The sequence below is a fragment of the Ornithorhynchus anatinus genome, chromosome X1, assembly GCF_004115215.2.
Source record: "Ornithorhynchus anatinus isolate Pmale09 chromosome X1, mOrnAna1.pri.v4, whole genome shotgun sequence".
In the NCBI taxonomy this organism is placed as follows: Eukaryota; Metazoa; Chordata; class Mammalia; order Monotremata; family Ornithorhynchidae; genus Ornithorhynchus; species Ornithorhynchus anatinus.
The window spans coordinates 46,553,434-46,697,612 of record NC_041749.1 but is presented as its reverse complement, the minus strand read 5'-3'; the positions used below and the strand labels follow the sequence as shown (position 1 = coordinate 46,697,612).

At 45.4% G+C, this 144,179-nt stretch overlaps 1 protein-coding gene across 1 annotated transcript; it reads left to right on the top strand.

Moving 5' to 3' along the window:
* Positions 1-69,328: 69,328 nt before the first annotated feature.
* Positions 69,329-126,427, top strand: TRPC7 (transient receptor potential cation channel subfamily C member 7). The gene is made up of 9 exons (XM_029051679.2): positions 69,329-69,459; positions 75,597-75,813; positions 90,710-90,943; positions 95,808-96,072; positions 106,077-106,272; positions 114,924-115,145; positions 115,424-115,504; positions 125,705-125,780; positions 126,234-126,427. The coding sequence occupies exons 2-9, from the start codon at positions 75,624-75,626 to the stop codon at positions 126,401-126,403; spliced, it is 1,434 nt and encodes a 477-aa protein (XP_028907512.2). The 5' UTR covers positions 69,329-69,459; positions 75,597-75,623; the 3' UTR covers positions 126,404-126,427.
* Positions 126,428-144,179: the final 17,752 nt, after the last annotated feature.

The following is a 144,179-nucleotide window of genomic DNA, read 5'->3' as shown; positions in this document are numbered from 1 at the left end:
AGGAGAGAGCTAGACTTTCTTGGTGCTAAAGGTGCTTCCAGGGAGACAGACACTTTCAGATCACTACTCTCCCCATCTTCAAAATCCTACTAAAACCGCATCTCTTCAAGGAAACCTTCCCTGACTAAACTCCCCACCCTCTATATTTCCCTCTATATCACATCATCTTTGCACTTGAGTCCTTATCCCCTAAGCACTTAGGTACTCACACCACCTCCTACTCCCACGGCACTTCTTTGTATATATATTAAGGAGATATATATATGCATATACACACATGTATATCCTGAAATTTTGTTACTTCCCACTGCTTGCAACTGATTTTAGTGTCTGTCTCTCTCTGGATTGTAAGCTCCTCGAGTGCAGGGATCATGTCTACTCAACCTATTGTATTTTCCCAAGTTTTCAGTTCAGTGTTTTGTACACAATTAGTGCTCAATAAATACTATTGATTGATTGATTTGGAAGCTGGAGTCAATCTCCCATCTGACAGTGATCTTCAGTGCGTTGCTACTTCCCTGCACTATGAACACCCTTGTGGTCAGCTTTTGAGGATGCTTCATGAATAAACAGATAACTGCTTCAACAGGGGAACCTGGTTCCTCAGAATCTTCAGGATCTCCTGGGTGGCTCTGGAGACATCGCACATTCCTCGGGGCCAGAAAGATATTCTCTGATCTCCCCTGCTGCCTTTGTAGCCATTTCTAAAGATATATGTCCCCTGTGGCCCAGCCCTGCTCTCTGCCAATCTTCAGTGGAGTCCGGGCCTGCCCTCTCCTGCAGGAAACTCATTAAGCTCATGATGCTCAGATTTCACTCTCAGAAATGTGTTTCCTGGTGGGGATGCCTGGTGAAAAATATTTTACTATGGAACCCAGAGACAAGGCCATCACTCCAGTCCTGCCTCAACAAGATACCAACCCCAGTGTCCAGGACCAGCACTGAGTACGGTGCTCTGCACACAGTAAACACTTAATACTCTTATTTATTAAGAGTACTTATTTATTAACACTACCATTAGTAATAGTACTTCGACTATGACTGCTACCACCTAGCCGGTCCACAGTCTTTGGACAGATCCAGGCTTCATTCATTCATTCAGTCTAATTTATTGAGTGCTTTCTGTGTGCAGATCACTGTACTAAGCACTTGGGAGAGGACAATACAACAATATGCAGACACATTCCCTGCACTAAATGAGCTTACAGGCTCTCCACTGGCCCCATGTCCCATCCCCAGTACTGCACCATCCCTGGAAACAGAGTGAGTTCTTTTGACTCTAGGTTTCCTTCAAGACTGTAAGGTCCTTGTGGACAGGAAATGTGCTTACCACCTCTGTTATGTTGTTCTCTACCAAACGCTTAGTACAGTGCTCTGCATCCAGTAAGTACTCAATAAATGTGATTAATTGATTGCCCCAGGGAGGGCCTCACTCTCTACCTCCCAGTGTAATGGAGGCTAACCCTCTGATTCTGTTGTAGGAACATAACAGGCAAATGATAATAATAATTATGGTATTTGCTAAGTGCTTACTATGTGCCAAGCACTGTTCTAAGCACTGGGGTAGATACAAAGTAATCAGATTGTCCCATGTGGGGCTCACAGTCTTAACCCCCATTTTACAGATGAGGTAACTGAGGCACAGAGAAGTTAAGTGTCTTGCCCAAGGTCACACAGCAGACAAGTGGCGACGCCGGAATTAGAACCCACATCCTCCCAAACCCGTGCTCTTTCCACTAAACCATGCTGCTTCTCTAGGTCTCCATCCAACAAACTGGCAGTAAAGAATGACACTTGATAGTGAAGCCAGTGGGGGATGAACCAAGTGTAAATATAAGAATGCAATACTTGCCAAATCGGCTCTTCCCAGCTGAATTTAGGCACAAAACCTGCCCATGAACATTGAACATTGAACAGATGTTGACCTAGTGTATCCTGTGTGCAAAGATGGGGTTGTTAACATAAAGTGATGCACTCATATTTGGAGGAAAAAGCAGATGTGCCACATTTCCTAATATGGGTGTTGGGAGACACTGTGTCAATGAACCAGGAAGAGGACACTGCCCCTCATTTGAATGCTTGTTTTAGTGAGGGGCCACCAGCTTTGGTTTTGCTCAGGGGCTTGGGTGGCCCACCATGATCCATTGTATCTGCTGGATTGGAATTTGTCTCTGTTTTACTTTGTTATTTCATATAGTACTTTTCAAGGGCTTACAATATGCCAAGCACAGTGCTCAACACTGGGTAGATAAGCAGCTCAGATTCACTCTCTGTCTCGCACAGGACTCACAGCCCAAGAGTTCAGGAGACCAGATACCTTATACTCTTTTTACAGATCAAGTCAGAGGTAGCATGTCATTTCACCAACATGAAATCCACAGAATCAGGGCGGCTAATATAGATAGCAAGGAAGAAAACCCAACCGGAGCTGTCAGGAGCCGTTCCTGGGGCAGATCGTGGGACTCCCTGAAAGGGTAACTACCTTAATCTGGGATGAAATGTGTGGACACAGCCCAGTCCCCAGCAACAAAGCACCGTGACGAAGGAACTCTCACATTTCTCTTCTGGGATGAATCATCTCTAGTCTCGATTTCATTTGGTAGTTAGTTTTCTGCTTTCACATCAAGAATCCCTTTCTGCTCCAGCTAGGAGAGATTGGTGAATAACTTTCTGTTGAATAGGCCTGCTCCAATCTCCCACATGTTGAATCCGTTTCCAACTGGAACCAGTTCCCTGCATTGTCTTGAGGCATTCTTAGGCCTTGCACACAATCTGCTTTACTGTTGTTTTCTTGGGGAGTTGGCCATCTTGGGAACAGCAAACCTCCCTACCAGAGGCACCTCAATGTTAACCCTTTTGTTCCCCAACAAAATATTCAATGTAAGGGACAGGTCATATGAAAGAAAGGATTTCCCTGTATAAACTAGACAGATGTACAGAGAAGCAGAGTGGCCAAGTGGATAGAGCAAGGGCTTGGGAGTCAGAAGGACCTGGGTTCTAAACCTGGCTCCTATATTTGTCTGCTGTGTAACCTTGGACAAGTCACTGAACTTCTCTGTGCCTCAATTACCTCATCTGTAAAATGGAGATTTAGACAGTGAGCCCCATTTGAGACAGGACTGTGTCCAACCTGATTGGCTTGTGCCTACCCCAGTGCTTAGTACATAATTAAGTGCTTAACAAATACCATAAAAAACAAAAAAATCTGAAAATCTAAGGACTTGGGTTCTGATCCCAGCTCTGCCACCTGCCTGCTGTGACTTTGTGCAAATCACTTCACTTTTATGTGTCTCAGCTGTAAAATGGAGAGTCAGTAACTGTTCTACCTCCTACTTAGACGGAGATTGCATCTGATCTGATTCAACCCCAGTGCCTAGAACAGTGCTTGGCATATAGGTGAAGGCTTAACAAATGCCATAATTATAATTCTTAAATGGTTATCTTGACTCTAAATAAATAGGAAAATCAATTTTTAAACGGAATTATTCACAGGAAAGGAAAGTCACTGAGAGAGAACACATTTATTTTACCTTCCACATACTGCTCTCTTTGGGCCCACAAACACTAATCATAAAACTCCCTCTGGAACTGGGCATTTTGTCTCAAAGACTTTTGTGGTCATTTTGTTTTTTCTTTCCTCACAAACTCTTCTGGAAGTAATTTACTGTTCAATCCCATTTCAACTAACTCACTGATCAGAAAAAGGAATTTTCCCATATTTCAGGGGGACTCGGCAACCAGTTAGGATTAAAGTGCAAGGCCCTTGTTCCCTAGCCTTATGGCATAAATCAGGGTGGTCAGGGGTTTGAAACAACTTCTGGGAGGAAGAAAATGGTGAAATACAGGCTGGAGAGAGTCAAGGCCGTAAAACTGGAGTAGTTTGTTTTGTACATTGAATGGGGTTTGTCTGGCAATAACAGTGCAGAGCAAAAAACTGGAGGCAAGATTCCTACCTCTCTTCTCCCCTGAAATAGTAGCAATAGTGAAATAGTAGCAGCAGAACAGCATAATTAACATTGCTTCTTTTCTGTGGAGCTCCCCATGGCAGTAGATTTCAGAACTGGTAGAAAAAGAAGAGGATCAAGAAGAAGAAAACTTATGTCTGCTATCCCATTAAAGTGAAAGCTCCTTCTGGGCAGGGATCATATACTGTGTCTCTATTACATTCTTCCAGGTGCTCAGTACAGTGCATTGAACTAGGTAGGTGCTCAATAAATTCTGTTTTTGCTACTACTGGACATCCCCTGCCAAGCTGGCTTCATTTCTCCATTGAAGCCAAAGGATCCTGATTGTCACTGACAGAGGAAAAGAAACCTGGTTTTAATTAAAAATATGCCTTCCTCCTCCTTGTACTTTGCCTATTTTACATATCTGGGGAGAATATCTAGTCCAAGGGTCTCCCTTTCCTCTTCCCTGCCCCACAGCACTTATGTATGTATTTGTAATTTTATTTATATTGATGTCTGTTTGTATTGATGTCTGTCTCCCCCCTAGACTCTAAGCTCATTGTGGGCTGGGATTGTCACTCTCTATTGCTGTATTATACTTTCCCAAGTGCTTAGTACAGTGCTCTGCACACAGTAAACACTTAATAAATATGATTCCTTGAATGAATAGCTGAAATGAACCTTTGGCAGGCTTTTAAATAGTTAATAACAAAAAGGGTGGCTTTCAAAGACACTGATGAAGGTAAAGAAAACAGCGTGAGAAACAGCATGGCCTTGTGGATAGAGTGGATAGAGAATGGCCCTGGAAATTAGAAGGATCTGAGTTCTAATCCTGACTATGCCATTTGTCTGCTGTGTAACCTTGGGCAAGTCACTTCACTTTTCTGTGCCCTCAGGTACTTCACCTGTAAAAATGGGCATTAAGACTGTGAGCCCCGTGTAGACTATGAACTATGTCCAACCTGATTAACTTATATCTATCCCAGTGCTTAATACAGTGCCTGGTACATAGTAAATGCTTAACAAATACCACCCACTGCCCTCCACCCCCACCCCCCCAAAAAAAATGCTGGATTCCAGGAAACTCAATATGTGTGTCAGAAAATCTCTACTTGATCTTTAATAATGATAATAATTGTGGTATTTATTAAGCACTTACTTTGTGCCAGGCACTGTACTGATCGCGGGGTGGATACAGTCAAATCAGATAGGACACAGTCCCTGTTCCATGATCTTAATTCCCATTTTACAGATGAGGGAACTGAGGCACAGAGAAGTTGAGTGGCTTGCCTGATGTCACAGCAGAAAAGTGGCAGAGCCACGATTAGAACCCAGGTCCTTCTGACTCCCAGGCCCTTGCTCTATCCACTAGGCCAGTGATCAGGTCGCCCCTTAATCGAGCCTACCCCCGACCCTGGTCATCGCCCGCTTATTAACACTACTATATTGTATCATACTGTATCATGTTGCTATATTAGCACTACTGTATTATATCATACTGTATCATGTTGCTATATTACCGATTTCGTTTATTACTGTTTATTGTTGTCAGTGCTGCCACCCATCTCTCTGGCCTTGCCATGTCCCTCCTTCCCCCCCCCCCGCCCCTTCCTATCCTCCCCTTCCCCTTCCCCTCTCTCGCTCAGCTCTTTCCCGCTCTCTTCTCTGTCTCCTCCCCCCCTCCCCGCCCTAGAACCCCACTTTACCAGCGCTACCCCTCTTCCCCCTCCCCCTACTCTTCCCCCACCAAACCCCCTCCTCACCCCCTCCCCCCTTCTCTCTTCCCCACCCACGCCCCATCCCAGTCCTCTTGTCCCAACGCTACCCCTCATCCCCTCTCCCCATCCAGGGCCCCGCCACCTCCTTCCCATCCAAACCCTCCCCTCTCCCCGCCCTTCCCTCCCTCCCCCCCTTGCACCCACAACTACTTTCAAGTGTGGCCTCTGGAACCCCCGCTCTATTACAGGTAAGCTACCTTTCGTCCATGACCTTTTCCTCTCCCGCTCTCTCCTCCTCCTCGCCCTTTCGGAAACGTGGCTCTCTCCCGAAGACTCGGTCTCCGCCGCTGCTCTCTCCAGCGGAGGCCTCTCCTTCTCCCACTCCCCCAGACTCACCGGTAAGGGAGGAGGCGTCGGCTTCCTCCTCTTGCTCCGTTGCCGCTTCCGCACTATCCCTCCTCCCCCCCTCTCCTTCCTCTCCTTCGAAGCCCATATCATTCGCCTCTACCACCCCCTCCAGATACTTGTCGCCGTCATCTACCGCCCTCCCGGTCCCACCTCCGACTTCTTCAACCACCTTGACCCCTTTCTCACCTTCCTTCTCTCCTTCTCTCTGCCCACTCTGATCCTTGGAGACTTCAACATCCATATGGATGTACCCGACAACTCCTCTGCCGCCCGCCTGCTATCCCTCCTCGACTCTGCCGACCTCCTCCTCCACCATACCGCGCCCACTCACCGACTCGGTCACACCCTCGATCTCGTCATCTCCTACCACTGCACTATCTCCTCCCTCACCGACTCTGAAATCCCTCTCTCTGACCATAACCTTCTCACCTGCCTCATCTCTCACACTCCCTCCCCCTGCAAATCTTCGCTACTGCCCCACAGAGACCTCCGCTCTCTCGATCCCATCCGTCTTTCCAATAGCATCTCTCCTCACCTTGCCGCCCTGTCCTCTCTTCCCACTCTCGATGATCAGGTCTCCGCTCTCAACTCCACCCTCTCTACTCATCTCGACTCTCTCGCCCCCCTTTCCCTCCGCCACTCTCGCTCCACTAACCCACAGCCCTGGATCACCTCCTCTGTCCGCCTCCTACGCTCCTATGCTTGAGCTGCTGAGCACTGCTGGCGAAAGTCCAAGCACCAAGCCGACCTCACACACTTCAAATTTATCCTTTCCTGCCTTAACTCTGCCCTCTCCTCTGCCAGGCAAAACTTCTTCTCCTCCCTCATCGACACCCATGCCCGTCACCCCCGCTGATTGTTCCGGACCTTTAATTCTCTCCTTAGGCCCCCTGTTCCTCCCCCTCCCCCATCTTTCACCCCCAGTGATCTGGCCACCTATTTCCTCACGAAAATCAACACGATCTGGTCTGAGCTCCCCAAAGTCACCCCTCCACCTCTCCCCTCCCCCCCACCAACCCTCTCCCCTACTTTCCCATCCTTCCCTGCAGTATCCTCAGAGGAGATCTCCTCCCTCCTCGCAAGTGCCACCCCCTCCACCTGCGCCTCGGACCCCATTCCCTCTCACCTTATTAAAACCATAGCCCCTGCCCTCCTCCCTTCCTTAACTTCTATTTTTAGCCACTCAATCTCCAATGGCTCCTTCCCCGCTGCCTTCAAACATGCCCACGTCTCCCCCATCCTAAAAAAACCCACTCTTGACCCCACTTCCCCCTCCAGTTATCGCCCTATCTCCCTACTACCCTTCCTTTCCAAAATCCTAGAACGAGTCGTCTACATTCGATGCTTAGAATTCCTTAACTCCCATTCTCTCCTAGACCCCCTCCAATCTGGCTTCCGTCCCCTCCACTCTACCGAGACTGCTCTCTCTAAGGTCACCCATGACCTCCTTCTTGCCAAATCCAATGGCTCCTACTCCATTCTAATCCTCCTTGACCTCTCTGCTGCCTTTGACACTGTCGACCATCCCCTCCTCCTCCATACCTTATCTCACCTTGGCTTCATGGACTCCGTCCTCTCCTGGTTCTCCTCTTACCTCTCTGGCCGGTCATTCTCGGTCTCCTTCACTGGTGCCTCCTCCCCCTCCCATCCTTTAACTGTTGGAGTTCCTCAAGGGTCAGTTCTTGGCCCTCTTCTGTTCTCCATTTACACTCACTCCCTCGGTGAACTCATTCGCTCTCACGGCTTTGACTACCGTCTTTACGCAGATGACACGCAGATCTACATCCCCGCCCCTGTCCTCTCCCCCTCCCTTCAGGCTCGCATCTCCTCCTGCCTCCAGGACGTCTCCACCTGGATGTTGGCCCGCCACCTAAAACTCAACATGAGCAAGACTGAGCTCCTCATCTTCCCTCCCAAACCCGGTCCTCTCCCAGACTTCTCTATCACCGTGGATGGCACGACCATCCTTCCCGTCTCTCAGGCCCGCAATCTCGGTGTCATCCTTGACTCGTCTCTCTCGTTCACCCCACACATCCTATCCGTTACCAAGACCTGCCGGTTTCACCTCTACAATATCGCCAAGATCTGCCCTTTCCTCTCCACCCAAACGGCTACCTTACTGCTACGGGCTCTCGTTATATCCCGGCTAGACTACTGTGTCAGCCTTCTCTCTGACCTCCCTTCCTCCTCTCTCGCCCCGCTCCAGTCTATTCTTCACTCCGCTGCCCGGCTCATCTTCCTGCAGAAACGATCTGGGCATGTCACTCCCCTTCTTAAACAACTCCAGTGGTTGCCTATCAACCTACGCTCCAAACAAAAACTCCTCACTCTAGGCTTCAAGGCTCTCCATCACCTTGCCCCTTCCTACCTCTCCTCCCTTCTCTCTTTCTACCACCCACCCCGCACGCTCCGCTCCTCTGCCGCCCACCTCCTCACCATCCCTCGATCTCGCCTATCCCGCCGTCAACCCCCGGGCCACGTCCTCCCGCGGTCCTGGAACGCCCTCCCTCCTCACCTCCGCCAAACTGATTGTCTTCCCCTCTTCAAAACCCTACTTAAAACTCACCTCCTCCAAGAGGCCTTCCCAGACTGAGCTCCTCTTCTCCCTCTACTCCCTCTGCCACCCCCTCTTTACCTCTCCGCAGCTAAACCCTCTTTTTCCCCTTTTCCCTCTGCTCCTCCACCTCTCCCTTCCCATCCCCACAGCACTGTACTCGTCCGCTCAACTGTATATATTTCCATTACCCTATTTATTTTGTTAATGAATTGTACATCGCCTTGATTCTATTTAGTTGCCATTGTTTTTACGAGATGTTCTTCCCCTTGACTCTATTTATTGCCATTGTTCTTGTCTGTCTGTCTCCCCCGATTAGACTGTATGCCCGTCAAACGGCAGGGACTGTCTCTATCTGTTGCCGACTTGTTCATCCCAAGCGCTTAGTACAGTGCTCTGCACATAGTAAGCGCTCAATAAATACTATTGAATGAATGAATGAATATTGCCACACCGCTTTAAGTCTGTTTTGATGAGTCACTATGGGTGATGGAGTCTGAGAATGTGGGAATGCACCAGCTCAGGAAAGAAAGTTTAGGAACATAGTCAATGGCAGGAGATGGGGTCAGGAGATCTGCAGATTCCCTCTCCACCTGGTGAGTGCTGTCTCATTCTGAGTTCCCAGGACTGAAGGAATACATATAATTCATTCGTTGTAGCATCTTGTAGAGACACAAATGTGATACATAGTTTGGGGCACAGCCCTAGATGGAGGTCTCTCCAGTATCATCTGCAAACAAAAGGCAGAAATGCATATAGTAGGGATTTGGTGCCAAGCCATAGAGAGTGGGGAGGAGGTCCCTCGTGGGAGATCTTGAGAGATCCCAGGCCAGGGGCACTTTCAGGTGCATCGGTCAATCAATCAATCATATTTATTAAGCGCTTACTGTGTGCAGAACACTGTACTACTACTACTACTAATAATGCTGGTATTTGTTAAGCGCTTACTATGTGTAGAGAACTGTTCTAAGTGCTGGGGTAGATACAGGGTCATCAAGTTGTCCCACGTGAGGCTCACAGTCTTAATCTCCATTTTACAGATGAGGTAACTGAGGCACAGAGAAGTTAAGTGGCTTGCCCACAGTCACACAGCTGACAAGTGGCAGAGCCGGGATTCGAACCCATGACCTCTGACTCCCAGGCCCGTGCTCTTTCCACTGAGCCACGCTGCTTCTCTAAGCAATTGGGAGAGTACAACACAACAATATAACAGACATTCCCTGCCCACAGTGAATTTACAGTCTAGAGGAGGAGAATGGTGGTGTGCATGGTAGGGTTATCCATTCATTCAATCATAATAATAATATTGTCGGTATTTGTTAAGCGCTTACTATGTGCAGAGCACTGTTCTAAGTGCTGGGGGAGATACAGGGGAATCAGGTTGTCCCACATGAGGCTCACAGTTAATCCCCATTTTACAGATGAGGTAACTGAGGCACAGAGAAGTGAAGTGACTTGCCCACAGTCACACAGTTGACAAGTGGCAGAGCCGGGAGTCGAACTCATGACCTCTGACTCCGAAGCCCAGGCTCCTTCCACTGAGCCAATCATATTTATTAAGTGCTTACTGTGTACAGAGCACTGTACTAAGCGCTTGGGAAAGTACAATACAACAATAGACAGTGACATTCCTTACCCACAATGAGTTCACAGTCCAGAGGCGGGGGAAGTGTAGAGTCTGGAGGGTTAACAAGAGGACTGCCGAGCAGAAAGAGTGGGAGCCAGGGAGACTAAGGGTCCGGTTGGGAAGGAGAATCCACCAAAAGATGCCAGTGGGAGGGGCTCATCCCACGATGCTATTTGCTTGTGAAGCAGGTAAGAAAACATCTTCCTTAAGTTGCTTCCATCTTTGGGGAAGGAGTCCCCCATCTCTAGAAGCATATTGAGCCCGAGATGCCCTTGGACCAGGAACCATTTCCAGTATCCCTGTACTGAGCCTGGGGGACCCCAGCACCCCTGTGAAAGTAACCCCTGGCCCTTGTCTCGTTCAGCTGCAGGTTGGGACCCAGCATGCACAGCACAGGTATGCAGCGCAGACACACCACCCTGCGGGAGAAGGGGCGGAGGCAGGCCACTCGCGGCCCCGCCTACATGTTCAATGAGAAAGGCACCAGCCTCACGGCGGAGGAGGAGCGCTTCCTGGACTCGGCCGAGTATGGCAACATCCCTGTGGTCCGGAAGATGTTGGAAGAGTCCAAGACACTCAACTTCAACTGCGTCGATTACATGGGGCAGAACGCCCTGCAGCTGGCCGTGGGCAACGAACACCTGGAGGTGACCGAGCTGCTGCTGAAAAAAGAGAACCTGGCCCGGGTGGGCGACGCCCTCTTGCTGGCCATCAGCAAGGGCTACGTGAGGATCGTCGAAGCCATCCTGAACCACCCGGCCTTCTCCCAAGGTCAGCGGCTTACTCTCAGCCCTCTGGAGCAGGAGCTCCGAGACGACGACTTCTACGCCTACGACGAAGACGGCACCCGCTTCTCGCACGACATCACCCCTATCATCCTGGCCGCCCACTGCCAAGAGTATGAGATCGTGCACATCCTCCTCCTGAAGGGGGCCCGGATAGAAAGGCCCCACGACTACTTCTGCAAGTGCGGCGAGTGCACCGAGAAGCAGAAGAAGGACTCGTTCAGCCACTCCCGGTCCAGGATGAATGCCTACAAGGGCTTAGCCAGTGCCGCATACCTGTCCCTGTCCAGCGAAGATCCTGTCCTCACCGCCCTGGAGCTGAGCAATGAATTGGCCAGGCTGGCCAACATCGAAACCGAGTTCAAGGTAGACCACCCCAAACCCTCTACCCTTCCCCGTTTGCCCAAATCCCCCTTCCCCACCCCTCACATTTTCTAAATCAGGACTAGACCTAGAAAGAGGGAAGAAAAGGTAAACTATTCCAGCTGACAACCTTGGAGGCTGGGAAAGGGTGGGTAGAGAGAGCTGTCCTTTAATCCTTTTCACTCTCTTACTGGGTGTGAAAATGGTTTCTCATGCTTCTTACCCCCTTTTCAGGGAGCGTGTCAAGCACTGTGAGCTCTCTGGTGCTGGGGCACCTGGACTCTGATAGCGTTCATGCCCAGCCCTCAGGAAATGGGATGGGGCCTAAATCCCCTCCCCTCCCCACCCCCACCATCAGGATCTAGCCCAGTCTTCCTCTTGGCAGTTCCTGTTGCTGACAACCACTTCCCATCAACAACGTGCCGGGGTTCCTGTAAGAGAATCCTCCTTAAAGGGAAAGAACATATCCATCGCCCCAATAAAATTAACAATCCATGAATGAGATTAAGAGCAACCCAACATTGTAGTTCACTAGCTCGCCTTCACACTGGTGTACAGGCCAATAGGCTCCTATCCACAGAGCCCAGACCGCAGAGCCCCATCCTCCTTTTCCTCCCTCCAGCATACCTTGACCCTTCCCGCTCTGCCCTGAAGGTGGGCTTCCCAGCCTCTGATGTCACTCTGAGCAGTCTGAGGCCTTCCTGAGGTGTGTCTATACTTTCAATACTCCTCCTGAGATGATGAGATTATCTATTCTTGATGTAGTCCCAGTACCCTTCTCCGTTGCGCCTGTAAATGTGCTCAATGCCCCAATCCCATCCTCCTTGTGATTTAGTCATTCCTGTGTTATTGCCAGTAACTACCTGTCCCCACCCCATCCCCCTGTTTCTCTTATTCCCCCATTCACACCATCTGAATACCCCAAGCTTTCTAAATATATATCGACCTCAATATTAGCCACCCTAACAGTACCCAGGAAGAGAGGCGTAGCAGTGGTCCCTGAGGCAGATACGCACGGATTGCTCCCCAAATTTAGCAGATCATCCTTCTGGCACAAGCTGTTTGAGTCATGCTCCATGTTGGGGTGAGTGGCAGTGGGGGGGGGGGGAGGAGGAATAGGGGAGACGTGGTTGTTCTGTTCAGTCTCACTTCCTGATTGTCCCATCACATCTTTGGTTTGAGCAGCAGATTACACCGCCCAGGGCTCCACAGACAATTCCCTCTCTGGGTACTCTTTCTTTCTGGATATAGCTGCCAGCTCTCAGTGTCCAAGGGCTGCTGGAGGACCAGCTGGGGCTTTTCCTCAAGGCCGACTCTCGATGGCCAGGGAGAAAGAGGGGATCTCAAATGATGGTGGATTTCTCATATTGGAGTGAGCTTTTGCACACCCAGTGCCTGTATCCACAGTGACCGTGTCTGCACAGAGTTCACAGGAGCTGCCCCACATCTGTCCCCTCCCTAGCTCCCGGGGGAATTACGCTTTCCCCTGAACATTGGAGAACAACATCTCAAATCTCCCAACTGGGGACATGTGGTCAAAAATTTGGACTTGCCAAATCCACTCAAAGGGGGCAATGAAAGAAGAGATTTTGAAACACCGTTTGCCTTCACTTCAGATTGGGCAAAAGCAGAGGCTTTAGCACAAAGGTGTTTTAATTCTAGGCCCTGTTCAGCCACTGCCAATGTGAGACTGTAGGCAAGTCTCTTATCCTTGCTGAACCTCAGTTTCCTCACCTGTAAGAGTAGGATAAGATTAGAAGCAGTGTGTCCTAGTGGGAAGAACACAAGCCTAGGAGTCAGAGGACCTGACTTCTAATTCCAGCTCTGCCACGTGTCTGCTGTGTGACTGCAAGCAGGTCACTTAAATTATCTATGCCTCAGTTCCCTCATCTGTAAAAAGACTGTGAAGCCTATGTGGGACAGGGACTGTGTCCAACCTGATTATCTTGTATCTACCCCAGCACTTAGAACAGTGCCTTGCACAAAGTAAGCACTTAACAAAAACCATAGTTATTATTATTCAATACCTGTTCTCCCACCTGCTCAGACTGTGAGCTCCATGTGAGATCTGATTATTTTGTATTCAATCATTCAATCGTATTTACTGAGTGCTTACCTTGCCTTCCCCAGCACTTGATACATAGTAAGAATTTAACAAATATGATTATTATTATTATTCCTGTTCTCTCTAACTCATAGATTGCAAGTCCCACATTGTACAAGGACTGTGTCAGATCTGATTATCCTACATTTACCCCAGTGCTTTTCAGTAAGTATCCTGGGGATACTTCAAAGTACCTGATGGCATTTGGTTAGGAACAGCAGTGGCAGCAGACACTTCGATCACCTCTAAATTCTCCCTCCTACTTACCCCATGAGGCCCACTTGGGACCCGATTATTTTGTATCTACCCTGGCGCTTAGTACTGAGCATAACCAATTCCCTTATCATTATTGTTCTTCTTCTTGGGTTTTGTGGCACAATGGAAACTCTAGGCACCCAGCAAGAAGGGGAATGGCAGCAATGGCAGAGGACTTTTAGAAGAAGAGGCATTGCACCTCCCACTACAGCTGCCCTACCACTGACTCCCAGAGTTCAGGCCTCTGGCTGGAACTAGGCAACAAGCGATCCCACTGCCCCGAAGCTCAAAAGCTGTGGACCAGTGGGAATTTCATTTATCATCTGCTCCAGTTGCTGCTGTCCTCCTCCTTGGGAGGTCATGGAGGAAAGATGGCATGAGGCGGGGGGACTGCAGGTGAAATTTTGATTTTGGAGAGGTGCAGCTAAAGTAAATTTCTGAACTAAAGAACTACAACACAGTCGTCAAATATTTACTTTTAAAGCATAAGGCTGGCCACTTCTCCTTTACTATAATAATTATGGAGGAGAAGAAGGAAGGAGAAGAGGAAGAGGAGGAGGAGAAGGAGGAAGAGGAGAAAGACAAAGGAGAAGGAGGAGGAGGAGGAGGAGAAGTGAAAAAGGAAGAGAAAAAAGGAGGAGAAGGAGGAAAAAAAGAAAGACAATTATGGTATTTATTAAGTACTTATGATTGACTATAGCACTGTGCTAAGTGCTGGGGTAGATACGAGATAATCAGGTCACATATAATAATAATAATAACAATAATAATAATAATAATAATTGTGGTATTTGCTAAGCACTTACTATGTGCCAGGCAGGTACTAAGCCCTGGAGATACAAGTAATCAGGTTGAACACAGTCCCTGTCCCATATAGGGCTCACAGTCTTAATCCCCATTTTACAAATGAGGTAACAGAAGCAGAGAGAAGCGACGTGACTTGCCCAAGTCACATAGCAGACAAGTGTCAGAGCCAGGATTAGAACTCAGGTCCTTCTAACTCCAAGGCCTGTGCTCTATCCACTAAGCCATGCTGTGTCTCAATATTTATCCCACATGGAGCTCACAGTCTAAGAGTTAGGTGGGAGAGGGAATTTTATCCCCATTTCACAGATGAGGAAACAGAAGCCCAGGGAAATTAAGTGGTTTGCCCCAAGTCACAGACCAGATCAGTGGCAGAACTGGGTCTCAAACCTCGATCTCCCGACTCTCAATCTCATGCTCTTTCCACTAGGTCCTGCTGCCTCCTACAGTATACAGATCTTAGAGCTTTGATGGGATAGTTGCTTTCACGGTGTCCTATAAACTAGACCTTGTTCTAGCAGAATACATGCATGTGCAGATTTTCTTTTAGTCATTATAAGTATTTGTCTGGGTGTATTTTAGGCCTCACAACTCCTAAAATTTGGAATTCGCTGGAAACCCACAGAACTGAGTTCAAATAAGGAAGCAATGGCTGTCCAAGGAAGCTGAAGAACTGATACTCTTGTGGGCATGCTAAGTAATCTTTTTAACACTGAAGCAAACTTAAATCTGTTTATTAGTAATTAAAGCTCTTACAATTACCCATGTTTAAAATTGGGACTTTCAGCATGTTGACAAGAAGGCAGAATAAATTATTTCAAGTGTTCTTTTATGACTCTATTCCTTATCTAGCTGTCTGTAAATGTTCATTCTTGATAGCATAAATCTGCACAGAATAAAGATTAACTTAGCAGGGGAGAAGTGAAATAGTCATGAAAGAAATTAAGCATATGTGTTTGTGTTCTGAAATATGCTCTCCATTCTGGAGAGTGTGAAAATAAAATAAGAAACATAACTATCCTCCTACATATCATTAATGATTTAAGGAGCTACCAAGTTCGTATTGTAAATGTCAGCCATATTCACCTCATCTTTTAAAATGCCAAGCTTGGAGACTGACCACTCTTCCTGGTTAAGACGGGCACTCACCCAGAAAATCTCATTTCCATGACCTGCTCCGTGCTGGCTGGAGCATTTTTGATTTATTTCCAGGCTGAAGCCCCAAATCTTATCATTCACAACAAGGGCAGAAAATTACAAAAAAAAAAGACTCTCAGGAATCCATTTTTCTATCGTTGAAAAACCAAGTATCACTTATCTCTCTTCTCAGATGCCCAAAGGCCTGAACTAAGCTTGTGGAAGAGTGATGTTAAAAATTCTCCAGGCACTCTGTATAATTGTGATTGTGGCTTCCTCTTCTGATTGTATGCATGTCTGTGGGCAAAACAAAGGGTTTCTTAACAGCTCTTCATCTTTGGTAATTCATGGATTTAAGGAAACTTCACTCTCCCAGTTGAAAAGCTCTGTAGCCTGAAAGACTGGGTTTGAACTGGTAAAGTGAAATTGAGAAAATTAACCAGGGAATTGAGTCCAGAACAAACGGAGGGAGCAGGAGGAAGAATTAGGAAGGACTTGTCTTAGTACAAAAAGAGTAGGATGAAATGAAATAGAGAAGCATTATGGCTTAGTGGAAAGAGCCTGGGAGTTAGAGGACATGGGTTCTAATCCCGACTCTGTCACTTATCTGCTGTGTGACCTTGGGCAAGCCACCTAATATCTCTGTGCCTCAGTTACCTCATCTGTAAAATGGGGATTAAGACTGTGAGCCCCACGTGGGACAAGCTGATTACCTTGCATTTACCCCAGTGCTTAGAACAGTGCTTGGCACATAGTAAGTGCTTAACAGATACCATTATTATTATTATATGGGCTAAAAAGCCATCCAGTACACATATGGTTAGCCATATGGGTATGGATGGGCATACAAGACACAAGCCCCGGAGACCTGGGATGAGCAAGGTTGGGAAACCAGCTCGGAAAGCTGTGTTTGTCATGGGGTAGTCACATCCATTGCTCCCGTGCACTTGACACCCATCACTCCATCTCTCCTCTCCCCATTCTTACTATGGATCTCTGAAAGCCCCTAGTGGGGCAGTCCCCTGGAGGAATGAGCCAAAGACCAGGCCCTGGCCCCAGCACTCTAATGACTCAGCTGCCAGCGTTGTCCGAGGAAGTCAAGCGGCAGGGTCCGGTTTTCCGGTTCTTCTCAGCTTCAGTAGCACTGGAGCAGCAGACTAGACAGAATCAGCATAAATCACCTTCTGAGGAAGGGATTTGACTACAATGCTCTTGTTCATGTCTCCAGCTGGCAGAGCATAGAAAATTAATTGTGGCCTTCCTGGCCGTCCTCTGAAAACAGGAGCCAGATGCTGAGGAAGATGGTGTCCTCGCTCAGCTTTTTACGTACTTGGTTGGATCAGCCCCTCCCCACATCCTCCTCCTGGATTTCTGTCTAAGCCTGGTCCCTCGAGACTGGGATGGCAGGCAGCTTCACTATATGAAGGAGTCAGGCGGAGTGAGGCTGGATCTGACACGGCAGGCAAGGCAATTGGCCTCGACGGCCAGGGTGGTGACCCTATGATTCGGGTCCCTGCTCCTGCCAACGCCTCCTTCCCCCTGCCCCCCATTGGGTTTAGTTCCTCACTTTAGCCCAAATGTAGGGAGCTCAGGAAGGAGGAGAGATATGAAATGAGAAGAAGGGAAATCAGGGAGGAAGAACTTGGCAGAGCCATACCCAGTTCAGAAGCAAATTGGAAGATTATTTTTTAACAAACATTTCAGTGAGCAAGATCTAGCACTGTCCATTGAAAATGGGAAGACACTCTTTTCCTACATGGAACAATCAGCAGAAAGTATCAAAGATGGAAAGAAAACCAAAGGATGTTTTGTGGAGTTTAGGAGCAGAGGAGTGACAACTCCAGTTGAAATGAATGGTCATTTGGAGATACTTCTAGGAAACTCTTATGAAGGAAACCAATTATCATTACAGTACTTGTTAAGCACTTACTATGTGTCAAGCACTTTTCTAAGCACTGGGATGGATACAAGTTAATCAAGTCGGTCACTGTCCCTGTCCCACATGGGGCTGACAGTCTGAGAAGGATAACACTGTCCATTGGTGCTGTCTTATAGAACGTAATTTTTCATGGGCAGAAATCATATCTACCAACTCTAACTGTACTGTACTCTTCCAAGTGCTTAGTACAGTTTGCAGCACACAGTTAGCACTCAATAAATACCACTGATTCATTCATTAATTCATTGAAAAGGATTTATTGAGAATTTACTGTGTACAGAGCACTATACTAAGCCCTTGGGAGAGTACAACAAGAAACAGACACATTCCCTGCCCACAACGAGTTTACAGTCCAGAGGATTGATTGATTGAATGGTACTGCCTTTGAGAGGAACATTGTGCTCCCTGATGCCTGGGAAGCAGTGTTGCTCAGTGGAAAGAGCACGGGATTAGGAGTGAGAGGATGTGGGTTCTAATTCCGCCTCCGCCACTTGTCTGCTGTGTGACCTTGGGCAAGTCACTTAACTTCTCTCTGCCTCAGTTACCTCATCTGTAAAATGTGGATTAAAAGTGTGAGCCCCATGTGGGACAACCTGATTACCCTGTATCTACCCCAATGTGTAGCACATAGTAACCATTTTAAAAATACCATCATTATTAATTTTTATTATTATTAATGCACTCACAATTTTAGCTGTATGAGAGCAAACCAATGTTCACCCTTTAGTGGAAATGCTCAGAGATTTACTGATTGGCAGGAATAAGTATGTTATATATTCAACACTTACCAGATGTTAAGCATCTGCTGCTTGGGAAGCAGTGTACCTCAGTGGATAGGGCATAGATTTGGGAATCAGAAAGACCTGGGTTCTAATCCCAGCTCCACCACTTGTCTGCTGTGTGACCTTAGGCTAGTCACTGAACTTCTCTGTACCTCAGTTTACTTCTTCTGTAAAATGGGGATTAAAACTGTGAGCCCCATATGGGACATGGACTGTGTCCAAACTGATTAGCTTGTACCTAATCCCAGTACAGTTCCTGGCATACAGTAAGCACTTATTACATACCATAAAAAATCGGTATAAGATAATCAGGTTCCACATGGGGTTCATAATCTAAGTAGGAGGGAGAACAGTTATTGAATCCCCATTTTGCAGATAGGGGAACTGAGGCACAGAGAAGGGAAGTGACTTGCCCAAGGGCACACAGCAGGTAAGTGGTGGAGCTGAATTGAGAACCCAGGTACTCTGACTCCCAGGTCTATGCTCTTTCCACTAGGCCATGCTGCTTCTGATAGTGGGGAGGGAGCTGATTGAGTGTCTTAAAGCCAGTAGGAGTTTCTGCTTGATGTGGATAGGAACGGTAACCATTGAAGAATTCTGAGGCATGGGAAGACATGTACAAAACACTGTTTAGAAAAATGCCCTGCTGACACCTAAACTTAACAAGTCCAAAACAGAACTCCTCACCTTCCTACCAAAATCTTCTCCCCTCAGTTTTTCCATCACTACTGACAACACTATCCTCTCTGCCCGCAACCTTATCATTTTCCTGGACTCATCTCTTTCATTCAGCTCACATATTCGGTCAGTCACTAAATTTGGTCAATTCTACCTTCGCATCATCTCAAGAAAGCACCTTCCTTACCCTTCCAAACTGCTACCACGCTGGTCCAACACTTATTAGTCTGCCTCGATGATGGGATCACCCTCCTTGCTGACCTCCCTGCCACCAGCCTCTCCCCTCTTTAGTTCATACTTCACCATGCTGCCCAGATCATTCTTCTAAGAAGTCATTCTGTGCACGTCTCCACTCCTCAAAAACTCCCAATGGTGGCCCTTCCCAAGTCCACATTGAACAGAAATTCCTTATCATTGCCTTTAAAGCACTCAATCATTTTGCTCCCTCCTACCTACCTAGCCTCCTTCCTTTCCCACTAAGGGGAGAATCAATCAATGGCAATCAATCAACAGCATTTATGGCACAACTACTGTGTGCAGAACACTGTCCTAAGTGCTTTGAAGAGTACAAAAGAGTTAGGAGTCATGACCCCCTATTCCCAAGGAGATTACAAGCAGATATTTCAATTACAGAGAGGGTACTAATAGCTAGGTACATAAGTGCTGCAGGGATTGCGGTTTAGGGGTGGCATTTGTTAATCTCTATGTGCCAGGCACTGTCCTAAGTGCTGGGGTAGATACAAGATGATCAGGGTGGACACAGTCCCTGTCCCACATAGGGCTTACAGTCTTAATCCCTATTTTTGAAGGAGGTAACTGAGGCACAGACAAGTTAAGTGATTTGCCCAAGGTCACACAGCAGCCAAGTGGCAGAGCCAGGATTAGAACCCAGGTCCCCTGACTCCTGGGCCCATGCTCTTTCCACTAGGCCATGCTGCAGAAAACTGAAGTCAATGAACCACAAGCTATGGTAAGTAAAAGGAATGAGCCCTTTGGCAGAGAAAAAGCTCACATGATTAGAGTGTATTTTTCAGCATCAGAGTGAACTTATACATCTTTTTTCAGAATTTAGAATAATTCTGGGGTGATCTTGCAGCCGTTGGAACAGCAGCATAGTCAAATCAATCAATCATATTTTTTGAACTCTTACTACGTGCCGAGCACTAAGCCCTTGGGAGAGTATATAATGAGTCTACATTCTGGAGGGGGAGACAGACATTAATGTGAATAAATAAGTAATTTATAATATATAAAGATATGTGCATAAGTGTTGGGGGGTTGGGGGTGGGGCAAATACCAAGGGACCAAAGGTCACAGGCTGAAGTGCACAGGTGGTGCCCAAGGGAAAGAGAGCTGGAGAAAAGAGGGCTTAATTGGGGAAGGCTTCTTGGAATAGAATGTGGGGTTTTGTGCTTCTCTCACATTCTGATTGGCCTGAATGTCACAGCCACCTTCAGGTGGACTCTGCTCAGCTGATTTAAGAAAACTGAGAGAATTACACTTAGAGGTAAATTTAAAACTGTCTACCATTCTCATAAGATTAATCAGAAATTGAAATACATACAATATCAAGCTAAATTAGTCTCTATTTCTTTTAACATTCCTAGCCCAATGTAATAGGAGCCTAATTTAGTTATTAGGCTGCTAGGTAATGCCTTAAGGTTTCCCAAGGGAATAAACCCGAAATAAAGCATAAGGGCTAAGGTAGTTGATAAGGGATGACAGGGCAAAGGGGATTCATTAGGAATTACCTTAGCAAGAAGTGCATTTCTCACTTTCCATGTTGGATACCCCCAGCTCCTAGGTCCAATGGGCCTTCGAGTTCCTTCTTGACTTTCCCCAAAGTTAGAGCACTGCAAGCATCGGTAAAGGAATAGCAGTGTGGGGAGGCCAAGAAAAGTCCCGGAGGCCAGTATCGTGCAAAGTTGGAAAAGGTAATATAATGGTAACATCATGAAAAATGAGCTCCTAAGATAAAGAACCAGAAGATCAGGTTGCTATGGATTGAAAGCAGCAGTTTCTGAGCCCAGGTTGAAGAACGAGCAGTTCTCATTATTGCAGAAAAAAGACTGGAGTCCTTGAGTAGATAATCAACCTGATTTCTCTAGCTCTCTTGAAAAAAATGGCAGCAAAATGGATGTTAACAAGCAGCCCAGAATGAAGCCCCAGCACAGATTGGAATTGCTGCCGCACAGTTTCTGCCAGCAAGCCATTATGCCACTGTGGTGATGCCTTTCACAGGGAAAACGTCTCAGATTGTCTTTTTCCTCAGCCATGGAGAAGGGGGGTGGGGGCCATTTTCCAGGTAATTTCCAGTGGATTTCTGGTCTGAATAATCCAGATACATCCCCCTGAGGGATTACCACAGATGACAATGTCTCTGGAGGGAACCTCAGTTCTCCAACTACCCTTGATTTACTGGGAAAAGGAAAAGAGTTGGCTCACCCCTTTCCCTTTCATCCCTCACCTTCTCTTCCTTCGAGGAAGTCCACATCATCTGCCTTTCTCACCCACTATGATTACTAGGTGCCAGTATTTACCACCCCACCCCCCGTTCCCTGGCCCCACCTCCAATTTTTGGAGGGATTTTGAACCTTTTCTTACCTTTCTTCCCTCAATCAATAATATTTATTGAGTGTTTACTGTGTGCAGAGCAGTGTACTAGGTATTTGGGAGAGTACAAAACAACAGAGTTATTAGACACATTTCGTGCCTACAACGAGCTCTCCTCCTCTTCCACTATACTGATAATGGGGAATTTAATAATGTTAATAATGTTCGTATTTGTTAAGCACTTACTATGTGCCGAGCACTGTTCTAAGCACTGGGGTAGACACAGGGGAATCAGGTTGTCCCAGTGGGGCTCACAGTCTTAATCCCCATTTTACAGATGAGGTAACTGAGGCACTGAGAAGTTAAGTGACTTGCCCAAAGTCACACAGCTGACAAGTGGCCGAGTAGGGATTCGAACCCATGACCTCTGACTCCAAAGCCCGTGCTCTTTCCACTGAGCCACACTGCTTTTCAATCTCCATATGGAGATCTCTGATAACCTTCTCAGTTGCCGGCTTCCTCTCACTCCTCCATTCTGCAGAGCCCCTGCTCCATCCCTTCGTTGTGCCACTTGGACACAGACAAGATCTCATCAACACTAGACGTTGTATCATTTCTAATGTCACCAACTCTGAAATCCCTGTCTCCAATCTGCCTTCTTCCCATTCCCCCAAACACTGTTCTCTCCCACATACCAAGGCCTGTGATCACTAGACCCCTTCCTTTAATCCTAGATCATTGTTTTCCATTTGTGCTCCCTAGTCACTTTCCCATTTCTTGATGCACAAAACCAAGCCATCAATTCCACCCTCTAGGTTCTTTCAGCCAAACTCAAGTCCTTCACCCTCCTGCATCACCGACCTCCAGCCCTGGATCAACTCCATAATACACTTTCTCCTCCCCTGTGCTCATGCTGCAGAGTGCTCTGGGTGGAAATTCAGGCAACAGCCCACTTCAGCCCTTTCAAATTCATCCTTACCCCTACAACTCTGCCCTCTTTTCTGCTCAGTGTTATTACTTCTCCCTCAATGAATCCTATATATCTAATGTCTGCACCATCTACTACAAATGTTCAGTGCTTTCCTGACACACCCCATCTCCCACTCTCCCCACTCCCTCATCCCTGTTGTCCTTGCCAATAATTTGGCTGACAAAGTCTAAACCATTCATTCATTCATTCAATAGTATTTATTGAGTGCTTACTATGTGCAGAGCACTGTACTAAGCGCTTGGAATGAACAAGTCGGCAACAGATAGAGACAGTCCCTGTCGTTTGACGGGCTTACAGTCTAATCGGGGGAGACAGACAGACAAGAACAATGGCAATAAATAGAGTCAAGGGGAAGAACATCTCGTAAAAACAATGGCAACTAAATAGAATCAAGGCGATGTACATTTCATTAACAAAATAAATAGGGTAATGTAAATATATACAGTTGAGCAGACGAGTACAGTGCTGAGGGGATGGGAAGGGAGAGGGGGAGGAGCTGAGGGAGATGGGGGGAAAAGAGGGTTAAGCTGCGGAGAGGTGAAGGGGGGCGGTAGAGGGAGTAGAGGGAGAAGGGGAGCTCAGTCTGGGAAGGCCTCTTGGAGGAGGTGAGTTTTAAGTAGGGTTTTGAAGAGGGGAAGAGAATTAGCCTGGCGGAGATGAGGAGGGAGGGCATTCCAGGACCGCGGGAGGACGTGGCCCAGGGGTTGACGGCGGGATAGGTGAGACCGAGGGACGGTGAGGAGGTGGGCGGCAGAGGAGCGGAGCGTGCGGGGTGGGCAGTAGAAAGAGAGAAGGGAGGAGAGGTAGGAAGGGGCAAGGTGATGGAGAGCCTTGAAGCCTAGAGTGAGGAGTTTTTGTTTGGAGCGGAGGTTGATAGGCAACCACTGGAGGTGTTTAAGAAGGGGAGTGACATGCCCAGATCGTTTCTGCAGGAAGATGAGCCGGGCAGCGGAGTGAAGAATAGACTGGAGCGGGGCGAGAGAGGCGGAAGGGAGATCAGAGAGAAGGCTGACACAGTAGTCTAGCCGGGATATAACGAGAGCCTGTAGCAGTAAGGTAGCTGTTTGGGTGGAGAGGAAAGGGCGGATCTTGGCGATATTGTAGAGGTGAAACCGGCAGGTCTCGGTAATGGATAGGATGTGTGGGGTGAACGAGAGAGACAAGTCAAAGATGACACCGAGATTGCGGGCCTGAGAGACGGGGGAAGGATGGTCGTGCCATCCACGGTGATAGGGAAGTCTGGGAGAGGACCGGGCTTGGGAGGGAAGATGAGGAGCTCAGGTAGGAGCTCCCCCAAACCTCCCTCTCATCACCCCAGCTCTCTACCATCCCTGCATCCACACTTCTATTCTTCTCTGACAGCTCTCAGGGAAAAGATCCCCTGCCTGATTTAAAAATCTACCTCCTTCACTCATCACTTCCCATAATTTAAAACATGGTTCTATTAGTAATAGTATTTATTAAGCACTTCCTGTATCCAGACCACTGTATTAAGCACTGCGAAAGAGTACACAACTTCTATCTTCCTTGGTCACCATCTTTAACAACATTATCTATTGACTCATCCCTATGCCTTCAAACATACCAATATTTCCCCTTTCCTAAAAACCTCTGACTACATGACACCATCCATCTATTGCCCTGTCTCTTTGACATTATGAACCATCCCCTTATCCTGTAAACGCTATCTAACTTTTCTTGATTTCATTACTGTCCTCTCCAAGTCCTCCTTATCTCTCTGGCTGATCCTTCTTAGTCTTTTTCAGCTAAATACTACTACTACTAATAAGAATCATAACAATAATCGTTAAGAACTTACTATGTTGTATGCACTGGGGTTAATACAGGATAATCCCATTACTTCAATTGTATAGATGACCTCCATATTTACTTGACAGTCTCAACCTCTCACTGTCTCTGAAATCTTTTATTTCCCCTTCTCCGTAGGGTGTCTCTACATAGATGGACTGCCATCTCTTTAAACTCAATACTTAATAACTGAACTCACCTTTCTTCCCAAAACCTTTCTGCGACCCAACTTTCCCACAACTGTAGACAGCACCACCATTCTCCCAATTTCTCAAGATGGGAATCTTGTCATTGTCTTCATCTCCTCTCTCTTTCAACTCTCAGAGTCAGTCTGTTGCCAAATCCCTGGTTCTTCCTCCACAACATTTCCAACATTTTCAGAACCTACCATTTCCTCTCCCTCCAAGTGACATCACTGGTCCATGTCCTTCATATTCTGGCTTCCATCAGCCTCCTCTCTGAGCTCCCTGTTTTCAGGCTCTCCACACTTTATTTTACTTCCTGGCTCATTTTTCCAGAACATACATCTTCCCCTCTCCCTAAAAAACTCCTACGGTTGCTTATTCTTTCCTACAACAAAGAGAAACTTCTGATCATTGTCTTTAAGGGACTCAATCAGCTCTCTCACTTTTATTTAGCCCCTACCTTCTCAAACTAATCCCTGGCTCACCTTCTTTACTCCTCACCAGCTAATCTATTCCCTGTGCCTCTATCACTAATGTTAAACTTTCTACGGCTTCAGTCAATTAATCAATGGCACTCACTGTGTACAGAGCACTGTACTAAGCACTTGGGAGAGTACAGTGTAGCAGAGTTGGTAGACATGTTTCCTGCCCACAAGGAGTTTGCAGTCTAGAGGGGGAGACAGAGATTAAAATAAATTATGGATATGTACACAGGTACATTCCCCCTCAGGATCGCACCTGGAGAGTTTCCAGAGGGAGAGTCAAGCAGAGGCATACCCATTCCATTCTTAGCTTGGGCAGTGGCTGGCAAGTGGAAGGCAATCTGCTACAAGTCAAAACTCATGTGTGCTGGGCAGCAGTGACATGGGAGAGAGGAGAGGGCAGAGACTCAAGTTTACTGTTTGGAAGAAGGCAATGGTAAACTACTTCCATATTTTCACCAAGAAAACTCTATGGATACACTACCAGAATGATTGCAGATGGAGGTGGAGTATTCTGGGAGAGCTGTGTCCATGCAGTCGCTATGGGTCGGAGGTGACTCGACAGCATAAGACAAGACAAGACACAGGTACATACTGTTTCTCACTGCTAATCTCTGGCTCATACCTTACTCCTTGTCTGGAACTCCCTTCCCCTTCACATCCATCAGACCATTGTACTTCCCATTCATTCATTCAATCATATTTACTGAGCACTTACTATGTGCCAAGCACTGTACTAGGCACAGTGCATGGGAGAGTTCAATACAACAATAAGCGGACACATTCCCTGGCCACAACGAGCTTCCCATCTTCAAAGCCCTTCTGGAATCACCTCTTTCAGTAGGACATCCTCAAATAACTTCTAATTTCCACGCTGAATAATCTCCCAACCCTCACTTCAGCACTTCCATGCTCTTATTGATTGCTCTTAGCAGTCTATCCAGTTTTACTATCCTCCCTACATTTCTTTCTGCTTTTGGTGTTATGGGAAAAAGATTAACCTCTCCATCAGGCAGCCCTAAAACAATAATTTCCTAGCCTAGGAGTAGTGGGGAGGGTTTCCACCCTAGTACAGTGCACTTGGGTATCCTCCCCTGACCCTTCACCCAGTAGCACTTATTATCTTCATATTCTGTTGCTTCCCCCCATCAGTAATTTGTTTTAGTGCCTGTCTTCCCCTCTAGTGTGTGAGCTAGAAACCATGGTTTCTAGCATTTCTTCTAGGCAGAAACCATGTCTACTAACTCTATTGTATTCTCCCAAGTGCATAGTACAGTCCTCTGCACAGAGTAAGTGCACAGTAAATATTATTGATTGATTGATTAAGGTAGAGTGCATTAGATTTGACAAGGAGGAGGCCACTGGAGACCTTGGAGAGTACAGCCTCAGTGGAGTGAAGTGGGTGGAAAACAGATATTTGAGGGTCAAGAAAAGATTGAAAGGAGACAAAGTAGAGACAGTTTCCTTAGAAACCAGTAGCATTATCTTATAGGCCTTCCCTGTCTTTGTCACAGTGTAGGGAGGGAGAAAGGGTCATGTCAGCATGCCTCTGTCCACCAAGCAAAGGTATCTCCTGGATATCAGGCATCACAGAATTAAGTGAACATGATTAGAGATAAAAGCTCTGCCCCACTGCCTGGGTCTACACTGGCAGGCAGAAAGGTGAAAATGTTATCGGCAAAGGATTTGATGGGATAGGCCTTAGTGCCAGCCCACTATTGCAAGGAAAAACTTTTGCAAATGTTGTGGCATCGTAACACCCCAAAATTCTGTTTCCATGATGCAGCCCCTTCCCATAAGAAGTAAAGTGTTGAAAGATTGGCAAAACACTCAGTTGCCCTTCCAGGCCCAGAGCAAAGCAGTTTTTTTATGGAGGCAACCACTGAAACAGCTGCTTCCATGTTGGAAATTTGGCAGGGGGAAATGGAAAGATTTCAGCAGAAAAATCAGTGTGGCTGTTAAGATATGCCCAAATAAAACTATCGGGGCAGGGGGGGGAATTACTGAGGGAATGCTTGTCACTGTAGCTGTAGCCTTATTGACCCACAGCACTATTGAAAAATGACAGAGACATTAAAAAAAAAACTATGATAATGATACCTGTTCTCTAATTTCCTGAGAGACAAGAATGAAGGAGGTTGATGTGTGTGAAGCACTTTGAATTCATCAGCAGAAAGGCAGGATATAAATTGGTAAAATTATTCTTATCATTTCTAAATTATTCTTTATTATCTCTAGACCTCAGCTTCCTCATTTCCAAAGGGGAGCTAAAGAGAATAACGACTTGCATTACAGGGTTCCTGAGTAGACTTGCTAATTAATGATTGGCAAAGACATTGAAAATCCATGCATTGAGAGACTAAGAGCTATTGTTATCTTTGACACAACTGGACAGGACAGGCAACCTGCTTGCTATTATTGCAGATATTTGAAACAAGGGGAGAGGAGTTAGACTTGCCATGATCCAGATCACAGTCCGCTTCACCATCCTGGTCTTTCAGAAGTACAGTCCTTTTGATCACTCTATCAACCAATGACATTTATTTAGCCCTTACTATCTGCAGGACACTGTACCTGGCCCTGCTGTATTCGGAGCATTGAGCCAACTGTGTCTAGAACACTGAGCTGGGTGTCTTACCGGGTGTAGAATGCTGTACTGTGTTCACAACACTGTACTGAAAGCCTACTGTATGCAGAGCCATATACTAGGCTAATCTTCCTAACAAAAGATATGGTCCCTGCCCACGAGGACTTTACAATCCAAATTTAATGACTAGTCCCATTTCCCAAACCAGCTGCTGATCCAAGCATCTCATCGTCAATCAATCAATGGTAAGAATTGAGCGTTCACTGTGTACAGAGCTCTGTACTAAATTGAAAGGCCTTCCCACTGAGGATTGGAAGATTTAAGATGTGCTCCTGGATTAGCAAATTGTTCCAGGACTGAGTTATGGTGAGGTTAATCCTCCCACAACACCTCAATTATTCATGCAGAGTATCTGTCCCACAGGGAAATCTGCCTGGCTAATTTCTGGATGTAACACTGAACATCATTTTCCTGGGCAGAGAGAAATTCCATATACATTAGCATTTTATCCAGGTCTAGATGCCTTTTTAAAAATCACAAAAACAACCTGCTTCGGGCCTATCTGGATCCTTTGCCACTGTCCTATCTATCTTTACCATTTTAATACTGTGCAGTATTCCATCGGCACCAACAAAATTTACAAAATGGCTCTGTACATATGCTATACTGTAATTGCTTTTCAAAATGAGTTTCACTTCACATTCAGGGTTCTGAATCCTTAATCAGTTGATTCATTACACAGGAGGATGGGAGTGCATATTAACTTTTAAGCCTCAAATTCTGATGAATATATTCTGCATGATGTTTGCTCAATATGTAGATTGTATGCTACTGTGAAGTTACCATTGTCAGGCTCTGCTGCTGTGCTGGAAGCCTCTATTAAAAATTCCTTGCCCACAATTTCATCTTTCTGTCTGCCCATGAAGGAAACAAATAGTGTTGACCATCTAGACATTCTAACTCTATAAACCCTGGGAAAAAAACTGGGCATAGCATAACATTAGGGGTTATGCTACCCAAAAGGGCTAGAGCACTGTTAAGCATTAGGGAATACACATCTGTCAACACTAGGCTGTCTAGATACGGTATGACGTGTCTGATAATAAAAGACCTGTGCAGGCATGTGGCATTGGACACAGGTTGGGTAATGCAGTGCAAGTTTGCCTTATCATAAAGTTCTATAAAAATGGAACTGCCACTCTCCATGGCTTTGTAGCTTTAGAATTTTCCAAGTGTTCAGGGGAAAGAGACCATAATTTGACCTGCAGACACCTTCACTGGGCCCCAGCTTGGTCATCTTCATGGAAGGAAGTAATTAACAATGGGATTGTATAGTCTTTGGTGAGTTATCCCTGGAGTATAACTTACCAACTTGAGAGTCATGTTCAAGAAATCATCTCAAGAGTTTGAGGTGGGTATTTTCCGCTCAACATAAGCGTGAGTTTTTATCTAATCTTCCTTCTCAATAGCTGATGTGATAAGGGAGGGGCATGGGCTAGGAGAAACAGCACAGGACTGGGAGCCAGGAGACCCAGGTTCTAATCCCAGTTCTGCCACTGGCCTGCTGAGTGATCATGGACAAGTCACTTAACCTCTCTGAGACTCAGGTTCCTCGACTATAAAATGGTGTAGGGAGGAAATCACATGTCCTACCTGCCTCTTAGATTGTGAGCCCCACTGAGGACAGGAAATCTGTACAGTCTGATTATCTGTAACTGTCCCAGAATTTAGTATAATACTTCAGCACAAAGGAATCACTTAATAAATACCAGAATAGTAATAGTCGTACTAGTAGCAATAGACCGTAAGTTCACTGTGGGCAGGGAAAGGTCTACCAACTTGGATGTACTGTACTCTTCAAGCACTCAGTACTGTGCTCTGCACATAGTAAGCACTCAATAAATGCCATTTAGTGATTGATAATAGGAGTCATATTTATTGAGCATCTACTGAGTGCAATGCATTGTACTAGGCACTGGGAAAGTACAGCAGAAACACAAGATAAAATGCCTGTCTACAAGTAGCTTACATTCCAACTGGGAAGGCAGACTTGAACACATTTACAAGCAGTGAGATCATAAATAAATTTCATAATCAAATTCACGTAGATTTGTAAATGCTGAAGGAAGGGTATAGTAACACAGAAGTGCTAGAGGCTGTTGTGGGGTTGATTTGACTTGAATAGCAAGCTCTGGCCTTGTGGATTTGGGAGAAAATGTCAACTCCAGTGAGTCCCAATAAAACTAATGGCAGGAGAGTTTTGAATTGCAGTGGTCAGTGCTTAGCACAGTGTTCTGCACACAGTGAGCACTGAACGAATACTATTAATACTAGTTTGTGCCACAGTAGCAGAATCCTCCCAAAGAAAGTCTTTCCCTCAAAGGCAGCTGATTCGGTTTCACTTCACACATAAGGATTTAAAGGGAGTTGAAAGCAAACTCCTGTGATTAAACACTGGCGAGAGCGGCTTCCAGCTGAAATGACACTTTTTCTCCACTCAAGCAGGGCTGAGCAGGGAGAAAGCACAACAAACAGATCTATATGACCCAGTTTGTCTTGGTTTTCTTGACTTCCCCCAAACGTTACAACAACTCCCTCTCTGGCATCTCACTCCCTGTCATCAATTCCAGGGAGATCATTCTGTGGGACAGAACTCTTTGGTGCTGAGGACCTTAAGCATGCCAAGCCCCAAACATCATTCCACGAAACGCAACCTCCCAGCTGGGCAGCAGAGGCCAGGGGTAGAGGAGAAAAAATATGCTTGTCTTTGTTTTTATGCTCCACTTCCTGCCCTTTTATGGCTGAGAAAGAGGTGAAGGAACCAAAAGCCTGACCATAGAGGGTCAATAAGAGAGCAGATGGAGAGCAAGTGAAGGAGTGGCTGGACACACCCATTCAAGAAGATTGAACAGGAATGGGAGCAGGGAGATGGAGTGAGAGCTGGCTGGGCCCATGAGATTCAGAAAAGGTGGTTTCTCATCATTGCCCCAGTCTGAAAATTCTAGAGCTCTGCTCAATCACTTTGATGATCTCTACTGAGCGCTTACTGTGCACAGCACTATACTACATTGCTCTGGGTGTGAAGTCAGATAGCCTCTGCCCCGTCTGCCCCGTCTGTGGATTTCCTGAGGCCTGCTCACAGAGATCTAGGAGGCAGTGAGCAGCCATGTTTGAAAGTGAGACTTTTGCTGTCACCCAGCTGGTTCCTGCCCAGTAAAGGCTGGACCCAACCGCCCACCAAGCATCAGGAGTCCTCAAAGCCTCCTGGGAGTTTTGACACTGAGGAGCAAGCTGGAGAGCCCAGTGATGTGTTGTTCAGCTGGTGAATGTGCCAGGTCAGAGGTTGGGGTGGGGGAAAAGTTGAGGGGCAAGGAAGAAAGGGGACAGATGAGATGCCCTGTGCATATTAATCACTTACATTTCCTGGCAGCCCTGATTGGAAAAATCAAAGGAAAAACAGAGAACTTGAAGATGAGCCATTCTGGGACCTAAGTGGATGAAAAAAAATTAGGCAGCATCTTCAGTCTGAACTGCTGGGGCAAGCAGAAATACTTTCCCTTTGAAAGAATCTAATCATTTGGTTGACTGGGATTTATCCACTTTCAGAAATAGCAAACTATTCCTTATTCCCATCAATCAATCAGTCAATGATATTTGAGTGCTCACTTAACTCTTGGGAGAATACCTTGAAAGCAAGATACACATACCCTTCTTTAAGGAGCTTGTCATCCAATGACCAGTTTGTCTTATTTAGAAGCAGCCTACATTCAGGCTGAGAAGCAGCATGGCTCAGTGGAAAGAGCATGGGCTTTGGAGTCAGAGGTCATGGGTTCAAATCCTGGCTCTGCCACTTGTCAGCTGTGTGACTGTTGGCAAGTCACTTAACTTCTCTGTGCCTCAGTTACCTCATCTGTAAAATGGGGATTAAGACTGTGAGCCCCACGTGGGACAACCTGATTCCCTTGTGTCTACCCCAGCGCTTAGAACAGTGCTCTGCACATAGTAAGCGCTTAACAAATACCAACATTATTATTCAGGCCATAGATGGGTAGGAGGCAAAATTGATACAACCTAGGATTCAGGGGAATCTACCTGTGTTTGCAACACCTCTGCCACAGGAGACCCCTCTGTCATTCATTCAATCGTATTTATTGAGCGCCTACTGTGTGCAGAGCACAGTACTAAGCACTCGGAAAGTACAATTCAGAAACAAATAGAGACAATCCCTGCCCATAACAGGCTCACAATCTAGAAGGGGGGAGATAGACATCAAAACAAGTAAACAAGCATCAATAGTATCAGTGTAAATAAATAGAATTATAGATATATATGCATCACTAATATAAATAAATAGAATTATAAATATGTACATATATACACAAGTGCTGTGGGATGGGGGGGAGGTAGAGCAAGGGGAACGAGTCAGGGAAATGGGGAGGGGGAGCAGAGGAAAAGGGAGGCTTAGTCTGGGAAGGCCTCCTGTTGGAGGTGAGCCTTCAGTAAGGTTTTGAAGGGGGAAAGTGTGTTAGTTCGGCTGATTCGAGGAAGGAGGGCATTCCAGGCCAGAGGTAGGATGTGGGCCAGGGGTCGACGGCAGGACAGGTGAGAACAAGGCACAGTGAAGAGATTACCAACAGAGGAGCAGAGTGTGTGGCCTGGGATGTAGAAGGAGAGAAGGGAGGTGAAGTAGGAGGGGCCATGGTGTTGGAGAGCTTTGAAGCCAATAATGAGGAGTTTTTGCTTGATATGGAGTTTGATAGGGAACCACTGGAGATTTTTGAGGAGAGGGATATCTGTCCATTGTTCAGGATTGAAGAGAGTCAGATTCAAGGTGCATGGACTGGACAACGTGTGCTCTCCGTCTGCAGTGTGTATTTGAGTGAGAGAACATATGAGAGTATGCAAACTCAATATCTCTGCTTTTAATTACTCAGAAGCTGATTTTCCCATGAAGACAGCCTTTCAGGTGGTAGCTTTAGCTCCTATAATTTCCTCTGCCCTCATACATGAAGGGAAACCATTTTGGCTCATCGCCCCAGGTGTTTGTTTTTTTCCCTCATATTCCCAGGTCTGAAGATGATGGATAAGAATAGCTGTGCTGAGCTTGGCTCTTATGCAGATCTCTGATTACTATAACTGCCATTATTATCATTGTTATTGCTCATATTTATTTTCCTTTTGCTAAAATCATCCAATTAGAATAGTTCATAAAACTATTTTACACTAGAATATCTTCAGAAACGTTTGTATCGTGCATTGCACCCACTGGATGCTCAATAAATAGTATTACTGCTACTACTGCTATCACTATTCTGCCATCTCCTTTTTCACAGTAATAGACCCACATGTTTTCCAAGGCAGGAATCACCTTGTTAAAATACCTAGAATGAGAAGGATTAGGAGTTCTTCACCATTCCAGGCATTCAAAAGGAATAAAGGAGATGTACAATGTGACTAAACTCCAAAAGTAAATTCTGTCAAATTCTGCTAAAAATCTTATTTTAATCAGAGATATAATTGAAAAGAAAGCAAGATAAATTAAAATAGAGATTTAAAACCACAAACAAGGATTTACACTAGAAAACCTCCAAAAAGATCATCAACCACCTCTTCCCTAGGCTTCCTGTCCCTTGTCTTAATTAAGGGGTAAGGGCTTCTTATGCACATGGATCTAGATGAATGCCTCCTTATTCCACCCATCCCAGGAGGAAAGAAGAAGAGAACTTGTCTCTGCCCTCCCTAGATGAGAATTCTGGGGCTTTGGGTCCGTTCAGGACCAGGTAATATGTCTGTCACTTTGTTTTCTGGAAAATACAGTTTCTCTTTTCCTTCTCTGCAGTCCTCTTGTTAACCTCAGTGGGAACTTGGGAAAACAATCGGGGTATCTGTAAAGTGCTTACTATGTGCCAAGGATCGTACTAAGAACTGGGGTAAATACAAACCAATCAGATTAGACATAGTGTCTGTCTCACAACTGGTGGAGAGCAGCATGGCCTAGTGGAAAGAGCACACAGTGGAAAGAGCACACAGGAGGATCTGGGTTCTACTCTTAGCTTTGCTTTTTTTCTGCTGAGTGACCTTCAGCAAGTCATTTAACTTCTCTGTGTCACAGTTTTCGCATATGTAAAATGGAGACTCAATTCCTATTCTCCCTCCCACTTTTTTTAATGGTAATTGTTAAGTGCTTGCCATGTGCCAGGCACTCATCTAAACACTGGGGTAAATACAAGGTAATTAGGTTGGACACAGTCCATGTCCCACATGGGACTCACAGTCTTAATCCCCATTTTACAGAGGAAGTAACTGAAGCACAGAGAAGTTAAGTGACTTGCCTAAGGTCACACAGCAGATAAGTGGCAGAGGGGGATTAGAACCTAGGTCCTTCTGACTCTAGGGCCTGTGGCCTATCCAACTATGTTTCTCAACTATGAGCCCCACTGGGGACAGGGACTCTGTATGACCTGATTATTTTGTATCTACCCCAGCAATTAGTACAGTGCTTGGGACACAGTAAGTGCTTAATGAAGACCACCAATATTATGGGGTAGGGAGAACAAATATTTTATCCCTATTTTACAGATAAAAAAAATAAGGCACAGGGGAGTTGAGTGACCTCCCCAAGGTCACTCAGTAGGAAAGTGGCAGACCTCAGGTAAGGAGCCAGGTCTCCTGACTCGCAGGCCCAGGGTTTTTCCACTAGGCCATGTTGCTTACCCAGGGATTTGAATTTACACACCTCTCAAGCTCTCACCAAAAACTGACCATAATACAATACAGTCGTCTTCTCTTAAACAATCCCACAGTACTGCTCTCCATTAATCCTTGTATCCCCAAGGAAGGTTTCAAGTGTGTTTCATGATTCCTGACTTTTAAAAACAACACACACTCTTTACATGTTGAAAACATCTTCTTTAGGTCATCCAACTCCTTGACCCCTAATGGCAAAAGTCTCCAGCTATGTGAAATCTTCTATCAGACGTTCTTACATTTTCTATCCCTTCACAACCCTTTTTCAGGCAAGGCTGGCCTATACTACAACCCAGGGTTCCATTGGCTTTCCCCTCTGACTTTGCATGAGTAGCCAGAATGCTGCCAACCTATTATTGAACCCCACTCGCTTCCATTTCCTCACCATAACCCTGGGAGCTATCTCTCTAAACCTCTGACGCTGGCACTTGGCTCTCTCACTGGACTTTTCTCCTGGATCCATACTGCTGAATCTACATCAGACGGAACAAGGTATTCACCCTTTATGATGCTATGAACAAAAGCCGATTGATATGGTGAAGGTTAATGGAACAATTAATTGCATGCATAAGTGCAGAAATATGAAATGAATCTTTTCAATTACCTTCTGCAATCATAATGAGGAGCAGGCTATGGTTCTTGCCAAGCACTTTACATTCATTAATTATTTGAGTTGTTTCGGTTCCAATTAATAAAAATTCACTGGGGTGTGCTAAATCAGCACACTACATTTCTTCATCAATCGGCTGTAGACAAGTATGTGTACTAGGCTTTCGGGGGTTGCGGTTTGGAGCTGAAAAGCAGGGGACATGTGCTATTCTCAGGTTAATGGGTGGAGTTATATTGGGGTTAAAATCACCATGAAGTTAGGATCCCATCATGAAACTGTGCCAATTGACTTAACTGTTTTCGAGGAGATGAAAGTTCTTTCTCTGGATAAAGTCTCCTTGTTGTTCTCCATGAATACCAAGGACCAAACAGCAGGAAAGTGTTTCAAGTGCAGGAAGAGTCAGTTTGGCTGGTAGAGAGGAAGTGGATTCGTTGGCATTTACTGAATTCCCATTGGATGCCACATACTTATTTTAATGGTATTTGCTAAGTATTTACTATGTGTCAAGCACTGAGATAGAAACAAGTTTATCAGGTTGGACCCAGTCCCTGTCCCAGATAAGGCTCACAGTCTAAGGTGGAGGGAGGAAGATTTATTCTCCACTTTACAGATGAGGTAACTGGGGCCCAGAGAAGTTAAGTGATTTGCCCAAGGTCACACAGTAAGCAATTGGCAGAGTTGGTATTAGAACCCAGATCCTCTGGCTCCCAGGCCCGTGTTCTTTCCACTAGGCCTCAGTGCTTCTCATACTTTACTAAGGGCTTAGTAAATACTACATTAGCATGAAACGTCTTTCCTTGGTGGGAAAGAAAAGGAATGTTTCACACGTCTAACCCAAGAGAGACCAGCTGTTTCTGGTAAAATGATCCCTCAACCTGAGCAGCGCTCCTGGTCTCCAGTATGCCTGTCCATCCGCTTGTCTCCTTCTGGTCCTAGGTAATATGCTGTGCAAGGTCAGGAGCTGAGCAAAAGACACTGGGGCCTCTCAAATTCAAGTGGGCTATTATCACCAAGTGGAGAGCAACTCATTTTACTTGCTTCGTAGTGGTTTTAGTTAAGCTTTTTGTTGTTGCTGTCGTTTTAAGACTGGAACTTTTCAGGGATTGGACAGCAGGATCTTCAAACCCAAAGCTAATGAGACATTTCATTTAACTTAGATAACAAGAATGGTTCAGAATCGAAATAAATCCCGTGAGTGTCCTTGTTTGGCACAGAGCAGAAAGTGTATGATTTCAATTGAAGTTTGACAAGCTAGAAAAGTCTTAGAGCCCGATCATTTTTTACAGCTGGAAACAAATGAAATAAGGTAGCGATGCTTGCTGCTTGGAATATTACCCACCAACCTTTAGTATCAGGGAATAGGGAAGCAGCATGGCCTAGTGGAAAGAACACGGCCCTGGGAGTCAGAGGAGTAGGGTTCTAATCCCAGATCTTCCACTTGTCTACTGTGTAACCTTGGGTAAGTGACTTCACTTTGTGCTTCAGTTCCCTCATCTGCAAAATGAGGATTCATTCCCACTTCTCTCTCCTACCTGGTGATCTTGTATCAACCCCAATATTTAGTACAGGGCTTAGCATATAATAAGTGCTAAATAAATAGTCTTATTATTACTATTTTTAATAAAATGTGGCTGTGTAATGTATTCACATGGATGAAGTTTCTGTGCTTGCCCAGTTTACAATAAGGGGGTGTGGGTCCATAGTCAGCATGGATTAGTGGAAGCAGAGGATCTGGGTTTGAGCCCCAACTCTACTCCTGGCCTGCTGGGTGACCTTGGGCAAATTACTTAACCTTTCTGGGTGTAAATTTCCTCACCTGCAAAATAGGGGAAATAATCCCAACCTGGTCCTACCTCACAGGGATGATGTGAGGAGAAAAAGTGTCATCTGATGACACTTTTTTAGAAAAAAATAAAGTTTCTTTATATTGTTGAGTGGTTCTAGACTGGTTAGGAGTATACACACCCCAAAAGCAGATGGACATAAAGACTTAATGAACTATGGATGGAAAAACTACCTAGTAAAATGCCATTGCCTTTATGGAGCTACAGGAAAAATTTGGAGAGAGAATAGTAATTCTTAAGTATTTAAAGCACCAGTTTAAAGATTTTGGATTATATTTTAGGTCAAGTAAGAAGAGCAGAAATCTTGGGGCCTCTGGGCATGGCCCCTGTTGCTAGCTCTCGGTGATTCCAGATATTAAATTATTAGAGTGATTATCTGTCAGATATGAAGTGGGAGGGCGCTCCAGTGCAGAGGCAGGACATGGGTGATAGGTCAGCAGTAAGCTAGATGAGATCAAGGTACAGTGAGTAAATTGGATTTAGAGGAGTGAAGTGTGAAGGCTGGATTGTAATAGGAAAGAAGCGAAATAATGTGGGAGGGGACAGGTGATTGAGTGCTTTAAAGTCTATAGTAAGGAGTTTCTGTTTGATGCGGAGGTGGTTGGGCAACAACTGGAGGTTCTTGAGGAATGGGGAAACGTGGACTGAATGGATTTGTAGAAAAATGATCGGAGCAAAAGAATGAAATATGGAGTGGAATGTGGAGTCAGGAGCCAGGAGGGAGGGAGGCTGATGCAGTAATCAAGATGGGATAAGATGAGTGCTTGGATCAATGTGGTAGCAGTCTGGATAGAGATGAAAGAGCAGATTGTAACAGCGTTGTGAAGGTTCAACTGACGGGATTTGGTGGCAGATTGAATATGGAGGTTGAATGAGAGACATGAATCACAGATAACACCAAGGTTAGGGGTTTGTGAGACAGGGAGGATGGTGGTGCTGTCAATAATGATTGAAAAGTCAGGAGGAAGATAGGGTTTGGGAGGGAAGAGGAGGAGTTTTGTTTTGGACATATTAAGTTTGAGGTGTCAACAGGATATCCAAATGGAGATGTCCTCAAGGCAGGAGGAAATATGAGACTGCAGAGAAGGGGAGAGATCGAGTCTGGAGATTCCTGCAGTCTCAGGCCAGCCACTGTCTACCCCCAGTGAGCTCTGAATAGCCCAGAAAATCATCATAGGTGTATGTCCCCAAGTACTTGAGTTACTGTAATTCATAGAGAAAAGGTACCATGTTCAGCAATGAGCACCCCCAAGCCCCGCCCTGCTTGAGGACCTCTCTTTTCCCTACAATGCCCAACTCTCTCTCTGGGATGCTCAATCAGCCAATCAATCAGTGGTGTTTAGTGAGCACCAATTCTAAGCCCTTGGGATACTACCACAGCAATGAACCAGTTGATCCCTGCCCTCAAGGAATTTGCAATCTAACAGAAAATTGCCAACCCCTCTGCCACCCCTCAGATCCCACTGGAGAGTGTCTCAGCCCCCTTCCCCAGAAGAGTGGAAACTTACTGTGATATGTGTTAAGTGCTTACTCTGTGCCAGGCACTGTACTATGTGCCGGGGGCAGACACAAGCAAATTGGGTTGGACACAGTCCCTGTCCCACATGGGGCTTACAGTCTCAATCCCCATTTTGCAGATCAGGTAACTGAGGCACAGAGAAGTGAAGTGACTTGTTCAAGGGCATGCAGCAGACAAGTGGCAGAGCTGGGATTAGAACCCGTGATGTTCTGACTCCCAGGCTCAAGCTCTATCCACTATCCTACATTGCTTCTGTGCGGGGGGACCAAGGGGACTGTTCTGTACTACCCAAGCTTCTCCTACAGTGCCCTGAACCAAATGAGTACTCAATAAATATTAATATTCCTCCTTTTTCTTCTACTTTTCCTCTTCCTTCTCTTTCTTCGCCTTCTTCTCTTTCTCCTCCTCCTCCTCCTCCTATTACTAAATGGCTGGCACCCTATTGCTCCATCATCACCTGTGGCAATAATCTATTATTTTGTAATAATAATTGTGGTATTCATTGTGCTCATTATGTGCCAAGCACTATACTGAAGGTTGAAGTAGATTAAAGATAATCATTTCGGACAGAGTTCCTGCCTCACATGAAGCTCGCAGTCTAAAGTAGGAGGGAGAACAGACAATGAATCCCCATTTTATGTGAGAAAACTGAGGCACAGGAAAATTAAGTGATTTGCCCAAGGTCACACAATGAGCAAGTGTCAGAGCTGGGACTTAAACTGCCATGACCTCTTCCCAGTCCTAAAAGCAGGGCTTCTTAGGGAAGGTGAGACTGCAGATTAAGGTGGGTCATTGTGTCTCAATGCAAAGTCCTTTTCATTAGTAAACAAACATTTATGTATTTGCGCTTCTGTCTAACGCAGAATGACACCAAAATGCACCTTGCAGGAACTGTGACAGAGCTCATTAGTTTAGTCAAAGGGTCAGACCCCTGCAGCAAGCAAAACTCAGTGTCTTTGCCAAAAAAAGTGTTGGTGTCCAGGAAGGAAAGCTCTAGTTTCCCACTATTTGAGATTCTTGGGGTCAGGGTTTGATGGGCTGGGACTAAAAGCGAAACTGACATTGAAGTTCTCTGGAGTTTCCTAAAAATTTTCTTTACCCTCAATGCAGGCAGGAGCCTCCAAGAATCAATATTTCCCTATCCCCCCAGACCAGAAAAGAATACTTTTCTGTGTCCTGAGATGGTAGAACCTATTTATGATCCTTACCTGAACTTCACTGGGGAGAATGAAGAAAGGCAGGCAGCCTGGTCTAGTGGAAAGAGCCTGCGACTTGACATCAGGAGACTTGGGTTCCAATTCCAGCTCTTCCAAAGGCCTGCTTTAAGACCTTGGACAAGTCACAATCAATCAGTGGCATTTATTGAACTCTCACTATGTACAGAACACTGTACTAAGTGCTTGGGAGAGTACAACAGAATTAACAGACATGTTCCCTGCCCATAATGAGCTCACAAATTAGAAGGGAAGAGTCTCTGAGATTCAGTTTCCCCATCTGTGAATGGAGGTAAGGTATCAGCTCTCCAGGATAATAATAATGGTATTTGTTAAACACTTGTGCCAAGCACTGTATTAAGCCAATTAATAAATGAGTGGTATTTACCGTGTTCAGAGTACAGTACTAGGGACTTGGGAGAGAACAATATAAAAGATTTAGTAGACATGTTCCCTGCCCACAAAGAGTTTACCAACCAGAGTCTACAGTCTACAGCCTTGTTCCATGTGGGATAAGGGCAGTCTCTGATCTGATGCTCCTATATCTATCCCGGCACTTAGCACAGCACTGAGTACATAGTTAGTGCTTAATAAATGCCATTATACTCTTATTAAAGGAAAGTCAAAAGTTCCCTCTTGGAATTAGTGTAATCAAGTCAGTGGGCAGTTCCTCCGTCTAGTTAAGTGGAGGAACATTTAACATATATAATATAACATAGTACAATACAATTTTAAATATGATCTTTCTGGTCACTGATTTTGCTAATTTTCACACAAGCAATCCCACCGGGAAAGTAATACTCACATTAGGCAGTAGGAAGATTTTTAAAAAATTAATTGTGGTATTTGTTAAGCGCTTACTGTGTATCAAACACTGTTCTAAGCCCTGGGGTAGATACAAGTTAATCAGGTAACTCTCTGGTGCTTGAGCGAGCTTTCCTTATCAATTATCAAACTGAGAAGCAGCATGGCCTAGTGGATAGAGCATGGGCCTTAGAGTCAGAAGGACCTGAGTTGTAATCCCAACTCTGTCACTTGCCCGCTGAGTGGCCTTGGGCAAGTCACTTAACTTCTCTGTGCCTCAGTTACCTCATCTGCAAATTGGGGAATAAGACTCTGAGCCCCATATGGAACTGTGTCCAACCTGATATGCTTGTATCAACTCCAGCGATTAATACAGTGCCCGGCATTTAGTAAGGGCTTAACAAATACCATCAAAAAATATTACTCTGGGCAGGGCTGGGCATAGACTCCTGTTAATCATGGAGAATTGATGCCCTCATAACTGCCCTTTTCACCCTGAGAGTGGAATGAACTCCCCTCTCACAGCCCTTCTCCCAGTATTATTATTGTATTTGTTAAGCATTTAGTCTATGTTAAGTACTCTTCTAAATGCTGAAGTATGTGCAAATTAATCAGGTTAGGCATAGTCCCTGTCCCAAATGGGGCTCACAGTCTAAGTAGGAGGGAGAACAAGTATTGAATCTCCATTTTGCCGAAGTGGAAACTGAGGCACAGTGGAGCTAAGTAATTCACCCAAGGTCACACAGCAGGCAACTGGCTGAGCCGGGATTAGAACTCAGGTTCTAGTCTAACTCCCAGACCCATGCACTTTTCACTAGACCATACATTGCCTCTATTTTCTTCTCAAGGAGAAATGGCCAATGTCCCCAGCATCCAACTATGTGGTCCAGTGGATAGAGCACAGGCCTGGGAGTCAGAAGGACCTGGGTTCTAATCCTGACTCCACTAATTGTCTGCTGTGTGACTTTGGGGAAGTCATTTCATTTCTCCATGCCTCATTTACCTCATCTGTAAAATGGGGATTAAGATTGTGAGCCCCATGTGGGACAAGGAACTGTGTCCAAACTGATTATTTTGTATCTACCCCAGTGCTTAGAACAGTGCCTGGTACATAGTAAGCATTTAACAAATACCATTTAAAAAAAAGATCCCACTCATTGGCCACAGTGAGATCACAGTTGGTAAGTCAGTCAACAAGAGATGCCACAGTGGAAAATTCCTGTCTCTCCCATGGTCTGAGTGCTCAGAGGACCAGTACGGCATGCTGCTGACATCTCTATCCTTTTCTAGAATGACTACCGGAAGCTCTCTATGCAGTGCAAGGACTTTGTGGTGGGCGTCCTGGACCTGTGCAGGGACACGGAAGAAGTGGAAGCCATTTTGAATGGCGACGTGAACATACAAGTCTGGGCCGATCACCACCGCCCGAGCCTGAGTCGCATCAAGTTGGCCATCAAGTACGAGGTCAAAAAGGTATGGTTTCCCGTCCTCTCCTCATTGCTTATGTCGGCATCGAGGTAAGCTGTCAGCCAAGGGATAAATTTCCACACATACTTGATGGCCATGAGAGGGTTGTTATAATCTTGCCATCCCCTGGTTCATAGGGAGAGTTGTTTTTCCAACTCATTCTGGCCCCTGCCACCAGCCAGATCAATGATTCTTGGCAAAGAAATCATTCTATGTGAGAGGTGGGTAGTTCTGAGCCTATCTGAGGGAAGTGGATGAATTTTCAAGCCTCGAAACTACTGACGAGCCACTGAGCTCTCCATTCCCATTTCAGCCTTAAAGGCCAGGATTTCATGGGGTCGTTGGAGTAGAACTACCAAAAACCAAACAAAAAAACTGAATTTGTAGAGTACTTCCTTTTCCAAAGAGGTTTATTTTCCCCACGAACACTTTCATTTCTTATTTTGTTCTTGTGACATCCCTGAGAGGTGGGGAGAGGCAGGCCTCAGCCTCCCCATTTATAGATGGAGAAACTGAGGCCTACCAAACACTTGGAAAAGAACAACAGAAGCAGACGTCGGGATCCCTGCCCTCAGTCTGACAGATGCAACGTGGCCTAATGGAAAGAACATGAGTCTGGAAGTCAGAGGAACAGGGTTCTAATCCTGTCTCTGCCATATGTCTGCTGTGTAACCCTGGGCAAATCACTTAACTTCTCTGTGCCTCAGGTCCCTCATCTGAAAAATGGGGATTAAGACTGTGATCCCCAAGTGGGACATGGACTGTGTCCAATTTGTTTCACTTGTATCTACCCCAGCGCTTAGTACAGTACCTTGTAGTGCTTAACAAATACCATTAAAAAAAGTAGGATGAAAGCAGCTATCATCATTCTTATCACCTTTATCAACATGACTTCCATCATCACCATCATCATCAGCCCCTGCATTAGCATCACTTTGATCACGGATAACGTTCAGCTCATCACCATCCCCCAAACCAACTGCATCTTCATCTATACCACCACCACAGAGACCAACAGCCTCAACATTATCATCCTCTTCATTGCCATCAGTATTCCCAGGGTAGAATAATCACCCTCCCCATCCCACAGTGCAACTTGTGACAACACAAAGCCCAGTAGACCACTGGGGAAGAGGAGCATAATCATCTCTTATCCCTTTCCCTGTTGTGGAGCAGAAAGTCCAGCAAGGGTCCCCTTTCTTCAAATAGTCTTTTATTCCTTGCTCTGTCTCTCAGTCCTACGGGACAACTGGGGATGGTTTGCAAAGGCCAGTCACAAAGAGGCAAGTGATAACTCGCTGTTTGTGACAAATTAGAAATGGGGAAAATCTGAGCCTTGAATAATAATGTCTATTAAGGAAAGCAAACATCTGAGTGGCAATACTGCATTAGACCAAGTCCTGAGCCCCCAGATTAGAGGTGGCTCTTCCTGAAGGGAATACTGCTTCCAAACCAGGATTCAAGAACCATCTTTAGTGCAAGCACCAGCCAGGCACACACTGTGCCCTGGGAGAGCCCCTTTTTCACTCTCATCTCTCTGCATTTGCGGACGATGTCTGGCAGATCCCAGAGAACTGAGACTTCTCTGAGGTTCTCTGAGCTCTGTCTTCACCCTAGTGCAGGCACAGCCTTCATTACCACCATCAATATCATCATCATTATCATTACCGTCATCATCAAAAATACTAGAAACACCATTATTATTACCATCGTCAAATTTACCACCACCACCATTGTTCATCAACCCCATCATTATCATCACCATCATCCAAACCATCATCATGCAGTCCAACAAATAGAGATCTTTGACAGTGACCATACAATTCCCCATTTATATTGTCAAGGGATTCCAGGAAAAAAAGACCCATCTCCTCTATTATTCAAACCACCTAAATCTTCCTTCCTTTGTTTGCATACTTATGGGGGGAAAAAACACATTTTTTTGCTGAGAAATTTTCTTGTAAAGATTAAATACTCATTCTTTCCCTTTGCATACTGGCAGCCTCTGCCTTCATGTTTCAGGTGCTTCCAGTGTGGCTGGTATATTATTGACTCCATAGGGAATATTGATGGCTTTGGAGGTAAGGTGTGACCAGAGAAATCTAGGAGGTGTTCAATAATTGCAGCCTAAAATTTTGAACACTTTCTCAGTTTGTTAAATGACGTCAGGGTTTCTGTTTCTGCTCCTGTCCCTCCTTCTTTTTCTTCCATTTATGCCTTTGACATCCTCTGACATCTTCTGACAAAGAGGGTTTAAAATTGAGATTGCTGGCTTCAGGGTCCTGACCTATCCCACACTTGCCAGACAACTTTGTGAGTAAAGCCTTACCTTTCTGCACTTCCACCCCCTTCTCAGAAATGCAGATGGTAAACCTAGGTTTGGGAGATGCTTGGTAATCTATAGACAAACTGTTTTGGAAAAGGAACAAGCAAAACCTTATTTTTCCATATTTTGTTTTCCTTTGGCCTTTTCTTATTAGTAAGGACCAGGATGAATAGGCAGCTTTTTTGAAATTTGTTTTCCATTTCTGAGTTTTCAGCGGTTCTTTATACTGTATTCCTTAACTTTAGTTTATCTTCCCTATTTTGATTTACTATCTAGTGGCCTTCAGGCAGATGAGAATGGGATTTGGAATGGTTAGTTATAATGACACACTGAATTTTTAAAAGGGAATTAGAGGATGGGAAAGGGGTTAGGGGAGAGGGTGGTGGAGTGTGTCTTAAGAGGTCCTTAGGGAAAGTGTAGACATTTTCTGCCCTCAGAAATTCCTGTAAATTACACAATCTTCCTCCCAAAATGGACATAAAATACTTTCAAATATCGTCTCACTGTCCTTGAAGCAAGGAAGATCAGATATAAATTTCCAAAGGGAATTTATTACTGATGGAATTAATTAAACTTAAGATGAAATTGACTTTTCCAAGCTGCCTTTTTATTGCAAGTGCTTACGTTTGTTTACAGAGTCATAATGAGGGTTTGATATTGGTTTATTCTTTCCATCATGCCTCATATTGTGCTATATTTTATTAACACTTGTCTGCCTGAGGTCCCTTATAAGTTTTAAAGAAAGTGATTCCTTTGATTGTGTTTTGGGTTGCAATCTGTGCTTATTGAGAATGAATGATTTATTTGTCCATCCACTATTTTAATTTCATTACTGTTTGCTGTTGAAGTCTGGAGGGGAAAACTGGAACCAATGGGACACTGGGACCAAGACAGGGAGTCAAATTTAGGGCAAAGTTCCAGCATATCAAATACAAAATGGTTGACTTTGATCTGTCCCTAGCCAAGATCACGTTTAAATTTCAAGAGGCCATTATCCATTGATTACAAACCTCCTGCTTCAGTCACCAAACTGTCTCTTTATCCCTGGGATCATCTGTTCCCCTTCTTGCCCAGAACTTCTCCCAAAATTGATTAGCCTTGCCCACTCGAGCTGCCACTGGGTTCAAGTCTTGGGTTTGGCTACTTGGGTGAGGAATCCTTCAGAACTATGATGGAGGCTCGTACGGCATGAAGAGAAATCAGATGAAAGGCAGAGTCCCAGCTGGTGAGGTCTTAAAACCTGCTATAGACAATCCCTTGTCAGAGAATTGAGAGTGAATGATTTCAGCTAGCTCTACTTCCCAGAAGATGTCTGACTGTCCTTGACCATGACCCATACAAGACTCCAGTGGCCTACCTATGTGATTTCTCTTTTCGGGATTGTTAGTTGAGATCCAATTCCAGTGATTTATTTGTTATTGCCTATAAAACATTAAGAGAGCTGCTTTCTAAATGGATTTGTCAGTTGAGAAGCAGCAGGATCTGGTGGAAAGAGCATGAGTCTGAGAGTTAGAGGACCTGGGTCCTAACCCTGGATCTACCACTGGCCTGACGTGTAACCACAAGTCCACTGTCCCAGTTTCCTCAACTGTAAAATGGGGGTTCAATACCTGTTCTCCCCACTACTTAGACTGGAGCCCCAAGTGTCCAACCTGATTATCTTCCACCTATCCCACTGCCTAGTACAGTGCTTGGCACATAGTAAGTGCTTAACAAATTCCACTACTATTATTATTGATAATATTACTGTTGGTACTATTATTATTATTATAGCAAGCCAGTATAACTCAGTAAATGGCAACGGAAGAAGGGAAAGATCACAGCTTTAGGACTGCTTCAAATTTTGGTTTAAGAACATGTTTCAGGTCTTTTCTTTCTCCCACAATGACCAATTCCACCAGCACAAACCCAGGCATCACTTTGTAAACACATTGCAAATGTCCCAAAACTCCACAGGAATCACTTGTGCTGGAGCCCAGAAAATCACAGCCCAGTGGGGTCAGCCAAAAAACCAGACAGTGACATCAAAGTGAGAAACACCTAAATATCATTTCCATTAAGTCAAACCTGTTCCTTGGGAGGATGGCAGACAGACAGTGGTAGTGGAGTCAGCATGTGGGTGATATTTCATTGGCTTCTCTTTGATTCACCCAGGAGGGCCAGCTCAATTCCATTCTTGTTTCTTGAAATGAAAGGAAGAATTGAGAAGCTCTTTCAGAGTTAGAAATCAATCAGTCACTCTACCAATGATGTTTGTTGAATGCTCACTGTGCAGAGCACTGTATTAACTGCTTGGGAGAGTACAAAAGAGTTGGTGAACATGATCCTTGCCCCTAACAAGTTTACAGACTAGAAAGGAAGACAGACATTAATATAATTTATTGATTTAAATAATAAATAAATTACAGATATGTAAATATATTTGCCATGGGGCTAAGGGTGGGGTGAATACCAAGTGTCCAAGGGGTACAGATCCAAGTATATAGATAATAATTAGACTGCTCGTTAAACACTTACTATGTGCCAAGCACTGTTCTAAGCGCTGGGGTAGATTCAAGCTAATCAGGTTGGACACAGTCCCTGTCCCACATGGGGCTCACAATCTTAATCCCCATTTTATAGATGAAGGAACTGAGGCCCAGAGAAGTGAAGTGACTTGCCCAAGGTCACACAGCAGACATGTGGCGGAGGCAGAATTAGAACCCATGACCTTCTAACTCCCAGGCCTGTGCTCTATCCACTATGCCATGCTGCAGAGTTGGGGAAAAGAGAACTTGATTGGGGAAGGCCTCTTGCAGAAGACATGACTTGTAGCGAGTATTGTTACAGCTTGGCTTTCAAATCCAGGCTGCGGCTGTCTGAAATGCATAGCGTTAATCCAGTGGTAGGGGGAAAGATGAATAAGGATATTGGTCAGTATAGAAAGATTTAGAGAATCTTGGATTTGATTATTCACTGGAATTGATGACTAAATGGCATTTTGGTTTTCTTGCTCCTAGTTCAATCTCCTTAATAGATAAAACACCCCGTAAGCCCTGCAGTGTAGAAGCAAATATATACCCTTATCACCAATGGAAGGCCCAGAACATGCCTGTTGTTCAGTTTATGATACTTAAAGACACAGTTGAGGCTATGGGTATATTTGAAGGGAACATGAAGGGAATGTGTCTGTCGACTGTTATGTTGTGCTCTCCCAGGTGCTTATTATAGCACTGTGAACTCAGTAAGTGCTCAATAGATATGACTGATCGATTGACTGATTGCAGAGGGCTGTACTAAGCACTTGGGAGAGTGCAGTGCAGCGGAGTTGGCAGTTGCATTCCCTGCCCACAGTGAGCTTACAGTTATATCTACGACGATCATGAACTATATGTGTTTGTGTATATATGAATTATATACATAGCATTTATGTATATGTTTAAATTTATATGACAAATTATTTATATTAATGCCTTTCTCCCTCTCTAGACTGTAAGCTTGTCGTGGGCAAGGAACGTGTCTGCTAACTCTGTTGTATTGTACTCTCCCAAGCTCTTAGTACACTGCTCTGAACATAGTAAGCACTCAATAAATGGCATTGATTAATTGATTGATTGACTGTATTTGAAAAATGATTTTGAGAAATACAGCCTGAAACTGTGAGCAGTAGAGTTGAAAGGGACCAGCATGATCTTGGCTTCGAATTCTAAGGGTCCACCTGTCCCCATCTGTCACCTCCAGTGCGCTGAATGAGTCAGAAACAGCAGCAAATTCAGTGCTGCTCCCGCTCCGCTGCTGACACGTGTGCTGGTCCCTTCACCTCCCAACTCATCAGTTTCCCCATCTACCTAATGAACAAGGGTGAAAATAAGACACTGTGCTCCTGCGACACATAGACTTGACCAGTGATATTTATCGAGCACCTACTGTGTGCACAACACTGCATAAGGTGCTTGGGAGAGGAAAATACATCAGGTAGACATGATCCCTGTTCTCAGTGAGCTTAAACTCTAGCTCAGGAGACAGATATTAAAATGAATTACAGGTAAGGGAAGCCACAGAGTATAACAGTGTGAACATAAATGCTATTTGATGAGAGGGAGGGAGTACCTAAAAGCTTAGGGGGAGGGAAAATGTGAAGAAGCAGAGAGGGAAAAAAAGTGGGGGGATCCAAATTAAGTCAAGGAAGGCTTCCTGAAGGAGATGAGATTTTAGTAGGGTTTTGAAGATGGAAAGAAAGGTATTTGCCATATATCTGGGAGGGAGGAGCTCCAACTATCATCTTTACACAGAGGACTCTAATTAGAATTTAATTGTAATTCTCTCCTGTGTATTCTCTCCCAACTCTTAGAACCGTGCTCTGCATGAAGTAAGTGCTTAATAAATACTATTACTACTATGGGTCATCGTTTTCTTTTCCATCTGATGTTTTAATTGGAAAAGTTCACACATTTTCCCCAGGTTATTTTTCAAATCCCATTGACATTCATTTTCTGTGTTTTTTTGTGTCTGAGGATGGAAATGGATAGTCCATAAACTTTAGCCAAAGAGACTCCATTGGATAAGTGAAGACACAGCTTTTCTTTTGCTTAATCTGTCAGGCGGCTGGCGTTTGACAGCTCATTAAAGGAGGCTGGAGCTGAAATGTAGCCAGTGAAGGGAGCAATTTGGGGGAAAAAGCTTTTTTTTTTTCCAAATTGGCTACTGGAGTTCATTAGTGTGTTTGCACACTGTGAGGGCTGGCTCGATCCTGTTTGCCCTAGACTCCTATTGGGGGCCTTTATGGCTCCCACTGCTGTTGGAACTGGGCTCAAACCTGCTCATCCTGGGTCTCTTTCAAGACCTGAGAAATTCAAAGACCCAAAATGGTGACTCTCTGGTCTGTTCGGTCTTTGGTATTTGCTAAGCCCTTAGTATGTGCCAAAAACTGAACTAAGCCATGGATTACATACAAGATAATTAGGTTGGACATAGTCCCTGTCCTACATAAGCATCACAGTCTGAGTACAGTCCCTGTCCTACATAAGCATCACAGTCTAAGTAGGAGGAAGAACAGATTTTGAATCCCCATTTTATAGAAGAGGAAACTGAGGTACAGATAATAATAATGATGGTATTTGCTAAGTGATTACTATGTGTCATGCACTGTTCTAAGCAATGGGGTAGATACAAGGTAATCAGGTTGTCCCATGTGGAGCTCACAGTCTTAATCCCCATTTTACAGATGAGGGAACTGAGGCACAGAGAAGTTAAGTGACTTGCCCAAAGTCACACAGCTGACAAGATAAGATAGGTGACTTGCCCAATGACACACAGCAGGGATGTGGCTGAGCTGGGATTAGAACTAAGTCCTCTGACTCCTAGGCCCATGCTCTTTCCAGTAGGCCTTACTGCTTTTCTAAGTTTCAGAGCCTACTGTTCATATTTATAACCCACTTTTCATCGAGCTTCCTAAGAGTTTTGATCTAAAAGGGAAACCCCCTAGACTGTAAGTTACTTAAGGACAGGGGATCGTGTCTTCCAACTGCACTGAACTCCCCCAAGTGTTCTGCACAGTGCTCTGTGAAAAAATACCATTGACTGATTGATCAGCTTGACAGACATACAATGTGCTGAGAGGGGAGGAAGGAGGGGGAGTATCAATCAATCAATCAATCAATCAATCAATCGTATTTATTGAGTGCCTACTGTGTGCAGAGCACTGTGCTAAGCACTTGGGGGAGTATTATATAACAGATACTGAAACTGAGTCATGGAGAAGTGAGGTGACTTGTCCAAGATCACAGCAGGTGAGTGGCAGAGCCGGCTTCAGAACCCAGGTGCTCTGATTCCCATGCCTGTGCTCTTCCCACTAGGCTGTGTGACTTCTTGAAATCTGAACAGCAGATTCCTTGGGCATTTTTGTTTTTCTCTGTATAAAGTTTACACTACTGCCCATATTATAATAGCCCATCTTATAGCAGATCCCAAGTGGGTAATTCAAATATTCAACCGAGTGCTACTAGAAGTCAAAAAAAGCCCTAACTATTTAACAATCCATGTCCCAAATTGCTGAACAGCTTGTGTTTACTGCTTGAAAAGGCACATTTTACTCCAGGAGCCATGTTATAATAGATCATCTTAAAGTAGATCCCAAGAGTGTAATTCAAATATTCAACTGAGTGCTACTACAAGTCAAGGAAAGCCTCAAGTATTTAGCAGTCTATGTCCCAAATTGCCAAACAGCTTGTGTTACGTTCCTGCTCATTATTCGATATCCACTTCCATAAATACGATTTGCTACAGAAAAAGTCCAGAATATTATTTTCCCCAGATTTGCTATTTTAGAAAGCCTCCAATGAAATGTGTTGTAAATATTGGAGGGGTCTCTTCCAGGTGAGTTATTTTACACCAAGGCCATTCATCCAAGTGATTTAAATAGATATGCCATAGATGTAGCATGGAATTGTATCTCCTAACTAAATTAGGGCCTCAATTCATTTCAGCCATCCCAGAATACAAGAGGGAAAGAGTTCTGGACTACCAAAGCAGATGAGCCTTAAAGTTGAAAATGGCCATTGAATGTAGGCGTCAGGATTCTGTGGGCAACCTTTGTTAACCGAATTATAAAGTGGGAGAATGTCCCAGGGCCAGTTGTGTGTTAAATAGAATTTGCCAAGCCATCTGGAGTCCTGCAGCTTCCCTCTTTATATTTTCTAAACCTAATTTGTGTGTCTTGCTGTAAATGAAATAAAATGTCAGTGACAGAGGAGGAGATCCTGGGTGGCAGAGGCCAGAGCTGCTATTGCCATCTGGGTGGAGTGGTGTGGTGTGTTTGGGGGGGGGGCGGGGTGAGGGGAGGGGCAGACAAGGACATTTAACTGGCTCAAGTATGGGACCACCAGCTCAACTGGGCTTAACCATAAGAAAGCAGAATGGGCAGAATGATGAGGTTAAGATGTCCTGGCTCTCTCTAGGCAACAGGAAGGCATATTCTTAGACTGTAAGCTCGTTGTGGAGAGCACTGTATAACAGAGTTGGTAGACACATTCCCTGTCTACAATGTTATTATTTCCTCCTATGCCTTCCCCACAATGCTCAGCTCCGATCCCAGGCACCCCCACCTCTTACAAGTTTTCTGGCTCTCCAAAACACAAATTTTTATACCCACAGGTGTGCATTTTCATAAAACGGGGCTTAGATTTCCTCAAATGGTTGAATCAGAGCCATGAGAAATGATTGAAAAATGACTCTGGTCCATCTGCTGGAGAAATCCATCCCCAGTTTGGCCTGCTCCCATTCTTATCTGAGAGAAGCTGGCAGCACTCCTTTGGCTTTGGGGGGAGGAAAGGATCTAGTCCATTCAGGGTCACACCTGTACTCAACCAGTCTCGACTAGGGGAGGGAGAATCGAGCAGAGGCATATCCATTCCATTCCTAGCTTAGGTAGTGGCTAGTGAGTGGAAGGCAATCTGCTACAAGTCAGAACTCACCTGTGCTGGGCAGCAGTGGCATGGGAGAGAGTTGAAGGTGGAGAATCGAGTTTACTGTGTAGAAGGAAGCAATAGTAAACCACTTCTGTATCTTTACCAAAAAAACTCTATGGATACACTACCAGAATGATTGCAGATGGAGTTGGGGGGTTCTGGGACAGATGTGTCCACAGCGTCGCTATGGGTCGGAGATGACTCATCAGCATAAGACAAGACAAAAGGATCTGGGAATGAAATCAAGGACCAAAGTGTCCAATGCTGAAATCAGGTGACTGGGGCGGGGTGAGGAATAAGATGGGACGGATGCATGACTCACAATCTGGGCCATATTGTGTGCCATACAGCTCAATCATCCTGAAGCCTATGACACGCACAATCCATAAACTATAATTAACCTCTGAGTAGCTGTGAATATGTTGTGAATGTGTCAGTGGCTCAATAGAATCCAGGTCGTGTGTTTGTGTGTGTGTGTGTGTGTGTGTGTGTGTGTATGGTCTTTCCATTGGGCCACACTGCTTCTCCAGAGTGACTACTTGAATTTTGGTGAGGATGATGAGTCTCCTTTACTCCACAGAGTAAGAGGAGGGGGAGAGTGATGGGGGGTTGGGATGCTTCCTGGATCCAAGGCAGTTGTGCATAGAGTAAGGGGTTGGGAACAGTTGGGAGCATTAAAAGATTAAGAGCATCCAATAATAATTATAATGTTGGTATTTGTTAAGCACTTACTATGTGCCGAGCACTGTTCTAAGGACTGGGATAGATACAGGGTAATCAGGTTGTCCCACGTGAGGCTCACAGTTAATCCCCATTTTACAGATGAGGTAACTGAGGCACAGAGAAGTTAAGTGACCTGCCCTTAGTCACACAGCTGACAAGTGGCAGAGCTGGGATTTGAACTCATGACCTCTGACTTCCAAGCCCGGGCTCCTTCCACTGAGCCACGCTGCTTCTCACCCCTTAAAACTATAATGGTTTGGACATGGATTCAGCCCAATCAAACTACTCATTCATTCATTCATTCATTCATTCAATTGTATTTATTGAGTGCTTACCGTGTGCAAAGCACTGCACTAAGTGCTTGGGAGAATACAATATAACAATAAACAGACACATTCCCTGCCCCCAAGAAGCTTACAATCTAGAGATCAGAGTTTCTGTATCAAGAGAAGGACTTTGGGAGTTACCACCACTGGATCTGCCCTCTCGGGGATGTCAGTTCCCTGCAGATTGGGTATTCATGTCCGTCACATGCCAGTCAAATGCTGAGTGCCAACAATAGATCCTGAAATTCAGTCAGTCAGCACTGACACAAAGCTCTAAGCAACAAAGCCCCACTGGGCTGGCACTAGCAAGGAGAATGGCTGGCAGCAGAATGCTCCAGCAGCTATTATATGGGATTCAAAGGGAGCGCCTTTATGCCAGGAGGGTAGATCAAATGCTATGAAGACACAGGGAAGCCCTACTTGAAATAGTGCATTAGTGGACAGGACTGTGGGGTGCAGTAGACAGGCCAGCCTAGCTCAGGCATGGGATCTTCTTTCTCGCCGCTGCTTTAATAAGAAACCATCTCCCCTTGTCCCTCTGGCTGAGAAATCCCCTCCAGTCCTACTCACTCTGGGGCCTGCAATGCTGCTTTGCATGAAGGACTTTGGCTGGGTTTTTTTGGAAGTGTTTCCTGGCTAGGGGACACAGATGGGCCTCTCTTTGGGAGATGGCTTGCTCTCCTTGAGCAGAGATGTCGTAAAGACCCGAATGCCGGCAGACAGGCTAGAAGAAAGACAAACCCAGGAAGGGACAGGGCAGCAAAAAGATTTATCTTCCCATAGAAACAATGTGGAGAGAAGGTTGATCACAGAGGAGTCTTATCTATCTTGTATAGATAGGATCTCACTGTCTGTAGCATTATCTTTGGAAATGAAGATTTGTAAATATATAGATGTACATGTGTGTGTCTGAAATGGGGAAAGGATGAACACAGGTTTGGGAGGCTCTCGGACAAGTAGTCCCCTGCTCATTTGTCTCCCCACACAGAATGATGGATTCCCTCCATCCTGGAAGGTCCATCCATGTCCCACAGCCAAGATTCCCTTCCAAAAAAAACTGTGAAAGTACTTAGTGCAAAACAGCACTGCAGGGCCTGGAGGCCCACTGGCAAATGAGTGACAAAGGGAATTGGACTAGAGGGTATTGGCCAACTAGAGATCCCAGGAGGGAATGGTTCACCATCAAAGCAGCAACAAGAGAAAAGTTCCCATGGCCAGGGCCGGATGGCTTCCTCCAAAAAGCATCTGGGCAGCCTGACAGGTGGGACAAAGTGAGCAACGATCCAGCCTCAGATGTGAGGTCCAGTCCAGTGGGGATGGAGCCTGAAGGAAAAGCAAGATTATAAACTCTTCCTCCCATAAGCAGGGAGGAAGACCTTTGGAGAGCTCGCTCAATCACTGGGTGGCTGACCTCTTGGGCCAGGATATCACTGACCTGGCCCCCAGTAACTGGGTGCATTCCCATTGGGAAGAGGGCCTGGGCAGTGGGGGAAGCCTAGCCTAAATGCAGGAAACCAAGCAAAGAGCCATCCCAAAACCTGTGAGTATGAGTGGAAAAGGAGAAGAGAAAGGGAAACAGAACACAGCCTTTGAGGACACCTACCATTAGGTGGTGAGAAGTGGAAAAGGAGTTGGCAAAAGAGACTGAGACAAAGCTATCAGAAAAGTAAGAGGAGGACCAGGAGAGAATTGTGTTGGGAAGATAGGTTAAATTGCAATTCCAGAAGGAGGGAGTGCTCTACGGTATTAAAGGTGACCCGAAGGTAAAGGAAGAATATAATTGAGTCCATTGGATTTTTATTGGGTGGTTTGGAGGATGTCACTGGCGACCTTGGAAAGTTTGGACTCAGTAGAAATGAAGCAGGCAAAACCCCCTTTGACTTTCTTCCTGTCCAGTACCTCCTGTCTTCCACCCCTCCTGCTGGAAAGAGAACAGCAACTGCAGCATGAAGCTTCCACAAAGCCTCGAGAAGACTGGTGACTGCTGTAGCAGTCCTGTGGCTTTGAGTGGGGCTTGGACCCTGAGCCCTGAGAAGCCTGGAATTCTGCCTTTCTAACCACAGCACCCTGCTAATCTTTGTTTTTTAACTTTGTGATTTTGTCCTTATCTTTTATACTGTTTCAGTGTTTTATTGTTTCATCACTCAGTCATTCAGTTCATTCAATCGTCTTTATTGAGTCCTTACTGTGTGTAGAGCACTGTACTAAGTGCTCGGAAGAGTCCCATATAACAATAAACAGACACATTCTGTGCCCACAATGAGCTTACAGTCTACATTCGTGTTGTATCTGATATTTTTAGATTGTGAACCTTTCTGGGGGCAGGGACCATGTCTAATTCTCACCTATTTAATTCTTCTCTGGAGCTTAGTACAGTTCAATTCAGTTCCATTGTATTTATTGATCACTTACTGTGGGCAGAGCACACTGTTACCACTACCCAAGTTGTGGTGGTTCAAGAAGGGAGTTGAAGGAGAAGAGTAATTATGTGAAGTCCATACGTGGCTTCATTCATGAGTGCTGCATGCCCCCAAGTGTAGAGTGACATATTGGAGAACCTGACAAGTCTTCCATCCAAAAACATAAATGAACCTTGGTCCTGAACCATCTAAACCAAGAACCTGTGCAGAGGAACAAAAACATTCAGTTCATGTCTCCCCACTCCTCAAGAACCTCCAGTGGCTGACCATCTACCTGCATCAAGCAGAAACTCCTTACCATCGGCTTTAAAGCACTCAATCAGCTTTAAATTGTCTGATTTGAAGAGGGAGGGCATTCCAGGCCAGAGGCAGGACGTGGATGAGGGGTTGGCGGCGAGATAGGCCAGTTGGAGGCACAGTGAGAAGGTGAGCATTATAGGACCGAAGTGTATGGGCTGAGTTGTAGTAGGAGAGTGGTAAGGTGAGGTAAGAGGGGGTAAAGTGATGGAGTGCTTTAAAGCCAATGATGAGGAATTTTTCTTTGTTGTGGAGGTGGATGGGCAACCACTGGAGTTTTCTGAGGAGCAGGGTGACATCTTGAATGTTTTTGTAGAAAAATGATCTGGGCAGTAGAGGGAAGTATGGACTGGAGTGGAGAGACGTCTCCTTTCTGCATTGTCTATGCACCTCAATCTTTGACCCTGGGACACTTGATATTCTCCCCACCACCAACCCCACAGCCCTTATATACATATTTTTAAATTATACATTATAAATTATTTATTTATTCATATTAATGTCTGTCTCCCCGTCTCTACTGTAAGATCCTTGTGGGCAGGGAAGGGGTCTGCTAATTCTGTTGTATTGTACTCTCCCAAGCACTTAGTACACTGCTCTGCACATAGTAAGTACTCAATAAATACAATTGATTGATTAGCATGGTAGTGTTAGCATTACCAGACGTGCTATGTCTCATTACCAAGGACAGAAAGCTATATACAGATACGACAGTCTGCATCCCCAAGAGAGGATTTCAGAACAGGTGGACATGGAGAATCACAACAAAGGGAACTAGACTAAGCAAAAGGAGGCACTTTCTGATTGAAAGGTCTTCTCTACCTAGGCCCTCATTCCCTCTTCTCCCACTCCCGTCTAGTAACAATAATAATAATAAAGATGGTATTTGTTAAGCACTTACTATGTGCCAAGCACTGTTCTAAGCTCTGGAGGAGGTACAAGGTAATCAGGTTGTCCTACGTGGGGCTCACAATCTTAATCCCCATTTTACAAATGAGATAACTGAGGCATAGAGAAGTTAAGTGACTTGCCCAAAGTCACACAGCTGACAAGTGGCAGAGCCGGGATTAGAACCCACGACCTCTAACTCCCAAGCCCGTGCTCTTTCCGCTAAACCACGCTGCTGCTCCTTCTGCACCAGTTGCACTTGGATTTGCACCCTTTATTCACTCCTCCCTCAGCCCCACATCACTTATGTCCAAATGCATAAGTTATTCATTTATATTAATGTTTATCTCCTCCTCTAGACTGTGAGCTTACTGTGGGCAAAGAATGTATCTATCAACTCTGTTATAATGTACCCTCCCATATGCTTAGTATGGTGCTCTGCACTTAGTAATCGCTCAGTAAATGTAATTGAGAGGCTTGGAGGCAAGAAGAGTTTATCCAAGGGAGATCAGCGGATTTATTTTCCTAAAAGGGAGAATGAAGGGAGGTTGAATGGGGGCTGTAGGAGATCTGACCTGCCCATTCTTCTATCTCCCATTCCAATTTCGTGATTCTATCTTTATATCTTGTGCTCACCACCACAGAACTTTCAAGAAAAAGAGTTTTCATCCTCTCAGAATTCATTTCTAAATTTCCAAAGTTGGTTGCTGTGCTGAGCTTCATTCTTCAACCACCTCTTACCCAATCCTATCTATTTTGGTAATTCTCTAATGCTGTGACCATATAATTCTGAACTCTTCACCTGGCTGGGGACTCATTTTTTAAAATCATATTTACTGATGCCAGTTCCTTTTGGTCAGGGGTTGAATCATTTTTGTTTCAAAGGTAGAGCAGAAATTTGAAATATCTTCATAAATATTAAACTATATGTCGAGAAGTTTACACTTAGTAATGTGTGGTATTTGACAAGGACTTACTATGTGCCAGGTACTGTACTCTGTGCTGATGTAGATATAAGATAATCAGGTTGGACAAATTCCCTCTCCCACACAGGGCTCACAGTCTTAATCCCCACTTTACAGGTTAGGTAATTGAGGCACAGAGAAGTTAAGTGATTGTTCCAGGTCAAACAGCAGGCAAGTGGCAGAGCTGAGATTAGAACCCAGGTCCTCTAACTCCCAGGCCCAATGTCTTTCCATTACACCACATTGCTTCTTTAGGGCCTAGGAAAACAGAGAACATAGATTAAACAGCAATTAATCTGAGTTTGTAGATGACAACTATTTCAACTGGGCTTTCGAAAACATTCTATCAGAAAGTGTGTTTTACCAAGAAACTCCGTGGGGGAGACACTGTTGCTTTCTGTTAAAGAAAAAGCAGCTAGTAGCAACAATGAAGACAGTGGCAAAGGTAAAGATAATGAGAGGTGAGCCTCCTATTTCAAGAGAAAAGGAAGTTTGTCAAGAAAATCCACTGTGGCCTAAGGGAGACACATTTTTCTGACACTAGTGGATCAAGGACTGAGGCTGAAGATGAGGATATCAGGGTTCTGGTCTCAGCCCTAGTAGATTGAGAACAGGGACTGAAGGTCGCAAAACCTAGGGTCGAGTCCCAATCCTGCCCCTGATTCACTGTGTAGCTTTGGATAAGTCCTTTCACTTTTCTGTCCTGTTCTTCCCAAAGCTAAAGTGAAATCACAGATATGTAATTTGCACTCACACATGATATGTGTCTGACCTAATTTATCCTACATCTACCCCAGGGCTTAATACAATGTGTGGCAGGTGCTTAATAAATATGATTATTATTATTGCTTTATTATTGTTGTTGTTAGATGTGAGAGAAGAAAAGTACGGAATCTGGCCAGGTGAACTATTTGTGGCTTTCACTAGGATTCTGTCATAATAAAGATAACTTTTGTTCTCATTTTGGAGTGCCCTGTGAGGCATTCTTTTCTTGTGTGTCAGAAGAATTGTTGAGAAAAGATATCTTAGTGATAAATCCTGTCATCATAAAAATACATCCTCATTTGCATCTGTTCTTTTGAATTAAGTTACCTTTGGTGTCTTGCATGCTAAATAGGCCTTTGGTATAGTCCTTAGTTTTACTGTCAATTCCTAGTAAATAACTTTTCCCTCATTAGGCAATCGGTATAATCCTCTGCCCATAGAAAGCTCTCAGTACAGTGCTCTGTACACAAGAGGTGCTCAATACTGTGTTCTCTATCCAATACGTGCCTAGAACAATATTCTACAAAGGATAGAAGCAGTGTCGTCTAATGGATAGAGTGCAGGACTAAGAATCAAGGGAACTGGATTCTAATCCCGGTTCTACCACTTGCCCTCTTTGTGGATTTGGGCAAGTCACTTAACTTCTTGGTGCCTCAGTTTCCTCTTCTGCAAAATGGGGTTTAATTACCAGTTCTCACTCATCTTAAACTATGAACCCCACTAGAGCAAGGAGTTGTGTTTGATTGGATTATCCTATATCTAGTACAGTGTTTGGTACATAGTAAGCACTTAATACCTACTACAATTATGGTGAGGATAATGGCTTTTACAATGATCTGCAATGTTCTGTACATAATGGGTGTCTGATACAGTCTTCTGCACACAATAAGAACCAGTACAATGTTCTGTATATAGGTGGCATCCAAGAATCAGCCAGTACAGTTATAAAAGCTTGGGAAATACAATATAAAAGAGTGGGTAGACATGCTCCCTGCCCACAGTGAGTTTACAGTCTGAAAGGGAAGGCGAACATTAAAATAAATTATGTATAATAACTGTGGTATTTATTAAGTGCTTACTATGTGCCAGGCACTCTACTAAGTGCAGGGTGGATATAAGCAAATCGGGTTGGACACAGTCCCTGTCCCACATAGGACTCACAGTCTCAATCCCCATTTTACCGATGAGGTAAATGAGGCCCAGAGAAGTAAAGTGACTTGCCCAAGGTCACACAGCAGACATTTGGTGGAGCCGGGATTAGAACCCATGACCTTCTGACTCCCAGGCCCCTTCTCTATCCACTACGTCATACTGGATATGCACAGAAGTGCTGTGGGGCTGGAGGTGAATGGATTCAAGTGCTTAAAAGATACAAATCCAAGTGCAAGAGCAACACAGAAGAGCATGGGAGTAGGGGAAATGAGAGCCTAGTCAAGGAAGGCCTCTTGGTGGAGATTTGATTTTAATAAGGCAATGAGGACCCTCTGAGAGTTTCCAGTACTTTACCAGGCTCGACCATGGGAGGGAGAGGTAAGCAGAGACATACCCATTCCATTCCTACCTAAGGCAGTGGCTAGCGAGTTGAAGGCAATCTGCTACAAGTCAAAACTCACCTGTGCTGGGCAGCAGTGGCATGGGAGAGAGTCGAGGGCAGAGACTCAAGTTTACTGCAAGAAAGGAAGCAATGGTAAACCACTTCCATATTTTTACCAAGAAAACTCTATGGATACACTACCAGAACAACTGCAGATGGAGATGGGGCATTCTGGGAGAGATGTTTCCATGGAGTTGCTATGGGTCAGAGACAACTCAACAGCATAAGACAAGAGGGTGGGGAGTGTGGTGGATATGAATAGGGAGGGAGTCCCAGGCTAGAGGAATGACTTGGGTTAGGATTTGGCATCAAGATAGATGAGGTCAAAATACAGGTCAGCACAAGAGGAGCAAAGTACATGGGCTGGGTTGTAGTAGGAAATCTGCAAAGTAAGGTAGGAGGTGGCAAGATGATTGTGTGCTTTAAAGCTAGTGGTAAGGAGTTTCCGTTTGATGCAGAGATAGATGGTGTCACCAGGCAGAACCAGCTGCCAGATAACTCATGAGCTCGTGGATTGGAGGGTTGAAAATAAATTCACAGACTGGAGGGTTATGGCTGATGACAGTAGGTTTTTTAAGATGGTTGCACAAAGAACCATGATAGGTAACCCTCAGGAGCAAAGCTATTCCTAGGCTAATAAGCAGTAAGTACACTTGTCAGCATGATACCCCACTTGTAAAAACTGATAAAACTGGGAAGGAGACAACTCACAAACCACCCCTAATGGGCTTCCTTTCAAGTATTTCCAAATGGGCTATCTCTCAAACCATCCCTAAAGGGTTACCTCTCCAACAAGTAACCCCAAAGGGCTTCTTCTCAAACAAGTAATCCCAAATGGGCTTCCTTTCAAGTTCCCGGGTCAAGTTCCTAGAATACTCACTCCTCCTAGCTCCAACGAGGAGGTCCGATCGGTCTCTCGGAGCCACATAAGGTCTGACAGAGTGAGTGTCCCTGAATCTGGATAGAGGAGACTTGCCACATCGGTGTGAGAAAGTTCCAATCTACTACTAAGAATTCATGGAGACCCTTCCCCGGATAAACCTTGCTACTTTCTGATCCTCTTTCCTTCCGTTAGCCATATCTGAGGTGAAAAAGGATCTTTTGGGTCTAATTGTTCAGCCTTATTGCTCACCCAGCCCCTCTGGGAGGTAGGGGAAGTACTAATGCATCCTATTGCTTCCTGCCAACACCTCCTGTGATAGTGAGTTAAACTTGTTAGCTAGGCCAAGCTGTGTCCGGTCATGGGTTGGCAGCCACTGGAGGTTTTTGAGGAGTGGAGAAACATGGACTGAACTTTAAAAAAAAATGATCGGGGCAGGCCAGCAGAGTGAAGAATAGACTGAAGTGGAGTGCTACAGGGAGTTCAGGAAGGAAACTATTGCAATCATCAAGGCAGGATAGAATCAACATAAAAACAGTTTCAATGGAGAGGAAAGGACAGATGTTAGTAATGTTGTGAAGATAGAATCAATAGGATTTGGTGACAGACTAAATATTTGGCTTGAATAAGAGAAATGAGATGAGGGTAATGTTAAGGTTATGGGTTTGTGAGAGAAGGAGGATGGTGGTATCATTTAACAGTGATGGTAAAGTCGCGGAGAGTTTGAGTAGGAAGTTGTTGGACAATTCTTCTCCATCCAAACTGGTATGACAATAATCGAAGCACTTATCCTATCCTGCCTTGATTACTTTATCCGCCTCCTTGCTGACCTCCCTGCCTCCTGTCTTTCCATACTTCACTCTGTTTCCCAGGTCATTTTTCTATAAAAACATTCAGTCAGTGTTTCCTCACTCCTCAAGAACCTCTAGTGGTTGCCCATCCATCTCAGCATCAAGCAGGAACTCTTTACCATTGGCTTTAAAGCACTCTATCACCTTGCCCCCTCCTGCCTTACTTCACTGCTCTCCAACTACACCCCAGCCCACACATTTCAATCCTCTAAAGCTAACATACCTCCATCATGTCTATCTCGCTGCCAATCTCTTGCCCATGTTCTGCTGCTGGCCTGGAACACCCTTCCTCTTAATATCTGACAGAGAGACCCTCTCCCCACATTCAAAGCCTTACTGAAGGCACAAATCCTCCAAGAGGCCTTCCCCAAGTGAACCCTCATTTCCTCTTCTCCCACTCCCTTCTGCATTACCCTTGCACTTGGTTTTGCTCCCTTTTTTACCCCCTCCCACAGCCCCACAGCACTTATGTACCTGTGCCTAATTTATTTATTGATATTAATGTCTGTCTCCCCCTCTAGGCTGTAAACTCACTTTGGGGAGGAAATGTGTCTACCAACTCTGTTAATATCATACTCTCCCAAGTGCATTGTACAGTGCTCTGCACACAGTAAACACTCAGTAAATATGACTGATTGATTGAATCGTTGGCGGGACATCCAAGTAGATCTGTCCTGAAGGTAGGAGGAAATACGACACTACAGAAAAGGAGAGAACTAAAGGGTGGGGATATAGATTTGGGAATCAACTGAATAGAGATGGTAGTTGAAGCCATGGGAGTGAATAGGTTCTCCAAGGGATGGGTGTACATGGAGAATAGAAGGAGACCCAGAACTGAGCCTTGAGGGACTTCCACAGTTAGGGGATAAAAGGCAGAGAAGGAGCCTGTGAAGGAGAATGAGAATGGGGTAGGAGGAAAGCCAGGAGAGGATAGTGCCAGTGAAGCCAAGCTATTGGAAAATAGACAGTTGAAGATGGCAGTAAGGGAGGGAAGAAGGGAGGGGCCAAGTGTTTTGATAAGATACAAAGGGATGAGGTCAGAGGTGCAGGAAGAGTGGGCAGATTTTAAGAAGAGGAATTTAGTATGGTATCGGCTTTTCATTGTGAGCTTGAGGGCTATAGGGGACAGGGATTTTAGAGCAGTTGTGTATGCAAGAGAGCAGACTTCCAAGGACTAATTGGGCAGAATGTCACTAGGTTGGGTCTTTTAAACCCTGGTTGGGAATCTCAGGTCTTGTCAGAGACTGGGATGAGCAAGTCTGGGATTCCAGCTCAGGAAATCATGGAGGCTATTGTCTTCATCACCCTCTACAGATGGACCAATCAATGAAGATCATGATGATGATGCTTGGCATCTCCATTACCCATTCCTCTGATAGTTAGCTGCTGTTTAAGTCAGAAAGAAGTGGCTGAGGCTGTGAATCCTAGATGGAGCTGCAATAAGTCTGAAACTCTACTCTTCTTGCCATAGTGTCTTGTGACTTGTATTTTGTTTTACTTTTGTATTCATCCCTGTCCTCTATGTTTGATGCTGCTTTTGTGTTTATATTTTCTTTATTTTTTCCCTTATGTGGCCAGACCAATCCCCTGCCTTTATTCTAAGATTGTGAGCCCCTTGAAGGCCAGGGGCTGTGTCTAAATTCTCATATGTGCATTCTTTCCTAAGGCTCAGCACCGTTCTCTGTATACAGTAAGCACTTGATAAATAATATTGCTACTACTGGTGTTGCTAAGAATGGGCCATCATTCCTCAAACTGACCCATCCACTGTGAACCATGATCAGAAAGAGCCTGCTTACCTGCAAAAGCTGGTTTTCCAGTGAGGGTCTCATTCCAGTCCATACTTCACTCTGCAGCTCAGATCATTTTTTTACAAAAACATTCAGGTCCAGGTTTCCCCAGCCCTCAAGAACCTTCAGTGACTGCCCATCCACCTCTGCATCAAACAGAAACTCCTTACAATCTGCTTTAAAGCACTCAATTACCTTGCCCCCTCCTACCCCACCTCACTACTCTCCTACCCCACCTCACTACTCTCCTACTAAAACCCAGCCCACACACTTCGTTCATCTAATGCCAACCTATACACTGTACCTCAATCTCGTCTATCTCACCACCGACCACTCACCCACCTCCCACTTCTGACGTAGAACACCCTTCCTCTTTATATCCGAGAGACAATTACTCTCCCCTCATCAAAGCCTTACTGAAGGTACATCTCCTCCAAGAGGCCTTCCCTGACTAAGCCTTCATTTCCTCTTTTCCCACTCCCTTCTGCATCGCCCTGACTTGCTCCCTTCAGTCACCACCACCACCCCCAGCTCCACAGTACTTATGTATTTATCCTTAATTAATGTATTTATATTAATGTCTGTCTCCCCTTCTAGACTGGAAGATGGGGAATGTGTCTATTATATTGTTGTGTAGTACTCTTCCAAGAACTTAGTAAAGTGCTCCTGCACACAGTTAGCACTCAGTAGATACAATTGTTTGATTGATTCAGAGAGAGGCCAAAAAAATTCCAAAAAGTCAGTCAGTCAGTCAGTTGGTAAACCGTATTCATTAAACGCTTGCTGTGGTTGCTTGGGTTGCTGTAACTCAGATCTATTCCCCTGGGTTTGGATATTCAATTCACAGAGTCTTCTGTCAGTGCCTGAAAGCCTAGCTTCTGTTTATTTGGAAAAAGATGTGGTAGAGCTTTGGGGGAGGCTAATTAGAAAACTCCAGCCTGATGCTGAGAAGGAGAAAAGCAAAGTGAACAGGTTTCCCACTTGCAAGGTGGGTATGCAAACAAGAAGGGAATGAATCTCTTTCATGTAGGTGTTGAAGCATAAAATCAGTCCAATGCTCAGGTTTGCCTGATCTAGGATGAAGCCTTGAATTCCACTCTGCTGTAGCTGGGAGCTATTGCAATGATTTTCTGAAGTTGAATAGAACAAATCTAAACTTTCCCGGTGGTTTTTTTCAGGGAGCATAGAAAGGGACATGCATATCATCTTCATGTTAATATGTAGGAAATATTAATTTCCTTTCTATTCTCCTGTTTGTCTTTTGAAATGATCTGAAATATATCCTTTTGTTTTAAAAAGGTATCAGATTTCCTTTCCACTCATGGCCACAATGCAAATTAATTTTCACTTTAAAGCCGAGCTACTAGGCCTGGCATTGTTCCCAGTTTTGACTCTGAATCTTTTCATATTGTCGTAATAGTATTTGTTTAGTGGCTTACTGACTTGAAGCGCTTACTTGTTTTTGTAAAGTACTGCATTGATTGCTTGCATCTCTGAGGCTCGAAATTTCAACTGGCCAGAAGTTAGCTGGGCTAGGTCTGAAGTGATTCAATCAATCAGTCATATTTATTGAGCACTTACTATGTGCAGAAATCAAGTCTAGTTACTTTGATCTTAACTTGATCAAGTCTAGTTAGTTAGCAAGCTATTTAACTAACTAGTTAGCAAGTCAGGATATGCTAAACATTATACTAAACCCTGGAGAAACAGAGTGGCTTAGTGGAAAAAGCACGGGCTTGGGAGTCAGAGGGCATGGGTTCTGATCCTAGCTCCGCCACTTGTCAGCTGTGTGACTTTGGGCAAGTCACTTAACTTCTCTGTGCCTCAGTTACCTCATCTGTAAAATGGGGATTAAGACTGTGAGCCCCACATGGGACAATCTGATTACCTTGTAACTACCCTAGTCCTTAGAACAGTGCTTGGCACATAGTAAGCACTTAACAAATACCATCATTATTATTCTTATTATTATACCAAGTAAAAAGTTTGGCCAGAGTCCCTGTTCCACATGGAGCTCATTATCCAAGACAGACACGTAGACAAATAATACCAAAATGCAAAACAACAATAAATAAAAAATTCAGCTATTCAAAATAACAGTGTAGCAAAATTACAAAACAACAATATCCAGAAGGAGCTGAAAACAGTATACATGCTCAGGGTCCTCAATGCTCCAATGGCACTTGGTTTCATAATATTAATAGTGGTATTTGTTACTATATGCCAAACACTGTGGTAAATTCAAGATAATCAAGTCCCACATGGGACTCACAGATAAGTAGGAGAAGGAATAGGTATCGACTGCTCTCTAGACTATAAGTTCTACCAACTGTTGTATTGTATTCTCCCAAATGCTTAGTACGAAGGATCTGAGGCACAGAGAAGTGACTTACCCAAGGTCACACAGCAGACAAGCAGTGAAGCCAGGATGAGAACCCAGCCTGATGCCCTGGCCTGGGTCTTTCCCCTAGGCCACACTGCTTCTCATCCCTTCTTCTAAAAGTTCTAAAGGTTGGGTTGGGGCTTCCATTGAACTCTGGTCTAGGCCCTGGGCAGCTCCAGTTATGCTAAAGCCTGTGGAGGTCTGGCAATGGACCCCGCCCCCACCCCACTCTGCAGGTGTAGCACTTAGCCTTGTGTGACTGCAGACTTTAGAAACAGACTGACCATATGGCCCGTTTAGCGGGGACAGACCTGAATTTTTCTATGTTGTGCCAGGCATGTCAAGAAAAATATATGAATTTGCAAATTTCCAGTAATCTCCATCTGTTCTTTCTCACTGTCAACACCTAAGTGTTCTAATTTCAGGCTAGAGCATGCTCAGTGCAGTTCCCCCAGAGGAGGGGGCTCAGAACTTGATGCCTCAGAATGACCCAACCCATTCTCTCTCTGTAAGCTTGGGCTCGTGAACCCGGGTATTAGCCTTTAATAAAATTAACATAGTAAGCCTATTGGCAAATGTTATTTGATTACGATGATTATGATGGTTATAATACTGTATCCATTTTACTGATGGCAACAGTTAATGACAGAATAGTTGGCTGGTTTGGGTATAGCTCTTCGGCAAAGCCGGGAGGGTTCGGGCATAGACGCTCTCCTTTCACCAATAAATCAATCAATCCTATTTATTGAGCACTTACTGTGTGCAGAGCACTCTACTAAGAACTTGGAAGAGTACAGCTCAACAATATAACAGAGGGGGAGACAGACATTAATGTAAATAAATAAATTATAGATATTTACATAAGTGCTGTGGGGTTGGGTCGGGGGGGTGAATAAAGGGAGCAAGTTTGGGCGGCACAGAAGGGAGTGGGAAGAGAGGAAATGAGGGCTTTAGTCAGGGAAGCCCTCTTGAAGGAGATGTTCCTTTAATAAGGCTTTGAAGGAGGGAGAGTAATCGTCTGTCGGATATGAAGAGGGTGGGTGTTCCAGTTCAGAGGCAGGACGTGAGTGAGAGGTTGGTGGCGAGGTAGATGAGATTGAGGTACAGTAGTTAGGTTGGCATCAGAGGAGCGAAGTGTTTGGGCTGGGTTGTAGTAGGAGATTAGCAAAGTGAGTGAGATAGGTGGGGGCAAGGTGATGGGATGCTTTAAAGTTGATGGCAAGGAGTTTCTGTTTGATGTGGAGGTGGATGGGCAACCACTGGAGGTTCTTGAGGGGTGGAGAAATGTGGACTGAACACTTTTGTAGAAAAATGATCCAGGAAGAAGAATGAAGCATAAACTGGAGTGGGGAGAGACTCCGGGCTTGTGAGACAGGAAGGTTGGTGATGTTAATTCTGTTGTATTGTACTCTCCCAAGGGCTTAGTAAAGTGCTCTGTACATAGTAAGTGTTCAATAAATATGATAAAATGATTTAATGGTGCTGTCTACAGTGATGGGCAAGTCAGAGGGAGGACAAGTTTTGGGTGGGAAGAAGAACAGCGCTTGGCACATAGTAAGTGTTTAACAAATACCATCATTATTATTATTATTACAAGGAGTTCTGTTTTGGGTATGTTAAGTTTGAGGTGATGATAGGACATCCAAGTAGAGATGTCCTGAAGGCAGGAGGAAATGCAAGACTGCAGAGAAGGAGAGAGATCAAGGCTAGTGATCTAGACTAGGGAATCATCCCCATAGAGGTGGTAGTTGAAGCCATGGGAGCGAATGAGTTCTCCAAGGGAGACCTTCATGGTCATACTTGAGCTCAGTTTCTTTTTCACTCTCCTTGGAAGCTAGTTTTAAAAGCCCAGAAGTACCATAGAGAGTTTTCTGAAGAGTGCCTCTTCATGATTGAGGCACCCTGATTGGTCCATTACTGGGCTGGCCCTGGAAGGGAAATGTCCCATTATTTGCTCAGCAATTGCATAGAGCAGACTTGTTCCAAAAGGCTGACAATTCAAGTGGCAATCTCATGCCTTCCTGACTTTTAGCTATTCAGAGATCCAGGTGCATCTGTCAGATTTCTGTTACCATGGTGCTGTGTGCACAAGAGTGGATACTCATTCTTGATTCTTAACTATTCTCCTGGACTTTTAGGCAAAGGGATATAAAGGGTTGAGGTGGTTGAGGGGGCCACGAGCCAGAATGCAGTGCCATGGTGCTTTTCTCTGCAGGGATGGAGGCATACGAAACCACATAGGAGCAGTTTTTTTCCCAGCCCAGCATGCGTGAAACACGCTGGGGGTGGGTGGCAATTATCCACTTGAGTTCTCACCCCCTAAGCCTCTAAGCCCTCACCTAACCCCTTCCCCACCACAACACGTGTATAAATCTTTTAACTCTCTTTCTTCCCCTATCTGTAATAGATTTTAGTGTCTGTCTTCCCTGCCAGATTGTAAGCTCCTTGAAAACAGGGATCATGTCTATTACCTTTATTGTACTCTTCCAAGTGCTAAGTACAACATCCTGCACAGAGTAAGTGCTCAATAAATGCTATTGATTGATTGATACTACTACTAGATTGTAGTCTACTAGTCCCCTCTAGACTGTAAGCTCGTTGTGGGTAGGGAATGTGTCTACCAACTCTGTTGTATTGTTATAGTATATCCTCCCAAGTGCTTAGTACAGTGTTCTGCATACAGTAAGCACTCGATAAATACAACTGAGTGATTGATTACTACTGTTATTACTACCACTGTCCTACTATTATGATTACTACTATTAAAGGTGACTGTTGGGATGACTTGACCAGGAGTGATAGAACTGTTCTGGGGAAGGTGAACTCAGATAAGTGAGAGGGAGAAGTATAAGCTGAATTCATTTTCCAGGTTATTGAAATGAAAACAGGCAGTCTTCCGAGGCCCAGCCTTAACAGGTAAATGTGAGTCCTATTTCATTTTCCAGAGGACAGCCCCTTGATAATACCCTACATGACATCCAAGGTAACAATTTACTCAATCTCGGTTTTCTGGCAACCTGGATCCCTACTGTTTTGGAAGTCAAAGTATAGGAATCCATTCCAGAAATGCAACACCCAGAGAATGTGCTGATTGATTTACAGTCATACCAGGGATGTGGCCTAGTGGATAGAACAAGGGCCTGGAAGTCAGAAGGATCTGAATTCTAATCCTGGCTCTGCCACTTACCTGCTGTGAGATCTTTGGCAAGTCACTTCACTTCTCTGGGCCTGCTACCTCATCTGTCAAATGGGTATTAAGACTGTAAGCCCTATGTGGGACAGGGACTGTGTCCAACCTGATTAACTTGTATCTACCCCAGTGCTAAGTACAGTTCCTGCCACATAGTGTTTAACAAATGCCATTTAGGAAAAGTTATTTGATTCACTGCTGTCACATTGTTGAAGTTTCTCACTCAATATGAGAAGCAGTATGGCCTAGTGGAAAAAGCACGGGCCTGCGAACAGAGGACCTGGGTTCTAATACCGGCTCCACCACTGGCCTGCTGTATAACCTTGGGCAAATCACTTAACTTCTCTGTGCCTCAGTTTCCTCATCTATAGAAGAAGGATTCAATAACTGCTCTCCCTCCCCTTTAGACTGCAGAATCCAATGTGGGACAGGGCCTGTGTCTGACCTGATTATCTTGTATCTACTCTACTGTATAGCACATCTTAAGCTCTTAAAAAATATCACAATGTAATTTTTCCATTTGCTTCATTTTTTCTAGTTTGTGGCTCACCCCAACTGCCAACAGCAACTGCTGACCCTGTGGTATGAAAATCTGTCAGGTTTACGGCAACAGTCCATCGCTGTGAAATTCTTGGCTGTTTTTGGAGTTTCGATAGGGCTTCCCTTCCTCGCCATCGCATACTGGATTGCCCCCTGCAGCAAGGTATGGAAAGGTTGAGGTGCATGCCATTTGTCATGACTTCTCTCATTTTTACAGGAAATGAAGGTCCCTCTTTATAACTCAAATTTGACATGCTACCACCCCAAGAGCCTTGAGGTGCCTTTCACCAATGAAAAATATTACAGGATGGAAAACTCTGACATCTGATTTTTCAAGGAATTGGGGCAAAAGAAAAGTCAAAAGAAGGGAGGTGAGCATGGTACAGAATTAAAATGAGAGGCAGCCAGGAGGAAAATAGAAGAATAAACTAGAGCAGAAGCAGAAGACAGGGAACCTTTAATGAATTGGATTGCACGTTCACCATTCTTCTCCCTCCTCCTGCCCCATATCCATTTGAGGGTTCACTGATGATCATTTCTCATCCAAAATGGCCTGTGAGCCTTAATCCTGTCACTTCCAGGGTGTTTGAGAGTGGGTGTGGAGGAAGCATGAGAAACGTGGCCAATTGCAGACCGCACACATGGGAGTCAGAGCTGGCTGACGTGGTATAGATTCATTTTACTTGTGTGAACTTGTCCTAAACAGGAAAGATATTTTCAAAGTGGGGAAGATCTTGGTTGAGGCCAACCTTTGAAGGTGTATGCTCCGTAGCTGTAGACAACCCCTGGTCCAGTCCGAATTGCACTTGCAATCTGATATTTAACTCTCTAAAAAGTGTGGACCTCCCAGATGTATGTCGCAAAATAGAGCTTCCTCATCATCCTTCAAATTTCTCCTCGAGGCAGGGGATGTTGAAGTTGGAGATTGAACCATGAATTGTTTTTTAGATCTTATTTTCCTAGTGTTTTCAAGACTGAAAAACTGCGGAGTCTAGATATATTTTCAATGGTTGGCTAATCAGGGCAGTTGGGATTCACTGCAAAGGTTTCAGAACAATTGGTCAAGATCAGCGCCGTGGAGAATTTGATCAACTCTAAAATAAATTTATGAAAACATCTATATTGAACACATCCATCTGACAATACATAAACAGTAATTTCAAGTAAGTTCACTGAGTGACCAGTCAAGAATGAAGATAACATGATTTTCAGGGTAAATAGTGGCCTTTTCCTGTGTGCCAGGAACAAAAGAGCAGTTTTTATTATTATCATTGTTATTATTATTAATAATAAAGAGCTCAAATGTTTGTTGGCCACTCATTATGCACTCTGCACAAGAGAAGTCAGACACAGTTTCTGTCAAACATAGGCTCACAGTCTAAGAGGAAAGAGAGTCCACAGAAAGATTTGATACCAGAATTTCACATTGTTTTTTAGTGTTTGAAAAATGAGGCCTTTAAAACGAAAATGTGGGAGGGAAAATTCACACAATGATGATGATGATGATGATGTTGGTATTTGTTAAGCACTTACTATGTGCAGAGCACTGTTCTAAGCGCTGGGGTAGACACAGGGGAATCAGGTTGCCCCACGTGGGGCTCACAGTCTTAATCCCCATTTTACAGATGAGGTAACTGAGGCACAGAGAAGTTAAGTGACTGGCCCACAGTCACACAGCTGACGAGTGGCAGATCTGGGATTCGAACTCATGACCTCTGACTCCAAAGCCTGTGCTCTAAGAAGTGTGGTTAGTCCATTCATCTTTCTGTTGCATAGGGATCTAGTTTCCTGGGCAGGATATCACATTCTAGATTAAATGCCAGGGAAGAAACCAAAAGACAAGGAAGAATTCACCCAAGCAAAATGTGAAGAACTAGGAGAATCTGCCTGTGGTTTTTTTGCCCATTCCTCCCTGTGTGACTTGAGATGACTGGTGATGATAGAGCAGGTGCTGGACTGAAGTCTGCAGTCGGAGGCTTCTTTGTCCAATCCTCAGCTATGAATGAATTATATCTTTTTATGAAATGAAACTATGGGGACCCACCTCCCAAAGTTAAAACAGAGGCCAGTTGAGTGCCTCATCTTGTGGTCAGCAGCTATGGCCTGTGGGACAGCCAGGTATTGACCTAAGAGTTTCATTGTAGACTCAAGACCAGGTTTCTCGTCTTCATCATTATCCAGTGTCATGGCTTGGCCTGACAGGACATGGGGGTCCAGAGGGAGTCCAGAAGGAATCCAGAGAGTCCATCCATTGTTACCCAGGTCTCTGTGCCATACCGAGCTCTCCACAGCTAGTCAACAGCAGCAAATCACTCAGTCAGTCAACTAGTGGTAAATATCGGGTGCCTACTGACTGCTAGCTAGTGTCACATTCTGGCTCAAGAACCGTGGAGGAAGGGATAGAGATTCAGGGATAGATTTCTTTCTCTCTCCCTCTTGAGATGAAAATTCTTTATTCCTATTGTGAAAAATTTCATGGGAAAAGGTGAGGAATGAGAAGCAATAATGACCGTGAATTCTCAGAACAAGAAGAAACCCAGGCAGCATGCCCCTGCCCAGACATCTGAGCTGTAGAGGTCGGCAGCAACAGCGGCAGCCCATCAGCCTTCTGGGAGATTTTAAACAAATGCAGTTCAGGTATGGGGGAGTCCAGTATTGGAGGCTTACATTTGTGTGTCCAAATAATTCCACCATTCACCTCAGGAGCTCTTGAGCCTGGGAGGGAAATTAAACAACCACTCACCAGAATCAACCTGCTGTTGGCCACTAAAGCCTAAACAGGTTTCCCCATTTTGATTCTCGTGGTTGAATCGCCCCAGTAATTTGTCCCACGGCATAGAAGAACTTAGCTCTCAGGGGCAAATACTTGTCTGTCACCCCATGGGGTGTTGAAATTATTCAAAGTAATTTCACCATTCCTTCCTTGCCACTCGGAAGTCCTCTGACAGGATGTGTTAGGGTGATGTTGCAAGCTGGGTGAACCCTCACTCTGTCAGACATCATGCCTTGCACCATATCCAAAATGGTATGTGTTTTCAGACCAACATTCCCTAACGATGTCAACATGCTCTACCAAAAGAAGATTGGGGAAATGGGTGCTCTGGCAAAACTGAGTGCAAGATGTGTACCTATGCGGTTTAGCAGTTGCCTAGGCAGGAACGTAGGTATGTGCCAATCAATTGGGGTTGGGACAGGGACAGGGACAGTGTTTAGCTGGGGTTTGGGGCATTAACTCTGGTACAGGCCTGGGGGCTGCAGGTTTTGGAAACTTATCTGCAAGGCCTCATTATGTTGCCTCCCTCGACATTCTCCATGAATGGAATAAAAACGCCCTCAAAGGCAGGAATCCTTTGGAACACTGACAGTGTATTTTAACCTCAACTGATATACCATTTGATTTGTTAAGTGGTTCATTCATTAGTTGATTCACTAGGTAGGAGTTGTTAGGTTAATCCCCAAAGTTGTTAGGTTCTTTTTTCATTATCTAAAATCTATGACAATTTGTCCTTAGCTAACATGGACCTGGCCCCAAATCCTACCTGTGGATTGGAATAGAAGCCAATATGATAGCTATCTAGGATTGTACAAGCAATAATGTTAATTGCGCAAGAAACAGGAGAAGTGGAGTTCATGCATTTCAAGTTGACCTTTGCTGTTCAATTATCCTTACAAATTAGTCACAAGGCTCATTAAGGTAGAGAAGCAAACAGCATCAGTGACGCCCATGCTGACAGCGGAAAGGAGTGTCAAGCGAGAAGAGTCCTGCTTGCAAGGCACTGTTGTTAAGTGAGCCCCAAATCTGGCTGTGTCACTGGGGGTGCGCTGGCATTTAGAAGTTTTCTGCTTCCAAGAGTAGAGTGAAGTGTACCTCAAGCAGGCGTGCCCCTAACTTCACTGGGAAGGCTTGGGAAATGGAGAAAGGACTCAGACCTGGGCCAGCTCTCAAGAGCTAATTTTGACACTGCCACTTCTCTGAAGCTCCTCTGACTTTGGGTGTATGCCCACCACCCGTGCCACAGTCCTGACTCAAAAGCTTTTTCTTTACGGTTTTGTGGCCCCCATGATGCTCTAGGGGGAGGCAGAGACTGTGTTAGGCTGGGAGTATATTGGGGTGGAGGGGAGGGTGGCAGAGCCAGGATCGGTACAGGACAGTGCTTAGGGAGTGCTTAGAGCCTGGGGCTCCCTCTCCCTTCCATCGACTGTCTAATCACTGAGTTGAGAAATTTGAAATGGCCACCAATTCAGAGGACACGGAGAGAAGGGTCAGGCAGTGGGGACAGCAGCAATTCCAGCATCACCATCCCTTTTTGACACTGAGGAAGCACGGTGACCATTTTGGGAAGGTCTGTTTAGACCACCGTCATCATAATGCCTCAACTGACTGCTGGGTTGGTAAGGTCGAGCGCGGTCATGATTTCTGGGGTGGCATTCAGGGTGTCCCACAAACTCGGGACTCCTAGACTGCAATCTTGTTAGCCCCTACATTAATCTAACCTTGCACACCACCCTACCCCATAGAGTGCTGGTTTCTCAGCACTCTGATTATAATCAATCGTGTTACACTGATAGCTGCAGTAATTAAAGTACATAATTATCACACCGAAGCATATTAAAAGAACATTATCAAGCCATCTGTTTTATAAATGTTATGCTGGATATGTTTTCAGTTGGAGAGATTGAAATTAGACAAACCTTTAGTATTGTTCCTTTCCTGAGTGAATTATCTCCCATTTAAGTGAAATTCTACCTTTGTGCTGGATGTCCACTGTGTGCTGGGCAGTAAAACAAGCACTTTGGAGAGTACAGCAGAAGAAAGCACACTTTTCCCTGTTCTCAAGGAGATCCAGAAGGCATGTATTGTTTTCTCTGATTCACCGCTGGCCAGTGAAGCCTCCCTCCAGCCATGCCAGAGTGTGGAAAGTAGAGTCCTCAGCCCAGGGGCCTGTCTCAAGGGCGGGAGCAGGGTGGGAAAGGCATGCAGTTGGAGGGGCAACATAGGATGCCAGCACCATCAAGACTCCAGCCACAGCCTCCTCAAGTTTCCTTGGTCTCCACAGCCTCTCATTGAGTGCTCTGTGTGTATGACTGAACTAAAGATCATTTCAGAATAAGAAGGGGTCCAATTTCACACATTATTATTATTATCAACATTATTATTATTGTATTTGTTAATTGTTTACCATATATTACACACTGTTCTAAGCACTGAAGTAGATGCAAGTTAATCAGGTCAGACACAGTCCCTGTCCTACATGGGGATCGTAATCCAGCCTAAGTAGTAGGGAGAACAGGCATTAAATAGCTATTTTACAGATGAGGAAACTAACAGAGAGAGAAGTTAAGTGACTTGCCCAAGGTCACACAGAAAGCAGCAACATGGCATAGTGGATTGAGCACGGGCCTGGGAGTGAGAAGGTCATGGGTTCTAATCTCGGCTCTGCCACTCATCTGCTGTTTGACCTTAGGAATGTCACTTCACTTCTATGTGCCTCAGTTACCTCATCTATAAAATGTAGAATGAGGCTGTGAGCCCCATGTGGGTCAGGGACTGTGGCCAACCTGATTTGCTTGTCTCCACCCCAGTGCTTAGTACAGTGCCTGGAACATAGTAAGCACTTAGCAAATGCCACAATTATTAAAGGACAGTGTCAGGATTAGAACCCAGGTCATCTAACTCTCTGTGTATGCTCTTTCCACTAGGTCATCCTGCCCCTCACACGCTGGGAATGGTGAGGGCCACTGAAGTAATGGTCTTTGACCCAACAGGCTCCCTGCAAGATAACTTTCTTGGGGAAGCTGTTATTCAATCGATGGTATTTATTAAGCACTTACTGTATGCAGTAACCTCGGGAAGGTATAATACAACAGAGCTGGTAGTCACATTCCCTGATCACGTGGTGCTTACAGACTGGAGAGGGAGTGCGGTGGGGCTGAGAGTGGGGTGGATATCAAGTGCTTAAAGAGTACAGATCCTAGTGCATGGGTGATGCAGAAGGGAGAGGGGGTAAGGAAAATGGGGGGCTTAGTCAGGGCTGTGATCTGTGAAAATAGTCTAGATTGGGATTTCCTCTCATCACATTCTCTGAGACCGGAGATTGTAAGCTCGCTGTAGGCAGAGAAAGTGTCTAACAACTGCTGCATTGTACTCTACCAAGCGCTTAGTACAAGGCTCTGCACACAGTAAATACGATTGATTGGTTGACTGACTGATAAAGAACATCACCTTCCGCCTACCACCTGCTGGCACCACTGTCCTACTGCCCTATGCTGAACCTCCATCTTGTTCCTGTTTGTTTCCAGCTAGGCCAGACTCTCAGAAGCCCATTCATGAAGTTTGTGGCCCACGCAGTTTCTTTTACCATCTTCCTGGGCCTCTTGGTGCTGAACGCATCCGACCGATTTGAAGGCGTCAAAAACCTGCCCAACGAGACTATCACCGACTACCCCAAGCAGATCTTTCGTGTAAAAACTACCCAGTTCTCATGGACCGAGATGCTCATCATGAAGTGGGTTTTAGGTAAGCACGAGGCTCTCGGTCTTCTCCTCCAGCCACCCTCCCCTGAGGCCACGCAGTCTGAGTGGGGTTGTGCAAAGCTTCTCCTTCTTGTCTGCATCTCTCGCCCATCCTGCCGCTTCCCCGCAGTGGAGCATCCTGCACTGAGAACCCAACCTGCTGTTAAACTAGAGAAAGCCAGGCCGAAAGGGACGCCTTCCTGCTAGTCTCGGCCTCTCCAGGGGAGTGGGCTGGCATATGATACCTAACCCTTCCCTGCTGTTGGGCAGAAAGCCCAACTCCATGATTTAAAAAAGTATTTTATTTCTTGCCCCACCTTCCCATCCTTCATTACAGTTTAGGACACTGGGAAAGGAGAAGACATTCTTGATATCTGCTGAATTAGAAATCTGGGACAATCCAAGCCCTGGGTAATAATGACGATGAAAGCAAATAAATCTCTGAGTAGCGATGCTGCACCAGAATTCAAGGCAGATCTAATAATAATCACAATAATTTGGGTATTTGTTAAGTGCTTACTATGTACCAAGCACTGTTCTAAACGCTGGGGTAGATACAAGGTAATCAGATTGGACAGGGTCTCTGTCTCGCATGGGATTCACAGTCTCCAGATGAGGTAACTGAGGTCCAGAGAAATTAAGTCACTTGTCCAAGGTCACACAGCAGGCAAGTGGCATAACCGGGTTTAGAACCCATGACCTTCTGACTCCCAAGCCCATGCTCTATCTACTATGCCATGCTGCTTCTCATGCTACCTTATAGTAGTAGTAATAGTTGTATTAAGTGCTGGGAAAAAAATACCCGGGTGAGAATTAGACCCAGTCCCTGGCCCTCCAGGGGCTTCCAATCTAAGAATATGGCAGGGGGGCATTTGATGGCAGACACAAAATAGCATAAATGAAGACAAATACAAAAATAACACAAAAGACAAAGCTCAGAGTCCACTAGATCTGGTAGCAAAGGGGGAATTCAGGGCAGAAACCTCAAGGTAGGGCCTCAGGGTGGAGGCCTAAGGTGGGGCCTCAAGGACCCAACACCCAGGTGATCCAGAGTCCAGGAATAACCAAAGTCTCTTAAACATGTTAGCATTTGTAGAGGCTTTTTGCTGCCCCATTTTAAAATATTTGTGGCCCATAAGGCACAGGACATTTTGGAAAAGAGGGCTATGGGTAGCCCTCCTAAATATCGCCAAGATCCGCCCTTTCCTCTCCACCCAAACGGCTACCTTACTATTACGGGCTCTCGTTATATCCTGGCTAGACTACTGTGTCAGCCTTCTCTCTGACCTCCCTTCCTCCTCTCTCGCCCCGCTCCGGTCTATTCTTCACTCCGCTGCCCGGCTCATCTTCCTGCAGAAACGATCTGGGCATGTCACTCCCCTTCTTAAACAACTCCAGTGGTTGCCTATCGACCTCCGCTCCAAACAAAAACTCCTCACTCTAGGCTTCAAGGCTCTCCATCACCTTGCCCCTTCCTACCTCTCCTCCCTTCTCTCTTTCTACCGCCCACCCCGCACGCTCCGCTCCTCTGCCACCCACCTCCTCACCATCCCTCGGTCTCGCCTATCCCGCCGTCGACCCCTGGGTCACGTCCTCCCGCGGTCCTGGAACGCCCTCCCTCCTCACCTCCGCCAAACTGATTCTCTTTCCCTCTTCAAAACCCTACTTAAAAATCACCTCCTCCAAGAGGCGTTCCCAGACTGAGCTCCTCTTCTCCCTCTACTCCCTCTGCCATCCCCCCTTTACCTCTCCGCAGCTAAAGCCTCATTTTCCCCTTTTCCCTCTGCTCCTCCACCTCTCCCTTCCCATCCCCACAGCACTGTACTCGTCCGCTCAACTGTATATATTTTCGTTACCCTATTTATTTTGTTAATGAATTGTACATCGCCTTGATTCTATTTAGTTGCCATTGTTTTTACGAGATGTTCTTCCCCTTGACTCTATTTATTGCCATTGTTGTTGTCTGTCCGTCTCCCCCGATTAGACCGTAAGCCCGTCAAACGGCAGGGACTGTCTCTATCTGTTGCCGACTTGTTCATCCCAAGCGCTTAGTACAGTGCTCTGCACATAGTAAGCTCTCAATAAATACTATTGAATGAATGAATGAATGAATAAAAACACATCTCCTCCAAAAGGCCTTCCCCAGTTAAGCCCTCATTTTCTTTATCTTGGGAAGCAGCGTGGCTCAGGGAAGCAGCGTGGCTCAGTAGAAAGAGCACGGGCTTTGGAGTCAGGGCTCATGAGTTCGAATCCCAGCTCTGCCACTTGTCAGCTGTGTGACTGTGGGCAAGTCACTTAACTTCTCTGTGCCTCAGTTCCCTCATCTGTAAAATGGGGTTTAAGACTGTGAGCCCCATGTGGGACAACCTGATTCCCCTGTGTCTACCCCAGCGCTTAGAACAGTGCTCGGCACATAGTAAGCGCTTAACAAATACCAACATTATTATTATTATTCTTATTATTATTTATCTGCTGTCCCCTCTGTCTTGCCTATGCACTTAGATCTATACTCCTTAAGCACTTGATACTCACCACACCCTCAGCCCCAAAGCACTGAGGTACATGTCCTTATTTACTCCCATTTTTAATGGTATTTTTTAAGCACTTACTATGTGTCAGACACTGTACTAAGCACTGAGGAAGATACAAGCTAATCGGGTTGGACACTGTCCCTGTCCCACATAGGGCTCACAGGCTTAATCCCCTTTTTACAGTCCAGGAAACTGAGGCAAAGACAAATAAAGTGACTTGCCCAAGGTCACACAGCAGACAAACGGTAGAGCTGTGATTTAGACCTCAGGGCTTTTCTGACTTCCAGAGCCATGCTCTACCCTCTAGGCCATGCTGCTTCTCTACCCGTAATTTATTTTAATGTCTGTCTCCCACTCTGGACCATAAGCTCCTTGTGGGCAAAGATTGAGTCTGTCAACTTTATGGTATTGTACTCTCCCAAGTGCTCAGTAAAGTGCTCTGCAAACAGTAAGAGCTCAATAAAAATCATTGATTGATTGATTTAATAAATGAATGGCCCTCACTTATATGCTTTGATTACTCTGGAAATACTTTTATGTTTCCTTTCCATATTACACTATAAAACTACTTGTGGACAAGAAACATGTCACTTACTTGCTTTGTACTTTCCAAGTGCTTACTATGGTGTACTGTGCCCAGTAGGTGTTGGCAAGCGTTTAGTATAGTGCTCTGCACACAGTAGGCGCTCAATAAATACGATTGAATGAATGAATGAATTCTACTACTTCTACTGCTCCTACTATTGCTCTTGCAATGAGTGCTAAGCATAGTAAATTTACAAAGTTCTATAAGGCACATAAATGCACATCCTCAATGGTTTTGTTCTATTGGAGGTGATGGCTAGATTCAGCACTTGGAACAATGCCTGACACATAGTAAACGCTTAACAAATACCATTAAAAGTTAGTCCTAAAGGCCTACAGTTTCCTATAAAATGCAACTAGATCAGTGATCTATTTCTTTGCTATGGCTTTTTCTTCTCACCTTGACTTTCTGACTCCCCTGTTCAAAGATGTCATTGAGCTCATTTTGACATTCTTTTCCAGAGTTTAGTACATTGATTGGCCCACAGTAAGCATTTAATACATACTATCTACTACTTCTACTATTAAGTCTTTACTATCCGCCCAAATCACTAGGCTAATTACAAGATAATCAGACTGGACACAGTGACTGTCCCACACAGGACTCATAATTTAAGAGATAAGGAGCGTAAGCATCTTATTCCCATTTTACAGAGAAGGAAACTGAAGCCCAGAGGGGCTATATTTCTTGCCCAAGGTCATGCAGCAGGCCACTGTTAGAGCTAGAACTAGAAACCCAGTGTCCTGATTCCCAGTGGCATAGGCTTTCCATTAGAATACAATGGTCCCTATTTTACCTACTTCACAAAATGAATTATAGTATCAATTAAGGCCAGGGAATTTCAGGGAATGAATTCCAGACCAATTTTCAAAAACTTGATCAAAATGACTTCTCCTTTCATTGAATTAGTAAAATTCATTATTCTTCATTTAAACTAGAATCACTATTTTGGGTTTAAATGTGACTTTCAAGATTTTTTTTCCCCTTCAGTAGAACACTAACGAGCGGTACAGAGATGAAACCATGTTTTCACCATCTGCATCTTTAAGAGTTTCAGGGAGAAACTCTGGCCATTATTATCATTATTATTATTCTTATGGTATTTGTTAAGTTCTTACCATGTGCCAAGCACTATTTTAAGCACTGGAGTAGATACAAGGTAAGCAGGTTGTCCCAGGTGGCACTCACAGTCTTAATCTCCATTTTACAGATGGGATAACTGAGGTCCAGAGAAGTTAAGTGGCTTGCCTAAGGACACACAGCAGCCAAGTGGTGGAGCTGGGATTAGAACCCACGACCTCTGACTCCATTGCATATAAAATAGCCCAAATGCAGTTGAATTCCAGCTAGGATCTTCTGTGGTGTCTTCCTATCCAATTCCTATCCATAAGTCAATCAAACAATCGATCATATTTATTGAAAGCTTAATGTGTGCAGAGCACTGTACTAAATGCTTGAGAAGATACAATATAACAGAGTTGGTAGATATGTTCCCTGCTCACAAGGAGCTTACATTCTAGAGGGAGAGACAGATATTATATATATACATACATATACAAATAAATTGTGAATATGTATGTAATATGCACACATGTACATAAATTCATAAAAGATGCAAATCCAAGTACAAGGGAGATCCAGAAGGGAGAAGAGGAAATGAGAGTTTAGTCGGGGAAGACCTCTTGGAGAACATGTGACTTTAAATAAGGCTTTGAAGGTGGAGAGAGTGATCGACTATTGGATATGAAGGGGGAGGGAGTTTCAGGCCAAAGGCAGGATGTGAGTGAAGGGTCGACGAAGAAATGGACGAGATCGGGGTTCAGGGAGTAGGTTGGCATTGGAGGACCCAAGTGGGCAGGTCGGGTTGTAGTAGACAATCAGAGAAGTAAGGTAGGAGGACACAAGGTGTTGGAGTATTTTAAAGCCAATGAATAATAAGGAGTTTCTGTTTCATGCAAAAGTGGATGGACAACTAATGGAACTTCTTGAGCAGTGGGGAAACATGGACTGAATGTTTTTTATTCATTCATTCATTCATTCATTCAATTATATCTATTAAGCACTTACTATGTGCAGAGCACTGCACTAAGTGCTTGGGAAAGTACAATAAAACAATAAAGAGTGACATTCCCTGCCCACAACGAGTTCACAGTCTAAAAGGGGGAGACAGATGTCAATAAAAATAGATATCAATATAAATAAATAAAATTACAGACATATACATAAGTGCTGTGGGACAGGGGAGAGAGAAGGGAGCAAGTCAGGGTGACACAGAAGGGAGTGGGAGATGAGAAAAAGTGGGGTTTAGTCTGGGAAGGCCTCTTGGAGGAGATGTGTCTTCAGTAAGGATTTGAAGGCAGGGAGAGTAATTGTCTGGCGTATCTGTCTATCAGTGGTATTTATGGAACACTTAGTGTGTAAAGAGCACTGTATTGAATGCTTGGGTGACAGTACAACAGAGTTAATAGACAAGTTCTCTGCCCACAGAGAGCTTACAGTCCAGAAGGGAGACAGACATTAATATAGATAAATTTAAATTACAGATATGTATATAAGTGCTGTGGGGCTGAGGGTAAGGTGACTATCAAGTGCTCAAAAGCATACATATCCAAGTGCATAGGTGATGCAGAAGGGAAAGGGATCCAGGGAAAAGAGGGCTTAATAGGGGAAGGCCTCTTGGAGGAGATGAGAGCTCAATAAAGCTTTGAAGGTGGGGAGAGTGGTGATATGGCATATATCAACCAATTAATCATATTTATTGAGTGTTCGTTATGTGCAGAGCACTATACTAAGTGCTTTGGAATATACAATATAGCAGAGTTAGTTGACAAGTTCCCTGCCCACAACAAGCTTATAGTCTAGAGGGGGGGATAACATTAATATAAATAAATACATTTCGGGTATGTAAATAAATTGTGTGGAGCTGAGGAAGGGGTGAATAAAGGGTACAAATCCACGTGCAAGGGCGATGCAAAAGGCAGTGGGAAAAGAGGAAATGAGGGCCTAACTGGGGAAGGCCTCTTGGAAGAACTGTGCCTTCAATAAGACTTTGAAGGTGAGGAAAGTGATCGTCAGATCTGAAGATGGAGGGCATTCCAGGCCAGAGTTAGGATGTGGGAAAAGGGTCTGCAAGGAGTAGATAAGATCGGGACACAGTTGGCAAGCTGGCTCTAGAGGAGTGAATTGTGCAAGCTGATAAGTGAAGAAAAGTAAGGGAAGCCAAGCTGATCGAGTGCTTTAAAGCAGAGAGCAAGGAGTTTCTGTTTGATGTGGAGGTGGATGGGCAACTACTGGAAGAAAGGGGAGATAGTGACTGAATTTTTTTTTAGAAAATGATCTGAGCAGCAGATTGAAGTGTGGATTGGAGTGGGAAGAGACAGGAAGCAGGGAGGTTAGCAAGGAGACAGGTGCAGTAATCAAGATGGGATAGCATTTGGATCAGCAGAGTAGCAGTTTGGATGGCAAGGAAAGGGTGGATTTTAGTGATGCTGAGAAGGTTGAACTGACAGGATTTGGTGCGAGATTGAATGGGTGGGTTTTATGAAAAAGACGAGGCAAGTAAAACACCAAGGTAATAGGCTGGTGAGATAGGGAGTTTGGTGATGTTGTCTATAGTGAAGGGAGAGACAGGGTGAGGATAGGGTTTGGGATGGAAGATAAGCAGTTCTGTTTCAGATATGTTAAATTTGAGGTGTCGGAGGGATACCCAGGTAGAGATGTTCTGAAGTCAGGAGGAAATCCAAGACTGCCGAGGAGAAAGATCAGAGCTGGGGATGTAGATTTGGAAATCATCCACAGAGAGGTGGTAGTTGAAGCCATGGGAGCAAATGCATTCTCCAAGAGAGTGGGTGTAGATGGAGAATAGAAGGGAAGCCAGAACTGAGCCTTGAGGGATTCCCTTAGTTACAGGGTGGGAAGCAGATTAGGAGCCTGTGAAAGAGACTGAGAATGAGAAGCCAGAGAGATAAGAGGAGTACCAAGAGAGGACAGTATCAGTGAAGCCAAGGTTGGATAGTGTTTCCAGGAGAAGGGGTTGGTCGACAGAGTCAAAGGCAGCTGAGAGGTCAAGGAGGATTAGGATGGAATAGCGGGCGTTGGATTTGGCAAGAAGATCATTGTTGATCTTTGAGAGGGCAATTTCTGTGGAGTGAAGGGGGCAGAATCCAGATTGGAAGGGGTCAAGGGTGGAATTGGAGGAGAGGAAGTGGAAGAAGTGGGTGTAGAAAACTCGCTCAAGGAGTTTGGAAAGGTATGGTTGGAGGTAGAAGGTAAAAAATGGAGGGGGTAGTGGGGTCAAGGGAGGGTTTTTTTAGGATAGGGAAGACATGAGAGTGTTCGAAAGCAGTGGGACAGAAGCTATTGGAGAGGGAACTATTGAAGATGGCAGTCAGAGCAGGGGCAAGTGTTTTGATAAGGTACAAAGGGATGGGGTCAGTGGTGCAGGTGGAGGGGCCAGATTTTGAGAAGATGCATTTAGTATGGTATCAGCTTTTCATTGTGAGCCTGGGGGCTAAAGGGGGTAGGGAGGGAAGTAGCAAGGGGGCAAATGTTCCTTTCCAATTCCTTTCTATTCTGTAGACCAAAATCTCCTTATGGGCAAGGAACATATCTACTATCTATGTCTGTTGTATTTTTCCAAGTACGTAGTACGGTACTCTGCAAAGAGGAAGGGCTCAATAAATGCCACTGATTGACTGATGCTGATTACTTTTTCCTCCCAGATTCTTACCACACAAGCAAAATCCTCAGTCTTTTGGAACTGAATATCACTGTTTGATTGTATTATTTTATCACTGTATCACTGTCACTGAATATCACTTTTTAAATCAACCCGAGACATTTTGCCGAGTGGAGAAAGCTTGAGCCTCAGAGTCAGAAGACCTAGGTTCTAGCCCCAGCTCTACCCCTGGCATGCTGTGTGACTTTAGGCATGCCACTTAATCTCTCTGGGCCTCAGTGTCCTCATCTGGGAAATGGAGATAAGATACCTGCTCTTATCTCAATTTAACTCTTATGTTGGAGCCCTGTGTGGAACAGGGACTGTCTCCAATCTGATTTTCTTGTATCTATCCCCGTGTTCAGAACAGTTGTTGGTGATAATAACAGCAGTAATAATAATGAAAAGCAGTGATATTTATTAAGTGCCCCAATGTGCCAAACACTACAGAAGATACAAAATTATCAGGTCAGACAAAGTCCTTGCCCAACCTGGGTCTCACCGTCTAAGGGGGAACAGGTATTTAATCTCCATTTTACAGATGGGGAAAACAGAGGCACTAAGAAGTTATCCTTAATTAATACCTTTAGAATGATAGCTATTTCTCAAATGGTACCTTTGGTAGATGGCATCTCCCACTGAGAACAACGGATGGGCCTCAGTCCTGAGACTTCAGGACTAAGAAACAGCACAGAGGAAATGATTCTGGATCTAGGGGCTTGCATGGAGCCACTCACGCTCTCTCACCCCCGCCAAATAATAATAATAACGATGGTATTTGGTAAGCACTTACTATGTGCCAAGCACTGTTCTAAGCACTGGGGTAGATACAAGGTAATCAGGTTGTCCCATGTGGGGCTCACAGTCTTAATCCCCATTTTACAGATGAGGCAACTGAGGCACAAAGAAGTTAAATGGCTTGCCCAAGGTCACACAGCAGACAGGTGGCAGAGCCGGGATCAGAACCCACGTCCTCTGTCTCCCAAGCCCATGCTCTTTCCACTAAGCCGCACTGCCAAATAAACTCCCAAGGGGTCACGGACTGTAACAACTGAGTAGACTGGCATGGGCTGCAGCCCAACATGAAGTGCCCATGCAGGACCTATTGATGGCCAAAGTGACCTTGATGGCCATAGTGCCATACAGCAGCAGGAGGTTACCTCAGTAGCCACTGTAGCCTTCCCTGACATGGTTTTGTCTTATGCCGTCGAGTCGTTTCTGACGCATAGCGACACCACGGACACATTTCTCACATAACGCCCCTCTCTCCATCTGCAATCATTCTGGTAGTGGATCCATAGAGTTTTCTTGGTAAAAATCCAGAAGTGGTTTACCATTTTCACCTTCCACGAAGTAAACTTGAGTCTCTGCCCTCGACTCTCTCCCACGCTGCTGCTGCCCAGTGTGGGTGAGTTTTGACTTGTACATATTGCGTGCCACTCACTAGCCACTGCCCAAGCTAGGAAAGGAATGGGTAGGCCTCTGCTTGACTCTCCCTCCAGTGGCCGAGACTGGTAGAGTATTGGAAACTCTCCAGGTGCAACCCTGAGAGGGGTCCCTGACATTTGCCAGCAATTTTTCAGGATTTCTGTTGAGTCCATATACCTTGCAGAAGACCCTAAGGAATTCTTCGGTCAATCTGCCAATCAATCATATTTACTGAGTGCTTCCTGTGTGCAGAGCTGGTATATTCACGTTCCCTGCCCACAAGGAGCTCACCATCTAGAGGGAGAGATGGATAATAAAATAAATGATGGATACATAAATAAGTGCTGCGGGGCTGAGGGTGGGGTGACGGAAAGGTACAAATTCATTCATTCATTCAATAGTATTTATTGAGCGCTTACTATGTGCAGAGCACTGTACTAAGCGCTTGGAATGAACAAGTCGGCAACAGATAGAGACAGTCCCTGCCGTTTGACGGGCTTACAGTCTAATCGGGGGAGACGGACAGACAAGAACAATGACAATAAATAGAGTCAAGGGGAAGAACATCTCGTAAAAACAATGGCAACTAAATAGAATCAAGGCGATGTACATTTCATTAACAAAATAAATAGGGTAATGAAAATATATACAGTTGAGCGGACGAGTGCAGTGCTGAGGGGATGGGAAAGGAGAGGGGGAGGAGCAGAGGGAAATGGGGGGAAAAGAGGGTTAAGCTGCGGAGAGGTGTAGGGGGGGTGGTAGAGGGAGTAGAGGGAGAAGAGGAGCTCAGTCTGGGAAGGCCTCTTGGAGGAGGTGAGTTTTAAGTAGGGTTTTGAAGAGGGGAAGAGAATTAGCCTGGCGGAGATGAGGAGGGAGGGCGTTCCAGGACCGCGGGAGGACGTGGCCCGGGGGTCGACGGCGGGATAGGTGAGACCGAGGGACGGTGAGGAGGTGGGCGGCAGAGGAGCGGAGCGTGTGGGGTGGGCGGTAGAAAGAGAGAAGGGAGGAGAGGTAGGAAGGGGCAAGGTGATGGAGAGCCTTGAAGCTTAGAGTGAGGAGTTTTTGTTTGGAGCGGAGGTTGATAGGCAACCACTGGAGTTGTTTAAGAAGGGGAGTGACATGCCCAGATCATTTCTGCAGGAAGATGAGCCAGGCAGCAGAGTGAAGAATAGACTGGAGCGGGGTGAGAGAGGAGGAAGGGAGGTCAGAGAGAAGGCTGACACAGTAGTCTAGCCGGGATATAACGAGAGCCCGTAGCAGTAAGGTAGCCGTCTGGGTGGAGAGGAAAGGGTGGATCTTGGCGATATTGTAAAGGTGAAACCGGCAGGTCTTGGTAACGGATAGGATGTGTGGGGTGAACGAGAGAGACGAGTCAAGGATGACACCGAGATTGCGGGCCCGAGAGACGGGAAGGATGGTCGTGCCATCCACGGTGATAGGGAAGTCTGGGAGAGGACCGGGTTTGGGAGGGAAGATGAGGAGCTCAGTCTTGCTCATGTTGTGTTTTAGGTGGCGGGCCGACAGCCAGGTGGAGACATCCTGGAGGCAGGAGGAGATGCGAGCCTGAAGGGAGGGGGAGAGGACAGGGGCGGAGATGTAGATCTGCGTGTCATCTGCATCTAATAATAATAATAATAATGTTGGTATTTGTTAAGCGCTTACTATGTGCCGAGCACTGTTCTAAGCGCTGGGGTAGACATAGGGGAATCAGGTTGTCCCACGTGGGGCTCACAGTCTTAATCCCCATTTTACAGATGAGGGAACTGAGGCGCAGAGAAGTGAAGTGACTTGCCCACAGTCACACAGCCGACAAGTGGCAGAGCTGGGATTCGAACTCATGAGCCCTGACTCCAAAGCCCGTGCTCTTTCCACTGAGCCACGCTGCTTCTCCATCTACATCTACAAATCCAAGTGTGAGGGTGACAAGGAAGGGAGAAGGGAATAGGGGAAATGAGGGCTTAGTCAAGGAAAGCTTCTTGGAGGAGAAGTGATTTTAATAAGGTTTTGAAGGTGGGGAGAGTGATCGTCTGTCAGATATGAAGGCAGAGGGAGTTCCATTCATTCATTCAATAGTATTTATTGAGCGCTTACTATGTGCAGAGCACTGTACTAATCGCTTGGAATGAACAAGTCAGCAACAGATAGAGACAGTCCCTGCCGTTTGACGGGCTTACAGTCTAATCAGGGGAGACAGGCAGAAAAGAACAATGGCAATAAATAGAGTCAAGGGGAAGAACATCTCATAAAAACAATGACAACTAAATAGAATCAGGGTGATGTACATCTCATTAAACAAAATTAACAAAATAAATAGGGTGGTAAAGATATATACAGTCGAACAGGTACAGTGCTGTGGGGGTGGGATAGGAGGAGAGGGAAGGGGGGAGAAGAGGGTTTAGCTGCGGAGAGGTGAAGGTGGGGTAGAGGGAGCAGAGGGAAAAAGGGGGGAGCTCAGTCTGGAAAGGGCTCTTGGAGGTGAGTTTTAAGTAGGGATTTGAAGAGGGGAAGAGAATTAGATTGTCTGAGGTGAGGAGGGAGTGCATTCCAGGACCGCGGGAGGACGTGGCTCAGGGGTTGACGGCGGGATAGGCGAGACCGAGGGACGGTGAGGAGGTGGGCGGCAGAGGAGCGGAGCGTGCGGGGTGGGCAGTAGAAAGAGTGAAGGGAGGAGAGGTAGGAAGGGGCAAGGTGATGGAGATCCTTGAAGCCTAGAGTGAGGAGTTTTTGTTTGGAGCGGAGGTTGATAGACAACCACTGGAGGTGTTTAAGAAGGGGAGTGACATGCCCAGAGCGTTTCTGCAGGAAGATGAGCCGGGCAGCAGAGTGAAGAATAGACTGGAGCAGGGAGAGAGAGGAGGAAGGGAGATCAGAGAGAAGGCTGACACAGTAGTCTAGCCGGGATATAACGAGAGCCTGTAGCAGTAAGGTAGCCATTTGGGTGGAGAGGAAAGGGCGGGTCTTGGCAATATTGTAAAGGTGAAACCGGCAGGTCTTGGTAACGGAAAGGATGTGTGGGGTGAACGAGAGAGACGAGCCAAAGATGACACTGAGATTGCAGGCCTGAGAGACGGGAAGGATGGTTGTGCCATCCACGGTGATAGGGTAGTCTGGGAGAGGACCAGGCTTGGGAGGGAAGATGAGGAGCTCAGTCTTGCTCATGTTGAGTTTTAGGTGGTGGGCAGACATCCAGATGGAGACATCCTGGAGGCAGGAGGAGATGCGAGCCTGAAGGGAGGGGGAGAGGACAGGGGCAGAGATGTCCCGTGGCTCAGTGGAAAGAGCACGGGCTTTGGAGTCAGAGGTCATGGGTTCGAATCCCGGCTCGGCCACTTGTCAGTTGTGTGACTTTGGGCAAGTCACTTAACTTCTCGGTGCCTCAGTTACCTCATCTGTAAAATGGGGATTAAGACTGTGAGCCCCACGTGGGACAACCTGATTCCCCTGTGTCTACCCCAGCGCTTAGAACAGTGCTCGGCACATAGTAAGCGCTTAACAAATACCAATATTAGATGTAGATCTGAGTGTCATCTGCGTAGAGATGGTAGTCAAAGCCGTGAGAGTGAATGAGTTCACCGAGGGAGTGAGTGTAAATGGAGAACAGAAGAGGGCCAAGAACTGACCCTTGAGGAACTCCAACAGTTAAAGGATGGGAGGGGGAGGAGGTGCCTGCGAAGGAGACTGAGAATGACCGGCCAGAGAGATAAGAGGAGAACCAGGAGAGGATGGAGTCCATGAAGCCAAGGTGAGATAAAGTGTGGAGGACGAGGGGATGATCGAGTGTCAAAGGCAGCAGAGAGGTCAAGGAGGATTAGAATGAAGTAGGAGCCATTGGATTTGGCAAGAAGGAGGTCACGGGTGACCTTAGAGAGAGCAGTCTCGTTAGAGTGGAGAGGACGGAAGCCAGCTTGGAGGGGGTCCAGGAGAGAATGGGAGTTAAGGAATTCTAAGCAGCAATTCTAGACAACTCGTTGTAGGATTTTGGAAAGGAAGGGTAGTAGGGAGATAGGGCAATAACTGGAAGGGGAAATGAGGTCGAGAGTGGGTTCCATGCCAGAGGCAGGATGTGGGCAAAAGGTCGGCAGCAAGATAGATGAGATCGAGGTACAAATGAGTAGATTGATGTTAAAGAAGTGAATTGAGGGAGCTGGGTTGCAGTAGGAAATGAGGGGTAGAATAAGGAGGGGGAAAGGTGAATGAGTGCTTTAAAGCCAATGGTAAAGTTTCTGCTTGATGCAGAGGCGGCTAGTCAACCACTGGAGGATCTTGAGGAGTGGGGAAACATGGACTGAATGTTCTTGTAGAAAAATGATCCGGGCAGCAGCGTGAAATATGGACTGGAATGGGGAGAGAAAGGAGGCAGGAAACTCAGCAAGGAAGCTGATGGAGTAGTCAAGGCAGAAACATTGACCACTAGCAGAACTGGCTTAGAACCCAGATCTCCAGATAGCCAGAACAGTGTCCTTCTGTTATACAGTGGCTATATAGACTGTTTTTTATGGTATTTGTTAAGTACTTGCTATGTGTCAAGCACTGTCCTGAGCGCTGGGGCAGAGACAGGTTAATCAGGTCAGACACAGTTTTTGCCCTATGTGGGTCTCACAGTCTAAGTAGGAGGAAGAGCAGATATTGAATGTCTATTTTGTAGTTGAGGAAACTGAAGCACAGAGAAGTGAAGTGACTAGCCTAAGGTCACACAGCAGACGAGTGGTGGAGCCGGGATTAGAACCCAGCTCCGAGGTCCATGCTTTTTCCAGTAGGCCACTCTGCTTCCCAAGCAACTGTGAGGTGAAAGACCTTCTGGGTTAGGTTCTTCCCTATCTTTGAACCGAAAAGAGTGACTGATGTGCTGCATTTGGGTGTTTGAATGTAAGGGGCAGTTTGCCATTGAAGAATGGTGCTCTGCCCACCTGGGTGTCCTGAAGAACATGAGTGGAATTGGAAATGTAGGGAAAGGCAGTGACAATACAAATTATTTAGCAGAACGTGCACTGATGGCTCATGTAGTTGCCTTCAGGAGAAGCTCACTCCCTGAACAGTGTGAAGCAGCTTCCTCCCAAGGCAGCGATGTACTAACCAGCAGAGAAAAGAGCGACATCAAGGCTGTAAGAGAAGGTGTCTGGGAAATGGGAAGTGGAAAAATAAATGGGTGCGACATTTTAATCAATCATTGGTATTTATTTAGCCCTTACTGTGTGCAGAACACTGTATGAAGCGCTTGAGAAAGTACAATACAATAGATTTAGTGGATATCTTCCCTGTTCACAAGGGACTAACTGTTTCCAGGGGAGAACTTGCAAGTGGACTTAGACTTTCATCATCAGAATTTCCTTTTTCATTGCATAATTACAGCAGGAAAAGGTTAGTCTGTAGTATTGAGTAATGGCATTTATTGAGCACCTACTCTGTGCTGAGAACTATACTGGGTGTTTACTATGTGCTGAGCATTGTATTGGCTTCCTGTTGGGTGCTGAGTACTGTACAGGACATCTACTGTGTGCAAAGCATTCTGCTGGAAGCCTACTGTGCAGAATACTCTACCAGGCAATTAGGAACATAAAATCATAAGCGGCATAGCACAGCCTTAAAGGAGTTTACTATATGAGCTTTTTGATGCTATTCAGCGGGCCTTTCCCCACAGGCATGATCTGGTCTGAATGCAAAGAGATCTGGGAGGAAGGACCTCGGGAATACGTCATGCACCTGTGGAACCTTCTCGATTTTGGGATGCTCTCGATCTTTGTGGCTTCATTCACCGCTCGCTTCATGGCTTTTCTCAAAGCAAGCGAAGCCCAGCTGTATGTTGATCAACACGTCCACGGAGATAACCTCAATAACGCCTCACTGCCCCCAGAAGTGGCTTATTTCACCTACGGTAAGGCACCGCTGTTCCACCTGGGTCTCTGTTCTAGGGGCATTAGTGTAATAACCCAAAGTTGCAGTTGTACAGCACTTTCCCAAAGCACTTCCCTGTCCGTGATTCTATTCAGCCTATGCAACATCTCTGTGAGGCAGGTATTATTACCATACCCATTTTACGGATGAGGAAACTGAGATCCAGAGGGGTCAAATGACTTGCCTAAGATCACACAGAAAGCCAGGGGCAGAAGTGGGCTACAACCCGAGCTTCCCAGACCAGTGCTCATTCCACTAGACTGTGCTGCCTTGCTCAGGAGCAGCACAACAGAGAGCAGCAAGTGCTGTGCTGGGAGCCGATCAAATAGTTTACCCTTTTAAAATAACAAGGGTGACTGTCACCAACTTCAGCCTGTCCTACAGCAGCAGTGCAAACCTCAAAACAGTGCGTCCAGAGATCAGATCAGCCCAGGATAAAGCAACAGAATTGAGCAAGCCAATTGTAAACCAACGACCAAAAAGAGGAAACTAATTTCCTTCTGGTGTGAACGGTTGTAAATTAGTCTGCTGAAATAATTCTCTCTCAATGGGCTAAATTCAATTTTAACTGCCAGTTCTTGAGTTTGCAATTTCTCTGCAGACACTGTCTTAGAAAAGACTGGTGAGTGAGTGTGAGGAAAGTCTTTGTAACTGGATTCTGCACATTGCTCTTTTTGGAGGATACTACTGGAGCAAAAACTTCTAATAGTATCAAATGGCTTGAAAAGATTGATGGGACCTCTAATTAGTCAGTCAACAGTGTATATTAAGCATGCACTATGTGCAAAGCATTGGACTCGGTGGCCACAGTAGGCAGGACACCATCCTGGAAGAATTCACTGTGGGCATACCACTCTTCTGGGCCCCCATGGTGTGCAGAGCACTGAATTAGGGGCTCCCTGTGTGCAGGGCACTGGATTGGGTACCCACTGTGCACTGTGCCCTGGGCTGGGAGTCTCCTGTGTTGCAGGACACTACACCAGGCCCCTGCTATGGGTAGGGCATTGCCCTGTGTTGTGGAGCACTGTTTTGGGCTCCCGTGGTATACAGAGACTATACTGTACTGGGGACACCCTTGGAGCAGATCACTTCACTGGGTCCCCACGGTGTGCAGGGCACCGTTCTGGGTTATCCATGTGTTGCGGAGCACTGTACTAGGTCCCAGCCTATGGGCATGGTACTGTCCTGGGTTGGCCATCTGTGTGAGGCACTGGATGGGGCACCCACTGTGTGCAGACCACCCTACTGGGCCCCCATGGTGTGCTGCCAGACTCTGGGTGGAGTGCACTACAGAGAGAATAGCAGATGCTGTGCTGGGAGCTGATCAAATAGTTTCTCCTTTTAAAATAACAAGGCAGGCAGCCACCAACTTCAGCCTTTCCTGCAGCAGCAGCGCAAACCTCAGAACAGTGCAACCGGAGAATAGATCAGCCCATGGATACAGCAACAGAGTGAGAAAGTACAACAGAAATAGAAAGCAGTATCCCTGCCATCGAGAAGCCTACACTCTAATAGGAGGGGAAGTCTGTTACCTCACTTTCGGCCAGTAACTGGAGAAGTGGAAGAACCAGGGTCTTCCCGCCTGACCTGAGAGAGAGCATGGGCTTCAGCCAAGATCCCTGGGGCCAGTTTAGCCTCACCCACTGCTTCAGGGTGAGGATAGAGCCTCCAGTGGAGAACGGCTGATCCTGGGAGAGGGCAGGCCCCTGTATCCCCAGGCCTCTGCCAGGCCTCTCGCAGCAGACAGTCTCCCCAATGCGAGTCTCCAGGTGGTGAGGGAGGTATTTGAGGATCATCCTCCCTGCTCCTCTCCATTCAGGCCCAGGTCTTGCCAAGTTCCCTGTCCACTGGGCAGATTTTGAGTTGGGGAAAGTGGCATTTGTTCCATCTGGTGGATCTGGTAGGGCTATTTTATGTCCCTTCCTGTTCCTCAGGACTGATCCCAGAAATCCCAATACTCACCTCAGGGGTGCCTCACAGCAGCTTTCAGCTGCAGAATCCACTTAGTCAGGGCCTTGGGGCGAGTGGGGCAGGGATGGGGATTATCCAGAGTTCTTCAGGGGAAGCACATGCAGTGGCAACCAAATTAACCTTATGATTAATTGTCAGTTGAACTCCCTGAATAGCCTCTCTTGGGCGCCCAATGCTGGCCTTCTGAAACGGCTTACTGATGTCATGAATTTTTATGGCTCTATACCAAAATTTTCTCCCCCACTAAAGGCAGGCCACCTTATGGCTTTGTTTCCTTTGTTTCAGGTCCTCCTGGGGAATGTTTAGAGCAAGCGCTTGATTCCCATTCTAGCGTTTGGTCAAGTCTGCCCTCTAATCAGCCCCACCTCTGCTCTCACCCAGAGCCCAACTGTGACGATCTAGTGAACTTTGGAGGGGATGGGGTGACCCCACCCCAAGCCCAGCCCAACTTGACTGTGGTGCCCTGGGAGAGATTTTTGTCCCAGGAAATGTTAACTTAAAGAAGGAAGGGAGGCAGATAACCCATTAAGGGGCTGCTCGTTCCAGGTTTAGAGAGGATGGGAAGACATCCTGTGGTTTTCCAGCTATTCCCAGTTTCTGTTATCAGACTTATCAGAAGCGGTACCTAACAATTCCATTTGAGACTGCTTCATCAAGGAAGCTGGGGACCCGGTGATGGTTTATTGCCTGATAGATCATTAGAAGTGGCTCTTATGACAAGAAGCAAATTTTAAGGTGCTGGATAACCCAGTACAAAGTTTTAGTTACCGTATTTCATATGGAGCTGAATTGTTTTCCAATGTATTTCCATGCTTATAAATTTATTGGGCACAAAGTACTCCCTTCATTTCACTTTTCTTTTTGGACTTCTGGATTGGGAGTCTTTCTTTAATCATCCCAGCTGACTGGGATGTGCCCAGGACTCAGAGCCTCTATTACTGAAAGGGATATTTCTTTAATGGCATTTGTTAAGTGCTTACTATGTGCCAGGCACTGTACTAAGTGCTGGAGTAGATATAAGATAATCAGGTTGGACACAGTCCATGACCCACATGGGACTCACAGTTTTCATCCCCATTTTACGGATGAGGTAACCGGGACCCAGAGAAGTGAAGTGACTTGCCCAAGGTCACACAGCAGACAAGTGGTGGAGCCAGGATTAGGACCCTGGTCCTTCTGACTCCCAGGCCCATGCTCTATCCAATAGGCCATGTCACTTCAAAGTGTTTCTCTGTTTCCTTCAATTAAAGACATATATAGCATCTAAAGCTAAGGTGTGTCTTGCTGTACTCCTGGGCCTGGATATGAAAACAAAGAAAAAAAATCCAGTTTATGAGTCCTAGATACAAGTGGATGATTGGTCCCTTAGCCGGATGCTAGGTCACGTATATCTATTGACTTTGACATGATAAAGAGCCACATAACCGAGATTCATTACTAGGGAAACAAAATGTATTAATCTGTTTCCTGAACTTTTTATCCCAAGTGAACATAGAAAAAAAGGTGTTTTTTTCTTCCCTTCAGCATTAAAACTCTTTTCTGTAGCATAGAAGGAAATAGATCAGTTCTACACTAAGAAACAGTTTGTTTGCCTAAATAATTCAGACCATTGAAGGGAATTTAATGGCATTCCTTTTGCTGAAAACCTTGATTAATATGATAATGGATTATAAACTTGATGTCTTAAAGACAAAATGAAACTCACCCACAAAATTGATTCAATCAAACCAGATTTCTGGACTGGAACCATAACTTGGCCTACAGATGAGCCGTCAGACACTTCCTCCAGGTATCCCTCGTTGATGTTTTAGAAGTCAGAATCCTGGGCTGGATGGAGCCAGGGCTTTTACCCAGAGGGGGGCTCTTAGGGAAGTTGGAAGATGAGGTTCAGATAAGCCCCCAGAGGAACCAGCACCCTGCCAGAGTCAGGGCAAGTCTGTTCATTGGCAGACTTGGGGAGACATCACCATAGGTCAGGAGGTAGCTAGAAAGATGAGTAGGGTTAGGATTGGGCCTGGAGTGTCCAAAATCAGAAAGCCTAGGGGTGCATGCAGGGGCGGGGACAGGAATCTGGAAGAGACCCTCGGATGTCCAGTGATGAACATCCCGCCCTCCTCAGCCAGTTGGGCACAAATCATCTCTCCCAGAAATTTGAAACCAAAGTGGCTTCCGGTATGGGTCATGTTTAAGATGGTCAGGCATTACAGGGGAAATGACTGAACTGAACTAAAGATGTTTCCAACTCTTCTTTCTCCCTTCCCCAGCTCGTCCCCCACCCACTCACTCCCTTACACCTCCAGACTCCCACAGCCTAGGTCTCTTTAATAAAAAGTCACATGGCAAAGCCAAAGAATCCACATTTTCCTCGGCTTGAAAAATGTCGAATTTTTAGAATCTCCCTGTTGCTCTGATTGCTGTTTCTGAGTCCTCTCTCCAACCTATCAATTTGTGGGGAAATTAAAAAGACATGAAGTGTGGATTCCGCCTTGAGAATGATTGGACTCCGGACTTGGACTTGGAGAGGGAAGAGGCGCCCTCTGGTGGAATGACACGACCCTGCAGACTTAAGCTTGAAAGGAACAAGGGCTTTCTTAAGGGCTTAACATTAAGGGCTTTCTCCTTAGCTGGGAGGAGGAGGGTCCCTCCATGGGTTTACCACCGCTCTTCTCCCCTGCCTGTTCTCCTGAGTGTTTCTTACCCTGCCTTTACCCTATGTTATATTAAAGGGAAAGTGTTCAGGGCCCCAGGCTCTTGTCATAGGAAATTGTCTATGTGCTGCCAGATCTAATCTTTCTTGATCTTGTCAATATGAATTTCCAACTCAGGGGCGAGGACATTGTCACTAACGGGCACTATATATAATTTTCTTCTAGCCAGGAACAAGTGGTTACCCTCTGACCCTCAAATCATATCAGAAGGACTATATGCCATAGCTGTGGTACTCAGCTTCTCCCGCATTGCTTACATTCTTCCAGCCAACGAGAGCTTTGGACCTCTGCAAATTTCTTTGGGAAGAACGGTGAAAGATATCTTCAAGTTCATGGTCATTTTTATCATGGTGTTTGTTGCCTTCATGATTGGGATGTTCAACTTGTATTCCTACTACCTTGGTGCAAAATACAACCCGGCATTCACAACGTGAGTACTCGCCGGGAGCCGCAAAGGGGACTCCCCTGGACAGCACAAGATGGCATTATGCTGTTGGGTTTGGTGTGGACTCTGCCCTGATTCTGGCCTTCTGGGCCCTTCTGAGTAATGGACTATCAATTCTGCACTTCCTGTGCTCCAAACACCAACTCTGTTGTGTTGTTCTCTCCCAAGCACTCAGTACAGTGCCCTGCACATAGGAAGCACTCAATAAATTCCTATGATTGATAAAGACAGAATTATCAGATCGCCCACAGTCTCTGCCTTACACTGGGCTCACAGTCTAAGAGTAAGGAAGAGCAGGTGTCTTATCTCCATTTTACAGATGAAAAAACTAAGGCCTAGAGAGGTGACATGACTTGTCCAAGGTCACAGAACAGGCCTGCGCAGAGTTAGACCCAGAACCTGGGGCTCCTCATTCCCAATCTCATGTCCCTTCCCCATAGGCCATGCTGCCAAAAGGGAATTACTTCCTCTTCTTGGTAGACACACTGACATTTTCCTTTCGAACTTATCTGCTGGCAAAGTCTTGTGGGAAGAGCTTTGGATACTTGTCCAACAGAAAAAGGTCCTGGGCTTGGATTTCCCTTGGATGGAAAATTGAGAATCCTGACTGTTGATTCCAATGCTTGAAGCTGACTTCAGCCTTCTTAACCCCACCTTGGGGATCAGAATCGGGTCCCCATGCTTGGGCTCGAGACCCTTATGGTGCCAGCTTGGTCAATCATGCCAGGTGGGACCCTTGTGAGCAGTTATGAACATATTATGTCAGTCTAGGGCTAGCACAGCTCTGGGTAAGAGTACCCAGGATGGCAACTTTGCTAGAACAGGGAACAGGAGAGGAAGTGAGATTCTACTTGCATCCCTTTGCCCACCCTAAATGTGCCACAGTCTATCTGGGCAGCTTGGGGCTCTGGAAGGGCCCACACCAGACCCCTCCCTGCATGTAACTGAGCTGAGAGTTATGTTGGGAGGGATCTGGAATAAACTCTCCACTTAACTGTGACCCCAGTGAGCTGGACAGAGCCCAACTCTCCAGCCCTAAGATGTCCGGAGGAGTAGCAACAGATTAACCAGAGACATGATGGGGAGGGGATTACTCATCCCCTCTCCTCTGTCCCTTCCCAGGTTCCTCTTGGAGCAGGATGCCTCCTTTACATGTGGCATTGCCCTCTCCCCACCCAGAGAATGGGCTTTGGCCCCAGAGTGTGGAGGCTGCATAGGGATGTGGACCAGAAGGAGCAGCTACCTTGTTGGCAGCATCTCTCTCCTCAGGCCCAAAGGGAATGGGTAGGGGAGAGCACACAGTCCTCAGTGAGAGAAATGAGGTAGAGGTACAATGAGCAGGTTGGCATTAGAAGAGCGAAGTGTGTGGACAGGGTGGTAGTAGGAGGTGAGCACGGTTAGGTAGGAATAATAATGTTGGTATTTGTTAAGCGCTTACTATGTGCAGAGCACTGTTCTAAGCGCTGGAGTATACAGGGTAATCAGGTTGTCCCATATGAGGCTCACAGTCTTAATCCCCATTTTACAGATGAGGTCACTGAGGCACCGAGAAGTGAAGTGACTTGCCCACAGTCACACAGCTGACAAGTGGCAGAATCGGGATTCAAACCCATGACCTCTGACTTCCAAGCCTGTGCTCTTTCCACTGAGCCACGCTGATTGAGTGTCTTGAAACCACTGATAAGGAGTTTCTCTTTGAAGTGGACATGGACAGGCAATCATTGACATTTTCGAGGCATGGAGAGACATTCACAGAATGGTGTTTTAGAAAAATGATCTGGGCAGCGGAGTGAAGTATGAACTGGAGAGGGAAGATGCTGAAAGCAGGGAGGTCAGCAAGGATGCAGTAGTCAAAACCAGATATGACAAGTGCTCAAACCAACAAGATTTGGTGATTGACTGAATTGCCAGTTTGTTTTGTAGCCTGCCTTTTTTTTTTTTTTAGTGGTACTTGTTAAGCACTTACTATGAGCCAGGCACTGTACTGAGCACTGGAGCAGATAAACAGTCTCTCTCCCACATGGGTATCACAGCCTCTTCACATTCTGATCTTCCCCAAGCTTTTGCTTGAGGGGAGCAATTCCTCTCCTGGAGGCCATCTGCCAGTGGTTCCCCAGTGGTCCACTGCTCCATCTCATTGCCCGAGACCATGCTTCACTAGGTCTCTTCATTGAGCCTTCTGGCTTTTGTATGGAGCCATTAAGTTGGCCACTTGGCAGCTGCCTGGAGAAGCCATTCTCTTCACACAACCCACCCAGTGGAGCTGTGTTTCCATGAGAATTGCCTCGATGCTGCTGAGCTGACTGCATCCCAGGACCCCCTTGTTGCTATTTTATTTTTGAGTTTGACCCTGGATAAATGGGTCAAGGAGTTGTACATTTCTTCTCTGCTGAGTTCAGTTCTCATTGCTTTATACAAGATTGGACACTAGTATATCTTTATCAATCTTCAATTCAGTCAGAAACCTGATGCCACATTCCCCCAAATTCTGCAAATCACTTAATTCTATTTTCTACTTCTCTGTCTATTGGTGCACCATTAAATATAAGCTGCCTAGGTAGCAGCATTTGTTTGGGAGTAGGCCTCTATTCAGGCCTCAGGAGTTGGGAGTTTTATTGCTCTGTTGATAAATCAGTGGATTTTAGCAATTGAAAACAGAATCAAAACTCCCCAGTCTGGAAACAAAAAAGAAAGCATCCTGAGAGGGGCTCACCCAGGGATTCTTCCCTGTGTCATCCTCTTTTGTCATGCAAATTTCCTTCCCTTCTGCCTTCTGCCTCTGTATGGGTGCATGGCCCCTCTCCCAGGAACAAGATCAGCACAATCATCCCTTCTGCACCCCCGAGGAGCTGCGGGGATACAGGCAATGTGCCATCAAATCAAACAAAAAATTCCATCCCTGCCCCCTTATGCCAATTTCTGAGCCATTTGAAAAGGGAGTCCATTCCCAAAGAGTCCATATTTGTTGACAATCAATCAATCAATAATATTTGTTGAGCACTTACTCTGTGCAGAACAGTGTAGTAATCAGTTAAGAGCGTATCTCAAAGTCAGGAGACTTGATCCCTGCTCTCAAGGATATTACAGTATAGCTGAGGAGACAGACATGAAAATAAATTACAGGGAGGGATAAGCAGCAGAGTTTCAAGACATGTTCATAAACAGGAAGAGACAGAGGGATGTTCGTTCTTACCATCTGTGTTAGCAGCTTCTGAACTGTGAAAGATAGGAATAAATAGGATCTCACCGAATAAGGAAAGGGTCAGTAGGCCAGGAATGCAAGGGGGAATGAAGGGATCTTAGCCAATAATGTCATTTTACTTGTGGACACGATTTTAGAGTTTGCCCATCACTCCAGAAGAGTCTTTTTCTTTAATTAAAAAAAATCTATGAATATAAAGATGATATTCTCCAGTGCGTTTGGGGCTCCCTTGAAGATAGGCAGGGACCTGATTTCAGTTCTGTTGGTGGGATGTGTGCATCCCTTGCGTAACCTACTATCAAACTCTTTGCTGCTGCCTCCATGAAGCAGCCCTTGCAGTCACCCTGATGGGCCAGTTTGTGGCTGGCTTTGCCGCAGCACAACGTGGCCCTGGAAATCGCAACTCCAAGAATACACTTTTTATTGAGCCCCTACTGAGGGCGAAGCACTGTAATGAGCATGTGGGAGAGACGAACGGAAGCAAGATACACCCATTCCCTGGCCTCATGGTGCTTATAGTATAATGGTGGAGGTAGACAGATTTTATTTACAAATGGTATAATGGTGGAGGTAGACAGATTTTATTTACAAACAGGAATCACAGTCCATCAACAAGCAAGGGGCCTGAAGGAATGGGAGCTAGGAAATTGCCCCATAGATAGAGACAAGTTTGGCTCAAACCTCAGAGAGAAGAAAGGGGTGGATCCGAAGCCATCGGAACCCCCTGTCTTGCCCCTGCACTGATGCAGGAACCATGGTGTCAGCATGGCTTTCTGATCAACCTGCTGCACTTACCGAACTTGGAACCACTTCCTTGCATGGCTTTTGGACCTCATATCGGGGCTCATTGCCTCTGACTAGATTGGCAGCTCTTCTGTCCCTAGATCTTTGCATTCCTCTGTCTCTCTGCCACTCAGTACCGAGGAGTGAGGGGAGGGCAGTGAGGGGAGAGAGGGAGAGATGGCCAAAGCTTCAGGTGTTGAAGCTTTCAGGGTGGGAAATGTCAACCCACCCACAGTGCCCATAGTAGTGTTGGCAAGACTACCAAATGGCTCCTCTCTAGCATAGTTTTTTTTTTAAATGCCTGTTCCATTAAGGGGAATTGGAAGAGTCCTGCATCCCTCTCTAATGCTTTATTTGCTTCCTCTGCTAAATCAGGTTAGAGCCTGATACCTCTCCTGGTTTGAAGCAGTAAGAGGAGGTCATCAACGACGAATCAGACAGTCAGGCCTGAAGCAACCTGGGAAGAAAAAGGTCAGAGGTCCTCGGGGTGAACTCCTAACCTCAAGGTGATCCAGAACAATTGCGACCTCATGCATCAAGTGCCAAATTCCTTTCATGGTGGGCAGAAATGGAGCAGGAGGCTTTGCTGCCAACCAGAACTCCCTGGGTTCTAGGGTTTGGGAAAAGTAATATTGTTTTTGCCCATACAGCCCTGCCCAGGGTGGGGAAGTGAATCAGCCTAGACAAAAGAGCACAGGCCTGGGAGTCGAAAGACCTAGGTTCTAATTCCAGCTCTGCCACTTACTTGCTACATGACCTTGGGCAAGTCACTTAACTTCTCTGTGCCTCAGTTTTGCCATCTGCAAAATGGGGATTCAGAACCTGTTCTCCCTCCTATTAAGAGTGTGAGCCTCATGTGGGACCTGATTGTCTTGTATCTACCCCAGGGCTTAGCACAGTGCTAAGCACATAGTAAGCACTTAAGTACAACAATCATTAATATTACTATTATTATTGTTACTATTGTCATTACCATCATCATCATCCCAACTTCGTTTCCATCTGGGGGAAAAAGCCCGTCTGCTCCACACAACTAGAATGACACTGTCCTCCCCTACTGAGCCTGCCTCATAAAGCTAATTTCACATTTTCTTATCAGCGCAAACCCATCTCTTAACATTTTGTGTCACCTGGGGATGTGTTTTAATAGAGGTCTGCACAGTATTTGTCACAATTAAATTTTCCTGTTTTCCATAGCAGGGTAGAAGGCATTTGAGTCCCTAGGCTGTGACTGGCTTTATTATTGCTCAAAGGGTAGATCACAAACTATGCTTTTGACACTCAGGAGTTACACAGGAGTCGAATAATTTTATTCCAACTTGCTGGCAGCTAAAATACAGAGTGAACTCTCCTCCTTGGAAATTTTCATTCACTCATTGTATTTATCGAGCCCTGACTTGGTGCAGACTGCTCGGCTGGGCACTTACTGTACATAAGCAGGAGCTTACAGGAACACTGGATGACTGACATCTGTGTGTAGAGTACAGTACCGTGCTCCCAAGATTCTCATTCAAACCACCGGATGCCTAGATACGAAGGTTTACCTACATCACGTTACACCAGGATGTTTGTTTGCAGTTCCATTCTCTGGAAAGCATCCTAAGCTCCTTGTACATCCTTACTGGTTGAGAACAGGCCCGGCACGGTCGGGCATAGCCTGCCCCAATAGGGTCTCACTCAAGGGGATATCTGCAGTGGAACTTGCAAAACTTAGATGTGATGTTCTGAGGCAGCTCTCTTTTTCAAATGGCAGTCACTAGACACTGCTTTACTGTGTGGTTCTGTAGTGGCTAATAGTTACTCTTTCCTTTTCTTTGGCAGGCCCAGTTCCCTGTCCCAAGTGGAGAAGGGCCCCTGTGGAGCAACTAAATACTAAGCGCTTAGACGCTATTATTACTTTGCTCCAGTTATTGCTGCTATTACTCTTGATATTCTTAAGTTGCGAGTCCCCTGAGGGACAGTGACTGTGTTTAAGCTCCACCTGGGTATTCTCGCCCAGAGCTTAGTACAGTGCTCTGCATACAGTAAGCACTAAATAAATGTGATTACTATTGCTACTATAGTGGATGCAGGTGAGGTCTTTCCTCATAGGCCCCAATCACTGTCCTTTTTAATTTGCCATCACCGCACAAAAGAGTATAAGCTCCTTGTGGGCAAGATGTGCCACTTCATTATTCTGTGCTTCCCAAGAGCCTAATGCAGTTCCCCACACTAAATGGGTCTTCAATAAATACTATTATTATGACTACTGTTACTCCTCATTTTCTACTGAAGAGATTGAGCCACAGAGAAGTTGAGCATCTGGTCCAAGACCACACAGCCAGTCGATCAGAGTCGGGACTAGATCACAGACCTACTGACCCCTGACTTTGGTCCCTCCATCTTTCCCTGGGCAGCAATGAGCCATGATCTCCTCTCCTCAGGCTTTTGCTGCAACTCACTAGATAATCGCAAACTATTTTGAAGGAACAAGATAGAGCCCATGAGAGGCTGGGAGTAGCATTTGAACAGTATGGTTGTCTCTGTTTAGGGGCAGCAGAGTTAAAAGGGAGAAGGAAGCAATACGAGAGCAATCAATCAATAGTATTTATTGAGCGCTTATGCACGGAGTACAATAGAGGTGTTAGATTTGATCCCTGCCCCCAAGGAGCTTACCATGCAGTGGGGGAGAGAGACATTAAGGTAAATTTAACTGTGAGTCCCATGTGGAACAGGGACTGATTAACTTGTATCTACCCCAACACTTAGAACAGTGCATGATATATAGTAAGTGCTTAACAAGTACCATAATAATCATAAGGGGAAGCAGTAGATTATAAAGATATGTACTTATGTATTTGCTGTGTACTATGAGTACCCAAGTGCTTGAGTGATGCAGAAGTGCTGAAGTGGCAGCTGGGAAATAGGTTAGGAAGGTGTGCGAGTCATCAGGGAAGAACTCTTTGAGGAGATGTGATTTCAAAAGGGCCCTGAAGATGGGGTGATCTGTCAGATGTGATCAGGGATGAAGTTCCAGGCAGGAGGAAGGGCATGAGCAAGAGGTCTTTGGTGAGAGAGAAGAGAATGAATCACAGTAAGAAGGTTGTCTGGAGAGGAGCAAAGAGTGTGGGCTGGGGTGTATTGGGAGAGGAACGAGGATAGGTAGTGGGGAGAGAACTAATTGTGTGCCTTAAAGCCGATGGTGAGGAATTTCTATTTAATACATGGATCAAAGGAAAACCACTGAAAGTTTCTGAGAACTGGATAGATGAATGTAGAATGACATCTGAGGACAGTGATCTGGACAACAGAGTGAAGTATGGACTGGATTGAGGAGGCAGGAAGGTCAGCAAGGAGGTTTGAAGCAGTAGTCAATTTGGGATGTGACAAGTGTTTGGATCAGAGGGACCAGGGTGGTGGTAGTTTGGATCAAGACGAGGGAGTGGATTCTGTGAAGGAAAAAACAGAAAGGATTTGGAGACAGACCAAATATGGGGGTTGGAAGAGAGGGTGGAACCAAGAATAATGACAAGGTTGTGGGCTTGAGAAACAGGGAGGATGGTAGTATTAACTATAATGATGAGAAAGTTAAGGAGAAAGGAACATTTGTTAGGGAAGATGAGAAATCGATGGGGTGGTGATCCCGTTCTACTCTACATCTGTCATCTTCATCCCCGTCATTGTCATTCTCTATTTAGTGAGCACCTGCAGAGTGGATGGCTCCAGAGGTTTGGGTGAAGTGATGAAAAGCAGTCAATCAAACAATGGCATTTACTGAGCCACCAAATGTACAGCTCTTTTACTAAATGATGGGGGGAATACAACAGAAGGAAGACGTGCCCCTGCCTTCAGGAGGCTGACAATCTAAGGCACTATAAAAACCCTTCATTGCATCTTGCCAAGTTTCTTCCTTGGGTCAGGATAAGAAAGCTGACGAGTCAGACAATCTCATTGCAAGGAGAATTTAGGATATCAGGAAAAATTAAAATATTTCTCTGCATAGACAAGGAGAAGTAACATGGCCTAGTGGAAAGAGCACGGGCCTGAGAGTCAGATGACCTGGGTTCTAATCCTGGCTCTGCCATTTACTTGCTGTATAATCTTGGGCAAGTAACTTAACTTTTCTGTGCCTCAGTTTCTTCATCTGCAAAATGGAGATTCAATATCCTTTCTCCCTCCTACTAAGACCGTGAACCCCATGTGGGAGCCGATTATTTTGTATCTCCCCAGTGCTTAGTACTATGCTTTGGACATAGTAAGTGCTTAACAAATATCTTTATTATTATCATTATTATTATTATTAATTGGCTCTTTCCCCATTAAGCCCCTCAAGGTTCTAGGACTAGGTTGATTTAAAGTACCTATTATTTAATAGGAAATATATGCTGATCCACAAGAGGAGAAGAAGTCTAGAGAGACCCATAAAAGTTAAGGAGCCCAGAGCCTGCAGAGACCCTTTCCTTCATTGAAAGTCTCCATTTGATTGTGGCTCTGGAGAGAAGAATGTAATGTAGTTTTATAGACATGCATTAAATCTCTAGCAGGAAAATAGTAAAACTCCTTCTACTTTATAGCACACAAATGTGATCCTTCCCGCAGATGGCAGAAAAATCTGGCTCACACCACATTCCACATATATATATATTTATATATATATAGAGAGAGAGAGAGAGGAGGTGAAATGGAGTTCAGTCTCTCAGCACAGTTTTCCATATAATTTCTCTTCTCTTACTCTAAATCCAGCTTTGGGTATCAAACGTATTTCTGCTCAGGTTTTGTAAAGACCTGACATATCCGAGCTTCATGTAGGTCCTGTTTAATTGAACTAATTGCTTCCCCTTTCACTGATAGGGCTTTACCTCAGTCCTTTTCTCCTCCACTTTCTGTCACTTTAAATGACCGTTTATACCCCAATACTGAAAATGAGAGTCACTGCAGAGTACGGAGCCCTTCAGGTAGGGTTGCTCACAGAGGGAGAGGAAGGAAGACTGGTAGGGGGTTTATTGATTTTAGCTTACCTTTTCTGCCATCTAAACCTAAATTTTTGAAAACTCTCACAGCTTTTCAGCTTCCTAATGCAGATTTAATTCCTCTTAACCATAAGAACCTAGTATAGCCAGTTCTTGTCATAATGCTCTTCTTGAATGCTCTTTCACAATATCACTCCTTAATTCTGACTGGCTTATTGATAGTTTTCTATGATTGAAGCTCTTTTCAACATAACTGCTCTGAGTGGGACATGGCAATAGAAGGCTACCCAAATAGCTGCTGTATGGTGAGTTAAAATTGGGAAATTAAAAGCCAGGAGGACAGACTTAGCATTGTAAGGATACAGTCAAACAAAGCCTCAAACAGTGCTGAATTCCAGGTGAAAACTGAGATCGATCACCATGACCACATCAGGAGAAAAGCAAGGCAGTTGGACATAAATGGAATCATCTGTTGAAAAGTTCTTAGTACAGTGCTAGGCAAACAGTAAATGGTCAATCAGTATGATTGATTGATTGAAAGACAGATGAGCCTGAATCCTGAAACTTAGTCCTATGCTATCTATAGGTGCTCTTTGCTGTGCCTGGAGTTGGTTCTCCTTTCCCATCTTGATGTCACAGTCCCTATATTGAATTAATACTAAAGAGCCCAGCAGGGTATTCTTGAATAAAGGGAATCATGTTTCATGCTGGAGATGTACTCAGAAGGGTTATAAGCTCAATGATATGACCAGATATTCATTTTGAATTGTGATTTTTAATAAAAGGCAAGATAAAATAGCATGGCAGCCAGGAAAAGAGATAACAAATTATTACAACAGATGCTGTCCCTTAAAATGACCCAGAGTTGTTTTATTATTTTCTTAAGGTGTCACATACTTTAGCGGATCAGGACATAGGCACCAAGAGTCCCCTGGGATGAATGATACAATCAAAGGGAAGCAGCAGAGATGCAATTTATTTGCCTTGGCAGAACTCCCATTTTTTATGACTAACTCTGGACCATGTCCATAATAAAAGGATTGTTTAATTTACAGGGTAGAAGAGAGCTTTAAAACCTTATTCTGGTCAATATTTGGCTTGTCTGAAGTGATATCAGTGGTGCTGAAGTATGATCACAAGTTCATTGAGAATATCGGCTACGTCCTCTACGGTGTTTATAACGTTACCATGGTGGTTGTGCTTCTCAATATGTTAATAGCCATGATCAACAACTCCTACCAGGAAATTGAGGTAAGGCCTGCTTAATTGCTTTTACAATCTCTCCCAGGGTTTAATTTCTGTTCATGTCATCTGAAGTGTGACAGGTAATGTGATAAATCTAAGCAGTTTAGCTTCATTACAAGTCCACACAGAACAATGGGAATTCTTCTTCTGACAATTGGACAGCACTTTAAATGTTCCTTTACCAAACCTGTCTACTGACAGGGAACATGGAATGTCGCCTGTTTTTAGGAGGAAGGTTAGAGGGAGCTTTCTGCAGCTCTAACTAAAGTCAAGGAAATCAGTACATCATTTATATTTATTGAGCACCTATTGAGTGTGACACAAGTCCTTGTGTGCAGGGAATGTTTCTACTGACTGTTGTATTGTACTCTCCCAAGTTCTTAATACACTCCTCTGTACGCATTAAGTGCTCAGTAAATAACATTAATTGAATGATTGATTTAGAGAGTTAGACAGTGTATCAAGAGCACATTTGCTGCCCAAGAGGAGCTTACACTCTAATAGGAAGGCAGACATAGAACAGTAATTGGAGCAAGAAGAACCCTTGAATATGGGGAAATGTAATTGCTGATTCATTCCCTTCTTGTCTGAATGTTGTATGTTGTGATGTTTAATGGCAAATTAACTCTGTCAACCCTTTAAATCTAATTTTTTTTCTTTGAAATGTTAGAGCTACAACCAAAATTGTATTATTTATATATATATTCATATATAGGTACACTACATATGATAGATGTATATTCTATATTTATTTGTATTGATATATACAACATACACATTTAAGTATGTGTGCGTGTGTGTATGCATATTTCCTCATTCCTCATTCTGCCAACTACTCTTCAGGAATTTTACTTCCCAGGTACTTTTGCAGTCACCTAAGTCCTGCCTTAATTCCCATTATCTTGAGTCTATCAGTTGCCATGCAGTATCAGACTCCCAACTAATCGGTCTAGAGTGGTAACATCAGATCCCATTCCAGGGAAGTGTCAGAGCATGAGATGTGGCAGCTTTGAACAATGTGTTTTTTTAAAACCCTGGGCCAAAGAAATTTTACCCGAAATTGTCAGATGAGAGAGAAAGATACCCCGAGAGCTGAACCCCGTGATCTACCTTCCTCTAATTACAACTTTGAAGGAGATACCCTGAAAGGTACAAAGCACTGTGGAAGACCAGTTGACCTCGTCCATTCCACACACAGGACACGATTATTGTGCTCACCCCCAAATCTGATCAGGCCCAGTTTTCTGCTCTGAATTTTGAACTTGCTGAGTTCAGTTGAAAGGCTTCCAAGGTAGGTCTTGAACTGTGTGTCTTTCTTTCTTCATGAGGCTTTTCTCCAGCCTAGACTGAAAGATCATCGTGGACAGGGAATGTCTGTTACATTGCTGTGCTCTCCCAAGCACTTAGTACAGTTTCCTGAGCACAGTAAGCACTCAATATATATGATTAACTAACAAGAAAAAGCTATCCCCACATGATGACTACAGTACTACTGACATGGTGAGGCATTCTGGGCATTGCTACAAACAGAAAGCAGAAATATCCCTGCATACAATCTGACTATTGTGATAATCAGGCCACTGGGGGTTCTTTGATTCCACCCAATCCAGAATAAAGACCTGGAAGGTAACCAGTGAACAAATTATTGATTTTGTGGTTGTCACCAAAACAACACAAAATCAATAATTGTACTTACCGTGTCAAGCTTAGAACCAGTAGTCCCTTGAGGTAGAGATATACCGGAACTGAAACTAGCCTCGTATATGCCTAACAGTGTTTCTGACCAATGGATCATATGCCAAACAGGCAGTTAAATCTTTAGCATGAATCTCGGCGATCACAGATTTCTAACAAGTCCAGGATGTCACCGGATGCCACAGAGTGGAGTGCTTACCCCTTCTGTAAACCATAAGCAGGTTGGGAGGGGTGGGCGGGTTAGGAGGGAACACTACCCTTTGGCTGCTCATAAAACCAAGGGGCACTCAGATCCCTAGAGGAGTTACATCCTATTGCCAGCAGGGTGTGCACATGATTTGTTTTTGCGGTATTGGAGATGGTTTCAGTGAGTCATCCATGCTCTCACCTGGCTTTCCATGTGCTCAGTGGCAGGCTCTGAAAGACAGCAGACAAGATATCATGCTTGTAGTGACCATCAAACGCTTACTTTGCAGGATCTCACTTTGAAAACCTAATAACCAGGGAATCAATCTAACTGAGGCACAGGCTATGTACGTGATGTTGGCTCATATTATCAGCTTGTTCACTGGTCTTCCTGCCTCCACCCTCTCCTCTTCCAATCTATCCTTCACACGGATCTTGTTCTTGAAGTGTCATTTGGCACACATCTCTCCATTCCTCCAAAATGTCCAATGGTTACCTATCTCCCTTCCAACCAAGCAGAATCTCCTCATCACTGGCTACAAGCCTACATAGCGGCTCTCTATGTCCTACTACTCCTCAGCTCAGACCCCTTATTCTTCCGGAGCTCACTTTCTAACTGAACTGATCAATGATATTTTTGAGCACTTTCCATGTGCAGAGCAGTGAACCAAGCACTTGGGAGAGTACAATAGAACAGAGTTGGTAGACATGATCCCTGCTCACAAAGAGTTTAGAAGTCTAGAGGGGGTGATAGAGATTAAAATAAATTACAGATAGGGGAAATGGCAGAGTGTAAGGATATGTGGGGCTGGGGATGGGGTGTGAGTCCGTTGTTGGGCAGGGATTGTTTCTATCTGTTGCCAAAATGTACACTGCAAGTGCTTAGTACAGTGCTCTGCACCCAGTAAGTGCTCAATAAATACGATTGAATTAACAAAGTGCTTAAAGGGTGCTTGAGCGCTTAAGTGCACCTGAGTGCACAGGCAACAACTTCTCTCTTTCTCTATCCCTACGTTGATCCTTGACACATATGTGTTCCAAATGAGTCTTCCGCTGTCCGCTTTCTATCGCTCCTCAACTCCACCGACCTCCTGCTCAACCCCAGCTCGACCACTCGCCAACTTGGACGCACACTCATTGTCACTGTACAATCTCTACCCTCACCAATACTGAAATCCCTCTATCTGACCACAACCTCCTCATCTGCTTTCTCTCTCACATGCCTCCTCCCCACAGATCTGTGCTGTTCCAACACTGAGACTTGTGATCTTTTGACCCCATCCGATTTTCTCAAGTCATCATGCTCCATTTAGCTTCCATAGCCAAACTACCTTCCCTTGATGACCACCCTCTCTACTGAACTCAACTCTCCCCCCATCCCTTTGAGGATCTCATACAACTAACCCACAGTCCTGGATCACTTCCACAGTCTGCTTCCTTTGCTCCTGTACATGAGTTGCAGAGCTCCGCTGGCGAAATTGAAATATCAAACTGACCATGTCACCTTTAAGTTTATCCTTGCGTACTTTACCTCTGCCCTGTCTGCCCAGCAAAATTATTTCTCCATCTTTATTGACACCCATGTCCATTGTCCTCACCAGTTGTTCTAGATGTTTAACTCCCTCCTCAAAACCTCCCTCACGCCACCTCCCCCATTTCTTGCCCCAGTGACCTGGCTACCTATTTTATTGAGAAAATTGAAACTATCAGGCATGATCTCCCTAAAATCTTCCCTGCTCTTCATCAGTTTCTCCCTCCTCCTGCCCCTCCTTCAACTCTCCCATCTTTCCCAGCAGTATCTCAAGAGGAGATCTCCTGTCTTCTCTCAAAATACACCCCCTCCACTTGTGCATCTAACCCCATTCCTTCATACCTTATGAAAACATTTGCTCCCTCCTTTCTTCCCTCCCAGACCACTATCTTCAACTACTTGCTCTCCAGTGCCTTCTTCCCCACTGCTTTCAAACATGCCCGTGTCTCCCCAATCTTAAAAAAAATCCCTCCTTTGATCCCATGGCTCCCTCCAGTTGTTACCCCACCTCCCTCCTACCATTCTTCTCCAAACTCCTTAAGCAAGTTGTCTGCACCCACTGTCTCAGGTTCCTCTCCTCCAATTCTCTCCTTGACCCCCTCCAATCTGGGTTACGTCCCCTTCAGTCCAAAGAAACTACTCTCTCATAGGTCACACATGATCTCCTTCTTGCCAAATCCAATGGTCTTTCCTCCATTCTTATCCTCTTTGGCCTCTCAGCTGCCTTCAGCACTGTTAACCACCCCCTTCTCCTGCAAACATTACCCAGCCTCGGCTTCTCTGACACTGCCTTCTCCTTGTTCTCTTCCTATCTCTCTGGTAACTCATTCTCAGTCTCTTTCGTGGGCTCCTCCTCTGCCTCCCATCTTCTAACCATGGGAGTCCCTCAGTTCTGGGTCCACTTCTATTCTCCAACTACATCCCTTCCCTTGGAGAACTCATTGGCTCTCATTTCTTCAACTACCACTTCATTGTGGATGATTCTCAAATCTACATCTCCATCCCGATCTCTTTCCCTTTCGGCAGTCTTGCATTTCCTCCTGCCCTCAAGACATCTTTACTTGGATACCCTGCCTTCACCTCAAACATAACATGTCCCAAACAGAACTCCTCATTTTCCCATCCAAACTATGCCTTCCCCTGTCTTTCCCATCACTGTAGACAAAACTACCATCCTTCCTGCCTCAATAAATACGATTGAATTAACAAAGTGCTTAAAGGGTGCTTGAGCGCTTAAGTGCACCTGAGTGCACAGGCAACAACTTCTCTCTTTCTCTATCCCTATGTTGATCCTTGACACATATGTGTTCCAAATGAGTCTTCCGCTGTCCGCTTTCTATCGCTCCTCAACTCCACCGACCTCCTGCTCGACCCCAGCTCATTTCTTCAACTACCACTTCATTGTGGATGATTCTCAAATCTACATCTCCATCCCGATCTCTTTCCCTTTCGGCAGTCTTGCATTTCCTCCTGCCCTCAAGACATCTTTACTTGGATGCCCTGCCTTCACCTCAAACATAACATGTCCCAAACAGAACTCCTCATTTTCCCATCCAAACTATGCCTTCCCCTGTCTTTCCCATCACTGTAGACAAAACTACCATCCTTCCTGCCTCACAAGCCAATAACCTTGGCATTATCCTTGACCCCTCTCTCTTATTCAACCCACATATTCAATCTATCACTAAATCCTGCCAGTTCAGCCTTCACAACATTGCTAAAATCTGCCCTTTCCTCTCCATTCAACTGCTACCACATTAAATCAAGTACTTAGCCTATCCCACCTGGATTACTGTTATCAGCTTCCTTGCTGATCTCCCTGCCTCCTGTCTCTCCCCACTCCAGTCCAAACTTCACTCTACTGCCCGGATCATTTTTCTACAAAAACATTCAATCCATGTTTCCTCACTCCTCAAGAACCTCCAGTGGCAGTCCATCTACCTCCGCATCAAACGGAAACCCCTCACCATCAGCTTTAAAGAGCTAGATCACCTTGCCCTCTCCTATCTCACTTCACTGATCTCCTACTACAACCCAGGCCACACATTTCACTATTTTAATGCCAACCTACTCTCTGTACCTCGATCTTGTCTACCTCACCGCCAACCTCTTGCCCATGACCTGCTTCTGGTCTGGAACGTCCTCCATCTTCATTTCCACAGATAAAAATGATGGTATTTGTTCAGCCCTTACTATGTGCCAAGCACTGTTCTAAGCACTGGGGTAGATACAAGATAATCAGGTTGTCCCGGGTGGGGCTCACAGTCTTAATCTCCATTTTACAGACGAGGTAACTGAGGCACAGAGAAGTTAAGTGACTTGCCCACAGTCACACAGCAATTACTCGCCATTCCTTCAGAGACTTATTGAAGGCACAACTCCTCCAAGAGGCCTTCCCTGACTAAGCCCTTATTTCTTCTCTTCCCTTTCCCTTCTGCATCACCCTGACTTGCTCCCTTCATTCACCCTTCCCACAGCCCCACAGCACTTATGTACATATCTGTAATTCATTTATTTATATTAATGTCTGCCTCCACCTCTAGACTGTGAGCTTGTTGTGGGCAGGGAATGTGTCTACCAACCCTGTTGTATTGTGCTCTCTGACGTACTTAGTACAGTGCTTTGCACTCAATAATATGATTGATTGATTGGATGACATATAAGATGGAAAAATGAGGGCTTAGACGGGGAAGGCTTCTTGGAGGAGTAGTGATTTTAGTAGGGTTTGAAGATGGGGAGAGCAGTGGTCTGTTGGATATGAAGAGTGAGGGAGTCCTAACCAGAGAGGGATGTGGACAAGAGGTTATTGGTGCGACAGACAAAATTGAGGTAAAGAGACTTGGTTGGCATTACTGTACTGCACTCTCAACTCTCATACATTCATTCATTCAATTGTATTTATTGAGCACTTACTGTGCGCAAAACACTGTACTAAGTGCTTGGGAAGTACAATTCAGAAACACAACCTCTATACTCTCCCTCCTCCATTCCCTCACTCTCACTGTTCCCTTTATTTGGAACTCCCTTCCCACCAAATATGCCTAACCACAGCAAAGGCAGCCTAAAATCACACTCCTTTCAGGAAGTCTTCCCCAAAGAATTCACTAGCCCAACACACATATTTAGCACTTTCACATTATATTTTTTTCCAGGCACCAGCATTCTGCATATAAGTATATTTTCATATGGATTTTCATTTGTATATTCAATGAATTATTCTGCCATTTCATCCCACTATATTTGAACTACTTACTGTTAAATTTTAAACATCTCCACCTCTGCTGTGTATTTTTTGTCTGACACCTCCGCTATATTGTAACTTGGACCCAGGAATTTGTAACTTATTGCTGTTAAACCCTCCCAAGAGCTTAGAACAAATACAGTGGTATTTATTGAGCACTTACATGAGCAGAGAGTTGCACAATGTATTTGGGAAAGTACAGTTGTAGAGAGAGTAAGGAAACACAATCCTCATTCACAAGGAGCTTACAGAATAGTGTAATCTTTTGACAAGATTGGGTCATGATGATTAATTGCTTAAGAATCCACATATAGGGTACATAACTGTCCTTTATTCTGAAAGGTAAAGCAGCATGACCTACTGAAAAGAACATGCATGTGGGAGTCAGAGGATCTGGGTTCTAATCCCTGCTCTGCCACTTGTCTGGTGTGTGACCTTGGGCAATTCACTTAACTTCTCTGTGCCTCAGTTCCCTTATCTGCAAAATGTTCACTCTCCTACTTAGATGGAGAGCCCCATGTGGGAACTGATTATTTTGTATCCACTCCAGTGCTCAGTACAGTGTTTGGTACATTGTAAATGCCAAACAAATACCGTAATTATTAAAACAGAGTTATTGGAAAATTTGGGTATGAAAGGCCAGTAGCGATGTCACTCATGTCAATATAATTCCATTTGGATAGTTTCTGGGCCCTCTCTAAACAAGAGTGTGATATGTCCCCTGAGAATTATTAATAATAATAATGACAATAATAATTGTTGTATTTGTTAAGTGCTTACTATACAGCAATCACTGTGCTAAGCATTGGAGTAGATACAAGCTAATCAGATAAGACACAGTCTCTGTCCCATATGGGGCTCACAGTCTAAGTGGGAGGGAGAATAGGTGAGATGCAGTTTGGCTTAGTGGAAAGAGCATGGGCTTGGGAGTCAGAGATCGTGGGTTCTAATCCTGGCTCTGCCACTTGTCAGCTGTGTGATTTTGGCCAAGTCACTTAGCTTGTCTGTGCCTCAGTTACCTCATCTGTAAAATGGGGATTAAGATTGTGAGCCCCACGTGGGACAATCTGATTGCCTTGTATCTACCCTAGTGCTTAGTACAGTGCTTGGCACACAGTAAGCACTTAACAAATGCCATCATCATCATCAACAGGTGATTTGATGATCAACAGTCCCCATTTAAACAAAAAAACTGAGGCCCAGAGACTTTAAGTAACTTGCCCAAGGTCATACAGCAGGTAAGTGGTGGAGGCAAGATTAGAACCCAGGTTCTCTGACACCCAGGCCACTAGGCCACATTGCTTCCAATAGATTCTATTTGGAGAGATGGACCATCTTTTAAAATGTACTTTATGAGGAATCCATAGACCATGTAACTTTTCTGCTGAGATAGCTTTTGGTCCAGTTCCGTTGGTATCTGTCACAAGCCCAAACTTTGGATTGGGTACTCCCCCATTCACATTTCACTATCAAATCATTTTTTCTCTCCAAACCAGAAGGTTTGATTCAATACCTCTGAGAAGAAAAGCTTAAAAAATGTGTTCAATTATACCTACTGAGAGCTGACTGTTGGTGGAATGCTGTACTGGATGCCTACTGGGTGTAGAACATTGTACTGGTTTCCTATCGTGTACAGAACACCAGAATGGGCTCTTACCTTGTGTAGTATACCTGACTGGCTCCTGTTGTGTGCAGAGCACTGTCCTAGGAGCAATCTGTATGCAGAGCACTGTCCTGGGAGCAATCTACATGCACAGCATTGTTCTAGGCACTTGGAAGAAGACATCTGACCTAGAAGACACATCCTCTGCCTTTGAGTCGCTTCTGATCGTAAAGAATTCAGCCCTTTTCTCAAGCTGAACGGTTAGCTCCCTCCGCTACAGCTAGAGTTCTTTCCACTCCACATTAGCAACTGTTGCCATCCACGGGTGGGGTGAGCATGAGCGTGTTGGTTTGCGGCTTTCGAAAGCTGACAGTGTGTCTTTCCCTCCTCCCCTCCACCAGGAGGACGCAGACGTGGAATGGAAGTTTGCACGAGCCAAGCTCTGGTTATCCTATTTTGATGAAGGAAGGACGCTCCCGGCTCCTTTCAATCTAGTGCCAAGTCCCAAGTCATTTTATTATCTCATAATGAGAATCAAAATGTGCCTCATACAACTCTGCAAATCCAAGGCCAAAAGCTGTGAAAATGACCTGGAAATGGGCATGCTGAACTCCAAATTTAGGGTAAGTGTGATGGGGTCTTTATGTCTTCTCCTTGCTTTGTGGGGTAAATTGTGCCCAAGCCATGCCCAGAGGGTAAGGGTGGGAGGCTGGCCAGAAAAGAGAACCCCCCCCAGGTCGGGAGCTGGATCAATGCTGCTGCAAAATCACTGAAACTCCAGCTGGGCAGGCCTGCCAACCTGCCATTTGGGCCTGAATTTCACTTTGCTCTGACTGGGCAGAGGCAGGCAAAGTGGCTGGTGACTGGTTCCATCTAAATCCCAATGTGTCTGTCATTGCAGAAGTCTCGTTATCAAGCCAGTGCCCGAAATTCCGAAAACTTTACTGCGAAAAACACGTTCAGCAAGCCCTCACGATATCAGGTAACTTAGCCATCGGGCTGGAAAGCAGACACCACCAGAGATGTAGGGTCTCACAAGCCCAGTTCCCTAGCAAGAGTAGATGTAGCTTTCAGCCTATAGAACTGCAGTTGGATGGGTTAAGCAGGAATGGAATGGATGGAAATATTCTCACTCAGGCGCTGATTTTCAGATTCCAGCATGGGAGGGGACGGAGGTGGAGCTAGATCTTGGGGAAGGGCAGACTTCCTATAACTCACTGGTCAGCGAATGCCAATTTTGGTTCTTTCATTCACCCTGCTTGGAAGCTCTCAGGTGTGAATAAAGATCTGGGTGAAACTGGGTGACCAGTCCAAAAATCCTTAGGGAGAATCATGGCTCCTTACCTCTAGATGAAAACCAGTGAAAACAACAGTCCTCACCTCCCCATGGAGTTGACCCTCATGCTGTCTCGTCCATCTCATAATAAATATAATAATAATAATAGCACTTGGATCTGTCCCCTTTGGATACTTGATATTCAACCCACCTTCAGTCCCACAGCACTTATGTCCATACCCGTAATATATTTATTTATATTACTGTCCGACTCCCCATGAAGACTGTAAGCTTGTTGTGGGCAGGAAATGTGTCTACTCACTCTGTTGTATTGTACTCTCCCAGAAGCTTAGCACAGTGCTTGAGATGGAAATCTAAAATAAATATCAAATTAATTAACAAAATTCCTTGAGTCAGAAGATCATGGCTGGACTGATTCCATGATACCATTGGTCGACTGATTAATTGATAATAATAGTAATAATAGCATTTATTAAGCACTTCCTAGATACCAAATACAGTGCAGTGCTTTGGTAGGTATAAGATAATCAGATCAGACATAGTTCTTGTCCCATATGGGTTCACAGTCTAAGGGCGAGAATGGATATCTTACCCCCATTTTACAGAGGGGGAAACTGAGGCTCAAAACACTTAACTTACCCAATATCTAACAGCAGGCCAGAGACAGAATGGGGATAAGAATGCAGGTGTCCCGATTCCTAGACCCTCTCTTGTCATTGGGCCACAGTACCCCCATCTCCCATCTCATGTGGCCTCCTGAGGTCTTATCAGGACCCCAGAATTGCTGCACCCCCCCACCACTTTTTGGTGCCTTGGACCATGGACATTAACCAGCAGCAACACATCATTTGTGAAAACAGAATGGTGTTCCAGTAGACCAACCGCTGACCACATCATTATGTTGTCTGCAGCCCACACGGCCTAGCCAGTTGTGAGAACACAAAGTAGAAGTTATTTTCCTTCTCTGTGAACTACAATCATACAGACAGTTCCACAGACAGTTCTTCAGATCCTCACGGGACTTTGAAAATAGCTCGGAAGGCATGATAAAGCGCCTCTTTCTAATTTAGGAGAAATGCAAATCTAGAGTAAATATCAAGTTAGTTAACAAAACTTCTTGAGTCAGAAGATCATGGCTGGACAGATTCCATGATACAGTCAAATACTAATAATAATAATGTTGGTATTTGTTAAGTGCTTACTATGTGCAGAGCACTGTTCTAAGCGCTGGGGTAGATACAGGGTAATCAGGTTGTCCCACGTGAGGCTCACAATCTTCATCCCCATTTTACAGATGAGGGAACTGAAGCACTGAGAAGTAAAGTGCCACAGTCACACAGCTGACAAGTGGCAGAGCCGGGATTTGAACCCATGACCTCTGACTCCGAAGCCCGTGCTCTTTCCACTGAGCTATGCTGTTTCTCCAATGCATACATGCATTCAATGCATGCAGAGAAATGAAGTGTGACCTCTGACTTTATCCATCCTTGTTCTCCCTTCCTTTAAAGTACTCACAGAGAAAGTGTTGCTCATAATTATGGTGAAAAGAAGAAAAGGCAAAGGGAAATGACTAAAATGTGCAGGACTGAAGGCAGAACAAAAGAGACTGATTGTTGACCAGTATATCCAAGAGGCAGATATCCTGCAACTAGGTGAAATTCTAACCTAAATCTTGAAAACAGAGAGAGCTGGATTCACTGCCCAATTTAAGAATTTTGGGTACCCGGCCAGATAAAAAATCTGTTTCCTGCCAGAATAAGGTTCAAGGACACTAATGGAAAAAAGAGGACAACTTTATCTTGGAGAAAAACTCCTAATTTACTGTGTCTGCTTACTATTATGGTATTTGTTAAGCATTTATTCATTCATTCATTCATTCATTCATTCAATAGCATTTATTGAGCACTTACTGTGTGCAAAGCACTGTATTAAGCACTTAGAAGAGTACAATATAACAATAAACAGACAACATTCCCTGCCCACAACGTGTTTACTATGTGTCAAGCAAGGTTCTAAGCACTGCGGCAGATACAAGTTAATCAAGTTGGACACAGTCCCTGTCCCACTTGGGGCTGATAGTCTTAAGTAAGAGGGAGTATAGGTATTGGAGAAACAGCATGGCCTAGTGGATAGAGCATTAGCCTGGGAGTCAGAAGGACATGGGTCTTAATACTGGCTCCATTATTTATCTGCTGTGTGACTTTGGGCAAGTAGCTTAACCTCTCTGGACCTCAGTTACCTCATCTGAAATATGGGGTTTAAGACTGTAAACCCTATGTGGGACAGGGACTTTGTTCAACCTGATTAACTTGTATCTACCCCCAGCACTTAGTACAGGCCCTGACACAAAGTAAGCACTTGCTTTTTATGGTTTTTGTTATGGGTTTACTATGTGTCAGGCACTGTACTAAACATTGGGGTAAATTCAAGTTAATCAGGTTGGACACAGTCACTGTCCCACATAGGGCTCACAGTCTAAATCCCCATTTTACAGATGACCTAAGGGAAGCACAGAGAAGTGAAGTGACTTACCTAAAGTCACATAACAGACAAGTGGTGGAGCTGGGTTTAGAACGCAGGTCTTTCTGACTCCCAGGACCGGGCTCTGTCCACTGGACCAAGCTGCTTCTTAATGCTTAACAGATACCATCAAAAAAAATAATAAAAAGGTATTGAAACTCCATTTCACAGATGAGGAAACTGAAGCCCAGAGAAGTTAAGTGACTTGCCCAAAGTCACCCAGTAGGCAAGTGGCAGAGTGGGGATTGAACTCAGATCCTCTGTACTTTTTTCCACAGGTTTTTCCACAAGTTTCAATATGAGTCCCCAGAATATTAATGAGTATAGGCAATCTACCTGTAGGCAATCATTCTTATTATTAATCATACTAATAATGATTATAATAATAATTATGGTATCTGTTAAGCGCTTATTATGTGCCAGGCACTGTAGTATGCTCTGGAGTGGATACAAGCAAATCAGTTTAGACACAGTCCCTGTCCCACGTGGGGCTCACAGTCTCAAATCCCCTTTTTACAGATGAGGTAACTGAGATCCAGAGAAGTGAAGATACTTGCCCATGGTCACACAGCAGACAAGTGGACAAGTGGCGGAGCCAGGGTTAGAACCCATGTCCTTCTGACTCCCAGGCCCGTGCCCTATCCACTTCACCATGCTCTTCCACTTTCCCCATCCCTTGTGCCCCACAATCCATGATTCTAATTGCCCATATTGGTTATACTCATGGATCAGCTGAAAGCAGGGATGCCAACTGCTGCAGATTGGGTTTTACCAACAGCATGGGTAAAAATGACTGATGTTCAAAGCCTTTTAACTAACAGAACGGAAGCCCCTGGGAGCAGGCGTTTGGGGGAGGGGTGGCAGTGACTGCTCACATGAAAGCAGAGCCCGAGCTCCCGAAGAGTTCTTGATAAAGATCATTCTCGGCTGTTGGCTCCCCTGACACCCAAGCCCCCGCTACCTTTAATGAGGAGGCCTTATAAACTCTGCCAACTTTAGCTTGTTCTTTCAGGCTGTGAATTTATAAACGGCTGGAAGCCTTGACTGGAGGCACCCAGAGAGATTTCAAACTGTAAGACTTTATCCAAATGAGATCTTCTCAGGGAAAGCAATGATGGATTTGGCTTTCACTGTGTCTGTGGTGTGATAACCCAATAACCCTCCTATTTCACAAACCAGTTGAGCAGTTCTCAGGGTTTAATTTTGTGATTAAGAAACCCATCTCTCCAAAACCTTAGACTTTTCTCTAATCTCATAAGATCCAGGGAAAAGTTGAGTGAAAATCAGAAAGAAAATGAGTACTACTTTTCCTCTCACCTAGGGACTTTGGGTAAAAATTGGTTTAAATAGAATGCAAAGATGCCCAGAATTATAGGTGGAAGACTTGGGTTAGTGAATCTGAACTGAGCGCTGCCCAAGGCTTCTGGCTAGCTCCCATCACCTCCCTCCCATATGATTTTTCCCTCCGGTAGAGTGACAAGAGAGAGTATTTGCAGGGTTAAAGATGAGCAAAATTGGGCCCTGGATCTGGACCCTCCAGCTTCTATTCTGAGACTTTTAGGTTTCCTCACTCCAGGACCTTAGAAGTAGAGATCAACATCTTTAGTGTCAGCTAAACTGTGATAGAGTTCTTACTTCTAAGGTCCTGGGGTGAAGTTAATTCATCCTTAACTGCAGCTGCAAGAAGGAAAGAGCCCCGGGGCTTGGTACAGGGAGATGAAGGGTTGTGTGATCTCTGACAGGTGTGCAGAAAAATCTCATTTATTTTCTTGAGGGCATGCACAGTGTTCTGACTTCATTTTTGTCCTTACTCCACAGATTCTCTAGTTTGTAGCTCCCTCATCCTTTCTGGAGGTTTTATTTCAGTTCAATCTCTGAGTTAACAACCTCCCAATTTCCTCTCCCATTTTTTTTATATGGTATTTGTTAAGCACTTACTATGTGCCAGACCCTGTACTAAGAGCTGGGTATATACAAGCTAATCAGGTTGGACACAGTCCATGCCCCATATGGGGCTCACAGACTTAACCCCCATTTTACAGATGATGGAACTGAGACCCAGAAAAGTCAAGTGGATTGCCCAAGGTCACATAACAGATGAGTGGTGGGGCCAGGATTATAACCCAGTACCTTCTGACTCCCAGGCCTGTGTTCTATCCACTAGATCCACTAATCTCCCAAGTACTTTTACTTTTCAGCAGCCACCTTTCCACCTGATCCTCTCTTGCTAGTCAAACTTTGTGTTCAATGTCCATCAATCAGTGATACTTATTGGGAGTCTGCCTTATGTAGGGGACTGTATTGGGCACTTGCATTGTGCAGAACACTATATAAGACACCTTCTGTGGCCAGAGAATGGCCTTAAGCATTTGGATGGCTGCAACAGACCCTGCCCTCAAAGAGATTGTAATCTAATGGATTCCCCAGCCACCTCCATAGTCCCAAGGTGTCCCTGCCCCCCAGACAGGGGTAAGAAGAGGATATGGGGGAAGGACACTATATTTGGGAGAGGTGATCAGAATCTGTCAGTGACAGCATCTGATCTGCTGCCAGAGACTGGAGGGTCACTTGGGTTACCTACGATCCTACCGTCTGGGTCATTTGTGTCTGGACTCCCAGTGCCTGATCCAAGCCAACCAGCTAATCACCTTTCTTGTTGGGTTCTTCATCCTCTGTTTACTCTCTCCAATAGCTGTAGCACCGTTTTTCCCTTTAATCAGTGTAATAGGCTTTAGTCCTCTTTATTAGAGAAGATGGTCTGTCCCCAGGAGTTAGCTATTGATTCGATCAGCTAAACTGAGGCCAGAAGATATAAAAATCCGAGTGTGGTGGCTTTAGATTAGAAAGAGTACACCATCCAATTTTAAATATAAAAGTTTCAGAAGAACATCTTGCAAGGCAATGGATAATTATTGAAAGGAAATACTCCCTTGTGTTCATATGCCACTTCCTAAATAATAATAATAATGGTATTTGTTAAGCGCTTACTATGTGCCAAGCACTGTTCTAAGCGCTGGGGTAGATACACGATAAGCACGTTGTCCCAGGTGGGACTCACAGTCTTAATCTCCATTTTACAGATGAGGTAACTGAGGCACAGAGAGGGTAAGTGACTTGCCCAAAGTCACATAGCTGATAAGTGGCAGAGCCAGGATTAGAACCCACAACCTCTGACTCCCAACCCTGTGTTCTTTCCACTAAGCCCCACTGCTTCTCTGCTTCTCTAAAGACTTCAGAGTCCCCTCTGAATTCACCTCATCTCACTTTTCTCTCAATGTCCCCTGTTGCAACAGGTAGGTGCCCGAATCATTGATCGAGGTCACTGAGGCGCAGAGAGGTTAAATGACCTGCTAGAGGTCACACGACTTCATCAGTGCTGAAGCTAAGCCTGGAATTCAGTCTCCTGAGTCCTGGGTGCTTTTACAGCTAAATGGCACTGCCTCCCAAGGATAAAAATGTTGAGGTCAACATTGGGCAGACAGCGTGTCTACCGGCATTGTAATATTATAATAATGTTGGTATTTGTTAAGCGCTTACTATGTGCAGAGCACTGTTCTAAGTGCTGGGGTAGACACAGGGGAATCGGGTTGTCCCACGTGAGGCTCACAGTCTTCATCCCCATTTTACAGATGAGAGAACTGAGGCACAGAGAAATGAAGTGACTTGCCCACAGTCACACAGCTGACAAGGGGCAGAGTTGGGATTCGAACCCCTGACCTCTGACTCCCAAGCCTGGACTCTTTCCACTGAGCCACGCTGCTTCTCTATTATACTCTCCCAAGTGCTTAGTATAGTTCTGTGTACACAGGAAGTGCTCAATTAATACTACTGATTGATTGTTGGCTCCTAGGGTTGGGATTACAAGGCTCTTCAGATGAGAACTGGAGCATCATTGACTGACTTCTGGTCACTCACTAGATAGTTGAGGTGCTTCTAGGCTTGATTTATCCTTGAACAAAGAGCCTGGGCATTACTACTCCAATAAGTCATCTAACCCCAAAGCTGTCTTCACCTCTGAAATGCTCCACTTCCCCACCCAATGACATCCTCTTCCTTCTTGGGAAAGAGCCAGGGGCAGACAGTTCATTGTGTGGCGACAGCATCCTTTACTTTGAATTATTTCTAAATCCACAAACTGGATGTAGATCTATGTTACAGTTGCCACTGACTGTCATTTTGGATTCCAGACAAGAAGATGCAGGTGATATCATATGTGCTGTACTGAGCATTCAGCTTAACGTAATGACATCCTTGAATCCTTTTCGCCTAAGTCCATCCGAGGCCTCCCCCCGAAACTAGAGCCTTTCTCCAGGAGGGACCACTGCCCCCTTTCTTTTTCAGAGTGGATGCATTCCTTCTCAGGTCCCACTGAACACAGCCAGCACTTCTGAGCTGCAAGACTCGGAAGTAGGAGCCAAGGGAGGCAGGTCGGGGCTTTTAAAATCAAAATGCAGGACATGAAGGCACCTGATGCCAAATTCGTACCAGATAGGGGACAGCCCAGATGAAAACCAGACTGGCCCCTTGGTATGAAGTCGGACAGCTGGCCACCCTAGCCTGCTTCCATTCATAAAACCAAGTGTCCTTCATCAGTAATAAAAAGAGGACCAGTGTAAATAGAACATGGAAACCAGGTGAGTTCTAGCCAAAGCATTGCAGGTCAAGCATCCGCAGACTTTCCCTGGACCCTTCCCTTCTCAGAGCCCCAACAGGAACAGCCCCCTTTCCATCCTTGCCAATTCTCATCCTATATTTTCAAAGTGACTAGGTTTCACCACTTAGCATATACATTCCTTCAACATTTATATCTGCTAAGACCCCCCGCCAAAAATAATTTGGCTTAGATCCCAATGATTTTCCACTTGCCCCAAAATGTTCCTCCATTTGTGTTTTCTCAGGTGGCAACATTGCTTCCCACTGGATTCTGCTACCTTGGCCATCTTCACCATACAGTATGTGTTCAGTCTCTTGTGTGTCCAGTTCTGATCCACCTGCTTCTTCCTTAGGAAGATTCAGGAAACTAAGTATTTCATCTCCACCAGCAACCTCTACTAGTTCCTTTGTCCTTGGGGGCCCTCCTAAGCATGCAGCCTGGCTAAGGAATGGAGCCCCTCACCACAATGTCCCCAGCTCTGCCTGAGCCTCAGCTGCCACGTCCATTCCCCCTTCTCCTGCACGTGTGAAAACTGTCAACTGTGACACTGATCCTCATCCTGGCCATCACCTGATCCAGAACCCAGACCCTGACCCTGACTCTTCCCCCTGCCCAGTACCTGCATACCCTTCATCATCCCTGGACTGGGTAGAGAGATCAACGTCACGGTCATCTGTCTGTATTGTTTATCTCATCCGCTTCTCATCCCATGGTGGAAAAAAGCTATTTCCCCTCCCCCTCAAAAAACACCCTTGCTTCAGCTTAGTTTCATTCAGAGTTTGTGCTGAGTGGGAACATGTTTGCTCTGGCACTGTTTCAGCACAGGATGTACAGAGAATCTATTTTGCAGTTAAAGGGACCCTTAGGGCTCATATTTGTACCTCTAATGAGAATTAATTTTGTCAGAACCCCAAGATGAGAATGTAAATAACAAATTTACTCCTCCTACACCCCAGAATAGGAATCCAATTTTCCAGAAAAAAATAGGTGGGGCACTCAGGTTATCATTTCCTTCATGTTTTCCGGGCTATTTGCCCTGAGAAATTATTGTTTACTTGGAACATTCCCCTCACTGAAACCATCTTGGAGTTAATGCTTTAGAACAGCCCTAAAATTAGGCTGTCACCTACTAGGCCAAGGTTTGGATCAATTCATATCACAACCTGAAAAAAATCAGTTCCACTGGCCACCTGGCTGCTCCTGGGGGAGGGGGGCTGGTTACCTCTTGGAACTATTAGCCAGGCCACTTTAAAACGTCTGCTTCCAGGATTGCCTCTGTTGCTCTGGCCAGAGTCCAGGATGTGGAACGCAAATTCCGTTACAATATAAATTGATGACAAGGGAGAGGAGAACCAGTAAAAATGTTCACCATCAGTGCTTTAGCAATTCTCTTCACCGGTCTGCAAGGAACTCCCCGACCAAGCCTCCTGAGGGAGCAGGGCGCAGAGTGATTGAGGCAGGACTGAAACACAGATAGGTGACCAAGTGTCCAGCCTGAAACAGAATTCACATCTCCGGGTTGACCGTGTAGGGCGGTTCCTCCCACTGCATTTATGGACAGGAAGTTTGGGGTTTGAAGATGCCAGAGTCAATAGTCCCAGTCCAAATCCTCACACCTCATGGGATGATCCTGAACTCTCAACCCCAGTCTCATACACCTGGCTGTTTTGAATGTTCCCTCAGTGGCAACATAGCAACAATGACCACCTTCAAAAGGCTGTCCCTACCCCTGTTTTACTTTCAGGCCCCTTCATCGGGGAATTTTTTCATTGTTTAGCAGTGTCTCCTTGGCAGCAAAGAACCCAGGATTTGCTTAGGCCATTACACACACTGTGGTTGAACCCATGTTCCTTGTTTGGATTTGGGAATTGTAGGGAAGTAGGCTTTAGAATCAGAGCCAAGTAATATCATTACCTTGAAAACCCTCACCTAGGCACCATTTCCCCTAGCATCTTCATTCCCTTTCCTGTTACCCATTAACACTTCTATCTTATAGAAAATAATTGTGGTATTTGTCAAGAGTTTATTAGGGGCCAAGAACTATCCTAAGCATGGGGGTAAGTACAGGATAATCAGAATGTGAACAGTCTCTGTCCCTATCTGGGCTCACAGTCTAAGAAGCAGGCTGAGCAGGGATGTTTACCTCTACTTTATAAATGAGGAAACTAAGGCTGAGAAAAATCTGGTGGCTTGCCCCAGGTCATACAGCAGGCCAGTGGTAGAGCTGGAACTAAAATCCAGGTCTCCCAACTCCCAATGCCATGTGCTTTCCCCTGGGCCACATTACACTCCCCCATTGTGACATCCTTCCTTGGCTTAGTTTGCGTGTTCCCCCCAAGGGGAATCCCTTTTTAAGAGCCATTTTTCCATGCCAGTTAATTGGACTGCACCATCCCCCTTGTTGCTTGCTGGGATTTGGGGGAGTGTGCTCCACATGGCTTTCTCTCTCCCCACCTGCCACCTCCCTGAGCTCCCACCTTCGCTTTGCCCTTGAACGTTCCCAATGATCCTCTTCTTCTGGCTCCTCAGCCATTTCCTTGCCCACCCAAGCTTGGGGGTTGGGGTGGGGGCAGGGCAGGAGGGTCCCCTTCTCCCCTGGGAGTTCAGCTCCAAACCCCGTAAGAGAAATGAGGCCAAACCATAGCCCCGACCCCCCCGTCACATGACCCCCTAAAAGCAGCAACATGTCTCCTTTTTCATTCCCCTTTCAGAAAATCATGAAGCGGCTTATCAAAAGATACGTCCTGAAGGCCCAGGTGGATAGAGAAAATGATGAAGTCAATGAAGGCAAGTAGTCTTTCTGCTGAATTTGGCCAGGATGGGTTTTCTCTTCCAACAGAAGGGTCAGGTTTCCAGGCTAATGGGATTCAAATCTAAAGAGAAGAAATGACTTGTATCAGCTCGACTGTCTTCATTAGACACCACAGCTCTTCCCCCTTTCTGCTCCCAGCCCGCGTGAACAAAACCGCCCACCCAGTGAGTTAGCTAAGATATTTGTTCAGGGACCACTCTGTGCCAAGCACTGTGTTCAGCCCCGAGGTAGATAGAAGACATTCCGATCGGGCACAGTCCCCATCCCACACAGGGCTCACACTCCAAGAGGGAGGGAGACCAGAGATCTTATTTCCTTTTTCCAGATGAGGAAACTGAATCTCAGAGAGCTTAAGTGACTTGCCCAGTTTGACCCAGCAGGCCAATGGTGTGGCTCTGGTCTCTCAACATCCATGTTGGTTCTTGCAGGGGAGCTGAAGGAGATCAAGCAGGATATCTCCAGTCTCCGCTACGAGCTTCTGGAGGAAAAGTCCCAAGCGACTGGGGAGTTGGCCGACTTGATCCAGCAGCTCAGCGACAGATTTGGGAAAAACCTGAACAGAGAGCACTTTGTGATGAATAAGACCAAGGACGACTGACTGGGCCGATGGCCCTGGCCGCTTCCACCAGCGTCTGGGGTCAGGGGGCGGCAGGGCGCGGTGGGGGGGGGGGGGTTAAGGGGTGGCGGGGGGTCGGGGCGGCAGAGGGCTGTGGGAGCAGCTGAGGATGGGCCCAGCCTCAGCTGTTGCTCTGCCAAACCAGGTGGGTTGGCACCACTGATCGATCCCTTTTGGATAAAAAAGGGATTGCCTCACATCCCATCAGGGGCACGACACCTGAACGTGGATGGGCGACCTGTCCCCGGAAGGGAGACCCATCCTCCGCACCCAGAGCCCATTCCTGGAAAGTGGGTGAGTAGGAACCGAGGGGCCGGGGCAGCTTCCGAGCTGCACTAGTCGTGTCTCGAGACCACGCTTTCTTCAAATCGAAGACTCCATTGCACGGCCTCCCCGAGATACCCACGGGTGAGGCCTAGGCCCTGACCCCTGCCTACCCCAGGAGCAGAAGTTGGCCGTCTGAGCTGTATAAAGCTCAGCTTCCAGCTTCTGCACCGTACATGGCACTGAGAGTTCAAATTGAGCAGATCTGTGGCGTGACTGCCCCCTCTTGCTATTCACAGAAAAGGAAGAACCAAGCAGAATCGGGAGCTGACCTGTGATCTATTCTTAAGTGCCAGATGAGAACACAGAGAGCCTAATAGCAAAATAGTTATATTTGTAAAAAAAAAAAGCTCAAAATACAAAATTGTACTGTAGGTAGATCTGTTTAGAAATAAGGGATCAAGATCATGTATTTTTACCTTTAATAAGATCATATTGTATACTGTACTATTTTTAACTGAAAATGAAAAAAAAAAGATTTACCTCAGAATATTCTGTCTCATCTTGAGTGAACTCTGGCCTGGTCTTCCAGGCAGAGCTTCTGGTGCTTGTGGGGCCTGGACACACCTGCGCCAAGATCAGTCTGTACCTGTTTGTCTCATCGTCCCTGGGTTCATTGCTGTAGAGCAGGACAGATGGCTAGATGGAATCAATCAATAGAGTTTATTGAGGAGCACTGTATAGGGTCCCTTCTATGTGCAGAGCACTGTATTGGATACCTGGGGTGTGCAGACTCTTGTACTGGGTGCCTAGCATGTCCAGGCCTCTGTACTGGCTACTAACTGGATACAGAACTTTGTGCATGGCACCTTCTGTGTGCAGAGATTGAACTGGACACCCACCGTGGGCAGACCACTGAACTGGGTGCCTACCTTGGTTAGAACACTGTTCTGGGGACCTGCTGTTGCCTCTGTTGCCTGATGTGCCTCTATGTGCAGAGTGCTGCACTGAGTATCTACTGCCAGCTCTGGCCTGGGCACTTACTGTGTGCAGAGCACACAAGCCCTGTCCTCAAGAAGCTTATAATTGAATGATGCCCAAGATTCAGAACTGAGAGAATCCCAGAGAGGTCATTTGGCCTACCCCCTCCCTCGAGACTGAACTGTACCTAAGTCTTTTGAGAATGACAGTTATCTCTACGGGGGTCTTCTAGAAGCTGCATCCCAGAAGTCTCCAGTTTCACCTGAAATTTCCTGTTCATCCCATCCATCCTTCATCTGATTACTCCTCCCCTTCCCCTCTCCCACCTATACCTCCATTCACACCCAGAAACAGGAGGAGGAGCAACCACTGCAGGGAGGAGGTGACATAAGCAATCCCTCGCCAATGTTGGCCATGATGTCTGTATCCTCCTGTCAATCTCCTGATTGACAGAGGTTGGTGTCTCCTGGCCTCCGAGGTCTCTTTGGGAATAGTTGAGTTCCGGGGACAATCTAAGGCTCTTTTGGGCTGAGCTGGTGGGCCCTCTGCCGCAGAGGATGGAATGCTGCTGACAGAGTCCCATAAATGTGATCAGAGGAAAATATTAATTAAGACCTTAGGAATGTACCGGGGCGGGGGAGGGGTTCACAGCAGAGAGGAAAGCCCATCAGAGACTTCGGGATGCCGGGGGAACTCCTTCTGCTTCTAAAGCAGAGAATCCTTTGGAAAGAGGGAAGGTCTTTTGGGAACTCCTGCTCCCATCTTCTCTGAAGTCGTTCCCTCTCCACCCTCCCTCTCCATCCATCCTGGCCCCCACTAGATGTACGTTTCTAGGCCCCCAAAAGCTGAGACCCAAGAGTGGTGAAATCCCCTCTGGACTTTTTTTTTTTAGCTTCTGGAGAAAGCGGCTCATCCCGGAATGGATAGCTTGCGCCAGCGAGAGGGAACCAGTCATTCACTCAATCCATCCATCAATTGATCATATATAGTGTATCTATCATATACTCCCAAGCATTTAGTTCAATACTCTGCATGGAACTAAGTGCTTGGGAGAGTACGATAGAGTGAATAGACATGATCCCTGCCCTCAAGAAGCTTACAATCTAGTAGGGGAGTTGGGCATTAAAATAGGTTACAGTTAAGTGAAATAATAGGCTTAAGGATATGTATCTAAAACATTCTCTCTCTTCTTCTAAGACAAAGTCAAACTGATCCCAGAGTCTCATCCATTTATTTCCCTCAGACTGGCCCTGCTACTAGCTCTTTGGGTTTCAAAGATGGGGCTTCTGACACTGGGATTTTATCTACGTGGAAAGTTGTGGAGTTGACATTCAATTGAGAGTAGTGTGGCCTGGTGGAAAGAGCACAGACCTGGAGGTCAGAAGGCCTGGGTTCTAATACCGGCTCTACCACTTGATTGCTGTGTGACCTTGGGCAAGTCCCTTAACTTAACTGCCTTCAGTTTCTTCAACTGTAAAATGAGGATTCAATACCTGTTCTCCCTCCTACTTTGACAGTGGGCCTAATGTTGGGTAGGGACTGAGTTCGACCTGATTCATTTGTATCTAACCCAGCCCTCAGAACGCTGCTTGACACGTATAGCGCTTAGTACAGTACTCGGCATATCGTAAGCGTTCAGTAAATATAATTGATGATAGCAAGCGCCTAACAAATATACCTTAAAAATGAACTCTCAAAGAGTAAAAGGAATAGCCACTAGGGGGAGCTGAAGGATATCATGCCTCATAGTATATATAACATATAACATGTTTCCTTCTGAACCCCAACTTCATCATCACCAACATAATCACCATCATCCTCCTTAGTATTATAATATAAATTTATATTACACATTACATCCTATTGAAATATTTATATAACTTTGCTTCATTGAAAACTGTCAGCCCAACCAACCTATTCATCCATGGTATTTACTGAGCACCTACTGTAACTAAAAAACTGTGAGAAGCCCTGGGGAGAATTCATTCATTCAATTGTATTTACTGAGCACTTACTGTGTGCAGAGCACTGTACTAAGTGCTTGGTACACTACAGCAGTAAACAGTCACATTCCCTGCCTAGACTGGGCTTACAGTCTAGAATGGGGGAGACAGACATCAATTCAAATAAATAAAATTACAGATCTGTATGTTAATGCTATGGGGCTGGGAGGTGGGGAGAGAAAAGGGAGCCAGTTAGGGTGATGCAGAAGGGGGTGGGAGATGCGGAAAGGTGGGGTTTAGTCTGGGAAAGCCTCTTGGATGAGATGTGCCTTCAATAAGGCTTTGAAAGAGGGGGAGAGTAAAACTGACTGTTGGCTTTGAGGAGGGAGGGTGTACCAGGCCAGAAGCAGGATGTGGCTGAGGGATCGGTAGCAAGATGGACAAGATCGAGGCATAGTGAGAAGGTTAGCACTAGAGGAACAAAGTGTACTGGCTGAGTTGTGGAAGGAGAGAAGTGAGGTGAGGTAGGAGAAGGCAAGGTGGTCGAGTGCTTTAAAGCCAGTGGTGAGAAGTTTTTGATTGATGTGGAGGTGGATGTGCAACCACTGGAGTTTTTTGAGGAGTTGGGTGACATGTTCTGAATGTTTCTGTAGATCATTTTTTTACAGCAGAGTGAAGAATGGACTGGATTGGGGAGAGACAGGAGGCTGGGAGGTCAACAAGAAGGCTGATGCAGTAATCCAGGTAGGATAGTATGTGTGATTGTATTAATGCGATAGCACTTTGGATGGAGAGTATAGGGTGGATTTTAGCTATGTTGTGAAGGTGGGACTGACAGGTTTTAGTGATACAACCGGAGTGCACAACAGATTCCCTTCCCTCAAGGAGTGGACAGTCAAGCAGGGGAGACAGATAGGCGGTAATGGTTTACAAGTAGTGGAAGAAGGAGGAAGAGCACAGAAGTAACAGGAAGGTAGTATCCTAATGGCTACAGATCAGAGAGAATAATAAAATAAGCAAGATGATAGTAAAAAAGAGATTGCTCTCCCCCTTTAAACTATAAGATCCTTGTGATCAACTCTGTTGTATTGTACTCTCCCAAGGGTTTAGTACATTGCTTCCCCAAAGTTAGCATTCAGTAAATGCCATTGATTGATATAAATATTTACCTAAATCTGAATTCTTATACACCCTATTTTCTGAATGAGATGTCACCAAACTTAAAACTTCCAGAGCCTATCTTATTTTAAATGAATATTCTTAGGACATTCCCCTTCCCTGAGCCAAAGGCGGCTTTAATTAGAAGACAGAAGATATGTGGGTTGAGAACCCAGTCCAGATGAGAAGAGAGAAATTCAGAAATAGAATTGATGGTAAGCTCTTGGCAGGGATGGAGGCAGACAATACTTATGGCCCTCCAGACTGTCAATAAAATCTCCAAATGTATATCAGTTATAGTCAAACTTGTATAGGCATTTTCCACTGCCCTTGACACTCAGAACTCTAGCATGGGCCTTTGAAAACACAAGGTGGGTAGAGGATGAAGATAGTTGTTAAAAATAATAATAATGATGATGATCATAGTATGTTCTAAACATTTACTACGTTCCAAGGACAGGGCTAAGTGCTGGGGTAAATGCCATCAGAGTAGTTAACTCATGAGAGTGGTCAGAGTTTGAGGGACAAGGAACTGCTACTAACAGAAAGATGCCCAGGGCACAATGGGGGATGTCCCATGCAGTATTTTATGGAGGAGTGTTTCTTAGCTGCCTCTCTGGTCACTGCAGTGCCAGTGGCTACCTAGATCCAGGCTGGGATATTTTCCAGAGCTGCCACCCTACCCAGAGTGAGCCCAGGCCTGCAGAAGGGGCCTGGGCACAAGTTGGAAAACTGTCACCCAGCCACAGCGGGTCCAGTCTGGTGGGTGGGGGAGCTGCTCGGGGGCCCACTGGCCACAGCTGCTGTCAATCACTGAGCTGGCTCAGCTTCGCCCATATAGCCACGATCCAGGTGAGCGCCTGGTGTCTCCGTCCAGCCCCCCCAGCAGTCTAGCACCCCTTTCCCCTGTATGGAAGCCCCAGCAAATTCCTGCTTCCCAGCTGGTTGACCCCTGTTGCTACAGCTGCTAACTAGCTAGGCAGAATCAAAACTCCCTTCGAAAGCCAAGAAAGTGCAGATTGGGACAGATGGTCAAAAGACAGGCTGAGTCTCGGAAAACATGGCCTAAGCCCCAGGATAGATACAAGATAAGTAGGTCGAAAACAGTCCCTGTCCCATAAGGTGCCCACAGTTTTAGTAAGGGGGACAGCAGGTATTGAATTCCCATTCCACAGATGGGAAAACTGAGGCCCAGAGAAGCAAATTGATTTCCCCATCATCACACAGCAGGCAAGTGGCAGAGCCAGGGTGAGAACAACAGGTCCTCTGACTCTCAGGCCCGCACTCTTTACATTAGGCCACACTGCTTCTTGATAGACAGCAACTCACACTGCGGGACGGTTGGTCCTGGTCCTCCTGTGATCTGTGGCCTTGGACTAGCATAGCTGTAAGTATCCCCTCAGCAGCAGAAGACATTACTGTGTCCTCACATCCTCTGTGACAATCATCAGGGTCTTTGCCTGGAAAGAGGCATGGTTTGTGACCCTGGACCAACATAACTGGGAGAGGGCAACTGCTGGGAGGTAGTCAATCAATCAATCAGTCAATCATTCAGTCAATCGGCATTTATCAAGTCCTTATCATGTGCAGAACACTGTACTATGCATTTGAAAGAGTGCAATACAACAGAGTTGGCAGACGTAATCCCCTGCCCACAAGGAGCTTACATTCTAGTGTGGGGAAAAAACATAAAACTGAACTACGGATCTGTACGTAAATTCTGTGGAGGTTAGGGTGAGGTAAATATCAAATATTCAAAGGGTACAGATTTGAATGCATAGGTATCGCAGAAAGGAGAGGGAGAAGGGGAAATGAATTAGTCAGAGAAGCTGCGTGGCCTAGTGGACACAGCATGGGTCTGGGAGTCAAAAGGACCTGGATTCTAATCCTGGCTCCACCATTTGACTGCTCTGTGACCTAGGGCAAGTCAGTTAACTCTTCCATGCCTCAGTTACCTCATCTTAAAATGGAGATTAAGACTGTGAGCCCTTTGTGGAACAAGGACTGTGACCGATGTGATTATCTTGTACCTACCCCAACGCTTAGTACAGTACCTGGTACATAGTAAGTGCTTAACAGATACCACAATTATTATTAGAAGACCTCTGGGAGGAGGTGTGATTTTAATAAGGCTTTGAAGGTGGGGACAGTGGCGGCGTGTCGGATATGAAGGGGGAGAGAGTTCCAGGCCAGAGGCAAGATGAAAATAAGGGGTTGGCAGTGAGATGAACGAGATGGAGGTACAGTGAGTAGGTTGGCATTAGAGAAGCGAAAGGGTACAGGCTGGGTTGTAGAAGGAGATCAGAGAGATAAGATTGGAGGGGGATTACAAGAAGAAGGATCAAGGAGGGAGGAGAGCAAATGTGCCAGGTTGGACTAGCAGAGTTAAAAACAGAATCCTCAAGTACTACTGAAAATTTTTTGTGGCAAGAAGTTGGAAATTCCATCCCTGAGCGGTCAGTGGGCTCTTGAGGGTCTTTTCCCCCTCCTTTTTACTGAAGAAATGGAAAAGAAAAATGAGTGTCAAGGTAAAATTAACCCCAAGGGCCTGGATAAAGACAATCACAAGGCCCAGGCCCACGCAGTGCATAAGCTGATGCTGCATCTGTAAGCTTTGATTCGGTCAACTCTGGACAAATATTTCTCTTTCCTCCTCTGTCCCCTGTGCCGAGCTGGCCATTTTTGGAGGATTGCGTGCAGACGGCCTTCTATAGAGCATAGAGGTTTGGGAGACATCAGAGATGATTAAAATTTTACTGAAAAATACCATTCTTATCTGCAGCTGGATGCTATCCCAATCCCCTGGGATAAATGATTACTCCTGGATATCCTTCCCAGAACTGGCGTCCCCCAGAGCTCTACTCGGAGAACTGGACTGCTCTATCTGTCAGGGAAAATGCAGAAGGCTCAGAGTTGCTCCTGACAGGGAGGAAGGGACTGAAATTCCAATTTTTAATGAAAGTGGAAACTTAAAACAACAATATCCACTATCTTTTGAGGAAATTTTATCTGTGCAGAAGAAAGGGGGAAGGAGGATAGAGAGAGAAAACAATTGGATGTTTCTGCTGTCTGGAGGGAATGTGTTTATCCTTCTGATGAAGCCTGTTCTGTATTCCTCCATCTGAGCTGAAAGAAGTAAGAACACTCCATCAACTGGCTGTGAAGCTAACCAGGGCTCCTTAGCCTCGTCCTACCATGCAAGACACTGCCTCTGCTGGGTAGGAAGGTGGACTCTTAATCCCAGAAGGCCACAGTCCTGGGCCCCACCTTGGGAGCCCCCAAGGGACCAGAGAGACCTCGAGGGGCAGTCCCAATGGAGCCGGTCCAAACAGCTCAGACTACCCACTCTAGGCAGTTCAGGCTGGAGAATTCTCACCCCTTCTGCTCAGGGAGGTAGCTGCCATGTCTTGCTTAAGGGTGGTCCCCACCCACTTTAGAACCACAGTTCTCAGAGTCAGGGGGAAGGAGGGAGGTGAGGTTGCTGAAGGCGGAGCAAGGGCAGGGCATGAACAGGGGCAGAAGCAGGTCTCAGACACCCATCAGGCAGCTTGGGGAAGCCTCCTCCCAGCCCCTGACCCTGAGCAGCACAGGAGAAGCTCGTGACTTGCTGCAGGGCAGGGAGGGACTGTGCCTTATTTTATTTATTTTATTTTATTTTATGTTTTTTGTTAAGCACTTAGCATGTGCCAAGCTGGGGTCAATACAAGGTAATCAGGTTGGACACAGTCCATGTCCCACATGGAGCTTACAGTCTTTATCCCCACTTTACAGATGAAGTAACTGAGCCCCAGAGAAGTTAAGTGACTTACCCAAAGCCAATCAGCAGACAAGTGGCAGAGCCAGGACTAGAACCAAGGTCATTCTGACTCCTAGGCCCATGCTCTATCCTCTAGGCCATGTTGCTTGCTCCAAGCTGGGGAGTGCAGGACCCTCCTGCCCCTGGAGACTCTCCATGGAGAGACTCAGTTTTGTCTGCTGTAGTCTTCAGGGCAGCCTACTGACAAGTGAACAAGTTGATGAGTTTACAGCTCTCCAGGACCGATCCCTTTATCAACATCATTACTAGAACAACAGGACAAAGCAGGGGGATGGCTTTGCTCTGCCAAATCACCCCATTGATCAACAGGAGGCCCACTTAAAGATCTGCTGTTCACATCCCAGAAATCAGCATCTTCTTTAATGCCCTGCCATGGCCGTACCCTTCATAAGGTTTCCTGGGAGTCCGGGATGGCACCTCCCAAATGCACCAAGACATGGAACCCTCCTATCCCCATCCCCAGAAGGCTCCTTCCACCAGACCCTCTCAGGGGTTCCAGGTGTCAACCTCAGGGGATCTGGGCCCACAGGGCCAGAGAGGAATGTCAGATTGTTACCGTCTGGCACGGCAGTGCTCATCTTCTCAGATGCCAACATTCTCCAGTTACAAATAAAGAGGTCTAGCACTCCCAGAGCTCCATGACAGACTCCTTAGCACAGACGTAAGAACCTGGAGATGTTGAGAAGAGGTGTGGCCTCCAGAGGCAGGGAGGGATTCGGGGTTATAATTGCCAAAGACATCAGGACTCACCCTGCTTTCTGTTTTTTACCCCCAAGTAATTAGGGTATTTATTAAGCATTCACTCTGTGCTAAGCACAGCACTAAACACTGCAGTAAATGCAGAAAACCAGAATGGACACAGCCTCTGTACTACATGGGGCTCATGGTCTAAGAAATAAGGGGAGCAGTTATATTATCCCCATTTTACAGAGGAAGAAACTGAGGCCCAGAGAGATTAGCAGACTTGCCAAAATCAGTGGCAGATCTGGGATTAAAACCTGGGTCTCCTGAGGCTCTAATCTAAAAATTATCTGGATCCCACTCCACCCTCCTGCTATCACCCACCCAAGTTATCTTCACACAAATGCCTCCATGGCCGTTTCTTCAACTCCTTTCTTGAGCCTCTACAATATGATTTCCGCTCCCTTCACTCTACTGTTTTTACTCTATCCAAATTCCTCTCGACTTAGTTGCCTTTGACACTAACTACTCCCTTCCCAGCAGCAACAGCACAGACTATTGGACAGAGTATGGGCTGGGAAGTCAGAGGGTCTGGGTTTCAATCCTGCCTATGTGCTTGCCTGCTGTGTGACCTTGGGCTTCCCTGGGCCTCAGTTTAGTAAAAAAGGGTTTCAATGCCCATTCTCCCTCCTACTTAAAATGAGAGTCAATCAGGGACCCAGTGATCTATCCTTCCCTCCCAAATTCTCTCCTCCATCTTACTGTCTTCTCACATCATCCTCCCCATCTCTGTCATCTTCAACATTGGCATTCTCCTTGACTTATCCCTCTCTTTCAACACTCATATTCAGTCTGTCACTAAATCCTCCACAACATTTCCAGGATCCACTCCTTTCTCACTACCTAAATGGTCACTGCCCTGGCTCAAGTAGTCTGTCATATTCCAGCTTGATTGGTGTATCTGCCATCTCTTGGCCTTACCTGGCTTCAGCCGTATTCCCCTCTCCAATCCATATTTCACTCCATTTCCTGGAGTAAGGATCTAAGATGTGATTCTGCACATATCTCCCCATTCATCAAAAATCCTTCAATAGTTATGTATTCATCTCTGCATCAAGCAGAAACTCCAAAACATTGAGCTCCAAAGCACTCCATCCACTCTCTTCCTCTTATCTAGTCTCTTCTCCACAGCTCTCAGTGACTGTTCTTCTCAAGCTGACCTACTCCTTGTCCATGCTCTCAATTCTCTCACCTCCAACAGACTTCTTCCTGACTGAAACGCCCTCCCAAATTTGACAGAACTCAGCTCTCCCCATCTTCAAAACCCTTTTGAAATCACACTACCTCCAGGAAGCATTTCCCGATTAATTTTTCTTCTCTGTGAGTCATATCTACATCAGCTTTGCATTTATGTACTCACACCCAGCTGTAGCACTTTTGAATCTATTAACTAACATTCCCAACTATTTAAAGCATTTCCTGTTTAACAATGCAATCTTTATTTTCTCTTCTGTTCTACAAATTATTTTAGCATATGCCTTCCCTGCCTCAACTCTAAGCTCCTTGAAGGTAGGGATTGTGTCTTCTAGCTCTCTTGTTAAAAGCTCTCCTGAGGGCTTAGTACAGTGCTTAGAACTGTAGGCATGGTAGGCCTTCAATAAATACTACTGATTGATGGTTCAGTTGGTCCGAGTGCTACTCCACCCTGCCTTTTGAGGGAGAAAGTTATCATTTTTACATATTAGTAGTAGTATTTATTAAGCGCTTACTTTGTGCAGAATGCTGCACATGAAAAATCCAAGGGAAGCTCTAGGGGATGAAGAGTCATGTTATACTGGCACTGGTTAGGGGACACTCTCATAGTGGGCAGAGAGTGTGTCTATTATATTGCTATATTGTCCTCTCCCAAGCACTTAGTACAGTTCTCTGCACACAGTAAGCACTCAGAAAATACAGTTGACTGACTGATTGAAGAAAACTGCATTGTAGAGCTTGCTTTGGGTTACTACTACTGCTAATAATAATTGTAGTATTTGTTAAGCACTTACTGTGTGCCAGGCACTGTACTAAGCACTGGGGTGGATACAAGCAAATCAAGTTGGGCACAGTCCCTGTTTCACATGGGGCTCACAGTCTTAATCCCCATTTCATAGATGAGGTAACTGAGCCCAGAAAAGTGAAGTGACTTACCCAAGGTCACACAGCAGAGTTAGGATTAGAACACAGGTCCTCTGACTCCCAGGCCCATGCTCTTCCCTCTAGGTCACACTGCTTCTGTACTTGTTGTACACTATTTTATGCCAAGCATTGTACTAAGCCCTGGGGTAGTCACAAGATAATCAGGACCCACATGTGACTCACAGTCTAAGTAGGATAGAGAACGGGTATCCAGTCCCCGTTTTATAGATGAGGCAACTGAGGCACAGAGAATTAAAGTGACATGTCAAAGGTCACACAGTAGGCAAGTGGCAGAGCTGGCATTAGAACCCAAAGCCTCTGATTCACGGGCCCAAGTACCAGGCCACAATGCAAGAAGATGAACTTCTTCAAACTTGACCTGAAATCCTGAAAAAAAATACAATATTTTCATACTCCTCGGTGTTCCGGGAAGGGAGTGGGGGTGGAAATCCATCTGACCTAGCTCTGGAAGGCTGCCCGTTCTAAGCATTAACTTGAAGATTGTTTTCCAGCTTTCTCTCTCACTTATGTAACCAAGAGAAACAAGGCAGTAGCAACAGCCAAACCTTGGGGGCGAGAAACAAAAAATTCCAAAAGGTTCATGTCTACCCCAATCTTTAAATAACTTAATGTTTCTCAGGAACTACAGCAGCTTTTGTCCCCCTAGAAGGAGGCAATGCCTCTGGGTAGCTGGTTTCAGACCCCAAGGAAGCGTTTATCCTGCCTGCTGATCATTCATCCGTCTCCCAGATAAACTATTCTGGTGGTAAACTGCATCCGGGCTCTGCCAACCGTGACCAATATTTATTGAGCACCAGTTGGACATGTGACTCTCCTCCAAATTGTGAATCAGGCAATCAATCAATGGTATTTACTGAGCACTAAATGTGTGCACAGCACTGTACTAAGCAGTTGGGAGAGTACAGTACAATTGAGTTGGTTAGACACCTATCCTACCTAGGTGTTGGTAGACACCTATCCTATCCTATAGAGCTTACTACAGTCTAGGGGACCCCAATTACTATTAATTAGGGTCTTTGTTAAGTTCTTACCATGTGCCAAGCACTGTACTAATAATAATAATTGTGGTGTTTTTTAGGCACTTACTCTGTGCCAGGCACTCTTCTAATCACTGGGATGGATACAAGAAAATAGTGATGGACACAGTCCCTGTCCCATATGGGGCTCATAGTCTCAATCTCCATTTTACAGTTGAGGTAACTGAGATACAGAGAAGTGAAGCAACTTGTCCAAGGTCACACAGCAGACGAGTGGCAGAGCCGGGATTAGTACCCAGTTCCTTTTGACTCCCAGGCCTGTGCTCTATCTACTAGGCAATTCTTCTTCTACTACCAAGCACTGGGGAAGATACATGACAATAAGGTTGGGGGCAGACACTGTCCCAGATAGGGTTTATAGTCTAAGGTGGAGGGGGGAACAGATTTCGAATCCCAATTTTACTGATGAGGAAACAGAGGCACAGAGAAGCTAAATGATCTACACCCAAGGTCACACAGTGGGAAAGTGGCAGAGGGAAGATTAGAACCCAGGTCTTCTGTCTCTCAGGCCCCTGTTCTTTCGACTAGGCCACGTTGCCTACTTCATCTATCTGCCCCAAAGTTACCTTCTCCATGGAGTCTTCTCAGATTCACCCCTCCTGGTTCTGCCCAATTACTACAATCTCCCTTTCCTGTGTTACTATACTTTAATGCTGTGTTTGTGGTTTTCAAGTTTATTGTGTGTCTTTTGTATGTTTACACACTCTCTCACTTGTTCTTTATTAAATCTCTGTTACTGTTATTAATAATAAAGTAATGTGAATAGTATTATCATTGAAAATAATAATTGTATTTGTTAAGTGTTTAATTTTTGCTAAGCACTGTGGTTGATACTGATAATGAGGTCAGACAAAATTTACCTTGCACATATGACTCAGAACCTAAGAGGGAGGGAGAATAAGCAGGGAATGTGTCATTTTATTATTATATTGTACTCTCCCAAGCGCTTAGTACAATGCTCTGCACACAGGAAGCACTCAATAAATACAATTAGTGAATGAACAGGAAACCAAGGCATTGAGAAGTTGAGACTTGTCCAAGGTCATACAGCAGGCAGATGGCAGAGTCTAGTTAGGAACCCAGGTGTCCTGACTCCCAGCCCTATGCTCTGTTCACTCAGCCATTTTGATTCATGAGAACATGACATGTTCTCATGTTTGGATACCTTCCTGCCTCATCCCCACTTCTGAATTGAAAGTCCCTAAGAAAAGGAACACCTAATGGAGTGCTCTGCCCACAGTGGATACAAAATAAACAATTACTAATGATTAACAGGCCGACTGACTTGCCTGTCTCAGGGGGAGTTTACATGGGGGAAAAAGGACGAATCCCTGCCTTTCGAGTGATTTTGACTTGGATGAGCAGATAGGGCCGGATGAGTCAGTAAAGATATATTCCCCCCAAAACGGGAACTCAGAACGGGCAGACCGTGATGGGTCCTACCACATTTCTCCTACCCTCCCTTTGGGGAAAGGAGAAAGGGGTCAGAGAAGGCACGTCAACTATGAAGCGCCATGATGCACCACCACAGCCTTGATTCGTGTTCCTGGTGAATCTCTCTCACTGGACGAACCAACTAGCCGGGGGCAAAGGACAGAGGGGGGTGGGGGTTGCAGTTGAAATTAAGCAGCTGTGGAAAGCAGGGCGGGCAGAAAAAATGCTTTAAAGGGGCAGGCACAACCAGCCTCGAGTCATCTGACATAGGTAATGACAGCCAGGAGACAACAGCCTTGGACAAGCCTTTTGACCCCCTCTTACTTGCTAAAAAATGACACTGTGGAATGAAACCAGGATTTTCTATCATCAGTAAACACGACTGATTGATTAATTTCATTCCATAATAGTGAGTGTCTTCTGGATGTCGAACACTGTACTGGGCACCTGTTGTGTGCCGGGCACTGTAAGGATCCCCTTCTGTGTGCAGAGTTCTGAATTTCACTGCTGCTGCTGAGTGCCGTACTGTGTCCTCTCTGTGTGCTGTACTGTGTCCCCTCTGTGTGTGGAGCCCTGAACTGAGCACACCCTGCATGCAGACTGCAGAATTGCAAGTCAACTGTTTGAGAAGCGCTTCGAAAGCTAGAATGAAAAATGAAAAGAGAGTAATGCTTTCCTGGAGTTTATAGTCTTACGATCAGTGTGTCATTGACTCATTTTGTATTAACAGTGGTAGTAGTAGTAGTTATAGTATTTATGAAGTACTTACTGTGTACAAAGCACTGTCCTAAACGCTGGGAAAGAATACACAGGTGGGAATGAGGGAATGCAACATGATCTCTGTCCCTCAGGGGGCTCACCATCTAAAATTAAAAAGGGGGAGAGGGGCCCAATGACTGATGAAACAAAATACTGAGACAATATAAAGACAAAAATGGAAATCAGTAGGACACTGTAGCTGGAGGAGCAGAATTTCAGGCTTTGTAAAAGTGGCTAGCCAGTGGAAGGCAATCTGCTACAAGTCTAAACTCCCCTGTGCTGGGCAGCAGCAACACAGGAGAGAGTAGAGGGCGGAGACTCAAGTTTACCGCACAGAAGGAGACAATGGTAAATCACTTCCGGATTTTTACCAAGAAAACTCTCTGGATTCACTACCAGAACGATTGCAGATGGAGAGCGGGGAGTTCTGGGAGAGATGTGTCCGTGGTGTCGCTATGGGTCAGAAACAACTTGACAGCATAAGACAAATAACGGAACCCAAATTAGAGTAACATAGAGCTATACTGAGCAGATGGATACAGATTATTTCAGATTTTATTAGAAGCATAGAAACATTTAAGGCAATTCTGGCTTTATTTAGCGTGAAAATATGCCTTTGAGTCCCCCTGATTCTGTGTGAGTTTAATGACTTCATTCAGATTCCCTCTCCCCTTTCCCCTGGCTCCCTCCCACTTTCTCTCTCCCTCTCTCTCTCTTTCTCCCCCCCAATTGTCAAAGCTTGATCTATCATCAGAAATCTCCTTGCTGTCCTCCTTTTTTCTCTCACACACCTGAGCTGTGGCCTTGGATTAGAAGAGAACTTGCTTGGTAGCCTCTAGTATAGGCTAATGAAGGCTTCTCTTTGTTGGTGAGTGCCCCGAGCTTCACGTGGGGAGGATGTTCAGATGATTGAGATATCTTGAACCTTGCAGTCGGAGGTTGGTTATGTTGGTGCTTTCACTTTCTTCTCCCTTTCTCTGTGCAGATGACAGAAAATGCGGCAGCCCCACCTGTCTCCCTTTCTCCAACAATAGCCAGGCCCAGTGCCACCTTCCTCTTTTCTCTCTAGACTAGAAGCTCGTCCTCTTGATTGTAAGTTCCCTGTCCACCTACTCTGTGGTATTGTATTCTCCCAAGAGCTTAGTATAGTGCTCTGCACACAGTAAGCGTTCAGTAAATACCACTGACTGATGGATTGATTCTCCTGTTCTCTCCAGATTGTTTTCCTGACCCATAGAAAAATTTCTGGAGTTTGAAGTCTTTCATTTAGACTTCCCTTACCTAAATCATCACCAGCACATAGGTGACTTGAGATAGCCCAAGAACTAGCATCATCACATGGTTGTTATAGTTATGAAGAGGTGGGGTGGCATAATAATAACAGTGACTGTTAAGCACTTATTATGTCCCAAGTACTGTACTAAGTGCTCTGTACCACATGAGGCTTGCTGTTAGAGTGAGAACAGATATTGAATCTTCATTTTACAGGTGAGGAAACTGAGGCCCAGAGAAATTGTGACTTGCCCAAGGTTTCACAGTAAACCAGTGGCAGACAGGGCACTAGAACCCAGGTCCTGTGACTCCCTGGCCCATGGATTTTCCACTAGACCATGCTGCTCCTCATTAAGTCATTCTGCTTTGGTTAGAAAGAGCAGAGGAATAGGAGTCAGGAGACCTGGTTTCTAATCCTGGATTCACCACTTGCATGAGGTGTGACCTTGGGCAAGTCCTCTCCCTGACTTTCCCATCATTGTAGACAGCACCACCATCCTTCCTGTCACAGAAGCCCATAACCTTGGACTTATCCTTTGGCTCATCTCTCTCATTCAACCCACATATTCAATCTGTCACCAAATCCTGTCAGTCCCACCTTCACAACATCGCTAAAATCCGCCCTTTCCTCTCCATTCAAACTGCTACCATGTTAATACAGTCACATATCCTATCCCACCTAGATTACTGCATCAGTCTCCATGCTGACCTTCCAACCACCTGTCTCTCCTCACTCCAGTCCATACTTCACTCCGCTGCTCAGATCATCTTCCTACAAAAACGTTCAGAACATGTTATCCCCTCCTCCATCCCATCCTCAAAAATCTCCAGTGGTTGCGCATCCACCTCTGCATCAAACAAAAACTCCTAATCATTGGCTTTAAAGCACTCTTTGCCCCCTCCTACCTCTCCTTGCTTCTCTCCTTCTACAACCTAGCCCTTGTACCTAGCCTCTTTTAATGTTAACCTTCTTTCTAACTGTGCCTCGATCTCACTTGTTTCACCGCCAACCCCTGGTCCTATCTCTGTCCTGGAATGTCCTCCCTCCTCAGATCCTACAGACAATGACCCTCCCCACCTTCAAAGCCTTATTGAAGGTGCAGCTTCTCCAAGAGGCCTTCCCAGACTAAGCCCCACTTTCCCTCATCTCCCACTCCCTTCTGTGTCATCCTGACTTGCTCCCTTTGCCCTTCAACCCCTGCAGCCCCATAGCACTTATGTATATGTCTGTAATTTTATTAATTTGTATTGATGTCTGTCTCCCCCCACTAGACTGTGAACTCGTTGTGGGCAGGGAATGTTGATGTTTATTGTTGTATTGTACTTTCCCAAGCGCTTAATACAATGTTTTGCACACAGTAAGAGCTTAATAAATACAATTGAATGAACTGAGTCACTTGACTTCCCTGCTTCACTTTCTTCGTCTGTAAAATGGAGATTCAACATTTGTCCTCCCTCCCCCGCAGAATGGGAGCCTTGTCTGGGACAGAGACGGTGACTGAACTGGTTGAACTGTACCTACCCCAATGCTTGGGACATGGTAAGCACTTTTTAAATACCACAGTTATTATTGTTATGCTGTTTCTTACTCTGGAATCTGGGTGTTGTTTAAAGGGGCAGCAGGTCATATGAATTTAACTATCAATCATAAACTAGAGAGGTATCCAGGATTTTTTCCTGATCTCGCAGTCTGTTCTGGGCTCTTGGACAACTTAGCCCAACATGAATTGTACCAGTCCAGGTACTTTGATGAGACACACACATACATTAACCTGTGATGACAAATTCACTTCCTGATTAGATGCAGTTTCCATTTGCTTGGACGTCCCTTGAGGATAGGAACCACTTCCTTTACTCTCGTTGTATACTCCTAAGCACCTGATACCTTCACACAGCAGGGTTCTAGTACAGTGCTCTGAACACAGAAAGCACCCAGAACAGTGCTCTGCACACAGAAAGAACCCAACACAGAGCCTTACACACAGCAGGTACCCAAAACAGTGTTCTTCACATAGTAGGTATCCAGCACAGTGCTCTGCATCCAGTAGGTACTGTATGTTCTGCACACAGTAGTTGTCCAATACTGTGTCCTGTACACAGAAGATCCCCAGAACAGTGTACTGAACATAGTATGAACTATACACACACTCTCTGCACATTGGTGGTGCCCATTACAGTTCCCTACACACAGTGTCCTGAGTAAATATGGTGGG

What these genes read in the sequence shown, in the direction of transcription:
- TRPC7 (XM_029051679.2), top strand. Translation starts at nt 75,624, where the DNA reads ATGAAGTTTGTGGCCCACGCAGTTTCTTTTACCATCTTCCTGGGCCTC. An exon ending in TGCTGAACTCCAAATTTAGG is followed by an intron (nt 115,146 to 115,423) that starts GTAAGTGTGATG and finishes CTGTCATTGCAG; the next exon opens with AAGTCTCGTTATCAAGCCAG. An exon ending in GCAAGCCCTCACGATATCAG is followed by an intron (nt 115,505 to 125,704) that starts GTAACTTAGCCA and finishes TTCCCCTTTCAG; the next exon opens with AAAATCATGAAGCGGCTTAT.